The sequence below is a fragment of the Solea senegalensis genome, linkage group LG6 (genome assembly GCF_019176455.1).
Source record: "Solea senegalensis isolate Sse05_10M linkage group LG6, IFAPA_SoseM_1, whole genome shotgun sequence".
NCBI lineage: Eukaryota > Metazoa > Chordata > Actinopteri > Pleuronectiformes > Soleidae > Solea > Solea senegalensis.
This window is the reverse complement of record NC_058026.1, coordinates 14,970,157-15,098,026: the sequence shown is the minus strand read 5'-3', so window position 1 is coordinate 15,098,026 and position 127,870 is coordinate 14,970,157. Positions and strand designations below refer to the sequence as shown.

The window sequence follows — 127,870 nt, the reverse complement described above, 5'->3', positions numbered from 1 at the left end:
TGCTTTACAATCTGTACATCCAAAAACAACAAAAAAGAAGGAAAGCAACCTCAGATGGAGCCACATAAGAGGGATCCTTCCTTCAGGACGGAGAGACGCGCCATAGATGGCATGGGTGCAGGACAAATCAACCAAAAAAATAATGATAATGAGGATGTATTATAATACACATACTGTAATAGCAGTATGTCAGTTTTACATATGGTTACTCAGCCACTGGGTGGGCCACATCTAGTGTACTCTGTCAGTCCCAAAAAAATAGTAAGGGTTATGTCAGGAAAGGTGTACGAGATAGCGGCGTGGTCAAAGCCCAGGTTAACAACAACTGCCATCAGAGCCATTGACCAACGGGGTGCCAATGGAAATTGTGCTATTGTTGACTGAAGACAAAGGAAGAAGAGAGGGGAGGGCATGTGAGGAAGTGTGGAGATCAAAGTGGGCATTCATGATGTAGGGACCTTGGAGGAAGGGAAGCAAGGGCAGGAGCATTGGAGATGGATTCAAACTATTCTAGCATGGTCTGGATAGGAAGGGAAATGTGGTATAGGGGCTAATCTTGAAAGAAGAGCTTGTGAAGAGTGTTCTGGAGGTGACGAGATTGTCAGATGAGTTTTAATCTAGTAACTGAAGGTGTGATGTTGGAGGTTGTAAGTTGTTATGGCCCACACATTGGTTGTCAGTTAGAAGAGAAAGAGGAGTTCCAGAGTAAGTTGTGTTTCCAGGGAAGAGAGTGTGGTAATTGTGAAGGGAAGAGAGGTGATGAGGCAGTGTTTGGTAGCTATGGGGTTAAGGAGAGAAATGTGGTGGGACAGATGGTGAGGTTGATTTTGCGAAAAGGATGGAAATGGCTGAGGGAAAGGATGTGCAGCAGGTTAAAGTGATTAAGGACAGAGATAGAAATGTTCTAACAAGTGAACAGACTGAGTCGAGACGATGGAAGGAGTACTGATGAATGAGAAGAATGAGATATAGGGGGACAGATGAAGGGGAGATAGTGCCTCAGGAAGTGCAGAGGATTAGTAAAGAGGAAGTGAGGGCAGCTCTGAAGAGGATGAAGAGTGGGAAATACAGTTGGTCCAGATGACAGACCTGTGGAGGTATGGAGATGTCTAGGAGAGAGCAGAGGATTTTTTGACCAGATTGTTCACAACACATTCTTGGAGAGCGAGGAAATGCCTGTGGAATGGAGATGTAGTTGCCGGTTAAGGAAAGAAGGGAAGATCGCCGAGCAGCAGTATGGGTTCATGTCAAGATAATGAGATTTTTGTTGGGAGTGACCAGGATTAGAAATGAGCATATTTGAGGGACAGCTCAGGGTGAAAGGTTTGGAAATAAACAGGCAAGGTTGAGATGGTTTAGTTACTTCCAGTGGAGGAATAGCAATTATATTGGATGTTGGAGATGGAGCTGCCGGGCAGGAGAAAAAGAGGAAGACCACAGACAAGGTTCATGGATGGTGGAGGACATAAGGACAGTTGGTGTAATAGAAGTGGGCACATGGGAGAGAGCAAGATGGAGACAGATGATCCGCTGTGTGGCTTCTGTCTGGTCTCTTTAATTCCTATTGTGGCAGCTCTAGTAACAGCTGACATCTGCCACGGAGATAAAAATGAAACACAGCCCACAATACAACACAAGGTTGATTTATTGATTTGTTGTCTGATATTTGATATTTCAGGGGATACTTCGAAATACTACTACTACTACTAATAGTACTGGTACTGTGACTATGAATACTACTACTATTGCTACTACTACTAATAATAATAATTTTAGTAATACCTAAAGTAAGAACTGGATTTCTTTGTCAAGTACAGCTGGAGAGATCATGTGATCACAGAGCACAAGAATATGAATGAATTTAAAAGCCAAACCACATTTTAATGATGCATTAGTTGTTGGAAAATGGTCACTGCATAAATTGATTTCTGAATAATTTTCCATGGTTGAAAAGTAATAGATAAATAACAACAAGCCCAACCACTTAAATTAATGGTTAGATGGAAGCAGTTGGGTTAATACATGAAGCTTGTGCTCATTCAATCATGAACATTTGACATCTCATTACTCGGACATCTCATTACTATCACTGTTACCTCATCAATATTGTGTTAATGGACCACAACACTGTATATTCATTAATTTTGAAAAAAAAAAGCACATGAGGGACTAAATGAGTTGTAATGGCATTAATGAATAGTCAGGCTACTGTAGCTAACCTACTTAACAATAAATAAGTGCTTTGGACACGGGCCACATGCTTGAAGTAGCTTGGAATGAATGCAGAGTGCTTCAGGAGTACACTGTTATACTGTTAAATGAACGGAGCAGTGGAGATTTTGGTCTGGAAATTCTGGTGGGGCCATGCAGGAAAATCTTATAATGCAATCCAGAAATAGCACATATTACTCTCATATACCCTAACAACAAAAACACAGCAGCCAGTGAGAGAGGGGACCACAGCACATGTGACACAAAATTGCAGCTGAATAATGGCATCACACAAACAATGCCAATCTGATGACATATATTATCATATCAATAGCACCACCAAATAGCAGTGTTCAAAATCACACAATAACAAATACTCAAGATCGAACAAACAATGTGACAACAATAACAACAATGCACGACTGCGCACACCCTATATGCAAAGCCACCACACACGAGTTACGCATTACAGCAATTCCAGTATAATTCAAACAATATGCAAACTACGTTATCAATTAAAAGTTAGAATAAAAATTAATTAGACTGACCGCTCACTTCTTGAACAGGAATGACGCTCTGCGGTCCTTCATGAGCATAAACCATTGTCGTCCTTGGTTCAAATCAACCAATGAGAAGCGCTCTGGGTCCCTGAACTTCTGGCCCCACTGCCGAAACTGAAGCGTGCGCTGTACACGCGCATGCACGCGCAGCAGTTCAGCAATACACAACACTTGCAGGCGCAGGGAGGAAATCCCGGCCGGGCCCCACCGACCGGAAACAGAGGACGCGCAGCATCCGGCACAACCAACTATTCACATACAACTACACGATGTGTCTACAGTGGAAATTGCGTTCATCAACTGCGGACATCTCTTTGGGGACAACGTTGAATTTATTATTAACTTGTGCTCCACGACATTTTTGTCACAAGAAAATAGAAAATCTTATAATCCTCCCCTGCACAACAGCGCCCTCTGGTGGGACACGGCGCCGCAAAGACGCCGCTGGAACGTAGGTCTGAGTCTGCGTCACATGGACATAAACATTCGTCTCATGGTCTTCGTGGTGTCAGCTTCTCCAGAGATGCTTAAGTGAAAATAATGAATATGATATGAAGCTGTGCTTTACTAGCTTCACTGATGTCCCAAGCATCTCTGTTATAGGACGTTATGCTCTCTGTGTCACTGAGCACCTAAGACCCACTCGGTTCTCCAGCAGGAGGGTTCTTAATGCATTTAGGTCAGTGGTGATTTATAGGTTTTGGGTTGGTTAAAGGTACAGTATGCATGGCATTTTTTAGCGGTATTGACATTTTAGCATAAAGTAAGTGATCTGAAGAGTAACACAGTATCACAGGGCAACTGGCTGTTATACTACACCTACTACACATACGGATCTGTTCTGTTCTGGAGCAAAAGCTTCCTGTGCTGCACAGAAACTTGAAAAAAAAAACAACTGTTGGACAATAAAAGCAATAAAAATGTGTCAACAACAGCAGGGACTTTCCGAGATGGAGAGTTTGTCTCAGTGTCATATGAAATGAGTGCATCTGTCCATGTCCATCTGATGAGAGCAGCTCAGGACACAGCGCTGCAATCCCAAAACCTGGGTATTTTAATAACCTGTGGATGAAACCCAATAATCAACAACTTTCTAAATCACCCTGCCTCTTGTAGCTTCAACCGAAAGAAAAACAATCTCCCGATTACCCTTATTTTGTCACGGTCACTGCTACCGTCAAGAACATTGAGATCAGGTCCTTGATATTAATTCTGGGAATTCAGGGTCATCAGCACATTAGGGGGTTCACATACTGCAGTTATAATATCATGTACAGCAAGTATTTCTCATTCCTAAGATAAAAAAAAAAGGTTTTAAATATCTCTGAACATCTGATGTTGCACTTAAACTTCAGCTAAAATAAAAAACAACAACAATTAAGAAGCCACTTCAATAAATAATATGTGAAAATCCAATTAGTGAAAAGATTAAGAGCCTCTCACTGGTGTCTGAAGGGTAGACATGATGGTATTTCTAAAATCCTGATGATCATTTTTCAGGGTCTCTGATTTGTTTGCCATCAGCTGTTGAGTTGAGTTCAGCTGATTAGATATTTGTTCACTTCATATCCCCAAAGAAAATAAGGACTAATAGTACAACATCACCATTTTCAGAAAGCCTTGCAGTGTACATTTTAGAGACTGAAGCTAATTATCACAGTTTCTATCTTACCTCCCATCGCCCCCACCCCGGGGCAATATCTTTACAATCTAATTGAAAAAGTAACTGGGATCATGTCCTTCAAGTGAGCTAATAACAATATTCAACAGTCACAGACTTAATTGGCACTGTTTTACATTCACTTTGACAAAAAGCCACGTGGATCTTTCTGGTTTCCTCGTGTCCAGGTCCGGTTCACGGCGAGAAACACAATCAATTGTGCATGAAGGACGAAGCCTGGACAATTGTCCTGTGATATTGATCTTTCTAAGGGGTAAACATTAGGTAGTCTGTCACCTGGATATTTAGCACGATGGTGCTGCCCGTGTGCTGACAAAAGAATGGCTTGCAGCATCCAAAGAAATACAAGGGATAATGTTACCTAGAGTAGTAGCCTTGCCTCAGTGACAAATAAAAGTAAGCATGTAAGGAAACAAATGACCAAGTCAAAAATCCATCAAGTTGTGACTGTGAGCTACACATCACCCAGCCATGGATTCAGCATGATTAAAGCGTCTGTGCCACTTATGTGTATAATATAAATAATACATATCGAGGATGTGAGGGAGGGAGACTTGTGGGAAGGAGGGAAGAGGGTACAAGCAATTTGTGGAGGGGCATTCATCCAGTCCATCTGCATGGCAAGATAATCTCCTCCCATTACTACAGCACAAAGCAGTGCAGGTTTTCCATTAAGTGTACAACCACAACCTCCCTTGCCTCTCAGACAGCCATTAGCTCTGGGATTGAGTAAACCTCTATTTACATACTCCAGCACTAGCACATGCTGAATCTTTCAGCATCTGGCACCACCACGGTGAAATTGCGTCGTATAAAGATCAAATGAACTGCTCACCACACACACTGCATCCTACATTTGCCCTTGAAGGAATAATATGTGCATCTCAGGTGTTTGTTTGTTTGTTTTCTTCTTTTACAATGTGGTGCTTGATTTGAGTGCATTGTGAAAATGATTATGTTTCTGTTTTTTAAGGATATATACTCACTGAGCTCCTGCTTATTCACTCAAATATCCAACCAGGCAGTTACACAGCAGCAGTGCATGTAGACTCAGGGTGAGAGCAGATTTTTAATAATCTGTGCCACTGGTTATTTGGTTGGATAAATATCTTTAAATGTTCACTTCAGCTTCAATGGCCACGTACTGCCACGAAATCGCTGAGCATCAAATGAAGTTACTTTTCATGCAGACCTCAGTTCCTCAGAATCATCAGTTTTTCCTCAGTGAATGTGCTGACATATGGCTATATCGCTCCCGTTTTCACTCCATATAGTATCTATGATGGACTTTGCTGCAGTTTGCAAATGCAGGGGAAAGCTGCAAAGCAACTGAAATCATTGCACAGTACAATCTGTATAAATTTAGCCAACGAGACTGACAGATTTGTGAGAAGAATTTTCCAGTGAACAAAGTCTCTCTTTAAAGCTGTAGTGTGTAACTTTTTTTTAAAGATAAACAAATATCTGTTACATTCCAACCATTGTCATGGGAGTTAAGACAATGCTGATTCAGTCTGTCAGCTGCACATTACATGGTGTTAAGATCTTGTGTTGCCTGGCAACATTCCCATGCTCCACACAAAATGATGTATGTTATGTCACGACTGACATAGGGAAGTTGGATGCACAACAGCTACGCTAGTAAAGTGTGACGGGGAGACGGCGGCAAACAGTTGGAATAAGGACTGAGTGTCATCCTTTCAGAAAGCTCTGCAAGCTCACTGGAGGAGAAGGGGAAGTCTGGTCTGATGTCAGTGTCCGCCTTCTTGGCTGAAAACGTCAAAAAGCACCCATGAAATGTTTCCTCTGAATCCTCATAGTCTTGACCTTTGCAGACAGCTTCTCTCTCTGTCTCTCTCTCTCTGCAAAAGCCCATTTCATGCCTGTGTTTTACTTTAACAGCTTGTTTTTGAGCTTTAGATTGTAGCTGCTGAAAATACCTTTACTTGGGTCATTTTCCATGACTCTAGTAGTCATACCACGGCTGCATGAAGCTGCCGTTGTTTTATATGCAACACAAACTATTGACGAGCAAAGTCGTTATTTTCGCTGTACTGAATCAGACTCAGTTCATTAGAAAGATTAGTTCAGTACTTCATCCATGACTGGAGCGCAGACTCTGTCTGACAGTCACTGAGCTGAAATACGGATGAACGGATGGGTTGTGATTCGGCTCACAATGAAAATGAAATACACCAGACTAAATATTAAGATTTCCCTGTTAAATAATGGCAATGCATGTTATCAGGATTTTGAAGTCTTTTTAACTGATCTGCACTTCGGCGTTGTTCGGTGTGATTCTTGTGTCAGACCCTCACTTGGAACATCCCCAGAGCAGGTACTAAAAGTGTACCAGGTACTATCTCTATTGGAAAAGTCATTGGTGTTTCACTGCTCTGCTCTATTGGGGCAGGGGGGGCAGTGTTTTGGGGATGGAAATTACACACTGGCGCTTTAAAGCTCCTTTCAGACATGCACTTAAGTCCAGTCATTTTCCTGAAAGTGTGAAAATGGACTGCATGTGAGAAAGCAAATGTCTGCAAAAGTTGCTCAGGGCATTTGTCAGAACTCGCCAACAATGTCTGAAAATACAGGCAGACTATCTCTGGTGAATGTGTAGGGGGAGTGTCCTCCATCCTGTATGATCGACCCAGACACCAACTGAATGTTCGGAATATTGTCCCGCTGTTTAAACTCGTCTGACCCAGACAATTTCTTGCTGCATTGTATGTGCACCAACAGACGCCACACACAGATACCACGGCCTCTTCAGTCTCTTCAGCTCTGGGAAAATAGGTTTGTTTTTGTATTAAATTGTGAGCATTTTTGGGACCATATAAACCTGCATTTCATTCAAAAGTGGAAGCAAAAGAATGACAACATGGTGTGAATGTGAGCAGCAAACTAAAAAATATAAATAGCCTGTTCAAGCTTTTCACTCGAGAAGGAGTCATCAGATGTGAATTACGTAATTTTAGTTGAGAGTCTTACTTGATTTTTTTAATCCCAATCATCACATCTCATGAAGCGATACATCTCATGAAAAACAGAGAGCATTTTTTTAAGCAGGTGGATATTTGCTGAGTTTCCCCCAGGGTGGAAGTTCACAGGTGCTGCTTACACTCCACATCACTCTGCTCTGGGTGTTTGGTCGTGCTGGCAGAGAGTGCTGCTCTGTCAAGGTGCATTATTCTTTTCACCGTGCGTCACATGCTCGCGTTTACCCCGGCATGACTTATGGTCTCATACCAGAATCAGTTCCCCTCATCACTTCATCCAACACCAACCTCATCTTCCACTTATATTTTATCAGTCTTTCTCGGTCTCTCTCGCTCCCTGAGAGATGTTCTGACACAGGCAGATCCCATTAACTCTACCTGTTGTTTTGTCCTTAACTCTTGTCCTTGACAAGCAGCGCAGAGCAAATAAAGAACGTTTGTTTTCGTCTAAATTTATACATGATGTTCGTGAACGAGCCCAGCTGTAGCAATGCAAAACAAAGAATGACCCCTGTCAAATAAAATGACAGATTGTGAGAATGACATTCCCTCGGGTTAAATGTGTTATTTCATTCGTTTTACTTCTCTTGCTCATTTTTTGTGTTTATGTGTCTCTTGGAGAAAAAGCACAACAAGTACCTCTGGCATTTTAGTGATGCTGTTTTGGACCCAGTTGAGTGTTTGGTAAAAGACGAGTGAAATGAAATGTGAAGAATGTGTATGTTGCCAGGTTTCTTTGGGAGTTTGAGGTTACCTTATTTCTTTTTTTCCCTCTCTCATGAGATTGAATTACTCTCCTGCTGATGACGATCTGCGAACCAGCCTGCTGTTCCACCTCTAAAGCAAAGATCAGCACTAACACAGCCACATTATTTGCCACTGACCTAATTAAATGCCGCAAAGATCTGTGATAGTTCTCTCTCTCCTCTTTTTCTCTTCTTTGTTCTCTCTTTCCTTATGTTTTCCTCCGCTCCTTTTGATGAATGGCTTTGCTTTTTAGGACAAATGACAGCTCAGTGATTAATGGCGTGTGCTCTCTCACTCTTCCGCCTTCTCACTTGTTTTTCTATTTCGATTTCTGTTTCTCACCCTGTAACCAGAAAAAAAATATCTTTACCGAGCTTTTTCTGCATCAGCATATTCCCATAAATAAGAGCGGAAGAGAGGTGGAGATGGGTGGTGGAGGCTAGGAATGTGGCCCAGAAGCAAGGCAGTGGCAAAGTGTGAGCGGTGAATGGCCGGAAAGGGAAAAGGAGAGATGGGCCAATATCGCCGTGAAGAAATAACAGATAGATGAGGAAAGAACACCTTTTCATGTCCTGAAGATTGGACCCCGAAAAGTTCCATGCACATGGCACAAGAACGAGCAAAGCAAAGCAGCACATGGAGCAAAACATAGAGATCGGAGTGATTGTGGTGGTGTGTGTGTGTGCAGGCAGTGCCCCGTGGTCATGGTATGCTTAATGAGGCAACAGCGCAAGCAATTATTTCCTGATATGACATCAGTCACCACTACGTGAGCACACCATTAACCACAAGACCTCTCTAGCCTCTCTCTCTCTCTTAACTCAGGACAAATATGTGTTTTTTAAACACAGAGTGCAATGTTTAAATGAAGCAGCATCAATTATTCAAACGGGTTCCATGCTCTGGTGTTGTTGGCTAAAGGTTACAGCTTTACACTACATATCCAGACATATTTAGCTGAATAAAGTCTAAAGCACCTTCAGTCGGATCAGTGGAGAAGCCACATAAAGACCATCAAAATGCTTCGGTTGGTAGAAATGGTGTCATTGTTGTTTTTGTTATTATGTATTTGAATTATTGTTATTTTTAATTTTTTTACAAAATAAAGATGTGCATTGAGGCTTATACCTTCCAGAAATATAGTTTTCAAATTCTACACATTATGTGTATTGTCTATGTATGTACACGGTTAAAATGGGTTCATATTTTTACAAACTACAATCAATGTAATTAATCTCGACACTAATTTCAGCCTATATTGATGAAAGCAGGCCACACGGTGGTGTAGTAGCAAGCTCTGTTGCCTCACAGCAAAAATGTTGCAGGTTCAAATCCCGGTTTGACTGTCACGTTTGCTTCAAAGTGGTCCGAGAATAAAAACTAAATGGGGAGTAAATGTGATTTCAGGATTGAAAAAAAAAAAGAGTCTACCCAGCAGCCTTGTAAGCAGCATTTCCAAGATTTGGCATCATGCTGCTCAAAAACTGCACTGCCGCTTCCAGCCAGTGCTCATGAATTAGCAACAAAAGTTGATTTCCACTTAAGTCAACAATTCAGAGGCCTACCCTCCAATGGGAACTGACTGGTGCATGAAATGCGACAACATTATTGCACTTGCTGTCTTTTTCTGTGAGTGTAAGGGGTACAAGTCTCCAGTTCTCTCTCTCTCTTTTAAGAGGAAGGCACCAAATAATGGCTTTGACTGGGTGCAGTAAGCATATTTGAGCGTGGCGAAGGTCTGATTACACAGGGGAGTGTGCAACAGTTTCCCACTGCAGCACTGCCTAGCTCGGCAAAGAACAGAGAGAAAACAGGGAGAGGAAAGTGAACGAAACAGCAAGCATCAAAATTAGATTATGCCTTACCTGCAGTTTTTGTTTTGTTCTGAGCACAACATTATTTTTGCCTCTTTTTGGTGGATTATCCATTACTTTATTATAGTGCAGTTTCTTGGGTAGATGTGTTGGCCATGCATTTGTAATATCGGAGCATGGTTTTAATTTAAGACATTTCTGGGCCACACGGTTGGTGTGTAGGGGGGTAGCACTCTTGCCTTTGCAGCAAGTAGACCAGACCCAGTCGGAACAAAGGCCTTTCGGCATGGAGTTTGCATGTTCTGTGGGTTTCTCCAGGTTCTCCGGCTTCCTCCCACAGTTTAAGAACATGCAATATGGGGATTAGATAAATTGGACACTCTAAAATGACCATAGGATGGTGGTTGTTTGTCCCTATATGATGCCCTGCAATGGTCTGGTGAAATGTCCAGGGTGTACCCCTCCTACCGCCACCCTCATGTGGAGGATAAAGTGGTGGAAAATGGATGGCTGGATGGACGGCCTGACATTTCTGTGATTGATGGGTCATTGAACAGGTTTGTCCAGTGCAGTGAAAACAAAGTTCGCATCCTCACCTACACAGAGAATTAAATATGCCGTAAGGAACAAAAGAATATCGGATTTGTGGCCTTTGATGTTGAAGTGAGAAGTTTTGTCACTTTACATCTACACATAGTGCCTACTTCTTTACATGCACCTTTTCAACTGCTCATCTGTGTAAATATCTAATCAGAAAATGCATTTGGGCATGTAGACATAGTCAGCATGACCTGATTCACCATAACAAATAATAATTAATATTTGTTATGTATGATATACTAATATCAGTGATGGCAATCATAAAAAAGGGAACAATACATTGGTACATAATGTTTCTATGGCAGTCTTTAATAGAGCATTTTTTAAGGGACCCCCAAGGGTTAAGTGACTTTGAGAGTATATTTGGAAAACTGTTGATCTTCTGGTATTTTTATGCCCAATTATCTCTTGGGTGTAAAGAGAATGGTCAAAAAATATAATATAATTTTATGCGTGAAAATGCCTCGTGGAGAGGTCAGAGGAGGGTGGGCAGACTATAGTTTGAAATGACAGAAAGGCAACTATCCTTCCGTTCAGGCATAGTGACGACTGTCTCTGAACATACCTCACATTGAGCCTTGAAGCAGATGGTCTTCTGTGGCAGAAGAGCACACTGGACACTCTATAAGGTGCACATGATATCTACATAATTAAAAAAATAATGTAAAAGAGAGAGAGTCCTTTCACCAAGACCAGTGAGCCTGTTCAGGGCACGACGGCAGTCAATAAACAGTGTCAAGTTCAATAGCAAGCAGCCCCAGGGAGCTGAAATCCTTCTAAATCCTCTGCCTGACTTAACGAACAAACAGCAGTCAATCAACAAACTCTGTCAGTAAAGAAACGCCATGATGGAGGGATGGACAGTACAAAGAGGAAAGGATTGTCACTCAAGCTATGTCTATGTAACACACACACACGTACACACACATGTACCAAGAGCTTGAAAATACTCCAGCGATAATCCATCACTCAAAAGTGAATCCACTGTCATCACACTGGTAACAATTCTAAGCATCAGTATGAGGACGTTAATGACCAATTTCTTCAGCTGTTGTGTAATTAACCTCTTGACATTTCCCCATGTGCATATTACAAATCCATTTCTGTGTAAATTTCTGCCAAAGTCAGCGTGACATTTTTGAGGCAACGACATATAGCTGCTCCTCAATCCATTTACTATGTTTATATTCAGCCACAAGTCACGTTTCCCAAGTATAATTGAACCACCAAAAAAAGGTAATTTTTACCTTTAGACTTGTGATACAAATAAAAGTGTGAAACACCTTTACAAAGTTTGACACAAATTTACATTCAGGACAAAAAAACAAACACTTTAACAAGTGCTGTGACAAATGTACAAAGTTGAGACAAATTTACATTATCCAAAAACAAATTTACAAAATGTGAAAAATGAAATTGTGAAACAAATGATCAAAAGCGAGAGTCCTGACCGAACGATGATGTACCAAATGCTGCAAGTCACCCAGAAGTGACTGAGTGAGAGGTCAGTTTTTGTAGTCCTCTATGACGTTATCCTGACCGAGCATGGACCCAGTGATATTTCACCCCTTTTGACAGTGTTTTGGGTTTGCATGCCTGGTTTAGTGTCCTGGTTAGCACTGTTACCTCACAGCAAGAAGGTGCTGGTCTGAGACCTTCCGCATGTCCTCCTTGTGTCTGTGTGGGTTTCCTCCCACCATCAAAAAACCCCAAACACATATGACACATAGACACATGCTCATTCGCAACAGCTCTGTTGAGCCCTAATCATTACATTTGATCAGATTTGGGTTGCTCGAATGTAAACAATCCATATGCAGAGCAATATACACTATGTTAAGCCAAATATTTAGGAGTCATGGGTGGAAAAAAAATCATTCACAATGTCATTTCTCAAATGCAACTCCATTCTTCCATCTCATGTCACTGTCAGCAAACTCTAAAATATTAACCCACCCTTGCCCACAGAGGCGAACTTCAGGTTCTGAGATTGAATCATGAACACATCAAAAGACATGTGTGTGTGTGTGTGTGTGTGTGTGTGAGTAGATATAGACAAGGCTGTGTGTGTGTGTGTGTGTGTGTGTGTGTGTGTGTGTGTGTGTGTGTGTGTGTGTGTCTGCCAGCCTTCAGAAAAAAAAAACAGTTATGTGCATATAATTCAACTATCATTAACAACATAAGGTCATAACCAACTCATCGTGATTTAAGTAGGGAGGTAAAAGGAATAACTTAATCAGTCTTGTTCAGTTTCATCATATATGTACCATATGTTGTCCTACTTTCGTTTTTATGGTCAGCCAGGTGTAAAAAGATTCCCCTTGTGTCTCTCTTCCCTGTTATGCCTGTGGCGATGTTTGTGATTAGGATCTTTAAGTGCTTCATTACTTTGTCCTCTGTTCTTTGAAAACGCTGACTATTACAACCTATGTCGCTTTGACAGTCGCTTGTCCGCCTCTCATGGATCCACCAGTAAGTCAAAAAAAAAAGACGTTGCACGTTGACTCTGAAGTCAGTCAAAGCACCACATGCAGCTTGTTATTAATCATCTGTAGTGAGACAATGGCTTTGCCCTTTTTGCAACCTGGAGGACAGAGGCAGCCGGCTACATTTCTAATCCAGACATATTTAGCTGGATAATCACCTGTCATTACATAATCCTCAAGTGTGGTAAGGCTTCATACAGATACACCTCATTCTCATCTGTCATCCAAGACGAACTACACCAGCAATCTGATTTCAGAGAATAAACCACATTTTTCTCCCTTTTCTTCTGGTGGCTGGCTTGGAGGTAAGCGTGTGCATAACGTAATGATTAATAGCCAAGTATCAGTTTATTTTATCTTTAATGTTTACTCTAATAACAAAAGGGCAGCAGTCCTCTCGCTCACGAGTGACAAGGACGGGCAGTTTTCGCTCTCTAATATATCTAATATCAGTACCATTTTGCTGTACAAACCAACAGATGGTCAGCACACTGTCTGCATTTGCTTTGGTTCAATATTTGTGATCCTGATGCTTGCTACTACGCAAACCAGCCAAATAGTGAGATTGCCAGGCCGTCCTCCAGAAATACATGGAGGAAATGCTTGTAATTAGACAAGAATTATACAAAGCAAGAAGGTCATTTTTTCCCACATGAACAGACAGGAAAAGATGTCTTTTGAATTGAAAAAAAAACCAACAACCCCAAAAACAAATCTCATTCTCACCCTCTGCTCTTGCCCGTATGTGCAGTTATACTGAAGGCGACAGTCTCATTTCAGAGCTGTGACACATAATCAGTGCCTGGGGTGTGGAAGTGGAGGAGTGGGGTGGTGGGTGAAGGAAGTGGTGGAGAGGTGTTAGGATAGGTGAAGATAAGATGAAGTGCTAGGTCACAATTGCATTTCTATCAGTTGTTTATGGATCAGACACTGGTTTGATTGATTGTCTTCTGACGGAACTACAGGCAAACAGTAAGAAATAAAAACAGAAAGGGAGGGAGGGAGGGATAAGAACACAATCAGCTCTCTCTGCGACTGTGTGATGTGCATTTTATATGTGGTCATGTGGCATTTTGTGTAATTTATAGGCAGAAACCAACAATCTACCGCAACCTTGCCTCAGTTGGGTAGTAAAAAAAAGTTAACTCGCACACACTCACCACTTCAACTACAGTCAGCTAGCAACGTGCACATTCTTCAACAGCTTGAAAGGAAATTAGGCTTCTCACCAGCAGGTGGTGATAGAATGTATTCATCAGTGAAAAGGGAAACTGTTTGTTTACCTTGTTTGGATATCACAGATGGACGGACCTGTGATATGTGGCTGTGTTCAATGTCAAAATGAAATTTGGATGGTGTGTGTGTGTGTGTGTGTGTGTGCTGTCGTCTTGAGGCCGAGTCATGGCCAAAGCTAAACAGCTAATCCCAGTGATCTCTTTCATTGATGGATTCCTACGTCAATTCAATATGCTAAATCAGCTGTAATGGCATCTGTGAGGGCCGGCCCGGCAGTGTCGCACGCACTGAAGAGGCTACAGATGGACATCGGTGGTGTGTCCTGGGCTTAAACAGAAACATTACCACCGGAGTAGTTTCATTTAGTTTGAAGAACTTCTGTTCATTCTATTAGGTACAGATTATCTGCCCCATATTACTTGAATTCTTGAAAGTTGAACCTCTACATATTTACATCACTTGTAAGCAGCGTGAGTGTGACTCATAGGGTGATGCCTATCACTGTGTTCTAATGCAGATTCACATCCAGGTGCAGAAAACAAATTGAAAGAAATGTGCAGCCCTGGTGGGGTAATCACCTCTCTAAGCACTTTCTATTTTCTGCCTGTTTTGTGTTGTGCCCTTCTCTCCAGTGGCTCTTGTGATGAAATATATTTAGAATTCCTATTTAGCGTTTAACCCCTAACTCTCCAGCTAGGCCCATTCAACACAGCCCTCAAGTACAGCCTGTTCTCCTTCATCAGCTGTGTTCACTGCGTGTTTTACCCCAGTCCACCTGGCCCTCCATTTCATTAGTTCAATTAGCGTGGTAACGATCTAAAATTGCTTGTGCTGGCTCTGTGATTGACAGCAATTGGCCACTTAGGGAGAGGATCTGCAGACACACACAATGCTGCTTCTGTTGTGAAACACACATTTGTACAATCTGTCTGTAGTGTGTGTGTGTGTGTGTGTGTGTGTGTGTGTGTGTGTGTGTGTGTTTATCCTAATGGGAGTTTGTGTTCAGAGAAGGAGAGAGCAAATGTTCAGGAAAACAATATGAGACCACCACTGTGTATATACAGCTTTACTCACATGTTCAAAATGAATGTGTGCATCTTTCTGTAATTGTTTCTAAACCATTGTTGTGAGCACATTTTGTTTGGTCCCTGGACTTTTATTTTGGGTTTAGAATTAAGTTTCCTACACATGCCTTTACATGCATATTAAGTCAGAAAATAAAGGCCTGTATATATTCCGCAAGAACTGAGAAATTTGCTCTAGTTCTCAAAGTGGCAAGAACAAGAATTACGTTATTTCATACTTCACGGGAAACTCAAGTGCAGAACTCTTGGGAAGTCCTCATAGGGAATGACAACATTTCCGCTTTAGCCACACCCACTTCACATTTCTGGCCAATCACATAATAGTTGTCGGACACCACACAAGAAAAAAGTTCTGTGAGAGTATGTACAGGCCTTAAGACAATAATTCTGTTTTCTTAATGTCACATAGACACGTTAGTCCAACTAAAATTGAGCTAGTCTTAGTGGGACTAACATACCTGGATAATGTGATTCATAGTCTGATTACTCCTGAGTCAGACTTGCTAATTCGACACATTAAACAAAAGTTCTGCCCTGGTCTTTGGAAGTATAAGGAGACGACGTATAACAACACAGCAACCACAATTTGTATCACGATTAACATGTACAGCAGGTACGAAACAGACAGAACCACAGCACGATCCATCTCACCGTCCATCGCGCTGTTTTTCTGTAATCTAAACACACTAGCTTATAGAGAGATACAGCGCCCCCTACATATGCAGAGTCCAACCTTCATGGCCAATAAATCGATTTTCTCCTCCGCATGTTTACTTTGCAAGTTGTCCGATTGCCTGTCTGAGTCAGACTGCGGCCTTAGCTGGATTAAACTGTGCATGTAAACGTACTGAGTGTCTGTCATTAGCAGCTACTGTTACCAGACACAACAGGGGTCAAGCGGAAGGACCCCCCTCAGATTCTTCTTTCACCAAATCCTTTTCTCTCCTCACAGACATCAATTCACCAGTTCACCTATGTCAAATTCTTGTGAGGAGAAAACAGAGCCAACCCACACGGATATCATCAGATAAAGATAGCTGCTAAAATACAACTTTTTTCCTAGTATAAAGTTTGATTATTGTGCAAAATGTAATCTAGGATATAAATGAAATAAACCATAGTCTTGTTCAGTGCTTCATCGCCACTTTAACATTAAGGGCAAGGGAACGCGCTATGTCCTCACAACTGTAGGACTATGCATGCGTGGGTGTGTGTGTGTGTATGATTGTGTGACATAAAATGCAATTGCCTCCATGTATGGTCTATGTTTCCATCAAATCTATTGCTGTACTTTGGAGCAGCAAAGACAGATGTTACAAATACTTTCTGACTGATCTCATGTGTGCACATGAAAATGTCATCCTACTCCACCTCGGCAGCTTAACATGCTGTAAGCGTGTTTCCATCAGCGTGTATCACATGCACCCTGATTGTGCGAAAGCGTGACAGACAGACAATCACTATACAGTCATGGCACGTTTTGTTCAACCCAGTGGGAGTTTGGAAATGCGGCTCATTGGACTGAGGCACATTAAACGGTGGCGTGTAATCTATAGAACTTGCCGGTCTTCATGTCTCTTTTCATTATTGCCTTCCTGGGCTACGTGGTCCCAAGCAGCAACCATTGCAGCAGATCTTTGGTAACTGGTTTGCACCATATTCAGAGCATGCTAGATGATGAAGTGAGATATTATGTTTATATCGCATGGTGCGGTCATTCATCAGTCGCTCATGGTGGGCAGGGGCTCCGTGACAGAAAATTGATCCGTTTCGCAAACACACATCCATCCAAGTATCTCATTCCCTTCCTCTTTTGCCGGTCACACATGTGATTATAATCCACTCCCTTTTTATTTTTGCCATCTTTCTCCCGTCTTCCTCTATCTCACACTCCAATATTTTCATTTTCCATGCTAGTCCTCGTTTAGTGTTCCACTCATTTGTTCCACGCTTGTCTGGGGTTCTCCACCTACTTATTCTTTGTGTATTGTTTAGATTTTTTTTTTTTTGCTCGGGCGTGTGTCCTAAATCCATTGATCTGTCTCTCAACTGAATAACATTTTCTCCCAGAAGATGCAATCATAGATTACACAATATGCTGTGTCCATGTTGCTAGTTTCACAAAATATAAATGATGAATCACCCCATAGTTCGTTGTTTTGGTTTTATATTCCACTGTAATGTCCTCACTCTTACTGCTTAGACCAATGCTCAGTTACTAAAGAGGATTCTTTTTTTGTTTAAAATCCTCATTTAACCTGTTTATTTGCCTTTGCTATTCCATTTTTTTTAATCTATTTACTCAATTTCATTTATTTGTGTCCTCCATCCAGGATGTCTGTGAAAAGTGCTAAGGGAGGCGCAGACAGCAGAGCATTGGCTGCAGGCAGGTCAGTGGTAAACAAAACAGTGATGGAGAATATTGGTAATGTAAGAGCTCAGTCAACATTTGGTGCAGCCGTGTTAACATGGATCCTCAGGCCATGGCAATTTTGGGCTGCAAAATATTTATCTTCTTAGAGCTCATAAGCAACTCATTTTAAGAGTCTCACTAAAAGCACTTATTGGTTTTGGAAAGTTTTGTTGGTTTAATATAGTCCTTAAATAAATCAATATTCAAAATGTTCCGGCTGCTTCACTATCATTTACTCTATTATGTGTTCATTTTTTTGTTTTTGGTCGTAAGGAAGAAAAAAAAAGAAAAGTGATTTAATGTTAATTGCAATGCAAGTGCCCTTTAAACTGATTATTTCTCCTGTCTCTCTTAGCTTGTCTCCACGAGGGGGGCGGGCTGCAGCAGCTGGACAATCACCTGGGAGGTTTAAAAACAAGGCCCTTCAGCTCAGCCTCTCCAAGAAATTCTGGTTATTATTCTCTGTTTCTAATCAACATTGATTAGGACAGGTTGTGTAGGTCTGTGCACCGAATTAGTGTAATTGATTGGTAGTGGTAAAACGAGCCTAGAGCATATCAAAATGATGCCCATAAGAAACACTTCCTGTTTTCCTTTATTGCTGGTGGCTGATATAATCTTAGGATGACTGGACAGTTAGTATTTATCAATTTGTCACTCAAGATTAGCAGTTATTTTATTGTAATACCCTTTTAAGATGTGTCCCAAAGTAAGATATAGGATGTGAATTAATGGCTGTGGAGTTAATGATGACAGCTCTCAACATCTGGTATGTAAATGCCCACTTCACAGCTCAAAGGCACAGTCGCATGCGGCCAAAGGGAAGAACTCTGATGCGGAGGCGGCTTCCCGGCGCAGTAAGAGGAGCCTCAGCAACAGCTCAGCTGTGGCCGCTGCCTACATCTCCTACCTCAACAAACTCTTTGGACAGGTCAGTTCAGCAGTTAAGTTAATAATAATACAATAGAGTAGACTTTGTTGTCGTTGTACAGGTTTTAGACTTGCATCTCTCCAATGCTATCCATCCATCTTCTGCCACTTTAGTCCATAACAGGGCCACATATACAGACAAACAACCATCCATTCTCACACTCACGGTCAGTTTAGAGTGTCCAATTGACCTAATCCTAATCCCAATTTGCATGCCTTTGGACTGTGGGAAGAAACCAGAAAACCCAGAGACAATCCACACACACACACACACTGGGAGAACTTTCAAACTCCATGCAGAAAGAACCTTGTTCCGACCGGATCGCAAACCTGGGTCCTCTCTTAAAATCAACGATAATTGTAAGCATTACTACATTTGTAAACATATACAGGTCTGTTAACATTGTGTTTATATACATAAGGTGCAATTATAGTTTTTGTCAGTTCATGTTATTGTAGTGAGTGAGTTGGGTGGGGAGTTATGGAGGCCACAGCTCGGAGGGAAAAAACCGTCTCTTTACATGTTAAGACCTAAGTAACATCCACTCATAAACACTGCCGCTATAAAAAAAATTAAAAATAGCCTACTTTAGACTGATATTGTGAAAAAGAAGCAGAATCTAATAACATTTCATAAGACTGACCTAAAAACTGTATATATTTTGGTTATTATTTGTTTGGTGATGAATCATTTATTGACTTTTTTCTTTGTACACACTCTGATTATGTCAGACAGATATAAAGGGGGACAAAATAATATAAAGTGACAGTTTGTAGACAACAACAACAACAACATTGACCTCAAAGTTACACACTGAATCACGTTGGAGAATTGATGTATTTGTTCAGCAGATTCTAAGTGGTAACTATTGACTGGAAACAAAAACACTGCTTAGCTGTTTGCAGTGAAACATGAATTTCCAAATAATGAAGGTCCGTCTCCTATAAAACACATCAAGAGACAGTGAAGTCAATATCATTACCCACACCTCTTTCATTAAAACCTAAAAGTACATCGACATTTCCAGAAGGCATTATTTTAAAAGATGTTGCTCCCTTAACAGATAATAATGTCCCTTAACAGATGAAGTACTGCCTGGACACTGGGCTGGCTTCCATTACCACCCCACTTGTGTGGAATTAAGTTTTGGCTCTGGCACTGACATCCCACATTCCTTCAGGATATTTGGGAAAATGACAACTGGATAAGAGCCAACAAATGTTCCAGCCCAATGGCACCTTTACTATAAATGTTGAAAGCATCACTGATTTACATATTTAGTATAGTAAGTTTTGGATCTTAGTGAGTCTGACATAAGGACTCTTATGGTAAACACACATCAGAAATAAATAAAAACAACAAAGACATTTCAAGGACATATTCTCACAGCTGAATAAGCAGCCTGATACTATGATGCATGAATGAATGAATGAACATTCAGTGTATTTCATGTGATTGAATGCCCAGATTAACTCCATTCTAAAGGAAAACTACTCAAATTAAAGTATCATTCTCCTACCTGTCCACAATTGGAGTTATTATCAAGTGTGTGTATTTTATACATTAGTATATCATACATGCAGAATAAACATGTACATCTGAGGTTATTTTCATCACATATAGTGTATGAGAATTTAAATGCAGGACTGCAGATTTTATGCAGACACATAGATTTTTAAGAATTTTGAGACATTGTTCCATTTTTAACCATTTTTACTAGAGATGGGACGATAGCACTTTTTTTGTGTCAGATACCGATACCGATATCACAAACCAGTCTAATACAGTCATTTTAGACCATTTATGAAGGATGAAGCTGTTAACAAAGACAAAATTCTCCCAACTGTGTAACAAATATTGTTCTTGTAAAAAGAAGAAATAAACAGCCCAAACATGACTCGGCTTTAGCTTATTTCTTATTTACATTTTTACAGTCTGTGCATAGTGAAGCATGCGACATATGATTTTTGGATTGTATCAGATTTTACATTTTTATCCATCCAATATCCGACCCAGTGATTTTTACCAATGTTGGACCGATACTGTCCGATAGCGATCCCCATGCCTGTAAGAAACCATAAATGATTATTTCTTGACAGGAGATATGGTAAATTGTGAGCGAGAAATCTATGCCAAGGGGTGTAACATGCATATGAACCAGCTATTTGGAACAATTAATGGGATAGTGTCATTGTTTTAAACAAATTCATAGGACATTGAAACAGGTTCACAATGACCTTGAGTACCATGCGATCTCCATTTCATTGCCATTACACTGAGCTGCTTTGTTTTACTGTGACAGGCCCTGGTTTAAATTTACCAGTAGCATGTTGCAGAGCTCTGCGTCATTTCTACAGGACAGAGGGCAAAATGTTGTGTTTAGTTTAGTTTAGTTTTGACACTGAGGCAGCGGGATTATCCTACAGCATTCCCAGTCCCTGCATCAACACAAGTATTAATAACTCCATCAGCAAGGTTTTCTGTCAGTGCTCATTAGATCCACATTGGGCTGGCAGAGACAAATAACCAACAAAAGTCAAATCATACATTTAAATATCAGAACGACCAGAGCGCGTGCATCAAGGTGGACTGTACCCATTAATGACTGTGTGTGTTTCCAGAGTAAGGTAAGCACATACAGTAAATACCTCTCATATGCACGTGTCATGCTTCCAAAGCAGTGGAGGCTGCTCAATGGGCCATGTGAAGGCAGACAGAATGAAATTAATTGTCAATGGGCTCATTCTGACGGATGCATTAAGAGTCTGCGTGGCGCGCTGTTTAATCCTTTCTGGATTAAAAAAAAAAATCCAATTAATGTATTGACCTTGCAATCTAATTATGCCCTTGTAGAATCCTGCGCGGGGTAAACAGCGGGCCGACATCGGAAATCATATTACTGAGTTTAAAGGGTTTATATAAATCATCAGTGTTTTAAGTATGTGAGGTAAACATAGAAAGCAAGGAAACTCTTGATGTAATTGCGTCTTGGCACTGCATTTGTGTTTCTACTCTGCTGGCAACGTTACACAGTGAATAATGATTTGAACGCCTGCCATGTGACGCAGTGTCCAAATAAACCAGGCCAAATTATCCTTTTCCTGAAGCCACTGTGCACTTGGACAAGATGACCTTGTATGATTTATGTATTAGCCACTTTGAATGCCAACATGTATTAGGAGAAAAAGATTGCACCTCTCTTTGTGTTTTAATGTCACCTATGCTTTGATTTCCCTTATCATATCTCACTTTATTTCAACTGTAAAAAGGAGCAACTGGAGGATGAAAAGTCTTTTCCTTTAATAAAAGCAGCAATAAAATAATGGACACGGTCGGCATAGGTCCTGCATAAAAAAATAATAAAAATCCAGGGAAAAAGTTGAGGATTAATTGGACTTTAGGATCAAAGTGAAAAACACATCTTTTACCATCTGACATGGACACTAGCAGCATGCCGTCACTGAACTTTATTGGTGTGACATTTTGAAATATTCCAGTTCACAATCTTGATGAGAGTGGATGTGGCTCGGGAGGTAAAGTGAGTCATCCTCTAATTACAGTGTTGGCGATAGCTAATGCTGTCAAAACTCTTAACAGCTCTTTTTTTTTGCCTAACATAGCTGCATATTGTTGTGATTTATGCAAGTTTTTCCTTGTAAAATGGAAATGCAGTGGAATAAATGTAGAGTCTTATACACGCAGTATTGTTTCTGGTGTCTTTATCTCCTTTTATTTGAATTTCACTGAGCCTCTGTACTTTCCCTCGTTGCCTGATAGTGGCACACAACAAAAAAGCCCACAGCAAAGTTGTGCACATTAATGCTTGCAATAATCAGAGCTGTTATAGGCCTTTTCTGTCAGTCTTGTTACTTTGAAGTTGTAGATATCCTCAGGCTCGTGGCGTAGTAATGCTAAGCAATATCTCCGTATGTCAGGCTTATTTGCTCTGAAGCAACATAACTGAGTTTCCATATTGCTCACATTGCCCTGTGGATGCGATGATGTTTCTGTACACAAGGACAAGTGGACACTGTTGGCTTAAAGTCAAGATGCTGTAGACTCAAGCACAATTCAAACATGAAACCACAGTCATGTTACTAAAGACTAAAAGAAAAAGAAGGATTCTTCATTATCTGAGCTTCATGCAAATGTACACATTTACAGCTATGCTAATTGCAAGATGGTTGTTTCAAGTTCCCAGTCCTTTAAACGTTGAAGCGTTTTATGGAAGATTTATGAATTAAAACGAGCACAAAATGAATTCCTGACTCATTTATAAATCATATATTTCTTGGCTTTACCTTTTCGAAGTAGTAGACTAAGAAATGGTGGGATATAAAATATAAAAAGTTTGGGGAACACTGCATTTCCTCTATGAATGTTTGCCTTTTCATTTTATTGGAACTAATGACCAAATTATGATGTCTTTTTTTTTTTAATCAAAATTGTCCACCTGCAACAGTGGAATTCATTAGCCTGGTGCTATTTTTAAGCCGCTGGCACCGTTGAATTTACCGCTTTCCATTTGCTGAATGACTTTGTGGAGAGTTTTATTCCTAGCTTCAAGCTTTACCTCAGCTTGTCTAAAATACATGAAATGCAGAGAGAAAGAGGGAGAGGGGGGAAAGAGACTGAGAGATCGCCCAAACCAAATGTCAAAACAAGGCAGAGAATACTCAATGTTTTTACACAAAAGGGTATATGCAAATGATGTGTGTGTGTGTGGGGGGGGGATACAGGTGTGTGTATGTGTCTTCCTAACGTGACAATGGGAGCTTTAGGAAAGTTTCCGTCACACCGTTTTTGCGGAGGAGTATTTGAATGAGCACAGACTGTGTTAATACTGCATCTCCCTCAGGATGCAGCAGATGTGTGTGTGTGTGTGTGTGCGTCATTTTGAAAATTAGAAAGACATGTCACTGGGTGAAATCCCATTAGATTTACTGTCAGCATGCAGCAGTGTTGACATGATATGCATGTTATTCTAATTTGGTATAGTCAAAAACAGATTATCACTGGGGTCTTTTCCCAAGAGCATTTGCTGTTTTAAAGACACCATTGATTTTAATGTCCTCCAATGCTGTGTTGTAATTATTTAAAAAAAAACTCTCTCTCTCTCTCTCTCTCTCTCTCTGCTTGGCAGGAAAGAGAGCTGATGCCAGAAGAGCTGGACGGTAAGATGTTGTGGGTGTAATTACGATGCAGACATACTGTACATACAATACTTTCCCACAAAATAAATGAACACAACAAAAGCTACCGTCCTTGAGAGGTGACATTAGTTATTTACACGAGAGTTGACAACTTAGAGAAGTTTGTTTTTGCTAAAAAAAAAATAAAAAAAAACATAATTATCAGTATCACAAATGATGTGTACTCGTATGAGTTTGACTCCTCAACCTACTTTCTGGTTTGTTGTGCTTGCTGTCGTTGTTTGTGTCTGTCAGAGCTGCAGGAGGCCTTTAAGGAATTTGACTATGATGCGGATGGCTTCATCCATTACAAAGACATCGCAGACTGCATGAGAACCATGGGCTACATGCCCACGGAGATGGAGCTCATCGAGATCATCCAGCAAATCAAAATGAAATGTGCGTAACGATCAGTCTGGTTGCATGTTTGTGCATAGATCTCATTGTTCTCTCTGTGGTTAGTTATAGCGTGTGTGTGTGTGTGTGTGTGTGTGACTGATGTTTGCCTTTGTAGACGGGACGTTTAAAGTGTTTTGGCAGACAGATGAATGACCTTCGTGCTGCAGGTGCACGAGTGTGAGTGTGCATGAAGGAGTGCACGTTTGGCACAGACCTGACTTTCCCCTCTTTGCTTTTATTAGGAGGGTTTTTGTCTTCACTTTAGCTGAATGACCAAGTATAGATCTCTGTGTGGTTAGTGTTTGAAGTTGAAGGTGAATCATCTCTGGATTTCTGCTGTAAGTTTAATCATGTAACACCTACATGGTGTCAGAGCGAAGCCTGCACCTCAGAACGTGCTGTTAAGTTTTGCCAAGAGTTTGCAAAAACAAGAGGCACCTGGGACCATACAGAGCATGATACCATGGTTTCAAAAATCCAAATGTAAACTGTTAATGACAGCCTCTATGTCTCAGGAGCAGGTAGCTCCTCTCCACAGGTTGAATTGTCCTCGGGCAAGACTCTGAACCAAATACTCCTGCCGGTTAAACCAGCACCTTACTTGACTCACTGCACAAAATTGGATGAAAGCAGCCAACTCGGCATTAGAAATGCAGTATTCAAAAAATATATAAACCGTCACTGTCTGCAGTATCCCCCCGTGAGCATTACAGCAATTTAAGATGTTCTCAAACTATCTTGAAAGAGGAAATGAGAGCAAACCCTGTTTGTGTTCTGATGTCTCTGCCACATTTTTATCATCATTATGCTGTAATGACACTCCATGACCTCACTGTTGGATGTTGCAGAGGAAAGAGAGCACACATGTGACCTCGCCCAACCCCACATATCAGTGACTGGAGGCAGTCACGGTTAGGGCTGTTGCAACAGGGGAGGCAATTGGGAAATTGCCTTGGAACTGAGTTAAGAGAGCTGGGCCCCCAGAGAACGGCTTATTATGTCAGTCTACAGCAACAGCAACGATGTGAGTGAAAACCAAGTGGCAACTGGTCATGACGTCACCCACACAAATCTGAACTCGTGTTTTTAGGCCTCTGCATTTCCAATTTGGTCGGTGCCATGAAGTTGAAGTTTAGCAACTGGAAGTTCATGAGTGTTGCCTGCAAACAGGCTCCCAAAGGACCAGCTGTTAATCACACTGGTTTACCCTCATGTGTGTTCTGCTTTGTTATCTGTAGACTTTCCTCTAAATCATTTACAAAATCAACATCTTGTGCTACTGACAAAGAGTTGAAACTAGCGATTAAGAGCATAAACTCCTCAGGCAAACGTTTAGATGTAATAAATCAATCATTTCTCCAACTGTTTCTAGTCAAGCACAGTCGCCCTCTGGTGGCTATTCAATATAGTCTCATTACCTGGTTGGCTTCAGGAGGAAACCATTTCTACAACTTCTAACATCATGGTTCCATGAAAAGCCCCCCCCATATACCTTGTATCTCGGGCTCCCAAAGTCTCTTGACACACCCCTGGTCCAGGGTAACAAGAAAATCCAACTGAAATTACACATCTCTTTTGTCTGCTGCAGCAAAAACTGCATTTAAATTGCATTCCCTGGGTCACTCTTAGATGCTAATCTAGATACATGTTTACATAAAGCAGTACCATCAGAATTCAGCTGGAGTTCTGTCTTTATCTACAGGAAATGTGTAACTGAATTTCTAACAGTGTGCAATTAGAAACACTGTAACTAACTCTGTTATTTGAATATTAATAATAGGTTCATCAAGGTTAACAGCTGGTGGTGCTAATATTTCACATTGCAGAACAGATGAAGATTAAAACTGCACAAAATGGTAAATGTTTACAATCGTCATGCTGCTACATACATTGATGTTTCCACGTATGCCTTATTTTTCATGCCAAACATAAACCTGTGTGTGTCGCGTATCAGCCAGACTGCAGTCTGCTGCAGCTCCATATTCTTTCTTTCGTCTTCTTCAGGTCTCCTCACAAACATGAAACTACACCTTTGCTGAATGAGCAGCCAGATAAACATAATGCCAAATGTTAGCTAATGAGTTACTCAATTGCAATTCGGTAAGGAGTTTGTAAACCAACAAACAAACAAACAATCTGCTTGGATGCTTCGAATCCAACCTCAGACGTGAAGGACTGGAGACAGACACATCAATCCAAATGGCAAGACATAATAAGAGCCAGCCATGCGTTTGTAGTCACAGACACTGCACCTGTATGTACCTGTATGTGATATGACTAGACGTAATTATAGCACTCATACTTAGACTTAGACTTAGACTTCCTTTTATTGTCATTGCACAGAATACACAGCAGTGAAAACTGGCAACGAAATTTCGTTGCTTGGCAGCAGATAAGAAACCAACACATAGCATTGAATTTTGTCACTTCTGAGTTTTGATGGGAAATGTCTTTTATCTTACTGTAAATGTCTATACATGTATCCAACTCTTCAGCCTAACTATGATTAATAAAAAATAAATAAGAGTTTTATGTATATAAATATATATAAAAATAGTGCAAAAAGAAAAACAGAAATGAAAAGTTTTTTGGTTTTTTTTTACAAGTGTATAACACTTGTATACAAGTGTATACAAGTGTAACCTGACACTGATAATGAGAAAAATACTGTCCTCAGTGTAATCATTTGGCCGGAAAACAGGTACGTCCTGCTGGGAACACCCTTTTCAGCGATGATCCTCCAGGACCCGAGTGCAGCTGCTCTCTGTCCTACCAGCCACTTAATGAGAGTCACCTGGTGTCTCAGGTGTAAATGATCTCCTGATTAGATGAAAACATCAATGACTTCAGGAACCAACGCTGCATTAACCGCATCATGTAACACAGTTACATTTTAAAAATATCGGTTATTATTTGTCCAAGGAAAATAAACATCACACAATCCTCAACTACATTTACATGACGTATTATTCACTATGACTTCACCACTTTGTGTGATTAGACACACAATAAGTGACTGTGTGGAGAAGCTTTTTCCAGGTTCACTTTAAAGGGAAACTATAGGAGAGGTTTCAAACACACAGCTTTAGGGATGTTACTTCAATTTATATTTTTATGCTATTTTTATGCTGTGTATATGAATTATTCATCAGCTCACTGATGTTTTTGTACGACCAATAAGGTAACACGGGCCTATATATTCCTATCGTATTCTCTCTATAGTGTTATCCCTATAGAGTCATTATTAATACCAAGGATTTTTCTTGCCTGCACTTTCAATTAAAAAAATTAAAATAATCTCCCAAGACTTTAGGGAGAATTTCTTTACTCAGTGATTATAGAGTGACCCACTTAAGGCACAGAAATTCTGTCCTCCAATGACAGCCTGTGAAGGGAGGAGAGGTGAGCAGAATGCAGTCAAAATGTTACTTTTATTACATATTCAGAGTTGTTTCAAGTGTTGTAGTGGGTGAAATGTGTGTGTGTTCCCTCTCCAGTCAAACAGTCAAATGACAAACAGAGCAAGCTTTTCAGGCCTCAGGAGCAGCACACAGGTGTGGCTCATCAGCCGTTAAGGGGCGGCCCCGCCCACAGGCATGAGTGGGAGAGAGCACAATCACACAGTCAGAAATATATTTATAAAACTGCTGTGAAGCTCCTTTCACTCCGTACAGCTCTAATACATGCTCTAATACATTTGTTGTGAAATTGACTAATAAACCCACAAATTGTTATCAGCAATTCTGCTATTCCCATTGGCGTTGCCAAAAGTTGCTTTAGTTTTTAACCCTTTCACACCTAACCTAACCTTTGTTGCTGCTTATTTTAACCATAAAAGAGAACGTTCTGTAACAAAGTGCAGAACGTTCTGTAACTAAGTGCAGAATGTTCTGTATTTGAACCATAAAAGAGAATGTTCTGTAACTAAGTGCAGAACGTTCTGAAACAGAGAATGTCCTTTAACTAAGTGCTTTTGGGCATTTTTCCAGAATAACTTCCAATATCTGGCAGCTATTTACAATTCGCTGCATGTTAAAATACTGTTTTAACAATTTAAAATGAGAAAAAAACAAAAAGGGGTTACATTTGAAATTGAAACCTTATAAAACCTGTGCAATAACATTTTTGGAGCCTCTCAATGTGCAAAAACAGGCCACAAAATGTAAAGTATGTGCAGGTGTTCTTCCCACTCTCTCCTCTCTGGTGACAAAGACACTGATTCTCCAGCATCCTGAGTGAAATGACTGTAATAACCACATATTTGGCTTTGACGTGCAACTTCTCAGCTTTCAGAAACGGTTGGAATTTTTCCAATTGCACAAAACTACAGTAATGCAAAGTGCGCTTGTGCAAATGTGTCGTCAGCAATATGCTCGGTTTTAAAGGGTTAAATTGTCAACAAAAACACAATATATGGAACAGGATCTGGGGGAAGAGGAGGATATTTGTCTCCAAAGTTGTAGATTTTTACAGCAAGGATTAGACATCAGATTTACCAGGTTTTCCACAAAAATATCTCCAAATGAATGTTGTAAACAGGCAACTGGTATTAATTAGTTGTAACAAGGTGGTTGAACCTAGAAACCAAAAGACTCAACTTGACAATTCATGTCATTTAAAGGTTAATTTGTTTAATTCATGATCATTTTATTTACATAGCCAACAACAAGGCATTTACAATTAAGAAAAAAAAGAAAGAAAATGCATTTACAGCTGAGGTGCAGCAGTGGTGATAGTTTCATTTTTATTCAAACGCAGTGGTTTTCAGGCTACATTTAAAGAAATGAATTGATTTCGCACACCTGCTCTCTTCTGGGAGCTTGTTCCACATATGTGGGGCATAAAAACTGAAGGCGATGATAATTAGCTCCAGTTTAGTCGACTGTTGTTTTTAAATAGATTCTACTTAGGGTCTTGTCCTTATCTGTACTCTTAATGGTGAGTTTTCCAGGTGTCTTAAAATCTTAACTCATCTTTTCAAAGATAGAATCCATCCTCTGTGGATAACTTGTACCGCACTTCGGTATCATTACAGTTTCATTGTACTCTTATTGGCTTCAGGCTTTTTGAAGAGGAGGGGATGTCAACTTTATTACTGGCACCTCATGCCTTCCATTCCCTTCGCCTGATATGCATTAAATTAATGTCAACCACAATTCATCCTGACAATAAGTGCTTGTTTCACATAACTTAAAGGTAGAGATTCTGGAAAAACAGTTGGAGCAGGCTACATTTTGGGGTGGCTGGTGGTCGACCTGTGCATATACAGAATGTGTCATCATACTTGCGTATGTCTTTGTGCAGGGGGCGGTCACGTGGACTTTGATGATTTCTGCGACCTCATGGGGCCGAGGATGCTGGCTGAGACAGCTCACATGGTCGGGCTGAAGGAGCTCCGCTGTGCCTTCAGACAGGTAAGAGGTCCCCAGTTACAAACTCATGTGGAAAGCTTGACTTTAAGCCAGTGGCTGCAGCCTGGTGTTATGACTGTACTTTGAAGTGTGCAACAGGGAGAGCCTTTCCTCAAAGAAACCCAGGAGAGAGTGTGTGGCTCTTAGTTGTAAACAAGCCTGAAATGTGCAAAGTCAAGGCTTTAAAGGACGAAAACTATTCATATTGATCAGATGTTTGCACTTCCTGCACCTAAAGAGACATTTATGTTGTATATTTTCAACTATTTTGTTAACTGTTAATTGTCCATGTCTATTTTATTTGAAAATGACTCTGTAGGAACTATCTATTGACTTGCTCTCTTGGTTGTTAGTTACCATAGTAACTTATGCTCGTGAACAAGCCGTCAAACTGTAGAGTTCTGTTTCGCTTTGTCTCAAACAATGTCTGACGAGTGGAAGCAGACTCCCTAAAGATCATTCTGTCAGATAATAAAAATAATAAAACCTACTTTGATGGAATACCCCATCCACCTCCCATGAAGTGATTTGATCATCCCCAGAGCAAAAGCCCTGAAGAGCCATGGTCTCTGACCAAGCAAAACAAATGTGGTAATAACATTATTTACACACACCTGAGTTCAGCCATTAAACTAATTACAGAATGATAGCTTTTCAAAGGTCTCTGCAACCACACAGTTCGACCTATGTTTGGCTCCTGTGAACAGCAGAGGAAAATGTGGACATCAGGTGCATCCGTGTCATTAAAGTAACGACAAATCAAAAGTTCAATTAACCATTGGTAACATGCAAAACTCTCTACATGGAAGTAACACTCTTTTAGCTTTTAAAGGAACTGTGCCATTTAAAGCTGCTGACCTGCACTTGTCAGACAGATTTGTAAAAACACTTTTATCTTGCTGTAATAGTGGTGATGCTTGATGAATCATGCTTTTGTCGAAGCCTGAAGGTGAGACAATAAAAGAGTCATTAAACTACTCATAGAGAAGACATTTCAAAGTGGGTTCTGACTGTGTCGGGTTTTTTTTTGTGTTTCAATTCAAATGTTCTCCTCCACACGTGCGTCATCAAGTCGTGGAATGCTGGCCCAAAGGCCCGAAACTTCATGCATCCTGGCGTTTGAGTGCTTTTGTGGAGAACAACAAATTGCCTCCCAAAAGAAAATCCTGCAACTTCCGAGCTGCACAACTACATTCATATTTGCAAATCTGCCCACGCGGCTACTTCTTTAATCCCTATATCTGCAGACTCACCTGTACCTCACGCAAACATGACAAAATTAACAGTTGTTAAAATGTTGTTGAAACTTGTACTCTTCCCTCCGACTAGTTCCTCTATCTATTCATGAATGGTTAAATAATGAATGAAGAAATAATGAAATTAATGAATGAATTCATGCAAAAATACCGTAAATGTATAAATATCCTTTTCATCACCATTTATTTATGTACTGGTTTAAGATTATGTGTATGTATAATATAAATATTACTCAATCAATTGACTTTATTTCATTTTCATATCAGTGTAGAAGATAAAACTATTATTAACAGCAACAGTGAAATAATTCAGTGTGCCCGATAAAGATGTGTCACAAATAGTTTTTGTCACCTTTGATCCATTTTGTTTGACTCTCCTCGTTCGCTGTGTGTTCCTCTCCCCAACTCCCCGCTCTTTGACTCTTAACACGTTGTTAGTTTGACTGCGACGGCGATGGAAAGATCACGTTTGATGAGTTGAAGGAAGGCATGAAGACCCTGCTGGGGGAGAAACTGAAGAAAGGAGAGCTGGAGGAGATCATCGGCGACATTGACCTCAACAAAGACGGCAACATTGACTTTGATGGTGAGCACTTGGGGCAGGAATGTGAGGGAGGGGAGAGGACATCTGACTTTCAGACGAGGGTGGATGTCTTATATAATAATGTATTATAAAAATGTTAACTACGAGTACTAGTGTCAAATGACCATTTCATAACTGATAACATTTTCAAATCACCCACATAATAACAGTGAAAGTGAAAATAAATGCCTAGTTTTTATGTTTCACGGTGTGATGAATAGCCCCTCAGACACCTAAGATCACATGACAAAATGCTTATTTTAAGTATTGTGATAGCCTTTTGTCTTGAATTGTTTTGTTAATTCAGAGTTGTGTCAATAATAAAAAAGAAAACAGAAAACAAACTTAAATGTCCAACACTTGCAGGTGCACTCACAGTGTGCAGCTCTTCTTGTGGTCCAGAGACAAAGAGGGTTGATTAGTCAACTCACACCAGCTGAGCTTTAATCAACTCAGCTGGTGCTGCTACTGCTGAGCCAGCGCTGCCGCACGACAGCCACCTCCACAAATATTATATACTTTTATACATTCTGTCTACTAGACAAGCATTTGTAGGCGCTTTAATAAGTAATTGTGTTGCTTCCTCGTATTGTGCTGTGCGGTGTGAGCTCTGTGAATCCGTTGTTTACTCTTTCAACGACAATAAATCTCTACTTCTACTACAGTAACATCCAGTCAGAGGTGGAACGAGTACTCACATATTCTACTCAAGTAAAAGCACCACTATTTTGATACATTTCTTTTCTGAAGTACAAGTAGAAGTACTGGTCTAAAAATGTACCCAAGTCAAACAGGTAGCTTGTTTAAAGCGTACTCAGTGTAAAAGTTACTTGTGCAAAAAGGACAAGGGGACACAAATGTCACATGAACTGTTTTTAAATTAAAGACAAACTTTTACAAATTAAAGTGATGACAAAATAAAATATGTAAACACATAATGTATCCATATGTATATCCAAATGTACCCACATGGGTCAAAGGTCACAAATCCTTTAACTGTCTCACTCACTCACCTTAATTAACGCCAGTTCCTCTGTCCTCATCCCTCACCTGTCCTCATTCACCTGTCCTCATCCCTCACCTGTCCTCATCCTTCACCTGTCCTCATTCAAATGTCCTCATCCCTCACCTGTCCTCATCATTCACCTGTCCTCATTCAAATGTCCTCATCCCTCACCTGTCTTCTTCATTCACCTGTCCTCATTCACCTGTCCTGTCCTCATTCACCTGTCCTGTCCTCATCCCTCACCTGTCCTCATCATTCACCTGTCCTCATCCCTCACCTGTCCTCATTCACCTGTCTTTATTCACCTGTCCTCATTCACCTGTCCTCATCCCTCACCTGTCCTCATCTGTCCTCATTGAAGTACAGTAAATTACAATTACAATAGTTATTGGGGATACAATTACAGCAAACCTCTGCATCCAGTTTACATTTAAATGTCTGTTCACAGCATGTAGGGGAGTCACGCTCATCTGTGACAGCTCTGACTGAAAGGTTAGCGATGACACATTTACATGAAAAGAGGGTGGGGGGAAAAAGCAGAGGGGCCAGTGAATGGGTTGATAATGAAGGGGATAAGTGGATACATTTGGAAAATATGAGACAAGGAGAGAGTTAAATGGGAGGGGAGGTGAAGTCAAGGTGGCTTGGTTGGGAGGGTCAATCCAATGTAATCAGCAGTGAATTAAGCCAATCAATAAACATGCCTGAGTGTCAGTCAAAGTACACACACAGAACACACACACTTTTGGAAACCTCACAGACTTGTCATTACTGTGTGTTACCTGTGTGTAGGCAAATAAATCACACACACACACACACACTGTATGAGCTGGTGTGTAGGAACCGTTAACCAAGCCCACACGGATGTTAGTGAGATTATAGGCTTCAACACACAAAGGGCTTGGCGGTGTCATCCTGTTTGCCTTGTCTCCGCAGTCCAATCAATTGCAATTATTGAAACATATGAATAGGCGTGTCAGTCTCTGATGGGATCAGTAAGCAAGTGCTCCTCATTCACATCAATTAGCCTTCAGGACATGCTGGGTTTGGTGTATCTGCCCAGTTCAGCCACATGTGCAGAATATCCGACAAAGGCACCCGATGAACAAGCGAACAAAATATCCCGGTGGCAGGTCGCACACATCAAGGACAGGGTTGCTTCTTTTTATAGAAAATGGTAAAGAGGAGTATCTCAAGAGATCATATTTAGTGGGTTAATCTGGAATTAAGCTGTAGTACTTGCTGAATCAATGGATTTACACCCGCAATCAGACGTCTTTCAGTGCAGAGCACTTCAGGAAGGGAATGGGAAAACGGAAGACATGATTGATTGGTTGGATTTAGTGAAATCTGCCTCAAACTATCTGTAGCTGGGGATTTTTTTTTTTATTGACAGGACACATCAATAGCTGTCTTGATTGACTAGTAAATCCATGAGAGTGGATATCTTGAGCTGAAACAGGCGGGAATCAAAGTGATTTCAGATTACAATCGGAGTTACACAGAGCCTGACATGTGGCAATAAGCATACTGGAGTTAATAACCTTTAAAACTGTTGTTCAGTGCAATGTCGTGGGTGCTGCTGATAATAATGTGGCTGCTGCATCCCATGCTGCTCTTTATGCAATGAGAGTGCCATTAGACATCATCAGTGGATCAGCTGCTGTCTCTCCCTTCACAGAGTTTCTCATGATGCTTTCTGCTCGATGATCTCTAATGGAAGAAGATGGAGCTGGATTAATGAGCTGTGCACCGATGCTTTACCACTGTCTCCTTCCTCCTGCTGTAAATCATTGTTAGCAATTGTGTCTGATGATGAAATTACACAACAGAGTCAAAATAAATCTGTTAGATTTTTGTAACAGGAGTTGAATTTGAGTAACTGCACATGGCAAAGGAGTCATGTTTTTAGATTTAGCAACAATGCTGCGTTGTCGCCCCCCAATGGCTTAGATGTGTATAAAAAAATGTTTAACCTCCAAAATGAAGACATAAAGAGTACATACTTATGGATTTACTGATTTCCTGTCCACTTGTATTTTAACTTTGAGGTAAAGTCATATATCTGAATGGTGAATCCACAGTGTCTCAAATGCACACAGTATTTTCTGCTCTGTTACAACAGTTTAGGTATTTTTTCCTTTGTGTACTGTATATACTTTATATGTACTTTGTGTAGGAAGATACTGTATTACAATTGTGAGGGTGAAGTTTGGCTGTAGCATAAAAGCTTCAGTATTCTGATAAACCAAGAACTTCATTAGGAATGTTATAATAGTGCAGGGCCTCCCTTTTCTCTGAAAACAGCCTCAGGTTTCCAGACCTTTCCAATAGTTTGATTTCCACAAATTGTGTCAATAATCGATTGTGTTATCATCATCATTTCTGTGGATTTGTCAGCTGCACATTCATGATCCGCTACATCAGAGACTGTGTCACACTGGCTCATCTCTACTGGGAAAGAGGTTTCAGAGAATATGGGAAGCTAAAATGATATGTATATATTATAAAATATTCCCCACATTATTGCACCAGTCTGGACTGCTGACTAAGGGCAGGTTTGATTCCTACTCTTGCCACCAAATTCAGACCATCTGCCTCAACATAGATTCATCCGTTGGAAAATCTTCATTCATCTGTTCATTTCTGGCGTGAACATGCGCCCACTGCAGCCTCACACTTGTGTTTTTGATTGACAGAAACCTGAAATTTGTTGCAGTCACTCTGCCTCACATTTGGACATGTTGTCCTTTGTGAGATGCTCGTCTTTTCACTGCTGTTGTAGCAGATTTATTTCTCTTGGTTACAGACAGTCTGGCTATTCTGACTCCTCTCATCAACAAGGTGTTTCTGTTCACAGATCTGTCGCTCGCTCACTGGATGTTATTTTGTAATTCGCACCACGACACTGGCCTGTCTGGCACCGACAATTATATCACAGTCAATATCACTGAGATCACAGTTTCCCCTAAATCTAACATTTGATGTGAACTTTGAATCACACCGTTGCCACATGTGCATCATCTACTTAACCTGTGAAGGAATAAACACCGTGACAGAAGCTGAAAAAAAGAGTTGCATTTATTATTGAAAACTGATAACTTAATACATCAGAGCAGAAAAGCAATGTCCGTCCAAAAAGCTTTTATTCTCTTTTCTTACAAATGATTTACATACAACAGCCTTAACCTGAACGTAGCTTCTTTTTTTTTTTATCCACATTGTGAAGATATGGTGCCTCAAACTCACCGACAAGTGACAAATATAAATTAAAACAACAAAAGGTGGTTTCAAAAGGAATGGTAACAATGCCAATGCAGCGTGTTATTAAATCACAATGCAAAATGGTGTAAGGCAAAGTCTCCTGACTTGAAGCACAGTACGTGCTCTCCTCAGACCGAGCAGCTCTGGGTGAAGAATTGTGCCAATCTATTGGTGGTAATTCTACAGAAGTTATAACAAGCCTCTCTTAGAATGTCTCATACAAGAACGTGGTCAGAATGTACATATACAATAACCTTATGACTTCATTTAGTTAAAGTTATTTCTGCGATGAGCCGGAATTTTGGTTTCGAGGAGAGACGTACATGGAAGAAGCTCTTTAACACTTTTCATTTCTAATCCTCACATTCCAGCAAGATCTTTTAAGTGCATGACACAAACAAGTTTGGCAGATAGCTCTTGTGAAAGTTAACTGCGAGGGAGAAAGAGAAGAGAGAGAGCAAAGACGAGATTTCCTGATGAGATTCCAGACCACGACATTTCCTCTAAAATCGGAAGAGGAGGCACAAAACGGCCAATCTCAGCACGACAGCTTGGAAGAAACTCAGAAACACAGATTGTGTCTTCTTTTTTCCATTAAAACAATCCTATGCCTACACTTGCAAGCAGCAACATATATTGTTCACGGTAAAGAAGTTAAGGAGAAGAGACTTGAAAAGATGTGTTGGAAGAGATCGATTAATACTTTCAATAAGTGTTGTTACAAATATGCCACAATGTGGTTTGACTTTGTTGTGCAAGTAGTGAATTCTCACTTCTTCTTTTTTTCTCTTTACCACATACCATTTCACCATACTATCAATTTTTTTGGACTTTCAGCATTTAGGCATTGGTTTTACCTCTTCCCTTCTACAAATAAATAAAAACATTACAGTAAAGAGACTCTTAACACCAGTCCATCACTCACTCGGGTGATTCTTAACTACACCTTCTCTCTCATCGTCTTCCAAGAGACTCACAACATATTTACTAAGTGGAAATACGTTGTAGAAACCTTTCAATTTAAAAGGTCCCTCGAAGAAGTAAAAACTGCATCAAGAACAAAAGTAGATTATTGTAGAAGTGTTATTTCTTGTCACACACAAAGGGCATCCTTCAAAGTATCCCTCAGGTGGTTAGACCACAACTCTGATTCCAGAGACCTACAGTTCAAGGATTTGCAGCCGATTCTGTAAGAATGATACAAACTGGAGAACTTTTAAATTTAAAAGATCAGATTGCTGGAGAATTGAAGTTGTTTTTAAAGACTGCTTTAAGGTTGTTAAAAGGTCCATTAGATGTTTTTTGATAGTGAGACGAGGAAGCTCTAGTTATTGGGGATGCTTTGCAGATAAGTGAGGATGTGCTGGATCTTCACCAGACGCTCTTTGAGGCTAGTCATGGAGAGGACAGACAGTTGGTACCGTGGGTCGATGGGCAGGACAGCGAGCAGCCACCAGCAGCAAGCTGGACCGTTGGGAGTTGCCTAGAGGGGAGGAGAGGGTGGAAAAAATAAGCCTTTTGCTTTCATAACCATGAAATATAATTATATCATTTCAAGGATTATCTATGAGCCACATGTTTGACCTGAGAGCTTGAGAAGGAGGAAAATAAACTAAAAATAATCAAGTTTGATAACACTCACAAACAGCGTTCCACTTTGTCGAAAACCCCCAAAACTATTAATAAAAAAATGAAAATATGAGAACTTCAACACCTTTAAAAGACAACAGCCTCACTGCTCAAGCTTCTGGTACTCAAAAACTTTGAATATCGATAGGACTTTTTAGCAAGTGTCAGCTCTTGTTATCTCATCAGATTTGCAGTAATTTTAGCATTCAAATATATTAATATTCCTGGGTCACAAAATATACTTAACACTTGTACGAATTGGAGTTCCTATCTGTGCTACATTTCTCTTTATGCACAACGGTGCTGGAATTCTCCCAAGAACAAAAACTACTTAAGAGTGGCAAAAAGGGTCAAGGATCACTACTTTGCTTTCTTGGAACAGAAGCACATTATAGAGTTGGGACATTATCTTCAAGACCCTACTGACGCAACAGGACCAATGGGATTAGGTATGTAGCTCCCATAAAGCTCTTTAGCCTACATTGTCAATAGTCTCTGCTCCACGGTTGTTCTAAGAGCGGAGCTGTAATCCCTTTCAGCGCTGCAGCCTGCAAACTTCAGTCAGAGCTGTGTTCTAGTATTAGGATCTAAGTGACTCTGTGGTAATGGAGGTTTACCCAGAAGAATGAAAATAAAAAACTTCAGTGTTCCTGTCCACATTTTATATAAAATGTGCTCTAATATCAACACAAACTAAACACGATTAAAGCATTAACACACCTCAAAACTGTATGTGGCAGTTTATGAGAAATTAAGATTTAAATGCATATTGTGTCATTTCTGCCACTAGGTGTCTCTCAATCAAAATTATAACAAAAGACCCGTTTGATGATGTCGAGATGCAGTGTACTTATTTGAAATGGAAATGAACCACTAGCTTGAATAGAAATACAGACAGGGTTGAAGGGTTGAAAACATTTAGGCTAATCTAAGTAAACTACTCAACACAATATACAACATTAGTCTTGTTGTTTTAGGATTACTTCTTAACTAATCTTGGAAGGGATTGGTACTTCTGCCAGAGAGACGTATATGGACATTGTTAGAAATCTACCTGAATATCATCTTCCCGTCCCGGCATGGGCCCAAAGTGCTGCAGAATCTGGTTGTGGAAATGGATCTTGAGGTTCTGGAACCAGACCCGGGCCTGCTCGTACACTGCGTCATGCAGCTCCTGAAGCCTCTCGAGCTCATCACTGTTCTCCACCTACCGCACAAGAGTCAGTCAGTTAATACACCAGTCACTGAGACGCTGTCTGAACAGCACTTGAATGTGACTTACAAATGAATCGTTAAAACTTAAAAGGTGGTTTCATATTTAAAACAAAGTTTTAGGCTGGAGAACGGCTATAAAACCACAACCCATTGAAGATAACACTGAGGTTCTTACCCTTGTATCCTCCAAGTGTTCAATGTTTGCAATGCTGTATCCATCCTTCATTCCTCGAGACAAGACCTGAAACCGTTTCCCTCCAATTGTGTCCACTACCGATCGACCGTCAGGCATGAAATGGACACTCCTTATGATCAGCATGCAGCCATGATCAGCAAACCTGCCACAGAGGAAACATAGTGGTCCGTTTTTACCTCTTGCTGGTCCAACATAAGAAAACTGTTGTAGATATGTTGATTTAAAGGTTATCCGACATTGTAAATCATGTAAAATTTGACAGTGTTTAGGCTTGCATACTTACCCTTTCTGAGGATCATTGATACACATCCCGAACTGCCGCGTGCCCGTTTCAATGCAGCGGCGGATCATGAGGCGGTAACGTGGCTCAAAGACATGCAGGGGGCAAGGCACAGTGGGGTAAGCCATAGTGCAGACAAATATAGGCACATTCTTCGTCAGACTGAGGATGAGAAGTGTAAATAAGTACGTTAGACACTATGAAATCTGTTCATTTTCTCTATACAGAAAATCTGACACTGAAATGGAAGATGGTTGGAAAAGCTGCTTACTCAGAAAGCTCTCTGGTCTCCTCCAGATGAGTCTTAGTTCTTTCTGCGTACTCCCGACTCAAATACTGCTTAATCAGCGTGTCCATGATAGTTGTCACCATGTACTTCCTACATGCGAGATACTGGAGGGGTAAGGATGCAAGTTAGTGATAATTACAGAAAGCAAGGACCGCACATTGTGTTAAAAGCTACATATGAAGATTGATATCCATATGCAGAGGCTGCAGAATCCGTCATCTTACCTCTTTTAAACTCTCCTTACAGAGAGGACACTGAGGCGTGTGGTCCAAGCAGCGTTCAAGACAGTTTTTACAGAAGGTGTGGCCACAAGGTGTCGTCACAGGTTCATAAAACAACCTGTAGTAATAGCAACGATGTCGGAATTACAGCTTATTCTACATGAAACATAATAGCATCACTGAGGACAGGTGTTCTTACCTCATGCAGAGGGAACACTCCAAGTCATTGGCATCCATCAGATCCTTAGGAATATTTCTGCAGGTTTTTGATTTGGCAGCCTGCTCTTTGGAGACTTTTGAAACACCTGAACACGGAGGATGGAAAACATTTTACAGATTACAACAAGAGCAATTCTCCAGACATAGATGTATAATGTGTATAATGGATAAACAGTTATAATCCATTGAGGTAAAACAAAGAAAGCAGCACACGGAACTGCAACTGACCTTGTTTTTTATGTTTGGTACTTCCACGGCCCACAACGTGGGGCTCCGTGTCTGACACTGACAACTTTCTCTTCAGCAGGCTGCATTTTTCCTGGTGACCGAGCTGAGGGGCGGAGCAAACTCTCTTCAGACCTTCACCATAATTAGAGCCGTGCAAGTGAAGCGAGTGACTTCGACTCAGACCAGGGTTCTCCAGACTTTCCAAACAATTCTTAAAAATGACAGAGAACCGACGGTGAGCTGATGACAAACATTTAATCATTTTAAAACTGCACTTTTAGTGACTTTTAGATTCAATCACTATTAGTACCTCCGTGTCGTCCGTATGGGGATTTGCAGAGGCAGCGTGGACTTGGTGTTTGTGCTGTCTTTGGACTGGGGTCTGTGGCGGCTCTTGGGTTTCAGCCATGATGGTTTTGCTGCGTAAATGAGGCGATGTGTTCTGTGTGGTTTCCCACAGGCCAACCTTAACATTCTCATCAGCCGGGGACAGCAGGTCACATAAGATCTGTGGAAATAAGAGCACCTCATTTTGTCAACACCGGAAAGCTGCTGAACCCCCAACACATGTATCTGAAGTCTACCTACAAAATAGAAATAAAAAAATAATAGGGATAAATCATTGCATTGGAAACTGTGACAACGGGACAAGAGATTGATTTTGTCACACAAACACTTTCAGCTTTAGAAAAAAGACTTAACAAACCACAGACATAAATTATATTTTAAAACCATGACCATAAAAGAAAACTTTCCAAAACATGTACTTGGGAAATGCCCCACAGTCATGCTAATAGAAATGTTGTGTAAGAATGTGATTTCATTTTCACTATAATGGTACCAGAGAGTGCTTTGAGGCTTAAGTGTGATTTAAGGCTGCACAAACTTGATTTGATGTTCTACTGATGCCTGCGGTCTCGCTCCCACAAAGATGATGATGATGTCTCTACCAAGATGTGACTGTCACAATCAGGAAATAAACTAAGGTGCCAAAATAAACACACTGAAACTTGGGTTCACAGCATTTACAGCCTCTACCAACTTGTAAATGAAGTGCAGTTTTTCTGATCTTGACAACCACTCAAAGTGACATATGGTACAAATCCCATTCACTCATCCTTTTAACTATTAACTATAGCCTATTTACCTAAACATGACTTTAGTGACTTACAGGATAAGGCATAAGTACATTATGGGTGTGTGCAAGTACATTTCAGTTAGTTTAACAAAAAAGGCATTTCCCCAGGTGCGCAGTCAAACAGAATTGTACATGACATGTTCTCTTCAATAAGCATGGGTGTGATTTGAGCATGACGTGCCTCAATCTATGAGACACTATGAGATGACTAACACTATTGTGATTGCTTACTAAATTTGATCATGAGATGTCAACAAATTGTTTCCTGAGAATACAGATATTATTGGATATGAGTCAGCTCAGCTGTAACCAACTGTAGCTACTGAGAACTCTCCATTAACTGGTACTAATCCCATTACGAGCACAATCACAGGACTGAATCCACATATGTACGTGCATGTTATATGATGCAAAGACAAGACATGTCATTCTGATAAAGTCACATTACAATTTTTTTTGCTCGATCACTCACCTTTTCCACTTGTCTTTTAGCAGAGGGAAAGTCCTCGTCCACAGCCAAGCAGTGGAGGAAGAATTGGAGAGACTCGTCCACCTGGCCCATCTCGTGCAGCACCATGGCTTTCCTATATAAAGCCTGACAGGGCAGAAAGGAACAGAAAAAAGGATTAATTTTACCAACAATTAGTTTTGCTTTTGCAGAACTCACACTGTTTGGTCCGTTTACACGACAGAATACACACAGGAAAAACAACAGCTGCAAATGTCCACATAAATATTAGTGTTTTTTAAGGAAAAACACTGAATTGAAAAACCTTGTTCACAGTTTAAATCAGCAATACAAATATTCAACTTATTTTAACACACGCTGCATTTTTTACTTGTAATATAACTGATGTAATAGTCTTTGACTAATCTTGACATTCTCAGCTGCGGTCCAGAAAAACTCATTTAGTCATGATGAAACATGTTTATCTCAAGAGAAACTCTCTTACACAACACTACAATATCAGGAGGTTGTTAAAAAGCGATGCTTTCAAAATAGGGTTGGGCAAAAGAACATCATATTAACATCTGGTTTGACATCAGTCACAACACCGGACTATACTACAGACTTTAATTGGTGTGCGTCGCATGTGACTCTACAGACACTCCAGACTGGAACATAATGAGACAGGGAGAGTTCAAGTATGAGTCTGGAGTAACTTAGTACTTCAGAGGAGACAGAGAGTAACGCAGCACCATTAACAGCAGGCAACTGAATGACATGCAGTTTTTTGGGGGGTTTTATGGGTATTTAAACTCATCCACTTTCGCTATCTCTACTCCTGCCTCCCACACAGGTACTCATGAATGTTCTAATAGAGACAACAAGCAAATATTCCCTCCACACTACTGAAACCAAATTCCCTCCATTTTGCTGATTTCTTCATAAAAACTGCTGGTGACACTGATGGCCCTATTTGTCCATTTATGAACAAACATATTGCAGTAATTACAGAAGTAAGAATGTGTATTGTACCTATTAACCAGTGACACAATTGATTAGGTGCTACAGACCCAAAAACTACTCCAATCATGACTTGCACAAACTTGAAGGTACAACAAGAGCTAGAACAACTTTATCCTTTAACGCCTGAGTGTGGTGTTGCACACATGAATGAACAGCGTAATACTTACGTAATTGTGTTGCCTGTGGTCATTACAAAGTCACAAGACTGAATTCACCAACAACTTATGTAATTCTATGAGAGCACAGAAAATGGGACAACAAGTTTGATTTTTTACTCTTTTAAACCCACTCTTTGATATGTTGTAGTTCTAATATGTCACCAGAACACTATACTGTATGTTTATAGAATTGATTGCAACTACTTAACAAATTTCTATCCATAAAAAGGGTTAAATGTAAAATTTTCAAATCTGTGAAATGGCACATTTATCTGATCATTCACTGGGATTTTCTGATCAATACAAGATGCCATCCTTGCAGATGCTTTGTGTAATTAGGGGAATAATGTGTGCGCTTCTGCAATGGACTGGCGATCTGTCCAGGGATTGGCTCCAACTCCTCCACAACCCTCAAGTGGAAGATAAAGCAATAGACAACGAGTGAATGAATGGGTGAGGTTTACTTTCAGAGCTTCTCAAATAAAGAGCTAGAGCACTCATGAGTAAATAACACTTCTGAAGAACTAAAATCTGGTGTTTACAATGCACTTGAATGCCACTTATCCAGCCCCCTTAACATGAGCACCATATTTTATCCTCGCTCTCTCACCTTTTCCGCTCGTCTTTGAGACACACAGCACTTATATATATATCAGCACAGACTGATTAACAGGGAAAAGACACAGCAGACTCTATTAAGTAAGCACTTCCAGTCTTGTTTTGCAGTAGAATTAATCGAATCCACGTCAGCCAGCCAAAAGTCGTACATCTAATGATGCTGAATGTAACCCACATTGAACAGCCTTTCTGAACAATACCCCGCAGATGTTAGAGCATGTGAACACAAACTTTAGTCTAACAACAACCATTTTCTGGCACAGAAGATGTTTTCATCAAGTACTTGAATTTTAGTAACATGTACTGAACCATCAGTGAGTGACCTACTTCAGCAGAACAGCTGGACTTGGAGCAAACTTCTGTGTCCTCCAAAGCCAGGTGGTACTGTCTGAGAGCCATGTACGCCTCTGCTCGAGACAGTCTTGCCACAGCCTGTGTCTCTGGATCTGCAAATGGCACATGGAGATGTGTCAGTCAACCCTCTGCAAACAATGCAAATGAAAATAAGTAAGAAGCCACAACCTGAGGCAGAGCAGACAAGCTGCTCTCTGCTTTTGCTGGTTGCAAAAATGCCATTTCATAACAGCAATGATAAATGACCTTTTTAGCTAGATTAGATTAGATTATATATGTTTAGTATGAACAGCAATACCTTTTGGAGCAGATTGTATAGTAGATTTTGCTGAATGATGGCTCAGTTTGTTGATTATGCTCATTCTGATTACATCTTCACAAACTGAACTACCAACATAGTAACTCTGCCTTTCAGACAGATTCTATCCAGGATTCCTTTTTACTTTGTGCAGCACTGAGGGCCAACACAGTCAAAAGTAGGTGGTATGCATGAGCCACAGTGGTGTCTCTGAGGTGGCAGTTATTCTTGTCAGAGAATGATACCCTAGATATCCTATTCTGGCCTTTAATTACACAGTTTGTTGTTTCCCCCTCCAATGCTAGAACACAAGAGATTATGTATTCAACCTTAACTAGATAATACCAAATTTGAGACAGTACATTTTAGGAATTTACCCTTTAAAAAATTACCTAAGGGTTTACGCAAGGGTTTTAGTGTGCAATGTTTGAGTAACAGGGGTCAGGGCTTTATATCATTTCTCAAAGAGTATGGATATGTTCATTACCTCACATGACCAAGTTAGTGTTCAGAACACTTTTCCAGCTGTACTGGAATTCTCAGGCAACACGATTTATTTCATGCTGAATAAACTGCAAATAAATACATAAATCAAGGTAGCCACAATATTTAGCTTCTGTTTACTTTTAATACATATTTGATTTTGATGGTTATGAAGAAAAGATGCATTATTTCTCTTACATGGCCATGTTTCACTCTGCTACATTAGGACTAAGGTATGATGTTGCCCTGATTGTAGCAGGGAGTGGGGAAAAGGTACAACCTGCTGAAAATACTTTTGACATTAAAATGTACCCAATTCTTATTTGTTGTAAAGAAAATAAAGTTTGTTTTTGACTTAAGAGCTCATTCTATGATGATTTGTTGATACGAGTCATTCACTTTCACCCCTAGCGAGCAATACTGGGATTTAGTCCTGCACCCCCTCCAGCTTTCAGCCTCCAGAATGGCAAGTTGTGTGCTCTACAAGCAGTTGAGTGCATTTTTTAAATGCATAATGCCAGGGTCTGTTGTTAGAAGACTACTAACTAGTTTAGTTTGCAGAGGTTCTATCTGCAGCATCAGCTGCTGAAAAACTGAAAATCTTTTTTTATGAAGTATTTATGAAACAGGCTGAATATACGTGAAGATATTACAAAATACAACACCCTATCTAACCCCTTCATATATTACAGAACGTCTATTATGTATGCAACGACCTACCTTATGAAACTCGCACTTAATGCGCATGCGCAACTGCGGGGATTTCGCAAGCTAGACCTACGTGACAGAAGAGTGGGAGGAGTCGGACACCGGAACAACACTTTTAATACCAAACGTTGTTCATCAAAAGTGAGCGTGTATCAGCACTTCACAGATACATAATTGCAATTATAGTATAAGCATGACCAAACAGTTAGTGTCTGTCAACACTGTTGTTATCTCTCAATGTTAACAGTAGAAAACAGTGTCTTTGTCGTCAACGTGAACGCGTGAGGTTACGTGACGAGCAGCACTTACCGCTGTCGATGACATCGTTCGCTAAAGACACGGCCTCCTGGTAGCGTTTCCTCCGGCACAGCTCGTCCACTTCACTCAGTGTTTTCGACCTTTTCAGCGCGTCCGGAAAAAACTTATCTAAGAGTCCGCACAGAACCACGTTGACTCTCTCGTCGCCACTGACAGCATTGCTGCACAGTTTGCACCTGGACAGCAGCCGCCGTTGTAAACACCTTTTACAGTATGAGTGGCCGCACGCAACGGTCACGGCTTCCCCGAGGAAGCAGTGGCAGTTTGGACAGTCCAACACGCCGTCCCCACAGCTGTCCCGGCCCCGGGCCGAAGGGGCGTCTGCTCCGCCCGCTTTCCTCTTGAAGTTGCGGAGGACACAGTCCACGAAAGTGCTCAGTTGCTCGGGCTGAACTGGGCCATATCGCATAGCCGCTGAAAACCAGTCAATTGCTTCTTTGAGACAGTCCTTCGACGCTAACGCGTTGGCTTTCTGTAGTACGAGTTGATAGTTGTCTGAGTCAGCGTCGCCGATGAAGAAGCCGCTTCTCTCCTCCGCGGTGTCCTCCGTGTGCGTTTGGAGCGACATTGTAGCGTCTAAATGAAATTAAAAAACATAAAACTTACGTGTATTTCCCACTGTATGCTCGTCTGTGCATCTTGAAAGCTAGTAACATCGTGACAGTGCAGTGAACGGACTTGTCCATAGACACCCATTTGTTACATAAAACAGCAACGTCACGTGAACAGATTCTCGAGCTGTGATTGGTCAGAACGTCCTGGTTACAAAACCTGCGTTATAAAGTTTCATAACTACGCAAAGGACGTAGTGAACTTGACTCCAATGCTCTTAAATTCCTCTACACTGGAAAAGCACGAATTGAAAACAAAAACACGTAATCAATTTTCAAGACCTCAACTGTTTTCACAGATACATAAAATAACAAGATATATGAACATACTCAGACAGACAGACAGACGACTTTATTGATCCCTTTGGGAGGTTCCCTCGGGGAAATTAACAACAGTGATACAAGGAATAAAAATAAATAAATACTACTACTACTACATTCAGCATATTAATAGAAACATACTCAATAGCTCTATAAATAATAATGAAATAACTAGAAACCGTGTATCATAAAAAACAAATATACAGCTCCTATCCAGCAGTAACTTGTTATCTGCAATACCTGACTGATTGTTCATTCATGGTTTAAAATTTAATCAAGTGGAAATGCCCCGTGCCTCAACAGCCAATGGTAAAACTATGATTTCCTTGGATGTTAATACATTATGTCATGCTATTTTTCCATGAATTGATTTTCTGACTTAAAATTAACCAAAATTTAAAGCAAGTCTCTTCCTCTTTAGATATTCCGTTTCCTTTTATTGTTTGGCATTTAGGTTGTAGAAATGAGCCACATAGGAGTCACAGTGCAGGTCACTTCCTGTAAACAAGTGTTTATTGTTTATTTTTAGCACATGCAGCATCCAAGGTCACAAGCCCTCAACGACAGGAGTACAGGCAGAGAAAAGGTGTCCATAACCATAACTTAGCTTCATGATAGAAATTCACAATTGTTATGACTACATTTACTAGTAGTTTAAGTGTTATTATCTCAGAAACACATGTCTTCCACAGCTATACCCAACCTTTACATTGGTGAAAGTGATTTACTGTTGAAAATACCCCATCACACATATTTGGATGAAAAATAACTAAATTTCCCCTTTTGGTGATGTGAGGCAGCATTTAAGATTGAATAAAGTTAACCAGGGTGGAGACTTTAAATGACATTACGCTTGATGATTAAATCAATTTGTAATAAAAAGGTTCAGCTTGGGATAGATGATTATTACCACACCACCTCTTCTTGTATCAGCTCACAAGATTACCACCACATAAACAAGTCTGTATTTGCCCTGCGATAATCATCAGGTTAAGTAAAATCAGCAGTAGTTATTTTTGGTTTTTATAAAGGGACAGAAGTCCCTGTTGTTGATTATAATAATCAGAGAAGAAGTTATATGCCTAACATGCTATTAAATATGTGTTAAAATACAATTAACACTACAAAGTCTAAAAATAGGATGGCCGGTGATTTTGGCAAATGGGCGTTTAGACCTACTCAGTGAATAAACAACAAAGAAAATAGATTTTGTGTTGTGTCTGACATGACAACATGGTTTTAGCCTTTGTGGAAATCTGGATAAAGACTAAAAGGGATTTGCAGAGGTGAGAAATCCAGACATATACAGCTAATACTGCCAGTATGTTCCACTGGAAAAATGATCAGTGCTTCTATCACTACTGATTCTTTTTCAAATATGTACTGGTGTCTGGATGTCAAGGCATGTTTGGAAACACCAAACACCAGACAAACAGTGGAGCTGGGGTTGTTTAAGGCCAAACTGGGCGTGGACATGTAAAAGAGTTGTATATTGTGGAGCAATACTCCCGCCTAGTGGTCAAAGAGAAGCATTACTCTAATCATTACTCCAACAATAAAAAAGACCCCGTGTACGATACAAATATAAAATGACAGCAAATATGAGGTCCCCGTTGTATGTTTTGTGAATGTAAAGTTTTAAAAATACAATTTATTTACAACAACAAGAGAACATTTTAAAAAAGAAAGAAAAAGCTCAAAACCAGAAACAAAATAAAGTTTGAAGTAATCCTGAAGTTTGTCTTCGAAAGGATAGATAGTTTTCGAATCGTTTGTGTATTAAATTTACTTATTTGATTGATGGAGTGTAAAAGCAAATGCATTATGGGAGAGGAAACGAGTCGCCATCCCATCCATACAACCACTAGAGGGCAGTGCCGTACTGTATAAAACAGGCTTAAACTGTGACAGAGTAAATCCAGTAAGACCACATTTCTATTTGCCATCATCTAGATGTCCTCGGTGCAAGAGGCACAAAGATTAGACAAGGAAATATTTGAATGGCTGTTTCATTCCCTGAAGTCGACTCACGACGACTTGACAACTGAACTGCACTCACCAGACACACTGGTGCCCAACATTTAAACTTATTAGTTTATAGACTGTGTATTGTTTATTTATAACCCAACAGAAGTGGGTTATGGGTTTGACCTAACATGAGAGTTATGATTTCTACCTAGAATTTGGTTAATGTGACCACTTTATTGGGTTAAGGCTACCAAACATTGGGTTTCTAAATGGAAAAGTGGAAAATGATAAGTAATTCTGTCCATATCATGTTTATTGCGGGGACATGAATGATATGCTCATCAAATCATCAAATCATGGTTGTTGTTTTTTTGGGTACATATTGTTCAACATCCAAGAACACAACCTGCCGCCATTCCTGGAGGACACAGACAGACAGATCTGTTTCAAGATGTTTGAAACAAGTGAAGTCTTTGGAATTTGTGGAAGGTAAAGACAGGATGTTAAGCAATGATATGAAGACAAACTGTGACTAAATCCTCCTTTACTGTGCAGTTCGACTGTGAAAATACGGCGTTATCAGGATACTCTGTTGCCACAACAAAAACACAAGTGATACCCTGGAACATGCCAGTGTGCATGGAGCTACGTGACCCATAGTTCCTGTCAGATATTTGCCACACTTGTGGGATTTCTTCTGTGCGAGCACATACTCTGCTGCAGAAGCTGAGAAGAAAGTCTGTTCTGTCATGCAGTTGACTAAATATAATTGAGATTATGCTTGTGCATGTGGCACTGATTGAATGTCCTTCATGCTGCTGTCATCTTTTATTATTGCTGTTCTGTTCACCTCATGTGAATGCCAAAATAGCAGGACTAGCGGAACTCTGGATAAGGAGGGAATTTGAATGTGTGGACCTCATAGTATAAAATAATAACAACATCTACTGGTATGGACCCAACAGTAGGCATCACACTGTTTTTGTTACAGCATATTTGAAAAGAGAAATCATGACAAACTGGACAAAAACAACGCACACACGTGCAAGCGTTCACACACGTTCACATTATTTATCAATGTGGGAAACCGTGCGCACTCAATTCTCAAACAACAGTGCAGGAATTTGGTGCTGTTGCTGACTGTTGTGCGGCCTTATCTGGCTCTGCATAATCTCCAAGAGGTGTTTGCATTGTGAGCAGAAATACTGTACATATACACATGCTCATACAAACACAGAGCAGCTTCTGTGAGCGCGCATACAGTTACATTTACAAGTTTTGATATTTACACGCTGTTTATTTATTGCTGTTTTGCCAGGTCTTTTGTTCTCGGAGGTTTACAACATGAGACTTGTACTGTGTGACGCGATGTCTTGAAGTAGAAGTCCAAGAAAAATAGAAAGGAAAAGAATTTGACAGTGGAGTTTTCTGTTATTTTATCAGAAAGTCTGTTGAAGGTCAAAGACAGCACATGTAATTATATGTGCGTGTGTCTTTTGAGGGCTCTGCTTCATCTCTAGCTCCTCTGTTGTACTCAGGGTAAAAAAAGTACAGGGTAACTTTATGGTTCACCAGAAGAAATGTGAAAGTCTTTGCCACAGTTTCTACTTGCTTTTCCTATCACACTGTATGTGCGGAAAGTACCTGCACTTGCGCTGTTTAGATAAGAGCAAAAATACAAGGACATGACAGGTACAGACTGTCCGCCTTTCACCCCATGTCAGCTAGGATTGTCTCCAGCCCTCCGTGACCCTCATGTGGAGGATAAAACTGTAGATAATGGAAAACCGTCATTCAGTGTGAGCATGTGAGAGATGTGTTTCCTCACTTTGGAAAGTGATTATAAACAATCTTACTCTGACGACTGGACCCTTTGTTTTTTTGCTGCATGACTACTGCTCCTCCTCGCTGACGCCTGCCTCTTCTAGTCCAGGCCAGCTGTAGTACAATGGACCCCATTGTTTTCAGCTATATGAAATGGCTATGTAGGAAACAAGGCAGGGAGTGAGATCACCCTCTACCAGGCCAGTTGATACCCGCCTGCATGTAGCTCCAGTTGTGGCTTTATTGGTGTGGAATGAAGACAGGAATGAGGTGGATGTGGTGGTGAGGTTAAGCAAGGAGGGAAATCCTCTGAAGTCTGAATCCTGGATCTGCACTCAGTGTAAGCACTTGGAATAAAACGTAGGGTAAACAAATGACTGGAGAGATTAGGAGGGATTGAAGGAGCCAAACTAGGACAAAACCACAACATTGTCAAGGTAACGCAACTCTCAGGACACACACCGGTTATTTTAATATATTTAATAGTGCACTTTGATTAACCTGTACAGAAATAATATTATTAAAAAAGATAAAACATTTATTCATTTCTGTAACACGACAGCTTAACATTTACAATGAAATAAAATAAAAATGATATGATACAAAACAAACATATATCTGAGGTATAAATATATTTGTTTTTAAATTAACTGTCATTGTCATGCATTATTATTTGGCAGGGACACAGTTGAAGTTACAGACATTTATGCGATGGACAATGGCTTAGTGAATTAACCGTAGCACGACACAAAGCAAGCCCTCAGAGTGAAGCATGAGTTGTTTTTTTTGTTTTTTTACGAGTGAACTTTGCAGTAATGACCGCCTTTAATGACATGTAATGTTTAAAACACCGACAAGACAGTACAGAGAAAGAAGCATACACAAAGATATTTTTCCTTCCTTTGAAATCACACATTCATTCTGCCCTCTTCTTTACAGTAAAACCTGTAAAATCTCCACCTTTATAAAAGGACAATTTGTTTTCTGTTTACTTCTCATCGTTGTCTTCTTCTAGGGCTAGCCAGAGGTTCTTGTTGCAATTTTGGACAGTGCATTGTTTTCTTTCTGTTCTCGTATACATCAAAACACTTGCGAAGTCAATTATTTTTCTTGTTGTGTTTTTTTTTTTTCTAAGTACAAGTGGGGTCCAGCCGACAACAATTAGAAAAACTGTAAATTGTGCTGTGCTCCTTACAAAATCACCTCAGACACTTTCAATAGTGAGGAAACGCTCGATATGGATGAGCTTCTTTAAAAAAAATAAAATAATAATTGGTCCACCAAATCTGTTGTCTTTGATTTCTGTAAATGTGCAACATTTCCTTTTGCTAACACTAAGTCTCAGTCACACACACACACAGGTTATGGACTCTTAATGTTTAACGTCACTGAATAGTTTGTTGTTGTTTTTTGCATCATGAGCTGCACATAGCATGTCACCAAAAACACTTCCATGTCAAACCCATGACACGCAGGAGTTAATTCTTATTAAGGGAATGACAAATTGTGTACTTGTAATGTTATGAAATGATCCCCTTTCTTTCTTTTCTTTCCTTTGGTGAGCCAGCCACCGCACTAATCTGACTCTGCCTTTCTTTCCTCTACTGCGACACAAACCCCTTCTGTGCTTTTCAGCCACCTGTTGTCTAACACCGTCCTCTCCTCCATTGTCTCCATTCAGTCCGCATATTACCAGCACATTCACATCTGTCTTCACCCATGGACTCATCAATCAACTGACCATAATATTGTTTGCGTTTCCTCCTGCTGCTTTGCTGTAACAGGAAAAGGGAGAGACACAAGACGGACACCGACCGTTACTGTGAACACAATACTGTATGTACACATTATGCTGCGACTGGAAAACCAGTGCTGAGAAAATTCATTTTTTAATACTTTCTTTAATCTCTGCATACATGCGCACACACATGCGCACTCACATAGACAGATACACATACATGCTCACAGACACACACAGACTCAACCCCATTTGCTTCTTAGAAGCAATAGCACCCTTTGGATAAAGTTTAAACCTTACATCCTGTATCAGCAACATCATGTCCTTTGGCCCAGATGCATGTGTGTGTGTGGTACGAGTCCTCTTGGCAGCAGACTCAGAGCTTCAATAAAACAAGTTCAAAAATGTAGCATCACTCTGCTGTAAGGTTATCAGAGCAGGGGGGGAAAAAAAGTCCTTCAATCTGTGATCCAGGGTTTTTCCATTCAATATGTGTATACAGAGGTTTGAACCCCATTGACCACTCTGTTAGAAAGGGTGAAATGAGTCATATTATGTCCCCAGTAGGATCCAAATGATGGTATGAGATGCCAAGGTTTGAAAAAAAAAAAGCTCTGAAGATCCCAACTGCACACCGCTATCTCATTTGTCCATGGGTGCAGTGAAAGACTCGCGTATTCGTGCCACCTCAGCAGCACACAAGTGTCCATACAATTTATTGTACCACTCTGGAAAATGACCCCTGAAATAGAAAAAAAAGAGACAGTGTTAGATCAGACCGAACAACTTGAGCGACAACAGATTTTTGCTCCAGTGAATCCTCCACCAACCTGCAGTCGACCCTGGAAATATGCGTGAGTCTGGATTTGTTGCTTCCACAGGATTCGATGAAGTAACGCGAGATGAGGACATTTGCGCGAATGCCGACAACGGGCGCCCCCTCATGGTCCACAGATGTACACACGAGTGCACATGCTCCCTTTGGCAGGTCTGTTACCCATGTTCTGGTAACAAAAAGAGAGCAAAAGAAGTTAGACATAGAAAAAAGACACAGGACAATAAAACAAGTTAACCGTGAAAAATAAGTGGGAAGTAAAGGAGAGGGAGAAGATGGAGGAGTGAGTGAGTGAACGTTGTACCTGAGCACCACGTGGTCTCTGGTGGGATGTGGAGCCATGGTGTTCCGGACATACTGATAGACCTCTGTCTTCTCATCCAGGGTTTCCACCACTCGACTCTCAAGCAGGTCCTCGTCCCAGTGGGCCTGTTCCCGTAGCAGGCGTGTCAGCACCTCCTCTGGACTTGCAGGCACCTCCGCAGTCACCTTCCACAGCCGCAGAGGAAACCCATCATGCACCTGGAGGAGAAGACGGGTCATTTACATACAGAGTATCCTGATACACACATCCATACTACTTTTGAGGGAGAACGCTCATGTGTGCTACGTATGAACTTCATCTATCGTGTGTAACTGTTCGGAAACATCCGGTACGATATCTAATCTCTGAATTAGATATGGTAATCCAGCTATAATTTTATTGCACAACAGTCTGACTCTAAAAACTCTAATTGCCCTTGAGCTAAGTCAGCTGCTTCTGTCAGATGATAAAGAACACGCACTCTCTTTGCCTTGTGACTCTGCGGTGAATAGACTAACTGGTGAATAGATAACCTTCCAGACTAGACACAGGAAATGTAGGCCTGGGATAATAGTGAGGTTCCACATGGTTGTGTGTGTGTATGTCAAGCTGATGTCATTCTGGGATGCAGTCCAGTAGTGGGATGGGAATGAGAGGCCAAGGGCCAGACCAGTTTCACACAGATGTGTTTCTCTACAGGAAACCCTAACTGTTGGTTTTCAACTAGATATTTAGGGGAGCAGTGGAGAGCGGGAGGCGAACATGAGGAGTGAGGGAAGGAGAAGACCGGAAACAAAGTGAAGGAGAGATTGTGTGCAGCTTCACGGTGCTGTGTTTACACACAAATGATAGATTGATCAGCTTTTCTCTTGTAAGTTCATCTTACATAAGTTCCATTACTGTCACGTTGTGTCTCAGATTCTGCCACAAACAAACATACTCTATTCCATTATTCTAAAATTGACGATGGAAAGCCGGCAAACAAAATGTGGGCGTACCTTTCTGCAGGACAGCTCGGCGTGCTCAGGTGTGGAGCAGCTGTCATAACCCCTGAACTTGTCCTTGGCCTCTTTGAGGAGGGCGTCTAGGCTGTCGCGTAGATACGTCCTATAGCCTCCCTTCCCCGCCTCCTCACTACCAAAATCCTCCAGGCGCCGAGGCAGGAGTGCCTGCTCCACATAGGAGTTTCTGCAGCGATTCATTTCCTCTGGTATCTGTGGAAAAGAAAAAAGATTGGAAAAAGCATATAGTGTAGGATGAGTAAAAGGACTTGATGTGATCGGATTATATTCCTTACTGTCCCTTACTTAAAGAAAAATATTTATTTTTTTCATGTGTAATTTAATGAACATAACCTGAAATCAATCACTCTATATTTATCTCCTTGTGAAGGTTATTTATTCTTATATATATATTCTTATTATTTCCTCTCTGAATAATTTGATCCTTGCATCTGGATGAAGGTTAATTCAAATGAATCTTTATGATACTAACAATGTCATTACAAAGGAAAAAGATTGGTTTAATTAGCGGCTGATTGCGGTCAATTATTTCATAGGTCAGCTTATCTACCTCCACAAGCAAGTAGAAATCAAATTCTGAGTAAGCAATGATGAGATAATTGGTTTACTTGTTGTGTGATTTAACAATAATACCAAGAGGAAGCCAGGAAGGTCTCCCACAATTAAATAAAAATTACTATAGCATCTCTGAGAAAACTGTGCTGGGCAGCGAACATTTTTTGGCTTGAATGTCACTGTAATTGGATTAGTTATAGAGCGGTTTGCTGATTATTTCCTGTTGATCCTATCAAGTGCTCTGCTTGTGGACACATGCAACCACCACTGGCTGAGGTGGATTCATGGGCTTGTAACTTTGTGAAACTGCTGTATGTTTTTAACTAGCTTGAGTTGGGTTAAAATGGGCAGAAAGATGAAAGTTGAAGTCTTGTTCTGTATGACTCTGGATGGCCAGTGGGTGCAATTGCTTTGCGTGATCGCAACGTTGCTTGAGCAAATGACGGCATGATGTTTTAAGTGCAGAGACAGGGACACAATGTGTTTGACAAACAATAGCTTTTCTTTTTAATGGCACCTTCATGAGCTAACCAGTCCATACAGATTTAAGGTCAAAGCTCATTTTAATAAAAATTTAGTCCCAGTGTTTGTAACTACTAACCCGGAAGAGTTTCCTGCACTCCTGGATCATGTGTGCCAAACCATGAGTAGCAGCCAGGTTCTCGTTCAGGTCCCTCTGGTCCGGCTTTCCCAGTGTCTGCTTTCGGTTCATCACCCTATGACCAGGGAGGAGGAAGATAAGATCAGTCAGTGACCACCAGGGAGACAACAGTTGAAAAAAATGGCAGAGGAAGCAGGTGGGTTTGAAGATGACAACGAAAGAAAGATTTGCTGTACATGAACATTCCTCCTTAAGAGCCAAATGTGAAACAAAACATGTTTCTTCATTATGATGTTTATGCAACTTTTCCATTTGTGTCTGTCTCTCGCCCTTCCTTCCCTTTTTTTCTCTGTCCTCTCTTTAAAGGATCCTGCTCATTTGTTTCTTTAAAGTGTCCCTTTCCTGTTTTCATGTGCAGTATATTACATGTTATGTAAGCTGCCAATGCAATAACTATGTCAGTGATAGTAAAGAATGAACCCAATCACAGTGGTACACGTTCTGGGATGTCCATCCCAAGCTCAGTGGGAGCTGTCCGGATGGGTTCAAATATTTAGCTTGTGTAGCACCACCTTAAAACTAGCATTAACCATGGTATCATGTGTAACAACTTTAGTTAAGGTGACACAAACCTAATGTTTGGTCACAAAAAAACGGATCGGGATTGGTCGACCTTGCTGGGACACACACCTTGGTGAGGAGCTCTCCTTGCGGCGCAGGGTGTTGAGATGAAAGAGTGACGGCGCCAGACAAACGGCCAGGTTGGTGGGCGTCATCTGGTTCTCAGCCACGCTGGCCGTGACGTCGCTCAGCAGACACAGCAGAGTCCTCAGTGCTGCTCGGTTCTCATCAGGCAGCAGCAGCACAGCGGCGCGGGCTGCCTGCAAACGGAGCTCTTTAGGCATGTCTGCAGAGGAAAATGGAAAATGAGTTACATATATCCACTGTCGTGCTTCATCATACCGTCTATTTTAGGGTCTGTTAGTTCAATCAGAAAGGAGCCACGGGTGATTTATTATGGGACAGCTGTCACGTGTCCATGCTTCATGCACAGGACAGTCTTTAGTGTTATCTTATATAAACACTTACTAATGTACCTATTCAAATCATAATGTTAGAAGTGAGTCTCAGAAGAATGAGCCAATACTATAGCAGAGATTATGCTGTGCTTCCCATTTATTCCACAGGCATTTCCTGTGCTCATCTTGTTTGCTTTCCTTTTACAATTTCACAATTTCTTGCTCTACAACAGGCAAGCATCTGTCGCACTAAAACAACACGCGTGGCTGTAAGTATGTGACCTTGTTAATAAAAGCATTTGTGCGTATTCTTACACTGATAGATCTGAAGGAAGGTCTCGGACAGTTTGCTTGTAAGCAGGGGTTCTGGTAAATCTCTGAAGTACTGTTTCAGCATGTCTGCAACATCATAGGCTGACTGGCCCTCGTAGCTCACTCCCCCTCCATCAGCGCCGCTCGCTTCATTCATTTGGCGAAGAGCTTGGATTCGAGATTTAACCCCCGATTTCCTGAAAAGACCCACCTGAACAGAGAGACGGCGACCAAAAGAGGGTTACATCACACACACATGTATGGACTCTTGAGAAGTCAGCTCTGAACTGCTGTATACTCATGGGGATTAGTGGTCAGGTTGTTATCATTAAAAAATAATAGTCTTGGCTTATCCCCAAATCCAGCACTCACAGTCAACACAGTTACATCACAACAAATCACGTTGACTGTATTTACCAAACGCTCCCATGGCACCCACTAAGCTTTCTTATCTTGAATGTTATGAAGCCTTTTTAGGCTGTATGAAATGGCAATGTTTGGGAGAAAAAGAGAAAAAGGTTGCTGGCTGAATTTTTTTTTCATTATCTTTCACCAAAAAACAAGAATACCTATCTTTTCTGTTTTATCCTCCATTAAAAGGGTATTTTCTGAGAATTTCTTCCTCCTTTCCATTATAACTACACTCTCACACAGATACACAGATAGATAGATCTTTCATACAGTATGGAGGTTAAACAGAAGGCCACAGGTGACTTAACAGCTGTAGCCTTCGACTCGACCCAGGTCCACCCACTTTAGCTTATGTGTGACAATGGAATGGGAGGAAAACAGAAACCATTTATACACATCAACTGAGTGGGTTTCAGGCTTTTTGACCAGTGAAAAAAGCAAACCATGGGTGATTATTTGACTGATACCTAAAGTACATAAAATACCTAAAAACCTAAAAGTAATATTATGTAACTTAAACACTTAGGTTACTTAAGCACAGGTTTTTCTTTTCACCACAGTAATTTAAGCTAAATGACAGGCTGGCAGGAATTATGACATTAAGTACACATGCAATTAAAGAATAAGCACAGGTTTATGTGTACATATGTCCAAACATGTGCAGTTCAGAAGTTACCTGGTCTAGGCACTGATTGCGCAAATAGCGCATGGCCTGCTGGATTCCCTGAGGGAGGGGCTGGCCTGTCCGCTGGACGATGACTTGTAGTGGCACACCAAACACATTCCTGTCTTTGTAGTCCCGCACCTTGATCCGCTTCATAAACTTTGGCACAGCCCTACAACACACACACACACACACACACACAAACAAATAAGTCATCAATAAATCCAAGACGGGATACAGACATGTATCTTGATACTGAGGTGAGTCTTGGTGTGTATTTAACACATTTTTCTCTGAAGAAAGCACATCTGTAGTGACTTAAGTCAACAAGCCAACATTCTGCAGTAAACAAGACGATGCAGGCCTTGAGTTTGATAGAATTTGATTTATTAATCAGGATTAACCAAGTGTGTTCAATTTAAAAAGCACACATTTAACTAATTTAAACCTAAAACCCACCAATTGGGTTGGACAGACTGTGTGTGTGTGTGTGTGTGTGTCTTTTATGAAACCAGGCTGCTGCAGAAGCCTGTCTCCAGGTTTATGAGGGGGGTGGATAAACAGGGTGAGGGGACAACAGAAGAGGGGTGGGATGTATGTTTGCCTGTCAAAAGGGGAGGATCCCACTGCTTTATACATCCGCACCAAGTGTCTGCCTCACTATTTGTGGCCCTGGGTGTATGTGTATGTATGTGTATGTGCATGCACACATGCGCACTTGGGTGCAAGCAAACAGCAAGTCTGTAACCACAAACCCAGAGTTGAAACATTCAACTCTTGACTGTTTCACAAGAATGTGCCCACAGATTTATAGCTGTGGTTCTGTGCATGGGTGCGAGTGTGTTTAGCAGAAAGACGCTATGTGAAACTCGGGACAAGCTTGTCTTTGTAAGAGCCGTTCACAAGACTCTCAGAACCACAGTTTGGGAAAAGTGGAAAAGGAGCGTATTATGATCTCAGCCCGGAATTCTGATTATGTGTGAGCCTCCAGTGGCCCAACAAGTGGCCTCTGTCTTTCCTGGACTGTCTTAATGCATTTAAATTCTGCTCAAAGACGTTCTTGAGTATAAATAATTTTTCATTTAATTCATTTTCCGATCTGGAATTCAGAGGCAGTCTATTACTTCACACATAAAAAATCAGGCCATTCTGGGTCACTGTTCCTCTCATATGTTGACGGAAGAATGTATTATTTAGTATTTTGCACTGCTTTTTGTTTGAAAATGATCTATCAAAAAGACTTTTACCCAGTATTTGAATACAATAGTGGGGGTTATCAAAACATGTTAAACAAGATAAAAAAAAAAAGGTGAGGCTGGTACTCCAGGAGTTGGTGGAGAGAAGGTTGTGGTGGGGTGATAATTGCTGAGAGAGAGATCTTTCGAGCCTCCAGCTCTTGTAACGCAATGCGTGTGAACAGCCATTATTGCCCCGTTGAGAAAAATACAATGTACGCCCCTTCCCAGCAATTACGGGGCTGGGAAAAGAATGTGAAACCCAACCTCTGTGGACAGCCATCACCACACTATACAACAACCTGCAGATGGAAGGGTCTAGGAGACTGTTGGGATGGAGGGGTAACAATTGGCTGGCTGAATGGATAAACTGAAGGGCATCACATATGAGGAACAATTAGCTCAGCACAGAGCACAGCACAACGCATTGAACTTGGAAAAACCAGCCGAAAAATCTAAGCGTGTGCTGAAAAAACACTAAATACAATCACTGTCTCCTCAGTACATAACGTCAGTGTTTCCCTCACATAAGCCCCCAGTCCACTCACCAGCTGAAGCCATGTTTGTTTGTAGGAGTATGTTTCTCCAGCAGAGCAGTGAGCTGCAGCAGGGAGAGCTTCTGGAGCAGGTTCATCTGTAACACAGACTGGCAGCTAATCTGGAGCTGGGCGGAGGCCAAGCTGGGCTGATGGGAGTTCTGGAAACTTGGCCAGCGGAGTTTCTGTGGCCTGGAGTGCAGAGAAAGAGAAGGAGACAGTGCAAATTGAGATGTGAGAAGAAAACTGTTGACTACAAATTAGCCATTTGACTCATGGGAACTGTGTTATGCTTTTGTGAACACAGAGAAAAAAACTTAAGGAATAACACATGGCCACATTAGTGTTTGTCGTTGTGTGCCAAGTGATCGGTTTAGGGATTACAGGGATTTATGTACACGTCAAACAAAAGATTGTCTGAAGGACTAAACATCCACAGCCCCCTCGTGTAATTCTGTCTGTGGATTCCCAAAGGAACAAAAACGGTCCCCATGGAGACAAAGCAGCATTCCAAAGTATTCAGCGCCATTATGTAATGACAGACGTCTCAGCGTGTCCCAGTGTTTACCGGTTGCTGTCACTTGCTATGGAGAACTCTTTTTATTGTTCTTTCTATTTGTTGCCTTTAAGATTTTTGTGCATTACAGTAATGTTTGAAAGGACTGACGGAGGCTGACAGCAAGAGTAAGCTGCTGCCTGGATGACTGTGACTTAAAGGATCAGTTCACCTACGCAACAACGCTATGAGAAGTAAACACACAAAATAACAGAGTTCTCAATGAAGCTACCTTCTAAAAATGCTAGTTTGAAAGCTTTTAATATGTGTATTAAAACAAGTTACTGCTACTGATTTTTTGTTATTATTATTCATCCTCTAACTCCACTGTAGAAGGCTGGAATCAGACAGGATACACAAATATTCAACATGATGTAGAGTATGTGCCTAAATAAAAGCAATGCAGATGTGCTGCACATGTAAATAAACAAAATAAAAAAAAAGTTCACTGACCTGCTGGTTCGGGTTAAAGATGCTCCGACACCAGAATCTCTTCTTTCTCTCATCCCTTCCTCTCCCTCCCCCAGCGGATTTCCTGTGCTGTCCTGGTCACTTCCATTCTCTGTCTCTTCTAGCCGGTTTTGCAGAGGAGAAGATGGGCATGGAGAGGCTGAGTCTAACGCTGAGTCTGAGTCTCCTTCTTCCTCTTCATCTTCCTCATCCTCCTCTTCACCAACCACAGCTTCAGACCAAGCATTGAAACGGTGCAGTCTGCTGACATGTTGTAGCACCTCCTCCAGTTTGTGTTCATTGCCCTCTTCCTCCTCTCCCTCATCCTCTCTCTCAGTGTAGGGGACATTGTCATAAAAACTGAGGCGGCTATCGACAGAGCCTGAAGAGCCACGGCGCTGGCGTCTACTTTGCCGCCCCCTGAGCACCACAGAGTTTCCATTATCATTCCCATTGTTATTGCGTGAACTCCCGTCCTGCAGGGCTTTGGGGAAAGTTCCTGGCTTGTGACCTTCTGGTAAGTAGAAGAAGACCATGCCTTCTTCTTCCTCCTCCTCTTCTTCCCCCACTTGTCTGACATTGTCTTGAACACCACAGTTGTTCCTGCGGTTCTGCTCATCAACTGTCATCCCATTACTAGTTTGGCAGATGATGGGCATAGGAGATTTGGATGGGGGTTTTGGCTGACAATCTGAAGCTTGTTGGAGAATACTGAAAGGATCGAAACCCTCCAAATACATTCCTCCTCTCTTACTAGATCCTGCGGCCGTGCTGTGGCTGCGAGCACGAGTCACTGGGCTTGGCGTACTCACTGCACTGCCACTGCTGGCCTCCGACTGGCTGCTACCTGTACTCCCGGTGCTGCCATGGCTCGTCTGAGTGGAGTAGGATACAGAGCGATTCCGGTTAAGTGTCATTGTCTGCGTGGGATTGCGGTGGTGATTGAGGTTCTGGTTGAGGTTGATACTGGGGATGTCCACACAATTGAGCCTTCTCAACTTGTCATCATCCAGACCCTCTTTGATGACAGGTCCGCTGATTTCTATCTTCCCTCCACTGGTGCTCCCCTTCTTCTTCCTCTTGGACGAGGTGCCACTGCGCAGTCGAAGACTTTCCATCCTCTTTAGGAAACTTTTGGCTCGCGAGCGTGTGCTTTTACCACCGCCCCCTCCTCTGTCGAGACTCGTGCTCAGTCCTCCAATTCCTGTTTTCATGTCAAATGTGAACTGCCCAAGTGTCTCTAAAGGTGAAGGGGGCAACCCATCAGAAAAAGAGTCTTCATTAGCACATCCTGAGCCACCTGTACCTGAGGATGAACACATGCTGGCTACAGAGCTGGCACGAGTGGCACCAGCAGGTACAGCTTCATTTACCAGGGTGGCACCATGCCCCTTCTCTTCTCCTCTTCCTCCACTCCCACTGCTGTGGATGGAGCCCACCTCAGGTTGCTCACTGAGGTCGGTCAACACACTCTCCGAACTGTTGCCTTCATGTAGGGCCAGCTTGCCCTTTTGGGATACTTGGTCCTTGGAGAATGAAGAGGCCTGTGTGGTATCTGTGGACAGTGAGGAGAAAACCTCCAGCTCCTCCATACGTGACCAGCGCTTGCTGTCCCTTTGGAAGGTCCATCGGCCGCTGATGGCACAAGGCTCATCCTCGTCAGAGTCTTCACTCTGGATTAGGGAGAAGGAGGGATAGAGATGGGCGGGGAGGGGGGATAGCAAGGGAAAAAGATACAGAGGGTGAAGGAAAAGTATTATGCACTGCTATATTTCCTATTTCCTTCCCCAACATTCCTCACCAATTGTGGAATATAATTTATAATTGTTATGAACTATGAAATACCTGAAATATACTCATAAATCATGGCTTGCAAAAGTCACCTTCCCAAAATGTACACACCTCCCCCAGTTTAGTTAATCTATCTCAGGCCCTGAAGGAAGTTCAGGAAATTCCATTATGACCCCCATAGCTCTCAGTGCAGCCGACCAGACTGGGGTCACCGCCCCTCCAGCATTGAATTGTAAGACAGATACATTGCCATAGTCAATTTTAATTCCTTATCCATGAAAGAGTAAACCAAGCTCTGTCTCACCCACACGCACATACACTCATGGTGTAAAAAACAATCACCAGCAAAGGGGGAGTTCTATCCCTGCTACACACAGGGCTCTCACAAAGGAGGACAATCTAATATGGGCTGGTTTCTCCTGTTATGCTGGTTGGAATGTGAGATAACAGCTGTTCATTCTGAGAACTGACATTTATCAACATTCTGGAGATATCTTATCCTCAAACCATCAAACCACCACAACATTCAATGCAGTAGTTTGAACGCGTAGGGGAATCTACAGAATTGAAATGGGAATGTTAAGACGTGAGGAGATCAATGCCTTCCTAAGCTGTCTAAGTTTTGAGGGTGTGGGGGGGGGTGGTAGCAAATAACCTCTTTGACTCCCCCTACTCTTCTGTTGACTCCTGAAATGAAAGGTGACACAGAAAGGGTCATCCTAATGAATGCCACCACACACGGAACAAGGATGTTACTGTGTACTGCTTAAGGCTAAAAGTGAGTAGGTTAAATTGTATAAAAAGGTAAAATCTCTATCACAGATTGATGGTGTATTAGTAACAGACTGATTCATTGATTGACTCATTTAAGGGCTGATATTTGGGGTTCAAATAATTGACAAATGTAATTAAATTTTAGAATCTTCTTAATGTTTGTTTATGGACATTGCAGAGTACAGAATATTCTCCAGTTTTGATAACTTAACCCAGAGAGACAATGCACATTTATGGTGAGGCAGAGGAAAGAGGAATATTAAGGCAAGAGAGGTTGCACTTCTCAACTAGGGGGAGGTCGTAGCATATGCAGACCCCTTTATTAAGACATTAAAGCTATCCTCCTTTCTCGTCCTTCCCCCTAGGGTTCACACAGCCCATGTGATATACAAATAAAACTAACAGGTGCCTTCTCATTAAACAACATGAGAGAAAACACAAAGTGAACTGGTGGCTGAGTCAAGGAAATGCAATTGTGGTTTTTGAAGAAATTCACATGGTCTTTTCAGTTCATGTGTATGCATGTGCACTTACTCGTTTTCTCTGCGGTGATATTTCCAGTCTCATCAGAGCACACTTGTTGAGAGTGTTCAGTCTCCTGTACAAACACATCCAAAAGTGGTTCAATGCAAAATGGGCTTTAAAAATAAATCAAGCTCAAGGGTTAGGGTTAGCAAACCTCTCATCACCAAGAGGGTGTATAATTGAAGAAAGGATGGAAAAAAAGCAGCAGAGGGGAAGGGAAAGACAGGGGAGTCACGGTGCACCCAGGTTAGCTAATGAGCTGCTGAAGGATAATCCTCACATGCACAGGAAGAAAATGAGAGGGGCACAGAAAAAGAGAGAGCAGGGAGAATGAATTCTGCTGGAGTGGCGACGAAAGCCCAGGGAGGGGGCAGAAAGCTTATCCCCCCAGCCACCTGGAGAAGGGGAGCAAGGGTGGTGGTGGGGTCCACCCTCTGGAGAGCTCTTAGAGCAGATCATGTAACAATGGAGAGATGAAGGGATGGGAGCTGAGGGATAGTTGGACTTGTGGGGAGGGGGTGAAAGGCTGCCAAGAGGGCACACTGAGATGATAGCTTCCAGATGCATAGGACACCTGCTGTGGTTTATTACTGAGAGTTACAATTTGATGACGGAGCCAACTCCATTAAAGAGCCATTAATCTCCTCCTCACATGCTAATTAATGTGGCAGGAGAAGCAACTAGAATGCAAACACAATGACCAGCACGACCTCATTTTCTCCTGTCCCCAGTTTTCACAAATACAAACACCAATGCAAGTGTGGTGCTGAAACCATTTATTCCTCAGGTGCACATGAGCATTGCGTGACTGTATAATCTAACAGGGAAAATGGGAGCGAGATGATACAAGGCAGGTAAACAACATCAGCCACAGAGACAGAACAAAATAAAAAAGGGCTCATAACTAAATGGGGAGAAGAAAAAGATACAGCACATGGCTCCAGGGTTCTTATCGTGTCATTCTTTCATCTCGTCGCCAGCCTTTTATAGCATGCGAACTTTTGAAGTCATGCCCACATGATTTCTTTTGGGAGCAAGATAGTATGGAAAAGGTAAAGGAAGAAGGGAGAAAGTACAGCATGAAAGGTTCAGTATGTCTTGTAATCTCACCTGCAGAGAGCCTCAATCGCATCCCGATCGAGGAAGTCATGGTCTCTGGTGACAGAAGAGATGTCAATAGGAAATAGGGCATCTGAAAAGAGAGAGAGACAGATTTGTGTCAGCATCTTCCTGCTACTGATGGGATCAGTGTGCTAAGATGAAACTAAAGATACGACCCCGAACCTCTAAAAAACACCCATCAGGATCTTCCGTCCCACCTTCTACCCCCATACAGCCTTGATGAAAAGCTAAAAGGGGAAGTAGCGTCTTAGCCGACCAAACAAACACAGCTGCAGCTTTCAGGCCCGACAGGCAGGGGGGATGTGGAGCACAGAGGGAGAGAACAGTGGATTGATTGAAGAATGACAATAGGTACTTCACCATGGCTCAGAGGTCCACTTCCTTTTCTACTTTTCGTTCTTTCTCTGTAGTCTACCTCATTAACAGGATCGCTTATTGACTCTTGGTCACAGCACTGGTAAAGTGTACAATAATGTTTTAGGATTTTTAGGTTCCATATTGTGGCATAGCGATGGATGGACAGACACTAAGATGTGTTCAGGAATGTGCTGACCCAACCCAACATGGGACTCTTGTATTTCAGCCTTCAGGGGGGATGATGATGATGATGATAAGAAAATGCTTCTCAGGTAAAACTAGCACCTTTAGTCTACTGTACTCAAAGTAGCCTTATCAGTCTGCTTATCTTTAGTGAGGTAATAATGTTGACAGCACCGACAATGTGGATTTTGCCATAGATACAGCGCAAGGAAAAATGTGTCAGAAAGATTTGAAGTCATCTGCAAGAGGCTGTGAATCTGTGATTGATCAGTGCTTTGCACTTTTGTGTTCCACTATGAAAGCAGGCTCATCACCTGTGCAGAAACACAATGAAGTTTCCATTCAAACAAGGAAGCTTTCACGGATAAGTGGCAACAAGCAATGACCTGTTGACAGTGGTGCCTTAGTTCTGCTGTCATCATCCTCTAGTTATGTAAGGACAACTGGTATGTCTATAGTATGCCTTCATGCAGTAGAAGCAACATGGAAGGTAAAGAATGCTTGATGCATTTTGGTGAGTGCACATTTAAAACCCAAACGTAGGGCCACGCATTCTTTCTTAACTATTTGCCATTGTATGAATAAACTAACTGGGTGTAGGAAACATGATTTGTGTTTGTTTTAACAAGCTAGCAAAGACCTTTGGTCCCAGTAAAGTCACTAACTAGGTTACAGGACAGTTCATATTGGAAAAACAGTGATATGCATAGGTTTGGTGTGGCTTTACTTAAAAGTAGTCAGAAAAAGTACATCCATTACTCCTCAGGAATGTGTGCGGTGTGTATGCATGCAGAGACGCATGTGTGCATTTGGATGATGTGTGGAACACTTATGAATGTGGTTGTCATGTGTTGTTGCTGCTGAATACCAAAAAGGGTGTTTACTTATTTAAGTATATATATTTTTTAGACTTGACTTAATCCACCTGGCTTTTTTTCATACCACAATCAATTAAAACCGGATCTACAGTATGTTGTCTATTATATGAAAGGGGGTTGGGCTTGGTTACTTACCTTCATAAAGCTGGGCGTACTGTGGGAACCCTGCGGCCCGGAGCCAGGTACAGGCCTCTTTGGCTTCAATCTCTGCAGATCAAAAAAAGAACAAAAACAAAGGTATTTAATTGGTGTGGGAAACACTTCATCCCATCTGACTAACAATTTTAGTAAATGTGACGCAAATCAAGTATACAAGAAGAAATATCAAGTACAAACACAAACCAACATTAGTGGCATACCCTGATACAAAGACTTGTTCAATACTAAAGAATGAAAGACACAGCATTTTCAACTTGTATCATGTAAATGTATCAAAGTACAAAAGTATCCATTATGTAGCTGATTGAATACAAGCCCCCCCGACCTTATTAGCTATCTCACATTGGTCACTTTCCTCTCATGTGCGTTTAAAGCTTGAGTTTAAACCATCATTTGTACAAAGTATGTAACAGCTTCAAGTTTGGGTGAATTAAGCCTTGGAACCAGAACTTTCCTCAATACGTTCTTTATCATTCTTAAAAGGTTTTACATAAACATGGCATTATTTCAAGGAATGTCCTCATACACATAAACCCCCAAAAGCACTCGCTGTAGTACATATGCCAGAACTGTATGTGATGCTCTGATGCTGCCACACAAACACACCAAAAATGGGGAAGAAGACGTTAAAAGAAACGTTAAAGCTTAAGCACAATGTACACATTTTAATATTATTTGAACAAGTATGCATTACAGTGCATATAATCACTAAGACAAAGTCAGAATGAACCAAGCCAGGTTCATTCTGACTAAGGAAAGAAAATAAGTGAAAAGTGAAAAGACCAAACAAACTCCAAACAGAAGAAGGCAGTGATGATGAAGATGGTGTGTCTATGACATCATCGCTTTTCCAAAGTTGAGTATTGGTTGTATCATAAAATCAAACAAGAAGGGGTGGAATTTTGAAACTGTTATTACACTGGGACAATTCTCCAGTAATAGCATTTAAGGGCTCCGAAAATGTTGGGATCCATGTGAAAAAAAGCAGAAATTTAAAATTAAATACAGAAATTAGAAATTGTTTTAAAATATCTCAAATGTCCACCAGTGCCTTTAGTAATAAGTGAGTGTGCTCACATTTATTTCCCCAACAACTAATGCCTAACTAACTCTTACATAACTCCTTTAAACACAAGGTGTGAAATTTGGCCTTGTTATGCTAAGCACTATGAGTGAATGTTGAGGTCCACTGTGTGTCAGAAGAGCCATGGGGACATCTCCCAATTATCTGTGAAAGCCCTTTAGATGACATGTGCCAAATGGTCACCAACAAAACAGCCTCAATAGCTCCATCACCCCGTCAGCCAGCAGTCTGAAGAGAGATGGCAGACAGAATCATGTCTCCACGCCTTAAAGCACTGAATTTACAATGTCCTCCTTCACAGAATGACACCAAGGACAAATGTTACACAGCCTTGAGAAATACTTGTAAACAAAACCAGTAGCACAAAGGCAGGAAATACACAGGTTAACTATGGATGAAAGTGACAACATATCACCCAACTTCAAAAATACCTGCTAATCCAATTACCAACATGGACACCAGTTGTGAGGACAGAATTACAGAAAGGCTACTGTTGTTTAAAGTTTCTAGTTCTATCTCTTCAGACCTTTCACACAGACATTATGGCCCTTACGCTTTTAGAAAGGGTGCTGTGTTCATTCGAGTGTGAGGGAGTTAATGGTAACCACCAGTTAAGTAATGCAGAGTAGTTTATGTTATCTTTGAAGGGCCAGTCTTGCAGTTCCACCTCATTTCGAGGCGTAAATACATCAAGGAATTGCTTTTGTTAGGTCAAGATGAAGAACACAAGTGTAACAGTACAGGACTTGACTATTGAGTGCAGAAGGTCCCTATGGAAATAATACTGAGGTAAATTGGTAATAAATAATTCATTACCAACATACAATTCATATTGACAAACAAGGTTCACTGTAAAATACTGTCAGACAGACAAATGGGTCAGAAGATAACTGGTGCTACAAAGGTTGTGGGTTCAACAGCATTGTATATGAGCATTTACATACCAACAACAAGCCTAGACGGCAGACAGACCTACTAACAACAAGGTGTGACACGATCGAGACAGGGTCTCCCCTCTGCCACTGCAGGGGCAAGCAACCACTGTGACACCCGCATGCACTCAGGTGTCAAATAACACATTAACATCCATGTCTTAACGCTATTTTATTTGACAACCAAACTCTATTTTTACTTGTGGATGTGAACTGGCATGCCTCAGACATTATGTTTAAGTTTGTGGGGGGGGGGTTCAGTCTTGTATTTCTGGAGAGCAATGAAAGGAAAGCAGAAACCCAGGGACTTTTACATTCTTGAAAGCAGGCGCAGCTGTGTGATTCTGCTGTTTGCTTGTGTATCTGTCTGTGTGCACAAGCCAGTCTGTGTGTGCTTGCAGAGAGACCAACCTCATGTTTAAAGACAAACCACTCAAAAGACAGTAAAGCTATTGAAATGCAAATTAGATATACAAACACATGGTTCACGTTTTACCCCCCCCACCCCCACAGACACACACACAAAAACAAAAAGGATAGGGTATCCAATAAGTGCCTTGAGAGGGAAGCTATCCAGTGATACACCCCTTTATGGTAGAATGTGTGTCAAATCTTTACTTTACATGTGGACAATGTGCCTAGGATTTCATTACATTTAATAATATAACAGTATTGACAACACAGGTGGCTTGAACTGAACAATATTTGTCAATTTGTCGCTGCACCACATTGTGTCTCCACTCATTCAACGTGAAGCTAGAAAAAAACAAACTTTTGTTTGGCTGCAGGAAGTGGACAGGGGCAAGGAGGACAAATAACCATCAGAGACGCAACACATGTGCATCTGCAATTTAACAAAGCCAATAAGGGGGCCTTACAAGAATATCCCAGGTCATAAAAATGTCATCCTACAATACTCCACCCCAACATTTTTGTTTGCTTCAGTCATTTCAGATTCATGAGTGTATTTTTTTTGTCCTCTCCACTGTCCAATGTAATTCCTCAGCCCTCGCCAGGGAACTACTTCACTTCCTCTTCCTGCTTCCCTCACAGGAAGAAAGCTGAGCGGCGCTGCAGTGGCTGCTGACCACCCGGCCCTGCCTTCATTTGTTCCTGGCCAGATAATACGTGGGGAAGCAGCCAAGACAAACACAGGCCCTGGTGATTGTGTGTATTTACCAAAGGTCCTTGAAGCCACACTGTACAAATGTCTGACAAAAACACTTATCACTTAAATTTAACTTTTCCTTTTCCACTCGAGCTACTCTCAAGTAGAACAGTGACGTTTACCACCTTGATAATGGAGGTATGTGAGGCAGGTTTGCGGAATTACAACAGACTACAAAAGGTGAAAGGAGTCAGAGCAGCACCATGATTTCAAGGTCGACTTCTTGAACGATGAAAATACTAAATGTTCCAGCAAACCAATCATGCTGCAGTAGTTACTTTACTCCTAGAACAGCACATCCATGATCCACCATGTTTCAATTTTCATACAGTAGACATTTTACAAGAATTATAAAATTCCAGGTAAATGGAGTCTAAAATATATCAGAATATGAGCTATAGCAAAAACACAAGCTTGTAATATGCAGTAATGCACTCACCGTTACACATTAACTAAACTTACCTCCTTAATGTGCATTTTTCTGAATTGGTATGCTTGTTACTATCACTTGTTGTCTGATAATGTATTGAACATTAAAATAGAAATGAATATGTAAGTAAATTATTAAATGAATATTAGATCTGACCACTTAATACATTTTGATCCCGAAATATGATGACAGGCAGATCAATGTGTAGCTAATCGCTGAAGTCTTTTCAAATATTTAGTAAAAATTTCATCCAAGTGGGTGGCTTAAGAAGTGAGATTATCTCAGTTGGAATGAAAACACTCTGACATGAATGAGCAAAAGCAACATTTTGAGACACACTGTTTCTCAGTGTGAAAGAAAGATAAGCCGGATTATACAGATACCATGACTAATAAGATGATGATAAAAATGATTTGAAATTGACCACTAGTGACGTTTCTAACTGAACTGGTAAGTGGCAAATCGGGGATAATTTTATCCCAATACTTGTCAGTTTTGAGTTCTAAAATTATCCATTATGGCCCTTTCTCTGTTTTTCTTTCCCCTGCTCTCACCCTCATCTCCTCTGATCTCTCTGCTTATTTCAACTGCTTGCCCCTTCTCTTCTCTCCTTTCCTGTCGCAGGAAATTCTCACAATTGCCTGCCAAAGTTTCCCTCCATCACAGGAGGCAGCAGGGTCTAGCATGGCCGAGTCTAAATGCTCAGGTCCAGAGGAAGTGTGTCAGCAGCTCGCAAACAAAGGATCTGCTACCCAACTCAAAGGCTCTGCTCCATACATGGTAAACTGGAGGTCAAGAGTCAGAATACAGTTATCTCAGGAGCTGGGTCTTTGAAGTTGGGAGTTTGAGAAGAATGCTTGATTAACAACTGTTGTGAATTGAGGTGGCTTATCTGAAATGACCAGATCATTGCTGGGTCTCGAGTGCTGACTGTTAAACAACCCAAAAGGCAGGCTAAGGGTTCTTATCAGCTCCAGGTCTGAGAGGCTCATTCTGAAGGAGCTGCGAAGTGGGTCTAGACAGGTGATGTGATAAACCAGGCCAGACGATGTGGCTCAGCTGTAATCTACAACAAGCAATGCTTGGAGCCTGAATGTTGCCAGTGTTTGTCCTTCACAGCAAGCGTAACAAGGGCAATCTGTTGATGTGTCCATGAACTTGAAGAAGACATTACTGACTGATTTACGATCGCAAAAGTATGCCACAAATGACCACAATGTTCTCAACAGCTTGTGTGTGTATGGAAGCAGTGAGAGCAACTGGTGGTAATATATTTCTTTTTCAATGTGACGAATGTAAAATCCCTCTGGTACTCTACTGGAATGCAAAGATAGAGGATAACAGATTTTTTTTCATGATGGGTATCATGTTTTTTGATTTCATGGCTGGGACAGCTGGCTGTTTGCTGAGAAGACCAAGCTGTTCGCTAATCGAGACTGTGCCAGGAATATCACCATCTGGCTGGCCTCAAGCAATGCCCTGGTGAAACACACACACACTTGCACACACCCACACAATGAGGTTACTACCATGGCCCATTCCAGTTATGTACCACCAGCCGGCGCAGGCACGCATACACACACAGCTGGTCCAGGTGGATCATCGCAGAGCTAACGCCAAGGTCCTCTCTGCACTCTGATGACATATTTACTGTCACACAGAGGCTCTGGATCATGGATCAGGTGACTGGACAAACCTCTGATAAACTTTCCATTGGTAGACGATGGCCTATCTGAAGGGACTCCTGCCCTTAAAAGCTATCTATTCTTCAACACATTTCCAGACCATATCTGTAACGTGGAACACATGAACGGTAAGAACATATGTGTCTCCTCACAGGACGTGAAGAAACAACACGCCAGATGTATGTTGAACCTCAGCTTCCTTCCTGTCACACAGATGAATCATGGTAGTTCATATTTTTCTTTCTCCCAGCTCTACCACCTACTGCCATAAACCAATTATAGATTGAAAGAAATCATTGGAGTTAGCCACAAGTTTGTATCCCTGTAAATGTGAGTGAGCTCTGAAGGCTGTACATTCAGAGTGACCTAATGGTTACATGGCTCAACCAATCCTAACTGTGCTCATATCTGTGACAAACCTGAGGCAGCTGATAAGGGACCATGTGGTGGAGCAAACAGTTGAGACGGTTGGGAGAGCTACAGGCCACAAATCAAGTTAGGTCTGCCAGTGAAGGACAGAAAACTGGATTTTCTACAGCCACAATACTACAGAACCACAAAAGGTCGGAAGTCAAGCAAAAGGCTCCAAACAGTTAAACAAACTGGAGGCACTGAAGTGGTCTGAAATGCAGAGTGGTCCCATACCTTATCGCAATCTTAAAAGGATACTAAGTACGACGTAAGAAGGTAGTTTTAGTTCACGACCCTGTTTCCACAGACTGATCAGTTTAATTTAATCCAACCTTCGAGTGATAGCTGGTCGTGGCTGCGTGCGTAAAAGGTGTCGTTTTAAACAAAAGAGTCTCTTAAAAACAGGAAAGTGTCCTCCACTAGGTCGTAAGGTAACTTGGGAAAAGTCCGCAAATATTCAAACAGCATATTCAAAGAGTTCGGGGTAGGACTGGGGACATTTGGAGACGGGGGGGGATACGCGCAAAGCGGGGGAGATTTCTTATCTGACAGCCCGCAGCGCTGTATCATAAAGGCGACTCAAAGAATGTTTTACTTGGAGGTAAAATTCAAGCAAATCTACACACTCTTTGGTAATAAAATGAGCACATACACCGCAGATGAATAATTATGCCAAAGAAAAAGAAAGAAAAAAGAAACCCGAATGCATACGTGGACACAGATTGAACCATCACCAGCCATAAGCAGGATACTTTCCAAACAATCACAATATTGGTTATGACAACCACTTACGTGTTAATATCATTTTTCAACTAATCGTTTGCGACCAGCCTCAGCTCCTGTCTGCGCTCCGACAGGCTCCGACTGTCCGCTCAGGTCTGCTCCAATGTTAGGACGAACGGCGCATGATAAATCCACATTAAAGAAAAATCAGACTATACAGTTGGTTGCGGGTGTCCTCTGACGGTTGCGCAAGATAGTAGATCCATGGTTATACATTGATTTGCAGTAAACAGAATTCCACAATCCTCTCCCCCAACTCCTTCCCAAATCGTGCGCCTCTGAATGAAGCGATCCTCGGCAGGAATGTGAATGGCGCGGTTGTGTGTGATTCAAGCTTTAGGAATGGGCAGCTCCACCGTAGCTCCACCTCCAGTCGCTCCACTGCTGCTGCCTCAGATAGGAGACACACACGCCCGCGCCTCTTAATGAGGGAACCCGGTACAAACGATTAAAAGTAAGATATAGAGACATAGAAAGTGTGCCAGAACGTGCTGTTCATGACACCGAACCTGAGTGTTTTGTTATGTAGTCATGTGACTCGTATGTCCTTTTCTTTCTCCATGATACTTTTCTTTAACAAGTAAAAAAAAAAAAGCTCCAGTGATTGATACACAGTTTGCATAACATTGGAAAACAGTGGAGACGCTCTTTTGTGACGCAAGTTTAGTCTGAAAAGAGAACTGTTGCAGGAATGGTAATGGCTTTCCCCCCTGCTCACTGCCCTCTGCGCACGTAGCCCACGCTCAGGTTGACTCTGCAATCACAACAAACCTTTCGTCCCTTGTCTGCATAAAAGGAGCAGATTCCCGGATGACGTGATGATGCAAACTTCATACTCTGATGAATGTTCAAGATCCATAGGAAAAGAGGCCAATGTGACGATTAATGCAAAGAATAGTTAAAACACAGGGTTTGGATGTATGATTTATAATATATGACTGATGAGACATGCGGCACTGCTGATATTTTCAGATTGAAATTCATTTCCGTGCCCTGTGTTTTACAAAATCAACCCATTTTGAAAGCAGTGTGAACAACTTGTGATACGTTTTCCACTTTCTCCTCCTATCCAAGGCGATTATTCATCTACTTTCCACAAACTCTATTTCCTAATCACTATTTGACATCAGTTTGTGTTATTGCCCTGGCAACGCACAAGTGCTAACAGTGAAAGCCAGAGAAGTGACCATGTGGCAGGGAAACACATGTCACGTAGGGGAAAGAATGATGCAGAAAGTCCTGGCTAATGTTAAAGTCTGTTTTCTGGCTCTTGTGCCGGGTTCCAGCTGACAGAGGAGTCACGTATGATTCACCCCAAAGAGATGCTGTCAGCTATTAAAGCGAGCAAAAATCATGAGTCCTTTACCCACAGGTATTTAGAAGAGGGTCTATGAATCATGTGCAGTACTTCACATTGTTTAAGCATGCGGATGCTTTACAACGTATAGGGATTATGTGGTGACATGCTCCAGAGTTCAACAACAGAAAAGTGCACATTATTCATGTTTGAAAGCAAAAAACACGATACCACCAAAACTCAAGGGTTAACAAAGGCCACCTTACAGTCAAGTTTTAAGGTTTCACTACCAGGTATACAATATGTCACCTGATAAGCACTAACATCAGTGTTTGCACACATAAACAGAAAGTAATTTTTATCCTAAATCTGTAACCTGAAGGAAGGGAGACCGATAATGAGGGGCTGTTAGATTGTGTGCGAAAAAGACACAGAGCGTAGCGAGCGAGAGAGATAGTAAGCAAAGAGAGTGAGAGATGAAGAGAGATTACCAAACAAGGCCAAATCCCCATGCCACAAAACCCGACCACCCAGAGGTTGCACCCCAACCCAGAGCTAACCTCGACTGAGATTGGTCAACAGCCCGGCGCGGGGATGAGGGGGATCACACTTTCCATTTGTTTTGTGGTGATAAATGCAAAATAATACCAGCAGTTGTTGATGAATGTGTGTGGTAAACTGTGAGAGATCAGACATGCAGACTACCACCGCTGCCAGTTGCTTATATGGGCAAATGAGTGTGTCTATTTTGAATCATCAAAGCTTGTCAGTCTCAGGCAATTGAGCTGGTGATACACTGTACATACAGATCAAATAGACACATATAATAAGGGCTTTGGACAAAGGAAAGGAAATGAAGAGATGCTTCAGCGTTACCGCAGACATACACAAGGGATTTGGGCTGGTATTAAATGTAACTTCTCCTTTGAAAGAGAAGTTTTAATGGATTATCTCATGAATCATTGTACATTTTACTGCTGTCTCAAGCTGTTCTAAATTGTCACGTCTATTTTGGAAAAAAAAGAAACACATCCAGGTGTAAAAACAAATGAAACCACAGACATTTTATTTCAATAAAACTGGACTCATTATGGTGTTTCTGCTGAGTTGTTGGGTGAAGCTACTGTTGTAGGTTGTAAACTTTACAGTCTCACCTCTGACCCTGAGACGCAGAGGGAGGGGCTGGATGAGGAACACGGAGAAAGTGAGGGGAAAAAAATAATGAAGAGAAGTACGATTCAAACACGACAAGAACGAGAAATGCAGAGCTGTGTGACACAACAAAAGACACAAGAACAGAAAGAGAGAAGGGGAGAGAATGATACAGAACAAAGATGACAGATCCCACGGGTTTACACGCACCTCTTCTACCATTTCTAACCCAAACAGTGGGGCCAGGTGAGGGTCAGCCAACGGACGTGTCAGTCCAACACGCGCACTAAACACCCAAGGCAATAGTCAACAAAGACTTAGGACAAAAGAGATAACGGAATTATGACTCTACAAAGGTCACAGTGGTCGTCCCAGAATAAGGACGAACATGTCAGCTCTGTGTGCGCCTGTGTTGGCTGTGATTTTTGCAGAAGGGGCTATAGCAAGAATGTGGACCTGAAGACATGGAGCATTTATGTGTTTGCTGCATGGCGACTTTGTCGGTTTATTCTCCTGTGCGTGTGTCTGTGACTTTCGTGATTTCAAATGAAATCTAATGAGTTGTCATCGATGATAAGCATGAGTCTTCTGGCTTCCACTAATGTGGTCTGAGATAATGACATTAACTGCTGTCTATGTACAGTATGTGCACTTGTAAGATAGGGTAAAAGAGAGAGGGAGAGAGAGAGAGAGAGAGAGAGAGAAAGACTTCTCTCTGTGTGTGTGTATGGGTATGTTTGTAGGGAGATGCCTTTTAAAAACAGGAATCTCCATAAATAGCTCATCCATAGTCTTGGGGGTTCAGCCCAATAAGATACTGATTAGACAGATTAGAGAGAGGGAGGGAGAGAGAGAAAGAGAGAGAGAGAGGGAATGTACCTCCACACACAATGGTGGGGAGGAAATACAGGGAGACGGAGGCTTGGACCAGCATACACACATACATACACACAAACAAAGGAAATGTGAAGCAGACAGCACCGGGCCAAATGCCTTGCCGACACCCTCTTTGGGGCTTTGATGGACTCACCACAATCACAATAGAGACAGGAGGCTGACACACACACACACACACACACACACACACACTTCAACAAACAATGAATCCGTGTTGTACTACCATATATATTTTTTTCATCCAGATGGTGTGGTCCTTTCTGTTGGATCCCCTGTTTACCACTGAATTTTTTTATTGTTCACCACAGCAGCAATGGCTGCGGAAAGACTCACGGAAAAAAACAACAAAACACTGAAGGCGGGAACGTGAACCACGGACGTTTTACTGAGGATGTGCAGTGTGCACTGATAACTGGTCTGAGTTGTCCACTTTCATACTCATGTAAAAAGTACATGGGCAAAGTTAGGTCGTGGGGTTTAGATTAGAATTCACAATGGCTTTTAATTCAGCAGAATAGTAATGAGAAAGAATTGGCCTGCTTAAAGGTGACATCGAATGCTTGTATTGCACATATATGTTAGTTATGGAGGTCTACTTACATATATTAACTTGTTTTCATGGTTAAAAACCTCCTAGTCGCTGCAAACGAGCCGATCAAAATATCTCCTCACTGATGCTCTCGTCAGCCGCACTGTTTCAGACCAAAATCACACCCCCAGAACGTGGACTGTGTTGTGATTGGCCAGCCAACGAGAGCTTTCCCACTGTCCTGTGATTGGCCAGGTACCTGGAAGTGACGTAATTGGTAGGTCAGCTTAAGATACACAGCTCCCCCTCTGGCACAGTGGATGCTCTGCATCTCAGCAACGACAACGAGAGTAGTTCTTCTTATTCTGCGGTTGAATGTACGCAACCGGATGTGCCCGGACTAGTGCCCGCACCAGGAGGCGCTACGGTGGTGAGAGGAGTGGTGAGGTATACTGATGACAACATCAACATACGGAAGTGCCGATCTGCTTTGTAGAGCCCAACAATAAAACCCTATTTTCTCAGAAGTGGCTGAACTGTTTGTTCTGAAACTTTAGGGTTTCATAAACGAGGTAATGCCGCAGATACACACACACAAACGCAGTGTTAATTGGAGCTTCTGGTCTATGTCGCCTTTAATCATTGCAGTATATGAATGCAGAATTTGATTTCAGTTTACATGCTTGACAAATGTCCAGATAGTCTTGAGCCATGCATCCGATAATGATACATCTATAGCCTGAGAGAAAATTGTTGAATCTGTGCTTGGATCATTTCCATTTTACTAAGAAATTCAGTCTTGCACCAATGACAAATAGTGTTTACTGTATGTTTTCAGACACAACAGAAAATGTTGAATCTTTAGGGAGTGTAAAACAATGCAAGTACATAGAATTTGTTTACATTGTTTAGCTTTTGCTTTTTCTTTTACTCAGTTGGCTGTAATTCTTGTGCTTGAACGTCACCAACATCTTCAGTTAAAACACCGCTACCCTATAAAGCACTAACATATGGGACTTCTGCTGAACATCGGCTTTTGGCCAGTGGCAGGGAGAATTATTGGCCAACACTAATGGGTAAATACTAAAGCAAACAGTGGAGGGTAGAAGGTGGAAGGTAGCATGGACGTACACTCACACACACACACACACACGTATATATGTACACCAGTACACATAGGAACACAAATACATGTGAGAAAAGCCTTACAAGCCTTACAGTCCACACATTGTATTCTTACCATATCCATATCCAACAGGTATGTTGCACACATATGTAATCTAGTACTTCAAGCCTAAAAAGAGACTAATGTAAGATTCAGCAAAAAAAGTGTTTATTTCTGAATCTCTAGGAAATACACCAATCAGCAACCCTCTCTAATGTTTCGATCAAGATAAAGAAGCCCTAGAATGAACACACACATGCTCTCAGCTCCACATTATTGGGTCATATTGTTCTTATTAGTCATGCATAGAGAAAGTGGATTAGTGATGGCTCGCTTAAGGCAGTAAAAGGGAGGGAAGAGGAAGAGCCGAACCAGCAGGCGATTGGAAAGAATTTTAGGAACAACAGGAACTTATTTATTTATGCTATAAACCTTTTTATTTATGCTATTTATATTATACTCACTGAGTTAACAGGGACTTAAATTGAAACCTCCGTCCCAACTTTAGAACGTTGTGAAAATGACTGTGGTTTTTTACTGGTTGATTGATTATTGACACTAATGTCACAGCTAAAGCTGAAACATATTTTATGGTAAGTCATTACTTGCCTAAAATGAAAGAAAAAAAGCTGGTTTGAATTATTTTTTACAGAATCTGATAGTAGTGAAAATAGCATATCAACACAACAGAATCACTGTGTGTGTGTGTGTGTGTGTGTGTGAGACCACATTTTTCTGAGAATTTAAAGAGGTGGAGGTCTGCTTGGGAAACCAACATGAATACTTGGAAAGAGTCTAATGATGCCAACATATGGTTGCGAAACAAGCATGCAGCTACATTTTGAGCTGTGTTGAAATGTGTGGAAATTTCCAGAATTCCTGATCCACACCATTTGAGGTATAATAATTACACTTTGGTATTAATTTGCACTCCATGGTGCTGGATTTTCTACACTTAGCACATAGGATGCAAATGTTAAAACAAGTACTGTTCCTAACTATTTTTTTTTACTCACATGGACACTTGTGACGCAGGTGAATTTAAAGAGGAACATTCAATTCACTTTATTATCACTTCCACAAATAACATTCTTATCCCAACTTTTCATGTTGGGATAAGAATGTTATTTGTGGTGATAATAGTCCTCAAATTGTTCATGAGTATGAGCATGTGATACGCTTGAAGGCTTAAAAACAGCAACTAAACAAATGTTGTTGGGCTGTGCATGGTAACAGGCAGTTGTGTGGATTTTGCCTCAAAGTGTTAACAGATTATGATTTTTTTTTTAATCAAATTAATGACATTGATGCATAAGAACGCTAATTTTGTCTTACATAATATTGAACAGTTTTGTAGAGGACTGGAGTTAGCATACAGGCAGAGGAGTCGGCATGTCAAACATGTGCCAGCAACCTTTCAGCAGCAATAAATGATGGGGCCTCCAGTGCAAGATTTAAGTTGCAATGAGATGATGAGCCCTGGAGGATGAAAGGGTGCATTTGTGAGGAACAAGGTGGGAGTGGATGGATGTTTCGATATGTAAGCAAATTACATCAGGGTGAAAAAATTGGTACATGGATGGATGTTTGTGGATGCATGCCTGCTTTATTTTGTTTGTGGAGTGGTTTGTTATTATCTTTTATGTCCTGCATGTCCATACTAAAGCCTCACTTCCACCAAGCTGCACAGTGCAGTTTAGCTTGTCCTGGAGCCGTTTGGAATGGAACACTGTGATCTGGCTTGTGTGGGACGTACGGGCCGGATGTGTAAATTACATAGACACAAAGTGTGTGTCGTCATAACAGTGTGACAAAGAAGAAGAACACAACACAATAAACAAAGAGCAACAATGAAGGACATCCAGTATTCCATGTCCTTTCTATTTGGCATGTGACTGTTTTATCGCAAGAAGACAAGCTTTGTTTAAAAGAAGACTGCAGGCTGCACGGAACAACACAGCCATTTCTCCCTGCCATCGCATAAAAGTGATGATTCTCTTTCAACCAGTCAATGGACTGGAGTGTTTCTAGCTCCGCTCTATTGCAGCTGGGACACTGTGTTTGGTACGCCAACAGAAATGACGTGTTTCCACCAAGCGACTTGGTTCAGTACAGTACATGTTTTTTTTGCGTTTCTATTAGGAATAGTACCAAAATAGCTGTCCCCAACTGTTGGGGTACAAGAGTAATTGTACAGGTGGAGCGAGACCCACGACAGTCAGCCGATTGGGTGACAGAAAAGCATCACTCCCTTGCAACCGTTGTTTCATCAACACCTGCTGTCCATTCTCATACAAAGCTTGATGTCTTGTTGAGACAAACAGCCACAAAACCGAGCAGAAAACTAGTTTCCCTCCATTGTTGTCTGTTGTGTCACGTTCTATGTCAATGTTCGCAGTTGGCGCATCGGTACAATACCACACTACAGATCGGACACAGCGCACACCCCACCTACCAAGTAAAGGTTCTGTTCTCAATTGAAACACAAGCCCGGCCGAGGGCTTTATTGTTCCAAACCGTACAGTACTTTACCAAACAGAACTGTGCCATCAACACAGTTAAAGGTGCCAAAAACTGTAATGGCACAGATGACTTATCTTGATTCTCAACATTTGAAAACAACAATACATTTTGAGAATTAGTGTGTGACACATTGAACTCTACCGCTTGGTGGAAAAAGGACCTGAGGTGTGAAATTACACCTCTTAACGTTAGTCATGGAGTCCTGAACATATGAAGGCCAACATCCAAAGATCCTCTTCCCTTTCTCTACAGAATCAGCTGGTGAGTAACGCAGGAAGTTGACGCTTTAGTCCTCCCTGTTCTGACCCATGACCTCCTTTGAACCCTGACCTGTAGCGAGCCACGTGACAAATCATGCAGACATCTGGACTGTCATGACAAACACAAACCAGGTTGAGGAGGGAGATTATCACTGATCCAGAGGCTCCTTCAGCAGAAGTGCACTGAGCAGTTGTGCAGAGTGACTTCTACCCGCTCCAAACTTCATACAACTCCTGCATCTCGTGCCATTTTTCCCAAGATAAGATGACAGAGCATTACCACAGATAAAAGAGAGATAGCTGAAGGTCAGACACACCATGATAACTAAAAAATGACCCAAACATGTGCCTGAAAACAATTTCTCATTCCATTATCACAGATAAACAAGTGACTAAATCTTCCCTGATGTTTGCTACTAGGCCAAGAATAACTGCTATAGAATAACGTTTCTACGATTTCGCACATTGATTTCATTCAGTCTCTTATGCACTTGAAATTGAACAGTTTTGTTCATCTCTAGCCAGGGAATATTGACTAATTCCTCATGTGACAACCCTGAGACTCACAAGACAAATGCCCTTCTCATGCACTCTTGTATGAACCTACAAACACCCAGAGGTTTATTTGGATGTTTGACATATTTTACGATAGCCTTTTTGTAAGCACTGACCAAGGTTTTTGATTATTATGAGGAAGAACCTTGGTTTGGTTGGGAAATCTAAATGTTTGTCTTTAAGCATAGCTGACCCAAATACAGCATTGAAGACTCTAAGGCATCTGATATATTCAGTCAAACACAAATAATAGAGGGAGGGATTTATTGTTTTATTGGGTGCATTAGGAGAATGTGGTAACCGTGTATGTGCAAAGATACTTAAAACTGTAGTGACTAGTGTATCCTCTCAGCTCCACACGACTCTCAGTACAGTGGTGTTTAGGTCTTGTGTCACCTGGCAACATTTCTGCACTGCACATGTGAAGTGATTTGCGTTATGTCAATAAAGACGGAGGAAATGGTAACATTGTGTTAGTGAAGCGAGGTGACTGCAAATGGGTTGGAGTATGACTAAAAATACAGAGAAGCGTCCAAAGAACATTTCCGAGGTGAATTCTATCGCTTAAAAACTGGGTCATTCAGCAGTTTGATGGGGTAAATGCTTCTTGCCCCTGTGCTGCCACTGCATACACATAAAAGCTCGCTCAATTAGGTCTGATAATATTTCTCAATAGAGCCCAATTTCAGATGAAAGATACAAATGTTACGTCATCTCTATTCATATCGACCAAACAGGAGCACAATATTACCATCAATAATAACAACTAAAATCACTAAAAGTTAACCACACTAGCTTATATGGTCAAATAAATGTAATTACCTTGTATTAGATATTTAAATAGAGATTTGGGAGTCACTTTAGGTTTGGGTACAGGGTCTCCATCTTCTTTGTCAAGCACCCAAGATATTTGCAGATATGCTCTCTGGCCACTTTCTGAAACACTTTATGTGATTAGCCCTGATGCCCTGGGCCCCCATTCACCCTCTAATTCTGCAGTCTGTCCTATATATAGTCGTTTATTTACTTTTGGGACTAATGGACAACACTAATGTGTCTTGAGGGTGAGGGCGGGGTGCAGTAAGATGGGGAGGGTGATGAACAGGAGTTTCAGTCAGACCTGCGTCTCCCCCTCATCCCGCTGCTCCTCAATGGCCCCTGTAGGATGATAGCTTGACTCCTGAGCTGTGAGGGGGACTAATGCTATCCAGCTGAAGGATGGCAGCAGTGACAGGACCTCCATATGCCCAACAGATTGAGCTCTGGCTCTCATCACTGACCCTTCTCTTGTTTATCCAGACCCCTCATCTTTCCAAGACTGGATGGAACAGAAGTGGACAGGAAACTTAAAAATGGAAAAATAGCAGAGACAGGAGCAGGAAAGGAAGGACAGCTTTCTGACCGACAGTGTCATCCAAAGTTGAATGGACTGAATCCAAAGGAAACAAATGTGTGTAAATGCATTTTTACATTTTCAAATGACTAGGGGTCTTTAAATTCAATAGCCAAGAGCATGTTAGTGTTGAATAGTACTGACAGCTATGATAATTTGAGGCATTCAGCTTCAGCAGAAGCTGAGCTAGGTCCTTACCTATTATTACTTTTGGCAGGGATTTGAGGATAAAGATAACACATAATTCCTGGGTTCTGTCAGCAGTTTGCGCTTCTCATTAAGCTAAAGGCTAATCATTTATTTTAGCAGGTTAACATCAGCTCATCAGCACTAAAGACAAACAACAGCTAAGTCTATACATTCACGTTTTGTGCACAAAGGCATTTTGCATTACTGCTTTACTTTCATAAAAAAATATATAAAAAATGTAATTGACCTTTTAATTAACATTTTAGTTTAATTAACATTTTATTTTCACAACAAAGTGGCAACAAACCATTGTCATCATAGGCACTTCAACATTAGCATAGCTATTATAGGTTTATATAATTAAAATGAATTTGTAACCAGAATGATTAATTGTGCATACAATTAATCTTGAGATCAATTCCAGCCTCCCGAAATACCCGTCTGTATTTCATCAAAGAAACCTCACATGATTCTGGTGCACGACACAAACAAGACTAATTTGTACAAACAATGATCCCCATTCTCTCACAGGACAAGAAGTCCTTTTAATACTTGTGGCAAGATGTTATGGCCACAGGGGGATCAAACAACATCTTTGTCTGTGGAAAAAAATGTTTCTGGCCTTAAGAACCATAAACACAAGACAACACCCCCTCTGCTTCCTCATTTTTAGTGCAGATGGCTTCAAGGCAATGAGGCAAAAAGAGGTTGCTGGGTTTCTGTATTCTGGCATTATTCAGTCACAGGTTTTGAACTCGATCCTCAGAATTGTCATGCTCACGAGGCCTCAGACAGCCAGGCTTTTCTAGCTCACATTTCAGTGCAAGCATACGGGTAAGAGCCACTCAAGTGGTTCACATGACGGCTATATTGATCCTGCAGAAAGACAGGCAAAGAGAATAAGAAACGCAGCATGTTTAGTAGGGATGGGAACGACACAGCATTTTGTCAAAAAGACAAAATGAGGATCCAACATGATCTCAGCAAAAATTAAACAAACCCTCAGTTTCATAACATCCCCAGAACATTGAAGATTCTATGCTTTGTTTTATAATCAGTGAACAACAACTTAATTTCAAGAAAAGGAGGGAAACTTTGTGACCTGTTACGGTATTTAGCCCAAGAACTGGTGGACACACATTACGCTCACTGACCCTGACCTCAACCGCACATGCACAAAAGACATTAAGTAGTCAAAGTGTCACTTAGACAACATGCTAATGCTAAGCGCTTCAGTGCCTGTACCATTACCAGCTGTAAGGAGTTAAAGTGGAGGTTGGCCTGAACACAGAGGGTGACAACTCTCAGCCAGTGGCCTTGTTTTCACCCATTTAGATTGCAAAGGGGTTACGATCTCCTAGTGACTATGAGGTCAAAGGTCACTAGCTTTAAATGGCAGATCAGTCTAAAGAGAGATGATGGAAGTCTCTGCTGAGATAAGGAAACAAGACACAAAATAAGTTTAAGTCAGTGTTTGGCTACTTTAAAAATGATGTCTCAAATATCTGTGCAAATATTAACACATTTCAAAATTAACCATAGCTAAAACTGTCACAATTATGTAACAGTAAAAGCTCAGCTACTATGATACCTGCATATTTTGGTCACACTCTTAAGATGGGGATTTTATCACAGAATTGTTCTACCCAACATAAATAACAGCCATTTTGGATACAATGATGGATACCTAATCTGCAAAAGTTACCAAAAAAAGTCACATGGCAGAAACGCACTCTCCAAAACAAAATGTAATCCACTCCAAGGTCTAGACTAGTGATGCATCTATTGCATCACTAGTCTCAAAAGGTACAGCCACAGATCATTAAAGCTTAAAAAATCCAGGAAGAATATAACGCCATGTACTGTATCTGCCGTTCATTGGGATGTTTTTTTAAAAGCCCAACAGTGGCCCAAGGGCATCTCTAACCCCTTTCTCAGATGCTAACCTGATCAGTTCATGCATGTTTCTTGGAGCTGCTCAGTTTTAGACTTCTAATCCTACTATTGCAGCCTCATTATCACAACAATCTCTAAGCTCTCACATTTAGTAAAAATATTATGTGTATGTATGGCTGGAAATGTATCATAGTAATAACATTTGGATTATGCTTTGTCCAGTCAAACGAACTGCTTGGAGGACTATGCAAATTACGAGGTTCATTTTAGAGGAGGTCCTCCTAGCTGTTTGATTTTGGACGGCAATACAGTCTCAGCTGTCAGGGTTTTTAAAGTTCTTTCTAACACACTGATGAATGTAAAATGGAAAGTATGTGGACATGGAAAAGCAACTCCTGAGGACCCACAGCAGCTGTCAACCGCCTCATAATTAAAAACATACTAGCCTTGGTACAGCTGAAGAAAATTAAGGGACAAGAACCAGGTCTTACATGAGAAAGAGGTGGCATGTCAACAAAACTTCCTTGAATGCCATTCTGCCGTCTGAAATGCATCTTAAATCACTTCTCAGTTCCCTTGGCTGAGGAGTTTTATTGTATATTTTTCAAACATGCCAGTTTTAGTATACTAATATAATACAGGGACAATGGAAGAATTCATCTTGACAAAGTGCTCCAAAACCAATAAAATACCAAAAACAGCAATGAGATTAGCCCAAAATTGACTGACTGACTGCTGTAATTTAACCAGCTGCAAAAAGCAGCAGACACACAGGAAATGAAGGCCATCTGGGAGTAAACAAACAACATACAGTGAGATTAGACACACCAAGAGGCAGTTAAATCCCCAGAGATGAGACCATTTTAATGGGGCAACAAAATCTTGTTCTCAGTAACCATCTGGAAAAGATTCTTGGAGAATGTGACTGTTTTTCAACTAATGACCAGTTGTTATCCCAGTCGTTATGCCATCATCTCCTTATCGTCTCAATCACAAGTCTTGTTAGATACTGCATCACAAACTGTGACAGGTACAGAAAGGCCAAGTTTGTCAGACACTTGCACACCATGTATTAAAGGCAGTGTTGTTAGACTGAATATGTGTGAACATCTTCACCATCTCATCATGGAAATAAACTTCACTCTTCACGGAATGTTGTCTCCATCTTCTCTCAGGTGAAGACAGATGGATGTGCACATTCATCCTAAGCATTTTCACTTAAGATATTGAAAACCTCTTTTTATCACAAAGCTAAATCTTTTCCCTCCATGCTTGTTGTCCCTCAGAGCATTTTGGATTTGCCATGTGCTTCTGTTCAGGCCTTCTGTCCCCGTCCCATGTATCCCACATTTGTGGAGCAACTGGAATTAAGTCAGACTTAGGAAATCATCAAACCACAAATCACCAAACCACAGTCGCACATCGTTAAGGCACCAACTGTGAACAGTGACAATGCCATGCTGATGAAATGTGTGTTTTTTTATGGATACGCTATACTTGTATATTTAATGTACTGTGCAATAACCCTCATTGTTTGCAAATGTTTCTAAATCATGCATGATCAACTGCCACAAGTTTATTCCTTCATCTGTTTTTCTCTCTCCTTTATTCTCGTGTTGACAACACTGATTACAGTCATCATCTACTATAACGTAGCACCACCAATAAACTCTGCTTTCGATTTAAGAGTGAAAGCTAATAATGAATGCGCTGCCTCTGCCTCCAAAGTAGCACTGCATACAACGGCACTTCCACCATTTCTGCTGACAGAGGGAGGAAAGGTGTAGGAGTGGACAGTGGGAAATCAGACATTCTCGAGTGCCGAGGCAGGAGTAAATTCCACAGCATATGCAAATATTTGTGCACAGCACTTTGGGAATCCCGAGCTTTGCCAAGCTGAGAGTTCTGTCAGTGTCAGCTCAATAAGGATCTGCAACCTGCTGCCATGCGATGCCAGTGGATACTTTAAATAGCAAACTCATTGTTCTTGCTCGGTTATATGTGGATGTTTTGAGTCTGTGAAGGAGCCTCGTGTTTGCCCAGGTTCTGCGATGAACAATCACATTACTTTCCAGCAAGCGTAAGTGATGCATGAGCACTGAGCACTGGGACAATGAGGAGTCAAGAATGTGGAACACATCAAGTGGGCTACTGATCTTGCTAAAAGTTGTAGATGCTCCACTTGAGTGATGATGAGGGCAAAGGCAATCAGAAATCACAGAAAATGCTGATCAGCATTTCTGCTGATGAATCTGTAGCAGACTGAGGCTGTAGATGCATGCACTGGATGGTTTGAATTTAGCTAGAGATTGTTGAGGCTCTTTTTCTCTTCTAATAGTGTTTAGCCTTGTAAATGATTATGAAAAAAAAATTTTCATTTGCATCTTATGCTACACTCCAGAGCAGCTCCCTCGATCAAACTTCTCCTCATGGTCCTTGACTTCTGCTTAAGACAAATCAGAGATGGCTGGATGAATGACACAGTGAGAGGTCTTATATTAACTGAGTCAAAAGAAGCATTTACTGAGTTCACGTATGAAGAAGAGGGAGAGAGAGAAAAGATGAAGGACAGGGAGTGCAGTCGAACAAGCAAAGTAAACAAGTTTGGCGTGAGCTTTCTGGAGTCACTGGGTTTAGCAAAACATTCCAGAGTCATCGAAACAAGCGGCCTTGTGAGTGCACAGGGGCAGAAACAAGGGGGCTTTAAATCACTGAACAGAAACAGCACTGAAGGACTGATTCAATCACAAAATGTCTCCCTCGCACTGACATGTCAGGTTAAGTGGCTGCCTGTCACCTACATAACAGCAGGATGATCAGCCATAATACCCAAGACAAAACTGTACAAACACTATATGTAACCACAATTAAGAAGTATAAAGACCAAGTACAAATCTTGCATCACATTAATATAGGTTGTAGAAACAGAAAACAAATCCACAAAAAGCCACATAAACTTGACTCTGGCTGAGGCAAACAGTTTTTTTATATTTTATCTAATGAATTAAAGTGCAAAAAAAAGATTATGTCCCTGGAAAAAGGTAGTAAATGATATTGAGACTGTATATCTGCCCTAATGTGAAATGGTTTTCACTTACTTTACTTTCATAATTTAACTTAACCAATAACTACCTATGCCATAATAAAGTTGTTAAAATTTGTTGGGAAATAAAACTAAGTAAAAAAAGAAACATCAATGCCAGATGGTGAGCCAGAGAGAAAAACACATCCCATAGTAGTGTCCAGTTTGAGCTTCCCTATATTATTACAGTGTATCTGCATGCATGCTAACACAGTAAAAGAGTCAATACATGATTCGAAGTAAGCTCTGAATTACTGTGTATGTGACGCACACAGAAATGACGGAACGCTGTTGTTGGACTACTGTCTACTGTTTATGTCTTCATGAAAGTATAGAATGCAGGCATAAAAGTTGACAGTGGTTCAATTGACTCACTAAGAGATGCTATGTATAGACAAACACTAAGCAACTTGACCTACATGTGAAGGCGAACTGAAAACATCATGTGCCAAGATGAGAAACACTTCTGTGCTGCTGTAACAAAATGCATTTAAGGTACTCAAATTAAACCCGTGGCACAACCACACGATCAAACTTCAAAAGCTGATGTGTTGTGGGTCGCCAAGGGAAGATTAAAAAATGTGAGTCTAGTGGTTTAAACCCAATGTGATATCAAGATGTAGAGGGAAAATATTCCCTTAGCAGATGCTGGCAGCAAAACCGCAGTATGTGCCCCATTCCAACAAACAGCCAAGGATGATGAGTTGGAAATGAACAGCAAAAGAAGGTCATCATGGCTGTTAGTTGGTATTCGTGAGCATAGTGTGATTCCCAGATGTTGAAATGCTCTTTCCTGCAGAACTGTCCTATTTCTTATTTGTGCTCATCTTCATTTAATTCAAGCTCACTTAGCATGTTTACATGCATAGTTTAATCAACTGCAGTCCAACTAAGACAGGCAATTATCAGATTATAGGAGGAGAAAATTGTACCTGTATCTCTCTATAAGCTAGTGTATATTGAATCAGTTTCCTGCTGACCTTTACGTCACAGAAATACAAACTGCGAATGGCCAAATGGACAGTGAGTGCATTGTCTCGATTACCTCGATTTCAGTCGGGCTAATATGTTAACTTGACATAAAGAAAAAGGAATTATTATCTTAGACTGACTAAAATCAGACTTTTAACATGCATCTTAAGGCAATGACTAATTGAACTGTTCACATGCGCACCAATTACGATGATTTTGGTAGGCTTAGTAATGCCACATGCACCACAGAAGTGCAACTCCAAAAGCACCTTAGTTAAAAACACTTCTATCCTTTTCCCCCCATGTGTTTTTAAAGCATTGTTACACACTGAATGGCCACTAAGAGTGAAAGTATCCGGCTAAAGCTAATTTGTTACATGGTTGCCTGCTGCATTTTCATTGACTGAGATCTCTACTGATACCACAGTGGTGTCCCCTTTCTGACTTCCTCTTTGAGCATCCCTGAGGCGTGAAATGGTCCTGCTGTGTCCCTGCAGAGTCGTGTAGAGCCACAATAGGTCCAGGACATCTGTGTGGTTCAACAGTAGGATAGGCCCGAGTTCACCAGAACGTGTCTATGGACCTCCCACTGGCCTACCCTTCAGCAGCAAAGAAAAGCCTGCTTGCTATTTAACAAATACACACTCAGGCACAAGTAGGGGAACAAAGACACACATACACACTCATGCACAAGTAGGAGGAACAAAGACACAAATACACACTTCCGCTCAAACACTTGTACTTAAGGAGGAAAATAAAGTTTCTATAAATCAACGCAGAGACCTGACATATTGCACTCAAGTGTGTTTTGGCATTTATGACTCTGCCAGCTGCAGTACAGCTTCGACAGTGGCATCTTTGCTAAAAAAGTCATGGCTGTCTATGTTTGGCTATGTTTGACCAAACCAATGTATGAACCCCTGTTACTGGGAGTACAAAGGCTCTATGGATGGAGGTCGGGTCACAGGGTACAAAACACTTTGGCTGAGTTGGATACCCACTGACATGTTGCCATTTTCATTTGGTACAAGGCAGGTTGTTGTGTGCCTGTGCTGAAGTAGTTATTATGTGGTCTGAAAAAGATCCACCTGTGCCCAGCAAGATTGGTGGAGTGGCATAATTTGAGGGTGTGGTAATGCAGATTTGGTAGTAGAGTGCAATTTTGGTATCCCCTTTGGCACTAAATTGTGGCTCCACTAAGAGTTATTATAAATGCAGGCAGTGTGTATTTTATTTTCTCTAGTTGTTAGGCACACACCCACCCACACACTATGTAGTCACATACAGTAGGCCTCTTTAATATGTTGTCTTTCACTTCCTTTGCTTTAAAAAAAAAATATATATATATATATATATATATATATTTTTTTTTAAAGCAAAAAAACTCTTGTTTCTTAAAAAGAAAACAAGAGTGTATAAATTAAATCAAAGACTGAGGATAATCGAAGAAAAACTCTAGTTTAATGTATGAGGCAAAATAAACTAACATTTACAGATAAGCAGGGCCACACGGTTGGTTTGCACTGCTAAATTGACTGTAGGTTAATTGTGGATGATTGTTTGTCTCTATGTGGCCCAGTGATGGACTGTCCCCCAGGACCCTGATGTGGAGGATAAAGTGGTGGAAGTATGAATGAATGAGTGAATACAGATAAGCAGCTTAGAACGGTGTGAGAGGAGAACAGGAAAACCCCACAGCTTCATGCAATCCGCAATTACACCAAAATCTCACCAAATTGGCCCTGAATTGCTGAAAATAAAAAAATGAATAAACATAAAATGTGACATTTAGAGAGTGTTATGCCATATCCAGGTCAAGTAAGTGGTTTAAGTGCAAGGGCACAGGCAAGGGATGGATAGTACATACTGTACATATTGTGTGTCAGCTGGGAAGTAAAAAGAACATGTCAGTATAGGTGACAAATAATTCATGTGCTCCTGTGCTCTCACTGCTGGGTGATGGCTTTTTAACATGGTGATGTGTGCTGTAGAACCAACAAACTATTCTATTTTCAACAAAATTTGAACAAATTTCCCAAGGTGTGTGAGAGTGCTGGTAAACTGTATATCAATGTGTCAGAGGAGAACGGAACAGATTTGTTACTGAAAAATCTCATGGAGAATCCGATCTAACCTGACAGGGTCAACTAAAAATGTATATTAAGTATAGATGTCCCTTTCAATCAGTTTAAATTAAAAAAAATATATATAATCTCAAGGTATGACAAAATCGGTAAGATTTGACCTGGGACATGAGTGAAGGAATTAAAGGAAATATTTAGCTGTAAAGCCAATTCAATATTCTGTTGTGTAACTTGCCATTCATTCCGACTGTTCTATTGTTATATTTTCTGAGTCAAATATCAATTAGCAATAATAGACAAATAAATTGCCCGCTTTGCAGTTCCTTTTTAAAAGTTGTGAAGGAGTGAAACAGCATTAACACATTTACAGAACAAGTCAACTCTAGGATCTGATAGTTGCAGGGAGGGGATAAACCTTTCCTTGTAGTAAACAGAAAATCTCAAAACGATTAATCATGTACCTGGACATCTGCAGTACAGTATCACTTACTGCCTTTGTAGAATTTCATACATTTGGCCTAAAGGAAGGGATCAGGGAAAAAAGTTTTGGGCCCCTTGACATCCATACATACACCTTATGTATGGATAGGGTTCAATTCAATCAAAAGTCTGTAAGCACAAAGACTTTGAGCGACAGCGTGTTTTTGTCAGGGGATAAACTCATTGTTCACGTTATCCCTTTTAGCCACAAACATGTTCAAATAAGAGTGTGATGTGATCATGGGGATGACAAGGGTGGGAAATGTAAACAAAGCTATAAGGTTGCATGACGTGTGACGGCGCACAGAACTGAGTAAAGTCTCATGATGTGTAGCATTAGCTACGGGGAGGATCATATACTGTACTCACGCATCATGTCAAATCATTCTACTATTTTAGACGTTTCTAAGTATCATATTCAACTTGAGCAGTTTTATAATGCATTAAGAGAAGAAAAGGTATGATGAAGTATATCAACATGACAAAAGAGCTTAAAAGGTTATGGAGTCAGGATGATTCATCATATTGATACTAAAAGCTTTTTAAGATTGAGTTTCATTAACGGTGAATGGTGAATGCGGTGACAAACATGCTGACTGTAACTGTTTGTGTATCATATGAACCCTCATGTACAATGGACATATGCATGCAGGTGTACAATACAAGAACAGGTGAAAAATTCCACTTTTCATTCACAACTGATCGTGACGACATGGCTGATAAGAAACATTTGGGAGGCGAATGTGGACAACTACATCAAACTACAGATCCCAGACAAAAACAAAGCCAGGAGCATTTTCAAATGTCCATTTCCAAGGCTTGAAAATACCAAGGTAGTGGACAGGAGGTGGCTCCTTTTAAACTAAAATGTGAAGTGCATGCAGCCTAACAACTATCTTGGTATAGTACAATGTGTTCCTGCTCTTTAAAGCCAGGAACACACAGGCATGACTTTAACTACAACAATAATTTGAACTCTCATGTTAAAGACACAACATTTTGCCTACAACTCAAGGAAAACGAGCATGTAGGAAACAGGAGTAATGAGTGACATACCAGGGGAGCAGTAATTAGATCCTGTCATAATTCTTTGACCCATTTCTTTGACTCTTCTCTCTTTCATGTGGGACAGTGAGCTATGTTGCAACAGCCTGAAACATCCTGGACCTGTGTTTGTGATGGATATTCATCATCTTGTGCCCTTTACTTCAATAGAGAGTGAGGCCACAGGGCATTGACCTTAAGATTCAGCAGGTACATTCTATTCCCTCCTGTGAAAAGAGACACACCAGCACCTGCACCAACTTGAAGGGTGTCGAGATTTTAAACATGATGCAGCCTCAATCTTTTAACCCTTTATAGCCATGTTTCCATCATGGTACAGTTCAGTTTGGTGCAGTACGGTTTGTAACGGTAAAAGCTTGCGTTTCGACTGATACCGTTACTTGGTAGGTGGGGTGAGCGTTGTAGCATGTCATTGTACTGGTGCGCCGAAACATAACAGACAACAACACAGTGGACAACAATAGAGGACATCCAGCAGCTCGTTTTTCTTTGCTGTTTGTCTCAAAAAGACATTAAGCTTTGTATGAGAATAGACTGTGGATGTTGAAGAAAAAAACGGTTGCAAGGGAGGGAAGTCGCCCAATCAGCTGACTGTTGTGGGTCTAGCTCCACCCTTACCATACCATTACTCTTGTACTACAAGCGTACAGAACAATTTAACATTTGGGGCTGGTTATTTTGGTACTAAAATGCATACCGTTCCAAGCATGCTTGGAAATAGGGCTGCAATCCATGATATCAGCCATCTGTAGGCCAAATGTTTCTCAATCATATCTCTGTTAATCCATTGTCTTTACTGTTGCTCTTATAAGAAGGAGGACTGTCTTTATTATTTAAGACAAGCTGCTGGACTAGTTCGCCATGGAGTTGGCAGTCCTTTCTATTGGGCTCAACCCTGCAAGTGCACAGCCCATTACATGAGATCAAACCTACCGTGGTGCAGATGATAGAGACAATATGACCACTGCAATTTCAAAGTCTCATATACATATAGAACTACAGTATATCCATGCATTAAAAAACAAACAGACAAAAACAGCTAAGTCAAATACAGCAGAAAACTGTAATATGACATATGCACTACTCCCTGCCTGTACACATCAGCTGCAGCAGCAACACACATCCATTAAATGCGGTCTTCTGATCAGATGTATCATAAAGCCAGTTCACATTACAGATGCCTTGCGGTATATTCTGTCCTCTCTCTGAGGTAAAATCATTGAAAATTTCCCCCTTCCTGTCCATCGAAGACAATCTGACACCAGCATGCATGAAGTAAATAGCAAGTATGCGTGTGCTTGTTTACAAGCAGACAAACAAACATGTACACATATGTACACAGTGCATCTACACGTTTACAAGTGCTGCGTCATCCACTGCCTTGGTCACTCACCTGCAAGTCGACCCTCTCGTGTGTTCTTGCTGAGCATATCGAGAGCTTTGGATGTCGATGACTTTATGTGATCGCTGAAAGACCTCTGCAGCAGCAACAGCCTCATAGAGCGAGACATGCTGAATTAGCATCCACTAAAATGTCACACTCCTACCTAGTCCCCACACCAGTTCCTGTTTTGATTAGTTTTTTGGGGGAATATTTATCTACATCTGGCTCTGTTCAGTCCTCTGCACTGGCCGGTTTGCTGCCTGTGTCTCTTTCTCACTGTGTTCTGCTCCTGCAAAGCCTCCACTCCCGTCTGCTGCAGCAAGCATCAGTGCGGTAACTGCTGGGCCACATCCAACCAGTGCTGCAATGCTCTCATATTCTATTCTGCCAGTGTATGTGAGAGTGTGTGTGTGTATAAGTGTATCTAAGTGCTCACACAAGCTCCAGTGCTCTCTGTGAATATCTAATAGTAGTTCAAAGTCACTACTCCCCCACCCCAACTTTTTCTTTTCATATCACATCTTTTTACTTAGCTTCTCCTCTCTGTCACCTTCGTCCTTGCACACGCTCTGTTTACACCTGCCCTTCTCTGTCTAGACACAGGGAACATCAGCGCCAGTTATATAACCCATCGCTCAGGCAGCCTGCTTGTTATGAAGTCCCACCTGTCCTTGCAGACAAGCAGCTTACAACATCACAGGACTGAGAGCAAAAAGACAGGAAATGAGTTGATGAAGGGTCCAGTAAAAATACAATTTGATTCATTCAAAATTATTCAGTGGTTTCCCTAGAAATGTTTGTTAGTGAAAATGATTTTGTGACATCACAGAAATGTCAAAAGAGGATTTAACAGTGTGTTTTGTCTCCTCATGAAACACGGAAACCCCCATCACTGACAGTTAAACACTTTCCTCAGCCATTCATCCATGGTAAATAGTTCAAGCAATGGTGTGTCTTTACTATAAATATCTCATGGCTGCAACATAATGTACAGTAGGCTACACACACGCACACACGTTTGCGTAGTGAGGACCCTGCGTTCCCTAGCCCCTTACCCAAACCATAACCATCAAAATTAAATGCCTAACCCTAAACTAAACCCAGTTCATACCCTAACCCAAAAACCAAATCTTCAATCTCAAAAAGCCCCTTAAAAATGTCCTAACTTTCCCAAAATGTCCTCGCTCCGTATGGTTTACAAGTTCTTTGGTCCTCACAAAGCAACACATACAAGAGCAGACACACACGCACACATTATGAATCCACACATACAAACCCAAGGTAATGCCATTGCAAAATATTGGACTGTGAACCTTATGCAACAATATTTAAGCAGATGAGATGGACAAAAACAACACAATGGAATCCATTACTTAGACTGCTGGTGAGCTGATCCGATAATGCTGATTTAGCCTCGATTAAGCAAGCACAACTCTCAGGTCTGTGAGGAAGCTTATTACTGTAACACTTGCTTGCAACTTTAACACTGTGATTTGTTCAGAAAATGTATTCATTATTACACATTGGGTTTGTGCTGATGGAGTCAAAGACACAAGACCATCTGGCCTTGTTTATTATGTCACACATTCTTACTGTTGTTAGCATCATTAATCCATTACAAACCCTGAGTTTGTCCAGAGTATGAAGCAATGCAAAGGGCTCGGACTAAGCCTGTATATTACCTGCTCATTAAATGGATCTGAAGGGCGGGTGACATTGTAGGGGTGCAACTGGACGACGCAGCATCCGGAACAACACCTCACACCCACTCAATGGTATGCTTGTCCAACACAGAAGCACGTTCAGTGACAGATTCATTCAACCACAAAACATTACACAACGCCACAGGAAATCATTCCTGGTGGCTGCCATCAAATGGTTGAATTCATCCCTCAGAGTGTCAAACACTCTGGACCATTAGACTGTAAATGGACTAATTCTGTGAACCAACTGTCACTATCCATCCTTTGTACAATATCAAAATTCACACATTCTATTTATTATCCATTTATATTTATTGCCATATAACTTAAATGTAATATCTCTTACAAAGCACATATTTCGTGTAAGGCTGCAACTAAGGATTCTTTTCATCATCATTTAATCTGTTTCTTTTCTTGATTAATCATCAAATCTGGAAATAATTCAGATTTAATTATTTCTGTTATATGGAGCAAAAAAAATAAAATATAATATAAATATATATATAAAATATATATATATAATATATATATATATAAAATATATTAATAATAATAATGTCAATATAAAATATTGACATTTAAGAAGTTGAAAATGTGAATACATAACATAACATATACATATATGTATATATATATATATATATTTATATATATATATATATACATATATATATATATGTATATATATATGTTCTATCTGTTGCTAATATAGTGTTTTCTAAATTATTCCTTATTTTCTTTCCTAAGTGTTATTTTAATTCTGAAGGAGCAAATGTAATGCACCCAATTTCCCCCCAGGGATAAATAAAGTCTTCTGATTCTGATTAGCTCCAAACTGCACAGCAACAAAATTCACTAGTAGTTAATGAAGCAACATCCATATGAATTAGGGAATCTGCACACACATCTGAAAATGTACATCATGTGACCGGGTATGCACATGCTGGTGTAAACAAAAAGCAAGTGTCAGAAAGTACTGCTGACAAGAAAGAAATATTGTGGCAAGTCAGAGTAGGGATTTCTTTTATTAGACTCAAATGAGGTGAAACTGAACGTAAGCGTTAACAGTGCTTTAGTGCTGAAAATTCAGATGAAAGTAATTAGAGTCTACAAGGAAGAGAGTGCAGGTACATTTGTCCTCAATTACAATGGTCTGCATTTCTGCTTGTCCAGACTAATGTGCAGCCTGTCTGATAATCTAAGAAAGAACCAGCAGCATTTTAAACTTCTTCATTCCAGGAGTTAAAATTACTTGTTGTTTTTTATATTTAAATCAAGAGTTAAATATAAAACTGAAACCAATGATAGAGAAGGCAACTCCAGAATCACCAACAGAAGTAAAGTGTGACCTGCATGAGTTTCCCCATTTGTCATATCTTGCTTATAAAGTACACAAAGCTTATACTGTGCATATAGTTTGTTGCTCTTTTGTCGCCAGGTAGTCTACAAGAATAAACTGATCAGTGCATCAGAGTTAATGTTTTGGAAAAAAAACTTCTGTCACATGCTAATCTTTGGACATATGTCACTTGACGTTTTTAGTGTTGTTTAGTAGTTGTGAGAAGTAAATGCATTCCACACTAAGCTCACACTTAAGGAAATCAACCAAATGTGCTGATTGCTCCAGCAAGTGAAGGTAATGCACCCGGCATTGGCTTATTGCAGCCTACTGATAGGATTGTGCTCATCACGACCAATTGACTTAATGGTCTCTCAAGGTTTGTTGGGACTGATAAGGCTGGATTCCCCTGTCTTTGCTTTTCCACAACCCTTTGGACTGCACTTCTAAGATTCTAGAACGACCTCTTTAACAATGTTGTAAATGAGGATTAGGTAAGGATACAGAAAAACAAACTTCCTATAAATGTATCGCGTTTTTACTATCCTCCATGACACACATTAACACCTGAACCAAATAATCTTGTACGTATGTACGAGACACGCAAAGGGCGCTACCCTTATCAACAATGCAGACAAAAGAGGGCAACTTCTATTAACCATAAATAATTGTAAAAAATAATTGTGAAATCTAAATGGTTACTCGCACAGTGTGTGATGTGTACCTGGTTGTGCTGTACTGTTGGTTGTATTTAGTGAATTACTATCAGTGTAAATATATACAGCAGGTGACCCAGGTCTGCTCTCTCATTGGTTTTGTCCAGATCCTCCCAGGGACACAGTGTCCAACCCTAAAGCGTTTACATGCACATGAAATATTCCGGTAACGCTAGCCTGTTACTTATGTAAATAGCTTATTCCTGTAAGAATTACTTGAATAAGCCCTTATTCCGGCAGTGTATAACCTAAATAAGACATCTGGATTATCGCAAACGCTCTCCTCGGCTCGTACACCTCCTCCTTCTCTGTCTCTCCCTGACAGCTCCAAACAACGATCATCATGTTTCATCTTTAATCAATCACTAACTTGTCACTTTTTTGTCTTTTCTCTTGATTCATAAACAACTTTTCAGCTGCAGCTGAAGATCAAAGATCTCAAGAGGTGCATTAAGGCCTCATTACGCCACATAACTTTTTCTTTCCATCCCCCCCCCCAAAAAAAACTTTTTTTTTATCACCAGCCGCCACTGGTACTTTCCCTCTCAGTGCTTCTGGTACAGTTTACCTGTGATAAGAGGACAATAAACAGCCTGTAACTTGGATGTGAGGGAAAAAGTCCTGAAAGTGTGGAGGACTGAGGGAAACAATGGAAATCTCATGCCTCAGGAAGGACAGTCTTGCCAAATGCCCCCTGTGTCAAACCTGAGTAGACCTTGCCAGTGGAATGTACCTACATCTAAACTCTCCAGAAGGAGGTGGTTACCTGCCAACACACTGACCCAGATATGGAGACGGGGGCGGTGAAAAATGAGGGCGGGGGGGGGGGTGTTTTGGGAGGACTTCAAACGGTGTATATAAACGGTATATGAGAGTCTATCATCAAAATGTCTTTGCAAAACAATGCACTCTATTCTTTACAGCGGCCAGAAATGTGTCGGTAGGTTGAAGCATGTATGTGTGGGTGTGCCCACGTGCTATGTAATTGTGTGCAAGCTCCTTTGAAGTGACCGTCTGCTTGATCTCTTGTCCTGCTATCAAATGTATTGTCTGCCCTACTTTCATGATATTTACTCCATTTCGGACTATCTGAAACCTTCACACCTTATGATATGTGTCTGTAGCAGTTAAATCGGGGGATACAATTATTGCTTACAGCAAGATATCAGACAACCAGACAACTCAAATTATAAAAGCACAAACCTTTGCCATATATAGTATATCCATACAGTCTATATCTAAGTCTCCTTCATGTTCGAGACAAGCTCTCCTCCAGACATCCAGACAAGGGGAATAAACCAGCCAGGGTGTGACAGAGCCTGCTGAGCCAGGGCTGATTCATTAGCCTGAGGACAGCTCAGGCAACTCACACCATCAACACTGGCAGATTTACGGTCCCCTGGTTATGAATGGAAGCTGTTGATGGGTCATTTCAGATGAAGCGTGAGTTTAGGGGGGAAAAAATAAACCTCAGTTAAAATTATGAACACTAAAGTAGGGAGGGACTGATGCAGAAAAACACTTCTTGTTTACCTATGTTCCCTCCGTCTTCTTTTTTTATTTGGAGAATGTGAAGCATGCATAGTGAAGTATTTTTACGCAAACAAAAATAATGGTATATCAGTGGTAAAAATATATACATGGTCCAAATAAAATTAAATGAAGAATAATTATATAATTACTATTAAGGCTTTTTGTATAGGGTGGTGTTTGTTTTTGTAACTGAGTTCAGCAAATTGACTTCCTGTTGTAAATTCCCCTTCATGCAGAGGGATGCCTAAAGACAAACGTTCTTTAACCTTATAGAGGACTGAAGGGAAAATCTGACATAAAAAGTTGAAAAAAATGTTTTGTCTCAAAATTGTACAATGACTATACCTCAGCCCAATTTAACCAAATAAACTACAGTGGGTAAAATAATAGCATCACATAGATATTTGCTTGCAAGGAGAAGAGTTAAGATTGCACATGTGGGAGTGTGAATTAGAAATGGAGCCAACTCTAGTATGTTACAATACAATAATAGTCTCCTCACAGGAAGCAAAGGATTAAGGGTGTAATATGGGAGGAGAGAGGAGAAGCTGTTTGGAGCGAAGGTGTTGAGGCTGGCATAGACTGACAGAGGAGGCCAGGAATGTGACCTTGCACAAACACACCAACTCAATTTACAGTGTATTGAAGGGTGGCAAAAGAAGGAAACTAGAATTACGGATTAACAGGTTTATGTCTCCTAAAACCAGTCAATTTGCGGTTGACATCTGACCGCAGTCATATGTGCATATGGGACGGACACCCTGAAAGCGTTAGGCGTGAAGCATTGTGCCACGGCTGTCGCCTGTGAGGAGGCATACAAAGTGGAATAAGCCAGATTCAATTAATGAGCAGGAAAGTAAACAGATAATAAGCTGATTTGGACTAAGGGAGCTTCATTACATCTGACAAAAGTACTTTCTCAGATGAGAGCAATGTCCTCAACAAGATGACAGTAACTTGTGCAACTCTAATTTCACAGTAATATTCTCTACATTCAGTGAAAACTTGTGTGTAAATGTACCCATTTCTGACCACATTTACACTTGTCAGAAAGGTTGAAAACAATGGTCAGACAAATAAGCAAAGAAAAAGGAGTTTGAATTATGCAATCATATGATGACAAATAATGGGATCCCCAGAGGTCAAAGCTCAGGTCTGGTGCATTTGTGAGTCAAAATGGAAAAAAACACAGCCATATTTAAAGATCGCTTTAGATATCAGTAAATTTTAATGAACAATAGTGACTAAAAAGGAAACTGTGGATAACGACGGGAAACAAAAAGGGGTGGCAGACAGTCAGAAATGATGAGACGGGTTATTCACAGGAACAAACTAGTGAAACCCCCGTCCCACACAGGACCCCGTGGAGAGTGCTAAACCACTTCCTCCTTCCTCAGTTTTCCTTACCTCCACCCACAATCAGAGTAAGTGTTTTAGACTACGAGGCTGAGAGAGAAAAGAAACTGTGAGCATGAATAACTATGAATCCAGGCAAAAGGTCAGGCTTTAACCCTGCTGTTGGTTGGATGTCCAACAGTGTGTCCTGTTTATACATTCACAGTGGTTTGGGTCAGGAAAAGTCTGCATGTTGCTACAATGAACAAAGTTCTTAGCTCATACTCTCATCTACGTTCCTGAAACAATGCAGGATGAAGATTAGATGTGTCGATGTTAATCCCATCCTTTCACTGTACAGTTCGAGTAAATGAGGCCTGACAGTCACACATTACATGGTTGTCCTTTCTTGCCATTTCAGTGCATCATCACTCTGTGAAGCTCAGGCTGCAACCAGAATCACAGGAGTCCCATAAAGAATGCTTCTTAACAACAGGTTGTCAGTTGTAATTCTGCAGCATAAAGACACATCCTCTTTGTGCCCAAGTAGAACCGTGACCCTGACCACTCACAAGGTACATTCAGCGCCACAGGGAAGCCATCAACTGTGCCGCTACAGAACATGGGCTATGGAAACTTCATGTTGTTCACTGGTGTGCTTCTGTTGTCAAAGACACAGTAAAATTAACCATGAATGAGTCTTTCATTAGAGTGCAGTGCAGCAAGAGCCTTCAGGGCATGGTTGCGTGATGTAACACTGTCACAAATGTGTCATTCCCATAGGCTTAAATTGTGGAGATACAGAGAGGGCTTTGAAGTGTCACAATGAACACAGGGCTATATGCTCCACCAAGTCCCCCAAAAATCCCATCATGACTCTACCTCCCCACCCCCCAGCCATCTCCCCAGAGTCCTGGGTTCCATCACACAGACCCAGAGATGGAGGTTACATAACTTGACTTCGGCAAGTCAGACTGACTGCAATGAAGAACAATGACCAAGATTGCTTGATCCTTTGAAGTTGGCACCATGCCTTTTCGCAAGTATTAGACTCGATGTCAAAAGCGTTTGAAGTTGGCCTTTTGCAAAAAAAAAGTAGGGATAACATATCCACACAGAGAGCAAACATTCTGACAGGTTCTCCACATATCTCATAAAATGTTACCAGTAAGTGGCAGTAATTAGAGGAAGAGACAGAGCGAGTGTGAGCCAGAACTCCCCGCAGGCTTAAAGACAGCAGGGGGCAATATGAAAGCCTCGTCCCCACGTCGAACTACCTCTCTGGTATTGTTTACTAGTGGACTGATGACGCAGGGGGGTGTTTAATGAACACTGCTCCCCTGCTGGCCAACTGAAAGTAGGTCTGTTCGTCCATAGTTTCTTAATGACCCTGCGCATTACTGGCAGACTTCTGACAGAGAGGTCAGAGCCAGACTGGAGGCAGCAGTCACTACCAGATTGAGTTTGTTTGGTGTTTTTAATAGAGTCATAATAAACTTGAACAAATAAATGACAAAGCGATGCAGAGTTATCACAGATGTCAGTGTGAGAAGGCCTAAAGCAGAACAAACGGCAATAAAGTCCAGCCACAAAAATGTGTATGCAGGATAAGGGTGTGCATTTGTATAGATTTGCACATTTATTTGTTTGTTATTATCTGCATTCAATCCTCGGTTCATTTATCTTACCTATTTATTTATTTATTGATGAACAAAAATGTGCAAAGATGAGTAAGCACTGAAAAAATAAATATGCATCAAAGGTTTTTTGCACTCAACATCAAGTCTGGCTCTTATCTTAGGCAACAGACTTGATGTTTCAGTAGGTAAGTCTCAGATCTTATCTAGACTGGCATCCAGTGTCTCACAGTAGCAGTCTGTCCACCTCCGCTCAGAAACTCCTTCAGTCCTGTCTTTCTTACCCATATTGTGAATACCAGAGAAGACTATCAATCAGATATTGTATTGGAGAAACCTCCCTACATGACAGCAGACAAGGTTCACGCCAGCTCAACTGCAGACAGACTTCATGGTATCACTTTAACTACCCAGATTATCATCTGGTCAGCCGTAATCTGCATGTGAACTGAGCACATGAAAAAAAAACAAAAAAAACAAACAAAGACTTACCATCTTTTTCTTTCTCAGGAATGGCAGATGTGCTCTGGGAAAGACAAGAAAAGAAAAAAACAATATTATAGTCAACATAGTTTTGTTATGATGCCATGGAACCTAGAATTTAAAAAGATAGTTCAGGTGTGAATTTACAACAAGTCAAATGACTACAATGCAAGCATGCTGACATCGACTCCTACTCCAATCAACATCAGCAGGAAAATAAGACCTGGGTGAATATCCTTTGCTCAAAGTGAGAACAAAGTAAAATATGCAAAAATAGGAACAATCATAACTCTGCCATGTTCTGGCTCTGGTGCCGTTCTGGAACCTCAGAACCTTCTGGCAAACCAGCCCGCGTTCACACCAGTTTAAGAGGAACCAAAGTGGGAGGACATTACTCCGCGTTACTCAGGCGGAAGTAAACACAACAGTGATGAAATCGCCACACTTCCTCAACTTTCCGCTCGTTTTCACAACCCAGAATATGACACGCCCACTGATGATGTCACTGTGCATGCCTCAATATCATTTTGTGCCTTTCGTGTTTGAAATCATTTGTTTTTACCTAATTTACCTAATCTCCTGTGTCCTTGCAAGCTAAAAATGCTGATGGACTTTGGTGCAGGAGAGTGAGCATTTTTCTTTTTTTTCAAACTTCAGTTTTTGAATAAAAAAATCTCTGTCTGATGGTGAACTTATGCTTAAAATAACATAGGATATGTTAATTTTAGCTAGGTAGCTCAAATCTGTTGATCCTCATGTCCCTTACTAGCACCTACATTTTTGGTGAGAGCAGGCCACCATATCTCAGGCTGGTTCTCAGCCCTGGAGGGCGTGCACAGTGCAGTCATCACTGCCTACATGCTTCAGACCGCCACAAAAAAACTGGACTATCATTTTCAGTATGTTTGCGTGATCAACGGCTAAAATTAAATGTGATGACTGAACTGGAAAACATCAATCATCAGAATGAATAGCATGCCAAAAAGTCTGCCACTTCATGTACAGTGGGTTTAATCACACACACCATGAATGTGGTGCATAGTTTTCTGATGTGCACACGTTTTAATAAATGCTTACAACAGATAATAATTCCACCAGAGACTTCTGAACAAATATCACATCACTCTAAATGATTCAGTGTTGATTCAGCCCTCAGAGAAGCGGTCTGGAGAGACATTACTGATAAAATCGTAACACATTTTTGAGCTGATTGTCATCATTCTGCCCTGTGTAATGTTTCCTTCTTTGGCTTTGTTGGGGCTTTTATAAAATACTTCTCTGTTTTTTTTTGGAGGCTTTATCCTAAAAAAGAGCAGTGTGTGTGTGTGTGTGGGTGTGTGTGAGAGAGTGTGTGTGTGTGCAGCAGTCAGTTGGAATGCAAAGGTCTTTTCTTGCCTCTGACTTTTGACCTCAGGTTCCTTAAGTGACCTCCACACCCTGATCTGTTTTAATCCACACTCCGCTGGAACAGATCAGACTGAGTGAGGTAGTCCGTGACAGCATTGCCTTGTATCAACTTTTCCTCTTCATTTACAAAATAAATGCCTTTTCTCCTCCAGAGTGTTTTCCCCTAACAGGCCTATCGTCCTGAAGTCACACAGCAGGTTCAGCACAATGAAAGAAAGTTTTGGCAAGTACACTCATTTGCTTTCTTTGTTTAGAGTTACATAAAAATATGAATGTCACTCTAATTTTTTAATGGTATGGAAAGTTATATACAGCAGCCAGTTAGTTATGGCTTTTGCACAAAGCCTGAAAACAAGAAAAAAGAGCTAACCTGGCTCTGTGTAAAGGCAACAGAATGCCTCCAATGTTGAGGCGTGACTCCCTAGTGAGTTTTAGATGAGGGGTGTCCCACATTTTTGATTTACATTTCAAGATTTGATAATGTGAAGATTCCAGGGTGCCAATGGTCCCTTCAGACATTTATTTTTTTAACACTTAAAGTTACAGACAAATGCGCTGTTTTAGAACAATTTTATTTTCAATGTCTCAATTATCATAACTAAATCTAAGCCACACAGGAGTAAACAAATGAAAAAAAACAAAACCAAAAATAATTCTGCCTTTCTTTCACATTTGGAGTCAGAGAACATAATAACATAGTAAGTGGTTTATGTATCGGTCTGTTATGGCCGGGACGTGAACCCTGAATGCAACCCCTTACCAGCTGAGCTACTGGGGATGGCGTGACTCGCATCCTGTGGTGTTTAAAGTGTGTACGCGTGATTGTATGTAGTGAACTGGTCTGGGCCAGTCTATTCCAGTCCGTCCCTGGCCAAAAATAATACATTATACAACCGATGCTGCGAGCCATCTAAAATCTGACAACAGGACAATCTGGAGTTTGGACGTGCCTGTTTTAGATGGACTGTCTTCGCAATGTCAACTCTGGATGGTGGCATAAAAAGCTGGTCGTCGTGACCAATGGCAGAAACACGCAGGGGAAAGACTTCAGAAGCTGTCTGAACATCTGGCAACCACTAGACATGGTGTGCACTCCAATTCACTGTCGATACACTTAACTTTATCAATGTGATAATCTTTTGCAGCTCTTGGGAATTTTGATTCCTTTTCGGCATAATAACAGGCATGACTTTCAGGATTAATCATTTTAAACTGAACTTATTCATACTACTGAGCATGTTACAACATGGGGAAAACACAGAATGAATCATTATAAGCCAAAGTGGGACTATAGGGAGCTCTTACATTTTATGACGAACCACTGCAGGTGTGACACAGTCTGAGTGAATACAATGCCTGCTCTCATAGGTGAGATTGTTTTTGCTAACGCGTCGGCTGACTGACTCTTGATAAAGTGTTGTCTGGGTCTCAATCTGTCTTACTCAGATTCTTCAAAAGCCAGTGGGGGAGATGTCTAACCATACATATATTTATCTAAAATCCCAATGGCATGTCTGCTGAGATGTGGGTCTTTGCGTGTGCGTGTCTGTGGTACTAGTGTTATCATGTATCTGTGCATATGCATGTAGTTGTGGATAATTTGCCAGCAAAAGCAGCATTCATCTTGTCATTGGTGACAGACAAGCACTGGGTAAAATTCTCTATGTGGAAAAATTACCTTAGAATTTATTGCTGATTAATGACGTAAAAAGACACCAGGGAGAAGCCACGGCCAAAGACTCCCACTCACCCCACTATCACTAAATCACCAGCACAAACAGAACAACAATAGTAAAGTGAATTCAGAGATGGATTTATATTCAGTGCTGTTTCAGCTGTTGGGCTTCAGTAATATTAGCTCCGCTTTTTCAGTCACAGCAGTGACCTCGCTGTATTGCCCCTGTGAGTAAAACACAGTGAGTGGTACAAGAGTCAGACAACAATAACAACATGTTTCAGTCTCTGCTGGACAACAGGTAACATACATTAACAGTTTTGTTTCTCCTGAGGACAACTTCACAAGCAGTTTAGGTTTTGAACTGAATTATTTCAGTGAAGATTAAGGCAAGCCTGTGTAGTCTTACTGCTAAAAAGGACCAAAAAACATCATCAAGAAGTATTGATAATTATCATTTATAAAACCTTTGCTCTATTTCAGAAAGCACGGTCATTGTAAGTTAAGTCTCCCTTAGGTTTCCTCTTAAATGCCGACTGGGAAGCTATGAATGTGGATGTTAACTTGAGCATTATTACAAACAACAAAACTAATTAACTTAAATATCTTGTTTATTTTATATCTTTTGCACTAAGGGTCTGAGAGAAATGTAATTTTGATTCTCTGTATGTAATTACATGTGCCAGAATTGACAATAAAGCTAACTTTGAACTTTATTTTAAGCGCTTTTATTGAACGAGAGAAGGTTTATCACAAAATGCGTTAAAGATGTCGTCATGCTGCAGATCTAGAATAATGTGGAATAATGTCCGCTACAGCTGTTTCCATACTCATGCAAAGCAAATGGGGCTATAATAAGGACCAGATATTCTGTCTGTCAGGTTCTGTGATATACTGCAGTGTGCAGTGGACTTTTACAGCTTGAAACCAGCACTTGTACCATTTGTTTGCCAGAAGCTTGACAGTCACATGACCTCTAGAGCACTATACTATACTATACTATACTATACTATACTGTACTACACTATACTATCACAATGTATCCATGATAAATAAATGTCCTACTGTGAACTTGTTACTCCAATATTTACATATTGTGAGACGTGCGATATTTGTTATGGAGATTTTCCAAACATATTATGAGGTCACTTCCTCATTCCACTCCATAATATTACATGGATGTGGAACTGACCTGCCATTTAGATTTGTTAACAAGAAGAACAAATGTTGCCACGACATTGTTAAGGAAGTAAAACTCCCTCCATTCACAGATATGTGAAGGAAATGTATACAGGAAGTGTCGCACAAATTGGAAATGAGACCCCTACTTACTTTCACATTCAAAAATAAGGTCTACAGTTGAGGTTAAATTATGAATGCCCTGTGAGCAGCTCTTCGGAGAGGGCTGGTTATCAGAGAGTGACAAGGTGGGCTGGATGGGGCAAGCTGGTTAGTATGCTAATGTCTGAAGAAGCAAAGAAGTGATTCAGCTCCTGGTGAGTAAAGAAAATGTTTGCGTTAGAGTAGTAAGTAAACAGCTGTTGTTGCCAGTGTTGGCAATGCAACAAACACAGCAATCACACAGAGCTACATTTAGCCCCTATAATAGTAACTAGATGTTGTAGGAAATGAGTCAACTGTGACTCACTTTTAAAGAGTCTTTATAGCTTCAATTAGAATGAATGGGTTTGTGGCTGAGAGCAAAAGAAAGGGAAGTTGAAAAGTATCACTTCTGCTGTGGGGTTTACAGTATAACATCACACAGAGATTTCATCATATTAAAGTGCAAGGGTGTTGAACATGAAATATCTTAAACTAACCTTCCTAGCCTTGAATAATAGTCAGTATGGGAGGTCTGTGAGGCTCCTCTGCTCAGCAGCAACAAGACATTTCAGTTCAACTGCATGCACACTTCCCAGTGTGTAAACAGCACACCACAGGTTCCTGTCAATGACCCATGACTTCTCTTACACAGTGTAAGTCTCCCCTTCACTCAATTCTGTGTTTTCCTTCATAATAACTATTACAGTTGAATAAACGTGCGTGAGCGACTGCAGGGCCTGACAAGAATGTCAATGAATGGGTGCCAGTAAGTACCAGTGTTTTCATTGTACGGCGCAACCCCACCACCCCCCGGCATGCCACATCGCAGGTTGTCCCTGTGTGGGGTTGTCTGGGCTGTGTCAGGTGTTCACTGGAGAGCAGTAAGCTGCAGAGCAACCATCAGCTGCCTCATTTACTGCCACTAATTTACTGGATGTGGGTTGTGTGGGGGTATGGTATGTGTTTATTTTACACATGTGTATGTGTGTAGTGGCCTACAAGCATGTGCGATTGACCACTGCAGGATCATTATTGTCATTAGTGTGGCCAGAAGTTTAGTAAACTAAGTGTTCCCACGAATCATGTCAGTGTCATTAAAGGTTTTACACAAAAGAGTAAATCTGTGAAGAAACAGTTTACTTTCCTGGGAAAAATATTTAACTTGATCAAAAAATGTCAACATCAAACAACATCAAATGTCAACATCAAATCTAAACCTTGATTATTCAGTTCACTTTTTGTCATGTGAGATTTACTGTAGGCCCATAAGTGTTTGTTTTATGTGTACCCAATATTGTGCACTCCATCATTTCAATAAATGAAAGTATTCCTATTCATACTTTGGGAATCAATTCAGAATCAGTAACTATTTGAATGTTTGATCAAGCTACCACTCAAAGAGTCAAAAAAGACTATTTAAACAGTCATTTCCAGCTTTTCACAATTCAAAAACTCCAGCAAGTGAGTACTGAAACAAGGACATTGTGTTTCAGCCTCAGAAACAGTTATATTTTTTCAATAATTGAGCTTGCATGTGGCAGGATAAGCAAAAGCTTTTCTGTGTGAGTAAATGAGTTAGATGTTAAGCAAGCCGTTGGCATGTAGCTCTTGCAAAACAAACCTGAGCAATCCAACATGCCTCTCTCATTCCCATTACCACTCTCTCAACCCAGCCCCCTCTCCCTGCACTGCAGCTGCAGTGTGTGTGTGTGTAAATGTGTGTGACCACCCATGGTCTATGCTGGTCGAGGATTAGGGGGCTCAGACTAACCCAAACCTTTTTCTCCACCACTTAACGCAAATGGCTAAATTGGTGCAGATGGCTTATGGTCGGGTAAGGTGGCGGCTGCAGCGCTAGACGTATAAGGTAACTGTGTGTGAAAGAGGGAAGACAGACTGAGGTAAGTGTGAGCGAGTGCACACGCCTGCCTGTCTAGGACCTTTGGAGATGTTATCTGGACCTGATTTCTGTTCTTTGACTGGCATGAATGTGCACTTTCTGCCCTGCACTTATAAAGGAATTTATTATCCATGCTCTGTCGACCCCTGGGTGCATGTATACAGGGAAACGTGGGAAACAATTTCATTTGTGCTTTCTCCCTGAGTCAAGGCCCCACTACCCCTTATACTTTCTCCCCCGCATCCCCTTTCCACATTTTAATCATTTCCACATGTCACACTTGTCAACAGGAAGTGATGCGAGGACTTGGTGTAATGATGCATTGGAACATTTCCTGCAGAAGAGGTACATTAGTGTCCAGATGTTGAATTTAAAAGCTATTTGAAAAGAAAACAACTCTGAAGTAAATTTGGCAACACTATTTAAATTGTGTCATGTACATTGTTTAAACACTGTTTAACACTAAAAGCCCAGGTGAGTGGGTTTCCCTTCTGTCTCTGGTTGTGTTTGGAAGTTAATGATTTCACCATGCACACTCTGACACACAAATACATTGACCACTAGCTGAGGCCTCTCAGTCAGCCTTGAGTTGTGAGAAATGTTCTGTGTGGGTTGATGTTGATTATGAGAGAATGAGAAAAGTGGATGTGCACACACAGAGACAGAAAGACACACATCTGCCTTTGTTTACATGAGAAAGCCAAAGCAACAGGCCATCTGGGATTTAGTGCTGGGGCCCTGGAGCATAAACTGTGAACTGTTTGACTGGCCCTTGGAATCGATCACCGGACGAGACAGTAACTCTTAACGTCTGACCATAAGACTCTTCCTTTCAAAAGCTGGATTAAGTGGGTTAATCCACCTAATGTCATTCATACAGGTTGACAATCCTGATACTTGGTGCATTCATGAAAGCAGCTTGACTTTAGAAAGCATTTCCCTTCTTGTATTCAGTACATTTGAATTTGCCTTTTTGCACATCAGAGGTAATGTAGCAGTCATGTTCGTCAAATAAAAAAGACCAACGTGTAAAAAACAACAACTATTAAGTTGAATGCTACAGTTCTTTTCATCTGAAATGAAAAGTACACTGCACAATGGAGTCTCAAGAGATGAGAGCATAAGGGTTTTGTGTCAAAACAAAGTGTCTATTAAGCAACATTTTACAATGACACACAAACAAACACGCTTCCAATTTCCTGCAGTGAAATCCAATATCAACATCATGAAGACAACACTGTCATGAATTTATTACCTGGTGGGAAAAAAAATCCACACTGTGGCATCTCTACCTGTTCACACAATTCATCCCATTTTGCCATGTTGTTAATGTACAGTACTTTGCCTGCACAATGAATGACAAAATCACACCAAGTCCCTGCAGATTGATTAATTTAGCAGACAAAAAACAAACTGAAAGCCACATGGTTCAGACTTGCATTTTCTGTGACATGCAGCTTTTGGATTGTTCATTCCGGCCTTCCACTTACTATACTGATTATAATGACACAACATGTGTCACCTCTTCTAGCTCACCAGGTTCAATCTGTGTTTTATGGACAAGAGCTGTTACCCTCAACTGCATCCACACGTTGCTGGTATAAATCAGAGACGGCTAACAACACAGAGGGATTAGACTGTTGTCGGTGGAAGACATAAAGCTTGTTGACTTTCTAGAAAGACCAGTGGATGAAACCTTGCTGGGTCACTGTTTTGTAACATTTGCTGAGGAATGCTATTTATGTTAGGCCGGCCACACACAGGAGGATTTCCAAATGGTAACACATTTTAAAATTGTGAGATTACTTATGGATACGATGAAGACACAGGACCACACACTTGGACTGGGAACGCACAGAAGCTCCCACGAGCAAGTCTGACATTGAGACAACTCCAATCAAGTAAATGACTAAAAAGATTGTGTCTGTGTATACCACACACTATTGGATTGTTCGGCCAGAAGACCTGATCAGGTAACACCCCTCAATTGTTGGCAAAAAATGTACCTGGTTATTGGTTATAGTATGTAGCTTTAATGCCATTTCATAATCTCCATGTCTGCCAATCAGCTGTTGTCGGCATGAAGTAAATATTGTCATGTCCACCCTAGTCTGCAACGGTATGCACAGAATATGGAAAATGCATATGGTAATTCAGTGTATGCATCAACTAAGCTCGCACAATATACTGTATTGGAATGGAATATTAATATATTCAAGTAGGCTCAAGTAGGCATGCATGGGAAGCCAGACTGACACTGACCTTTGAGTTTTAACACACAGGGAACATGGAAAGTTTTATTGAGCGTTGCCTAAACTAGATCAGCAGTGCTTTGAACACTATAAGGACACTTCATACACAGGTACAGGAGCAGATTGCATTCCTTGCTCTACATTAGAAATGAGGGCAACGACAAGTAATTGGGAAAGACACAGGTGTGTCTTGGCTGAGCTAATGTATCTTCAAACATGGATAAAACATTCAAAACAAAAGCGTGAACATATGCAATTAAAAGCTGAACCACAAGCCTGAATCAGTATTGCTGGTATCGCACCTGGTTTTACAATGCATTCCTGTGTACATGTTTCAGCATCTGTGAATCTGTGTGTGTTTCTGAGAGTTTGTTTGTTCCTTCTGTGATTTATGACGCTTCATTATCAGCAGGCTGCAGGGGTGTTTCCAGATGTCTGTATTTTCCAGTCCTTCCCAAGATTTACTGTCAACAACTGTCATCATCCTGCACTTTCTTCTTTCTCCTTTATATAATGGATGAGCTTTTTTTTTTTCTTCAGTGACTTCAGCAACAAACAGAAGTGATGTTTTCAGACTGAATGAAAGACCACATCACACAAGTATGATGCATTTAGGTAAAAAAAAGAAAGATTTATTGGAGTCAATAAATCACATTGGTGATAAAGATGATGTATTTTATGTGGCATCAGACCGAATGTTGTCATGTAAACAGACAAACATTCCCATTGAACACAGTGTGTTAACATGGAGATTTGTGCAATAGCTGCCTTCCACAATGATGCTCAAACAAACAATCCATTTAGTCGAACAAATAAGCTTATTGTGGTAAATTTCATGATGGCACGTGGTGCTGTGATTTTGGATTACATTTGGATTACATTTTCTACTCAAACTCAACCAACAGCAAACAATGAGAGACATATATTTATTCAATACGTCCTTTCTCATGTTCCTGGAGTGCTCTATCCAAAGGCTTTAGCCTTGAATTGGCAGGAAAAACAAGATTTCCTTGTGGGGGTGGAGGAGAAGTTCATTCTCCACATCCTGTCCCAAACACAAGCCTTTTCTTTTTTCATACCCTCTTTTTTTTCAAATCACAGTGTTTGTCTCCATGTTACATCTGTGCTCAGCAGGGGAGTGACCTTGGGGACAATGACACCACACAAAGCGGCCAGCGTGGCCATGACCAGAGCCACTACTGGCACCCCACGTCAGACTGAATGGCGGTTGGTTTCATAGCTCACTGACTCATTATGGCCTACTACGGTCTTTAAGCCAAGTATGTGGGTGAAACGTAGGCAAACTTAATTATGCCTGCTGCACATGGTGTTGACTGTTGAAAAGAGGCAGGAATGAGGGACAGAGAGAGTGGGAGAAAATGTAAAAGTGCAGAAAAGTAGCAGAAATATTATGGCTTTTATCTGAGTGGGACATGAAGAAGGTGTGGTTTGGATAAAGGATGTTTGGGGACTGTGAGGTTGCCAAACCGGAACACAGAGGAAGAACAGAGCAGAGATCTGCTTGTGACCTTAGCACGCAAACCACAGCACTTCTATTGTCCACCGAACCACAGACAGATAAAGAACTGTGTACATACATAACTAAGTGACAGGGAATGGACTCTCTGTCTTTCAAAATTAAAAATATCTCTGAGTCAATCATCTCCCAAAAAAAAATCCTCTAATCCTAACATGTACACTGGAGAGTTCTGCCACAGTTCAGGTTCAAACAGTGGCAAAAACCGCCAGAGGAGATGACAGACATTGTGTTTGGAGCGATGTTGCCCTGGAGACAGAATACAGATCCAAACCAAGAGTTAAAGGCCCTGTAGTGGAATGTTTACCAAAGACAGAGAAGACATGGGCTGGTATAGGGCAGCGCCCTCTCTGTCTTCATATGTAATGCCTCCATGCTAAATTTAACAGACAACCCTTCTTTGTTTCTGGTCCAGTAGCTGTACTCTTAATCTTCTTTAGGGGATTCAGAGTATAGTCTTGCCGGTGGGAACGCTGAGCACTTAAGGTGACTGATATGTTGTTTCCGACTGTAACTTTCAGAGGAAGGTGGTCAGGGGTCAGCAGCCTCCACCCACCTCTGTGCCTTGGCACATCCTCTGCAGCCACTCATCTCTAAAAATAGAGTCACATAACAAATACTTTGTGCACAATGCATGACCTTTGCCACTACAGATTATACTTATAAATTCTAATTAATGCTATTTATGCAGTGGCATGCCGTACCGCAAATAAATATAAATTATATAATACTCTTATACTGTTAATACTATTAAAAAATATATGTACATATATATATATATATATATATATATATATATATATATATATATATATATATATATGTATATATATATATATATATATACATACATATATATATATATATATATATATATATATATATATATATATATATATATATACATATACGTATGTATATGTATGTATATTGTATAAAGTACCTAAAAAGGGACACTTAAAAAGTGCAAGTATCTAAGCAGAAAATGACTTTGGTAGAAGTTGATGTCACCTTTTCTACATATATTACTTAAGTAAAAGTCTCAGAAGCAAAAGTAAAAGTACTAAAAAATCAAGGAGTAAGGACTGTGCAAGTGCAAGTTGTCTTTCAACTGGAAGGTTTACAGATTCACACTGGATAGAAAGATTGTGTCCTCAAATTAAGTGTTTGTGGCAATGGCGTTAATGTGCTGATCTCTTCATAGACCACATGACCCATGAGTTAACTGAGAAAATATTCCACAAATTGCTGAATAATGCAAATGATTACTTGCAGCCAATTTGGTGGCTAATAAGCCTGTACACAAAATGAAACATACCTGTTGCTACACAACTATGTAGGTCAAACAACATGGTAAGACACCTGCTACACTAAGCAAGTAGTTGAGACCTGCCAACAAAAACACTCAAGGCAAAGAATAGCATTTCCACCCCAACAAAAAAACACCTGCTGTGGCACAACATCCGCTAGATGCAAGACCCCTCCCTATTTGATGCAAGAATAACAGCCACCTGCTGAAGGCTAACAATAACCACCAGCTATGAGTTTAGAACCAGTTCACTTGAACCCAGTGTCTTATCCACACAGCAGTGAGTGAATGACCCTGTACATGTGACTGTCCCCCTGTCACCAGCGTACACCGCCACATACCCACATTTATCATGGTTGCATAAAAGACAGAGTGCGTATGTGCTTGGAACAGTCACACAGTGTTACGCTAGATACCAGGGGGTGTCAGAGTGTCAGAGACAGCAATACCAGCGCCGTCTTGCATAATGTAGCATGAAATGGAAGGAATTCATACATAACAATGACAAACACATATACAGACGCGCGTATAAACACGTCTGCCCTTTGCAAACATCCACAGACATGAGAAGAGACAGTAACATGACTTACCATCAATACGGATAATTTTACTGAGAGATGACAATGTTATGTCAAATTATAATGTCACATTCATGTTCCATATGCCCAGATTTGATGGTAACAAGCTAACTACACACTACCTCTCCTGTTATTCAGAGCTGCACAGTACTTTTACATAGTACCTAATTTTAGGAGATCTTCTGTGCTTGAATAATCTACAAAATGATGCATGTGTATCAGCTTGTCATTATTAAACACAACTCTGGAGGTGGATGAAATGAAGCCTCAAACTCAGTCGTGGTTCTATCTCACATCTGCCTTGTGTTTACATCATTTAAAGGATTTGTATTGTCTAGCTAAAAAGATTAAATGGGCGTCACAAAACCTTAACTGTGAAAGGACTCAACAGACCCATACAACTATTAACCACTGAGAATCCCCTTCATGGAGTCATCATCTGTTTGGCCTCAATCAATCACCCAACAGGGTTCTCAACTGTAAAAATCCTCTTATTAGGTGCAGTGAAAGTAGTGTTTACCCAAGCTTAGTGAGTTACTTTGGGTCACTGTTGGAGTTTATGGAAACAGTTAGCCACAGACAAAACACATGACACATCTTTGAATATGTTGATCTGTGCATCTTAAATTAACTACAAAGCCTTCCTCCTTTGTGTGACTACAGAAGTAAAGTTGTCACACGCAAGAAGACAAAGTAATGTCGAGAAGGAATTGTGAGAGAATTGCGTTTTATTTTCCTAAAGAGGACAACAGAAGTGTCCTGCTTGAAATGTTGTGTGATGTGCACTTCATGAGAAAGCTTGCATAAATACTGGGCAGCATCTAGTGGCCTTGTTCACTTTGCCCTCATTCTGAAAACGCCAAAAAGGCAAGGCTGACAAAGTCATTAAGTGAGCAAGCAAGGGGTTTGAAGACATGCGTCTCACTTGAAGCGTTTCCCCCTCCCTCCACCTTTCCCTGGCTTTTCACCTCCCAGACCCCCCTCATGACCTCTTTGTTGGGGCGAAGGGGTCTACATCTTTGGAACCAGCTAATTATAGAGTTTTAACGTCTGCTTGGCTAAGCCCTAAGTGCTGGGGGACATTCCTACAATTAGGGAATTCTGTGTGTGTGTGTGTACCAGCGCATGTTTACCTTCTTTATTTAAACTTTTCGACAACTGCATCCCAAGTGAATGTTGCATCATATATAAACAAAATACTGAAACCCATAAAATGGAAATGATTTCTAAAAAGGTCTACTTTTAACACAGATTACTATTATTCTTGTAATTCCAATGGATCTTTATCGGACAGTTTTTGAAATGTGAAAGTTAAAGGAAGGTTTATAAAGACTTGGAAGCATGTGTGTGTTTGTCATGTGTGGGTCATTGAACAACTCATAACCTAGATATTTTGGTATGAGCTCACACTGATTATGGTGCTGATGTAGTCTCATATAAATGTGGCTCCTGACTTACCCCACTCTTAGGTTTTGCTCCGAGCACAGGTGCAGATCCTGACGTGGAGGCAGCAAGACCATGTGAATGTGGAGGGTTTTGTGACTCTGATCCTAAATCATTCTCCTGCACACGTACAAATAAATGAATAAATACATAAGGTCTGAATATTTGTTTTTACAGAGGATAAATAATACATTTGCAGATGCAAAAAAAAACATGACAATTGCAGTTTTGTACCAGGTTTTGTCGTCGATGGAGGGTGGGGGTGCTGTCCATAGAGGAAGTGGCACTGAGGGCATTTTCAATTTCCTGGTCCAGCTGGTCCAGCTTCATTAGCAGCAACACCATTGAGTCTAGTCGAGCATGTTCCCGCTGAAAAGAGACAAATAAAAGAAAAATATATTTTTGTCAGTGAGGTGTCCACAGGGTGGGGACAGCTTTTTCTGAACTGGTGTGATTAAAATGACAAAAATAAATCAAAGAATATCTTCACAGCTTTGTATTTGATCTGAACCAGGGTTACGTATAGTTCTTATTTTGATGTGTTTCATGTGGTACAGTCATAACCATTTATAAACTACATTACTTGCTCATTGCATTCCAGTTCAGGGTACGTTTGAAGTTAACATCAAGTGTTACATGCTAGTTTATTTTTCTCACGTATGCTTTGCTTGTGGAAGGTGAGTGTCAAGTCATACATTCTATAGATTTATACGCTTGTGTCCAGCATTTCATTATCATAATTTAATCTCATCTTATCACACTCCTTGACTTTATTTCCATCTAAATCAAATGGTCAAATACCAAACTGCCAACTAAACATCTCCATCTCTTCATACCACAAAACTGTGGAAATGTTCTGTTATAGATGACCATGACTCTCTCCATGCCCATGTTCCCCTCCTTGCTCCTGCTTGTTCCCTTGTTATGTTTTATTTTTCATGAAACTTCCAATCTTCTGTAACAAATCAGTTCCAATTAAATCACATGGCTTAAAAAAAACATCAGTCCTGACATGCACTGTTCGGCTAGCCATTCAAACACCATAATAACAAGGCTCACACTGACCTCAGGTGGTGTGTCTCCAGTACAACATGTTAAATGTTCACACACAACGTACCACCCCCCACTATACCTGGTTTATTACAACATTTGTTACAACTAAAAGACGCCCTTGCTGCAGTTGTAGACATTTTCATGTCCTTGTCTTCTTTGCATGGACCTCCCTAAAAAAAATACATCACACAGCTGTCTCATTAGTCCCAAACCAACCTTGTTACAACGCACACCAATAGACCCTCTTAAACACTTTATGGTGCTGAGCTCATGGGGTGCAGCCACTATGACTGTATGTTCGTGCAAAAGGTAGAGAGGCGTGTTGACATGAGAATGTGAGCCTTGTTTTCCCGTCCCGCATCTTCTACTTAATGTGATGCACTGATGAGAAATCTAATTGAGTTATGTGGGATAAATTAATTACTCGACAGATACCATAGACATGTTAAAATAGCAAACTGTTAGATAGTGGGTGTGTACGGGTGACAACATTACTTTGAGCTGAGTCGTGACTAATGGTAATGAATGCGCTGTTGACGGTGCAGATAGAATCTGCATCATGATAAACAGCAGTTTGTCACGATAGTCTCCTTCTTCCATCCCTAATGACATCTTATGACTTGCACTTACATTTATTTTCCAGTTATCGCCTATTAAGCCTGTCAGAAGCAGTTCCTATTGGGTTTGCTAAGAGAGCAACTAGACATTATGAGCTATGTGTCACACAGACACACACACACACACACACACACAGATGCATTTGTTGGCATTCTAGTGGCAGTGCACATCAAAGTTTCACAATGAAACAGTGTGTCCTAGAAAAACAATGGCATCTCCACAAGGCCTGAATGGACAAAAGCATCGAGCTCGAGATGGCAATAACAACCACAACATAGCAGAGGAGAAAACAAGTGCAGTGCAATGTCAGTTTTTTAGAGGGCATTCTGGTGGTTTGGGTGTTCTCTAAATGTTTCTTTTCTGTCTTCCCCATCTTTTGGAGTTTCTGTTACATTCATCTGGACTTCCTGGTTGCTGTTTTTTTTATAAATGGTAGACAGTTCCCACACTGTTTGAACCCTTTTCGTCTTCTCTTTCAAACCTCCTCTTACATTTCGTGGTCTGCATCACATTTCCCAGACATGTCCATTAAAGTGAGGGTCTCTTTCTCACTCTGCACACACAATTGTAATGTTGGTACCTCCATTCATAATCGGAGACCTGATGTGAATATCTAAGGACAGCAAGACAGAAAAGACGAGGAGAGAGTGGAGAGGTGGTGATGCTGCCAGGTTGTCTACAACTAGATATGACTGCTGAGCCACTTGGGCCCCGAGGTCAGGATAAGGCCTTGTTGCTAAAACAAATAAACACAGTAACAAAGCCCATATCAGGATAATCTCAAGCCATTATACAAAACAGATGGGTTCATTTTACAAAATGAATCTGCAACATTAACATGGTTTACTGGCAACATCATTACATTAATTCAGTTATTTTCTTCATAATAGTCAAGTGTTTCTTCTCGCTTTTCTTTGTTACATATATTGCCTTGCAAAGGGATATGATTGTGTTTATTTTTATTCTGTCTATTCTATTCTGTTCAAAGAAAATGTGCGCAACTCAGGAGAAAATCCTGTTGTCAAAGAGAAGACCATACCATTACTATATGCATAGCTGGCCTTGGTGCTTTCCTCTTTAACAGCTAGAACACCTCTTCTCGAGTTCCAAGAGCCAGGTTGTTTTCTTTGAGCATTTAATCCAAAGGTTTGAAGTCATCCTGTGACTGACATTGGATCCAGCAGTAATTAAGTGTGGCACTGGTTTTCCATGTCCCTACAATGGACTCTGCTCTCAGTTAGGGCAGCTGATGGAGAGGCATCAACACCAAACTAAGAGGACTTTCACAATCTCTATGCAAACATGTAATTCATGTTAAAATGATGCATTGCTAAAACATTAAATACACTAGAATTACAAAGTTAATGTGCACAGACACATGAAATCTGTTATAGGAAAGCCTAACAAACGTATGTTTTATTTCATTTTGGGGGATTCTGATGCCTGCATTAGGAATATCTGTTTAGATACATATGTATTGCACTGAAAATACACAAGTGCAGGTTACAAATGACGACAAACACATTATTTAGTGAAACAACAATCTTCTTGTGTCTTCTTGCAAAAGCACCCATTGTTTTTGACAAAAAGCTGATTTCCTTCAATGATGTAGTTGTTTGTTTGTTTGTTTGTTTTTTTTCTTAAAAAGGTAAACTGTGCTCATATGAAATCTGTTACAAGTTATAATTACATATAAGTTATAAACACTGGAATAAACACATTAGAATGTAATTATATTTGTATACCTCTACAGTTAATCTGCTATACAGCTTTTAGAAAATGTTTGTATGCAAAATAGTATTCGTTTAACCACACTACATGACTTCTAAACTGAAACAAGTTCCAAATCTGAAAACAGCTCAAGCATAGTGCTTTCTCTGTCATGGCTGGTGTTTACAAGACGGTGATCGTCTTCGACGAGAACATATCACAGGAATTTAAGTTTCCACAATATGGCACTTGTCTAAACAACATGCCTAGTTAATGTGTGCTCAGTTGGATATAATGGATTTCTTGTTGCCATTCCAAAAGGGGCGAACACTGCTACTACTAATACGGAATAAAGACTGTGTCAGTTTTCTGACCTTCGCTTTGTTCCAGTGAGTTCCAATTCATGGAGCGCTTAGGTTTTTTGGCACTTCTCTTTGCCTAATAAGCTCACTGGCTAGCAAAATGTAAATAGTACAACACGGATGAGAAAGCCTTTCTCCAATTTGAATTTACCTGAGCTTCCAACTCCCTCTACATTCACAATCCTTGTGCCCTTATAGGACCTTGTTTTGCAATGAGTAGTTGAGAAAGAGTAAAACATTTCACAGATCCCCCCACTCACAGATCTGTAAGCATGTGAGAGTGAAGTCATTGTTTTCCTAGAGGCTTGCCAAAGTGTGGGACAAAATTATTTGTACTGAGTTTATGCCCAGTTACTGTCAGTTCATTTAAAAAAAGCACTTCATTTGAGGCGCTGAAGGGCCACAACTACATATATTTCACAGAAACAAACACACACCTATTATTAGTAATAGTAATAATAATAATCATCATCATAATCCTAAAAATCACATCAAACTGCCCACATATCACATCTATATATATAATGTTAAGCCTTACCTTTCTCATGCGCACTTTAACCACATTATCCTCTTTCAGATCTCCAGGCTCTTTGGTTTCATCTGAAACTGGACTGGAAAGGTGTGCATCGATGGAAGTGACTGCATGAACGGCCTCCTTTATTTCGTCCATTCTAGAGACTGTGGCTCCTGGTCTGTGGTGTTCCCTCTGAACATCTGCCACCTCACAGGCAAGTGACTCACCGAAGTAACATCCAGAGGCTTGGTTGCCATGGATTCCCTCTGGCGGGAGCTCATCGTAGACCTCTACAGAGCATGATGGCAGGTTTTGGGTGTGCTGCTCACTGACTGCATGTTTATCATTTGTATGCGAGTGCTGAGCATCTGGATTTTGGTTAATATTCAAGTAAATGTTCCTTGGAGAATCCGGTACTGGAGTGTCACCAGGTTCAACACAGCTGACTTCTAGAATGGTGTCCAGTTCTGAAGTGCTACTTTCCAAGCTTTGAGTTATGGTTTGATCCTCACAAAATGTCAACTCTTTGGACACTGAGCTGATATTATTGTCGTCTGTTGGTTGACTTATGGAGGTAGTTGTTCCCACATACTGGTCAGCACATTTTGCAATGTTTTTCTCTGTCGAATCTTTTTCTGAATATCCACTATTCGCCTTTTCAGAGGAAACTGTCATGGAGGAGCACTTACCTTTTAAACAGATATCAGATGATGAGATCTGCCGATACCTGACCTGTGCTGGCTTCTCTCTGCTTCCTGTTTGTGCACTTTCCTTTCCCTCAGGCACATTCATCCGTGCAATTTCAATATTACACTGTTCCAATGAAGTCTGGTAGGATATTTCACATGCACCAGCCTGATCCAATACCCCAGTGCAGCCATGATGATCTTGCTCCCCTCCTCCAATGTCTTTTGAGTGAAGTTTAACTCCTGCATTTTCACTTAGAGTTTCTAGGTCATTTAATCCATCCAGCTTGTCAGCAGAGTCTTCGCTCTGGCTTACTCCATGGTTCCTCTTTCCTTCCACCACTAAAGTCATGACTGGTTCTCCAGCAGCGGTTTTGTTAGCTGGTGACATGACATCACCACCTTCCATCACATCAACTGAACTGTGAGGCACACCAAAAGGTAAGTTTACATGTGCACAAGCATGATCACATGTTGAAATCCTCTCTTCCTCAACATCTGGCAAGTCAGTCTGGGGTTCCAGTTCACTCGCACTGGACCAGTTTAGAGTGGCCTCAGAGATTTCAGAAGGTTTGCTGTAACCCTGTGTATGGCTCTCCTTTGTTTCCTGATGATCTGGATGTTTGCCAGGCTGCACACCAGCAGATCCAGACAGTGGAAATCCATTGTTTGAAGATATAGAGATGCATTGTTGCTCCTCGTGAAAGATATGTGGCCTTTTAAAGACATTATCGTCATTGCAGATGTTGGAACTCTGGCTACTTTCTGTGCTGACTTCACCTTCACCGTTGATCGTTCTCTCAATGAGAGTTTTGCTAACAGTAGCACAAGACAGGTTTGAACTATACATGTCATTGTTTGAACAGGGAAACTCTCCAGAAATACCAATGTTTGTAGTTTGAGAAGGCACATATAAAGTGGCCCTTTCGGAAAAGTCATCATCCTCCACGGAAGGAAGTTCATGAACTGATTCGTCCTGCAAATCCAGTGAAATTTTCAACTGTTGTATTCCAGAATCATCATTTACTGCAGAAGCTGTCACTTCATGTGTCAATTCTGTAGGCAGCTGATGACAGCCCTCTGGCAGAGAGGCACACCTTGTTCGTCGACCTTGTTTGGAAGCCCCTCCTCCCATCCATGGACCCTTGCTGTCAACTCCATGACAGCAGACCAGATCCAGATCATCATAGCTGTACTGCAATCCTGAACGGTGAGTCACATGCTCTTCCCAACTCCTTTTCCGTATGGCTACCGGCATGGTGGGTGGACAGCTTACGCTATCCCATACGGCTGATTGTTACGCCAGCTGAGAATGGTGAACCAGATCTGGGACAGGCAAGAAAAGAAAGGAGGGTAAGAAACAGACAGCATTTCCAAGGTACTATTTATATTAATGAGTGGATAAAAATACAACAAACACAAGAGAAACTACTCAGCTAAGGCCACTCAGTTTCCCACAATGTCAGTACGGATCAAGATACAGATTTCAACCAAAATACACAGTACCATTGCAATGTATGAGATAGTATTGGATTTTCAAAGCAATAATTTCAAAAACTTCCCTATCGCTATTGGTCAGAAAAATCAATAGACATACACGGCCAAAAACATAAACTCCTTGGTTAAGTTAACAGTTACAATTAAAAGCAAACAGGAATGAAATGATGAATTATACTGCATTCACAGTTATTTTAGCTAGGTCTGTACAAGATGACAGGAACAACTTTTAATAATCTAACATATGAAACCAATATTGTATCCTTTTTAGTATATAGTATGCCTTCACCACTGATAAAGTCTGGAGTCTAAAACAGAAAGTAAATAGTCCAGATAAATGTAAATGTCTGTTGTTTACTTTATCCAGTTTTTACGAGGTGAAACACGCTGGTCTGCTTCACACTGCAAACCTTCAGCACACGGTCTTTAGAACTGTGAATAACTGGTCTAAAAAGTTCAGGGTGTTGGCGATCTGTTATCCTACACATTCCCATGCACCCACAAATGACAATGATGTAAACAAACTAAGGCTGAAATGTTTGTCCCTGTCACTGAACAGCTGGTTCTCTGCAATCCAGAGTTCTCATATTACACACTGTGGTTTTGATCGCAGGAATGGTGCTGTGGTATTTTTCCTGTTGTTCTAAGTCAGGATGTACAGAAATAAGGGAACACATGGCCTCAACTGCAGGATGGCCTTAATTCAAGCTCAACATCTGCTGTATTTTTATAGAACCTAATGATAAAAAAGGCAGTTGATTGGAGATCCTTGGTATCCTTGTTGTATTTTATGGTAAGTCTACTACAAACCTGTTTTTATATCATTTAAATTCAATACAATTTCCACTAGAGTCAGTAGCAAAAGAGACCTTTTTGCACAATATGTCACTTATTTCCTTCCTAACACTTTCTAAGTAATATCATATTTGAAGCAGGTGTCTCTGCTTTTTTCACCTTTTATTTCCTCAGAGGTATCAGAGTTGGATCACAACTGCCATCTGTATCTTATGGCAGGAGCCGGCACCTGGTTAAGTAAGTTCATTGAGGGAGGTCTCCAAAAAGTCCCAAAGATGCTGGTCGATTAACCGCAGAACTGAACCTACTTTACATCAAGTTACTTACAGAAGTGTTGACAAAGTTTTTTCCCTATAAAATCCAGTCGTACATTTGGCAGTAATCCAACACGTATACTGTATGCTGCAGATCAAGAAATTGCCATGAGTACACTTTTCCAGAGATATTTCCCAGGCTTAAGCAATCCGTCCACATCTGAAGTAATACATATCCATCGCTTCCCAAGTGACTTGACATTTGCTTGACTTTGTATGCAGTCCTTAGGCTACGTTGCTGCAAGCTTTTTTCTGAACTCCAGTCAGTATCCTCGCTGTGAAACTGTCGGACAGGCAGTGAAGCCACCACATGCAGGCAGAAAGCCAGGGAGCAGCGAAAAGTCCATAGACAACTTCCATCTTGATCACATTAAGGTTTTTGCTGACACTGAATGCCAAAGAGTCAGGGTGGTGTAAGAGGGGCTGGCTTTTCTTTCCCCCTCTCCACCCCTGCTCACTCCTTCTCTATCCTTTTTCTCATCAGGTCCCCTCCCCGCTGGTTTTGACAGCGAATCTGAGTCACATCTGAGGAGCCCCATCCCCCGTCTCTAAACTCTCTCAGTACATTATCAGCATTTATTTACCTCACCCTCCTCAATCTACTTTCGCTCCTCACTCTTCACCAAACTTCCTTTCAAATTCTTCTCTCAAAACTACTCTCTCTCCTCTTCTCAGCAGACTCTGCCTTCATTTTTTTCTTAGCTTTCTATTTCACTGAGCTGGGCAAGGCCCCCACCAGTTGGTTTTGATTAGTACCAGACAGGCTGCCTTGTAAGATCTCTGGCTGTAGGCCAAGAGAGATTGCTCTTATATTCTGGCAGTTATATCTGGGGCTATTTTTTTTAATTTGTCACTGTATTTCTCAGTAAGCTGTCTTAACCAAACACAATTAAGTCAATTTAAAGTGAGGCGGTGCTGTAGATAAGCTTTTAAAAATATATTCTTTCAAAACATAACAATGAAAGACATTATATGACAATTGAAGTTAATATCTTTGTTTGCATGGAAACCTAATGGAAGAAATGCATTTAACGACGCAAATGCCAGCAATTCATTGGCTAATTTGTCAGAGGCCCCAAGAAGAATAAAAAATACAAGCCAGACCAGAGATATTTACACATGATGTCATATGGGACCTTTCAGATAAAGGTTTATCAGCACATTTTCTTTCTAAGCATCTATTGGGACTGTGCTGGAAGAAAAGCTGAATATTTCCACAGATTTCCATGTGTGTAACCTGCCAGTGGAGGACCTCCAGGTCAGACAAAACAAAAAGCACACTACTCTTTTGTGTTGGCTAAACAGTCAAGACAGTTTTGTTGCCTGTATTCACTCAAAATTAAACTTTGACCAAATAAGATTGTTTTTTGTCTCTCAGGTCAGCTGCACAAAAATATTTTTTTGTCAAAGCATTGGGGACAATACAGGCACAAGGGAAAACTGGAATGAAGCTCCCTCCAGCTGCTGCTGCTGCAACCCTGGCCTCTAACCTGTGGGTCATCCAGATGTGAGGTGAGGCTCCGGATGAGTCTTTTCTTAGGGGCCTTGCTGGGAAACTGTGCACTGCTGTCAGCATCAGTTCTCTGGGGACACAGATGGTCATATTCAAAGGGGAGGAATCCAAGGACAACAAAACTCCTCTGTAGCTCATCACATGATGAGCTCTGTGGTTGTGCACAGAGCAGTGTAACGAAATGCAGATTTTTCTGGTCACAGTAGCTTACATGTGGATATGGATGATGACTGAAGTGCAGAGGCCGAAACAGAGCATGACTCAAGCTATCCACTCATTACCTCCTGTGGACATGCAGGACAGGCCTATAATTTAAAAGACCAGGCCTCCCCCCCAACCCGACAAATCAGACCATGGCCACGGGGCACCTGGTCTACGCCACAATCTGATCCATCAAGTGACAGCGTGTGCGCAAACCCTTGAATCAACTTATGTGAGAAAACGGGTATTTCTGGTTTTGTGCCGAAGTATGTAGCTTCATGTTTTCAGGAACAATAGCTGTTCTCCTATGGTAAATACACTAAAGTGCTGATTTTAGCAGGTGAAATCATGAAATAATAATAATAAAAGGTAATCATGTTCACCACAATGTATTTATTTGTTCATGATCGAGTGTTTTGAAAAATAGAGAAATGGTGGTGGCAATACAGGAAAACGTAAGGGGATGAACAAAGTTATTATAATCCATCCAAAGGAGACCTTAAATTGAACCATTGAGCTTTTTTGTCCTGGGACAAAAGATTGGTCGCTGCTACGAATACAGCTCAATATTGCATTTCCAGGCATTTCCTGGAGTCACCACTAGAATAAACCTCTGACATAATATGGAATTAAATATATATTTTCTGTGGATTGATACAAAGAATAGTCTCAACTAGAGTGGTTTTCACTATCTGAATATTTATTTGAGTCATCATGACATTCTAGACCCTACCAAAGTCCCATATCACAGAGGATGAGTGTGAATATTCTCACAGGCATGCAGCGTCATCAGTCTAGAGTGGTTACATGGTAAAGAAAGACCTATTCATGATTCACCCTATAATCCCCCACTGTTCAAGAGCAGTGAGGGCCCAAAGGAAACAGTTTCACATTCCTCACAGATGTAGTTTGTTATTGGAAAAATAAGCCAGTCTAAATCATGGGCAGTGAAGAACACAGAGTGTTTGCCCATGGAGGAAAATGTAGGTGACGCTTGGATAAAAAAAAAAAGCACTGTCCCTCCCATAACTGAGTCATATTGAGTCCTCGCATATACAAAGAGTGCTTTGAGAAGATTATTTAAATGCTTTTTAGGACTTCTATAAATAACCTGTCTCTACTGTACTTGCACGGCAGTGCTATGCAGGTCCAAAACTAACCTTGGGTTCATTTACACTTAAAGGAAAACTTAACAAAAATGCACAAATCTCATTTGAAATTCTATATATAAAATCAACAAACCACGCCAAAGTCTTTGCAGTCCTTTCCTGTCACTATGCTGCTATGCCCTGTGGTTTAACAACTCCTTTTCAAAAGGCTAGAGGCATGCTGGTTTAAATGACAGGGTTTGAGGCCTGGGTGGGAACTCCAGCAATTGCAATATGTTTAAATGAAACATCCCAGCATGGACGATGCAACTAAAGTAAAAAAAAAATTGAGAGCTGCTACAATTTTTCCATCATTGTTTGTTTACTTGATCTTGTTTTTCTTGTGTGTGGGTCTCAGCACATGAAATCGTCGTGGGAGACAACAAGGGGGTTCTTGGCCACTGATCATGGTTTATATGTGACTATTACCGTGGGAACAGGAAGTACAAGTTATTAAGGATACAAGCCATAATGTATCTAATCTTCTTGTGAGAGGGTCACAGCGTGTGTGTGTGTGTGTGTGTGTGTGTGTGTGTGTGAGAGAGAGTGTTTCTAACCTCTATAGGACCCGTTCTGGGATAAACACTGACCTTGTCAGTAGTCCACAGGGAGAACAAAACCTGGTCCTAATGCAGAACCTAATTTCTGAGGAACTGGTTATGTTAAATATTAAGATATAAAATATAAATTGTGGTTAGGTTGAGGTTAGGGATAAGACTTTGGTTGTGCTGTCCAAATGAATGCAAGATAGTGTAAATGTGTGTGTGTGTGTGTGTGATCTCAAATCTTTATGACTGTGTACTGAAAATGTCCCATCAGTGTTGACTTTGTACCATCTATTCTTTGTTGCTGTCTTGATTAAAAGCCTTGAATGACCAGTGGTGTCGCAGAGATAAGTGTGGGTTCCCGGCATTTTAAAGTATGATATATAATAAAGTATACTTTATTATACACCATTAAAATTAAACGGCTGGAGCTGTTTTATTAATGGACTTCACTATGTATCAATGTATTTTTGGCATTTTCAAACACAAACTCCATAATAACCTTTGGGTATAATGTAAATCAAGTTTTCTGACAGAGAAAAAGACTGTTGCACTTTCTCCAGCCTCTGTTTACAGCCTTAGACATATAGAATCTGGCCTGTGACGGATACTTTGACTGATTACCAAGCAGTTTAGAAAGAGAGTTGTTTTAAATATGTTAATTTGATGGACACATTGCTAAGGCAGCCCATGACCAAGAGGGCTGTGGTGTCTGTGAGCAAGGGTAAGTGCTTCTCACTACTCCTTTGCCCGGCTTGTGTGTGTAAAAAGGATGGGTTAAATGCAGAGGTCAAATTCACTATCACTAATTGGTGTGTGTGCAAAAATAACTAAAATTATTCTATTATATTCCAGCATTTGCAACAAAGGCCTATGCTGC

The 127,870-nt window shown here is 40.9% G+C and overlaps 3 protein-coding genes across 4 annotated transcripts; 1 reads left to right on the top strand and 2 right to left on the bottom strand.

Annotated features, from left to right (window-relative positions):
- The first annotated feature begins 13,321 nt into the window (after positions 1-13,321).
- On the top strand, positions 13,322-34,402 carry cabp4 (calcium binding protein 4). The gene is made up of 9 exons (XM_044029270.1): positions 13,322-13,403; positions 17,753-17,809; positions 18,188-18,283; positions 18,625-18,763; positions 23,907-23,937; positions 24,211-24,354; positions 29,659-29,768; positions 31,460-31,607; positions 34,292-34,402. Exons 2-9 carry the CDS (start codon positions 17,754-17,756, stop codon positions 34,318-34,320), a joined length of 753 nt encoding a protein of 250 aa, XP_043885205.1. The 5' UTR covers positions 13,322-13,403; position 17,753; the 3' UTR covers positions 34,321-34,402.
- A 1,271-nt stretch (positions 34,403-35,673) lies between these two features.
- lonrf1l (LON peptidase N-terminal domain and ring finger 1, like) lies at positions 35,674-46,412 on the bottom strand. Its single transcript, XM_044029269.1, has 12 exons — positions 45,689-46,412; positions 43,864-43,982; positions 41,762-41,884; positions 40,462-40,659; positions 40,152-40,362; positions 39,904-40,009; positions 39,708-39,822; positions 39,466-39,587; positions 39,198-39,356; positions 38,894-39,056; positions 38,558-38,710; positions 35,674-37,357 (listed from the first exon to the last, which is right to left on the bottom strand). The coding sequence occupies exons 1-12, from the start codon at positions 46,263-46,265 to the stop codon at positions 37,199-37,201; spliced, it is 2,205 nt and encodes a 734-aa protein (XP_043885204.1). The 5' UTR covers positions 46,266-46,412; the 3' UTR covers positions 35,674-37,198.
- Positions 46,413-52,411: 5,999 nt separating this feature from the next.
- On the bottom strand, positions 52,412-124,336 carry dlc1 (DLC1 Rho GTPase activating protein). 2 transcript variants are annotated; one of them, XM_044029267.1, is made up of 18 exons: positions 123,429-124,336; positions 120,316-122,303; positions 116,269-116,403; positions 116,050-116,154; positions 102,620-102,653; positions 66,425-66,496; positions 64,860-64,941; positions 63,759-63,822; positions 60,663-62,332; positions 59,666-59,845; positions 57,895-58,054; positions 56,811-57,018; positions 56,167-56,383; positions 55,477-55,591; positions 54,297-54,512; positions 53,299-53,516; positions 52,990-53,163; positions 52,412-52,901 (listed from the first exon to the last, which is right to left on the bottom strand). In XM_044029267.1, exons 2-18 carry the CDS (start codon positions 122,233-122,235, stop codon positions 52,802-52,804), a joined length of 5,670 nt encoding a protein of 1,889 aa, XP_043885202.1. In that variant the 5' UTR covers positions 122,236-122,303; positions 123,429-124,336; the 3' UTR covers positions 52,412-52,801. The 2 variants fall into 2 exon arrangements, with proteins under 2 accessions (XP_043885202.1, XP_043885203.1); XM_044029268.1 differs by lacking the exons at positions 102,620-102,653; positions 116,050-116,154; positions 116,269-116,403; positions 120,316-122,303; positions 123,429-124,336 and adding an exon at positions 72,951-73,264.
- Between the last annotated feature and the right edge of the window lie 3,534 nt (positions 124,337-127,870).

Excerpts from the sequence above, each read along its gene's own strand:
- cabp4 (XM_044029270.1), top strand. The coding sequence starts at position 17,754 with ATGTCTGTGAAAAGTGCTAAGGGAGGCGCAGACAGCAGAGCATTGGCT. Across the intron at positions 17,810-18,187 it reads AGAGCATTGGCTGCAGGCAG|CTTGTCTCCACGAGGGGGGC; the intron begins GTCAGTGGTAAA and ends TGTCTCTCTTAG. Across the intron at positions 24,355-29,658 it reads CCAGCAAATCAAAATGAAAT|GGGGCGGTCACGTGGACTTT; the intron begins GTGCGTAACGAT and ends GTCTTTGTGCAG.
- dlc1 (XM_044029267.1), bottom strand. The coding sequence starts at position 122,235 with ATGCCGGTAGCCATACGGAAAAGGAGTTGGGAAGAGCATGTGACTCAC. Across the intron at positions 64,942-66,424 it reads GTACGCCCAGCTTTATGAAG|ATGCCCTATTTCCTATTGAC; the intron begins GTAAGTAACCAA and ends CTCTCTTTTCAG. Across the intron at positions 57,019-57,894 it reads GCAATCAGTGCCTAGACCAG|GTGGGTCTTTTCAGGAAATC; the intron begins GTAACTTCTGAA and ends CTCTCTGTTCAG.
- lonrf1l (XM_044029269.1), bottom strand. The coding sequence starts at position 46,265 with ATGTCGCTCCAAACGCACACGGAGGACACCGCGGAGGAGAGAAGCGGC. Across the intron at positions 43,983-45,688 it reads GAACGATGTCATCGACAGCG|ATCCAGAGACACAGGCTGTG; the intron begins GTAAGTGCTGCT and ends TGCCATTTGCAG. Across the intron at positions 39,357-39,465 it reads GAGACCAGAGAGCTTTCTGA|TCTGACGAAGAATGTGCCTA; the intron begins GTAAGCAGCTTT and ends TCTCATCCTCAG.